At 43.1% G+C, this 144179-nt stretch overlaps 1 protein-coding gene across 1 annotated transcript; it reads left to right on the forward strand.

The window, feature by feature from the left end:
* The first annotated feature begins 14153 nt into the window (after nucleotides 1-14153).
* Nucleotides 14154-109700, forward strand: WNT11 (Wnt family member 11). The gene is made up of 6 exons (XM_075592686.1): nucleotides 14154-14757; nucleotides 22934-23124; nucleotides 61381-61616; nucleotides 80647-80924; nucleotides 82973-83265; nucleotides 108721-109700. Exons 2-6 carry the CDS (start codon nucleotides 23048-23050, stop codon nucleotides 108893-108895), a joined length of 1059 nt encoding a protein of 352 aa, XP_075448801.1. The 5' UTR covers nucleotides 14154-14757; nucleotides 22934-23047; the 3' UTR covers nucleotides 108896-109700.
* Nucleotides 109701-144179: the final 34479 nt, after the last annotated feature.

Below are 144179 nucleotides of genomic sequence, written 5' to 3' on the forward strand. Positions count from 1 at the left end.
CCTCATGCCCTTTTACGATTCCCAGAATGTCCATGAAGGTAGGGGGGGGTCCCTCCTTTAGTGAGCACCTGATCATAATCACAATGTGATGCGTGGGGATGGCCCCTCGGAGGAACTGCTTGCGCCGATATTCGTCCATCTCTGAAGATAGGATGAGGCCGCAAGTTCGCAATTTCCACAGGACCAGCTGGATGCGTTGTAGGAAGTCGGACAGGTCTTCCTTCTCCTTCTGTCTCAGAGCGTAATACTTGAACCACAGCTCGCTCTCCTCTTCCTCCTTGCCATAGATCTGGACTAACAAGTCTACCATCTGGTGAGCAGAGAGATCAGGGTCTTGGTCACGCTGTGCACTGACCATGGTGGCCGCTGGGGGTCGTAGACTTTCCAGGATTCTCTGCCGTCTGACCGTTTCAGAGCAGGGCCATTCGTCGATCACCTTGAGGGTGTGCTCCTTCCAAGAATCGATACTCTCTTCGCCTGTGGGGACAGGGACCGTCCCTGAGAACGCCTTCAATTTCCTATAATTTTGGGCTTCAGCGGACGTAGTTATCGCTTCCACTAGCTGCGGGAATGTCACTCCTAACAGGGAGCCGTCATTGTTGGAGCCACTGGCTATCGCTGCTCGCTGCCTGTTAGGGGTTGGGGTAGAACTGTTCACGGACCGGTTAGTAACCGGTGATGTGGCCGGACTGCCGGCCCAACTGGTGGCCCCTTGCCTAGCATCTGAAGAGAAGGTCACTCTGGGTAGGGATATATCTGATCGGATGGGTGTACTGGCGGCCATATCTCTGTCGTCCCAACCCTCATGTCTGGGGAGGGAAGTGACGTGACTGGAAACAGTTCCCGGGTAAATTAGAGGGCATCCGTGCGGCAAAGTCTCTGGTAGATACACTACTCGTGGGCCTCTATCAGGAAGTATAGCTTGTTCAGTGGCTAGCAATAGGGTATTCTCTTGCCGGTCAATGTCATAGTGCTTGCTGATGAGGCGGGCGTCCGCCAGACCAGGTAATGTCCTTACTGCGCTGCAGACAGTAAACATGGAGACATCAGCAGGCACTCCGTCTACGGCGACCACGTGTCGCAGAAGCTCTCCTAGCTTTTCGGCCCAGTCAGCCACTTGTTTGGGCGTGAGCGCAGACATGCTGACTGACAGGGTAACGGTACTACAAAGTGGGGCACCCCAGGACTATCTCAGCAGCGCCTCCAAATGTAACGGGTATTCCCTATGAATACCGCCGCTACTACCTGCTGTGCAACCTGTGTGGCTCTCAGGAGCCTAAGCCTCCGCTTGGGGAACCTGGGGTACATACATATCATACATCTCTAGGTGCAACGCCTCCACCTGGGAGGGATCCCAACGGAGTGGGAGGAGGCCCTCACAGGAAACAACCACACAACACGAACGAATATAAAACAGGACTGGCTTTACTGCATGGAAACACATATATCACTCAATAACATCATAACATCATCATGCGCCACGGCGGGCGCTAACCACACTGGGTGTCACGGCGGACACTAACCACACTAGGCGTCACGGCGGACGCTACCACCTCTAGGCGTCACGGCAGACGCTATCACCTCTAGGTGTCACGGCGGACGCTATCACCTCTAGGCGTCACGGCGGACGCTACCACCCACAATGTGACCCCACCCTGTGTCCAGTAACCCCCACCCAAATGTCTCGTACTCCCAGAGTCAAATACCACTGTGCATATGTGTGTGTGACTGCGCAGCCACTATGTTTGGTGATAGGCCTGGTTGGTGCACGTGAGTTGCAGGTTACCTGCCCGGGCTCCAGCCACGGGTACCGCGATATCAATCCGCACGATCCGACGTTGTCCTCCACACCGCGTGGGTTGAAAGTCCAGCGCGAACAATGTCTCTCCTAGTCTTAGGGTCTTTGGTGGTGTTCTGAGCCCAGAACCCACCTCGGAGGGCCGCACGGCTTCAGCACTGTGTCCCTGACTACTTGACCAAATAATGGGGCAGTGTCCCTATCTAGGGCCTGTCCGTAAGCTCCACAAGCTATTAGGTGGCTCAGGACCTAACTGGGACCTTGGGGGCTGCTGGCCTATGCAGAGGGTCACTGACCCCTGCATCCACCTCTTACCCCTAGCTGGTCCGGATCCTGACTGCCTGCGTGCTGCCAAAACCCCGCGAAATGTATCTAACTGGGAGCAGGGGAATCCGGCCTTCCGATTGGCTCCCTGGCGTCAGGTGTCTCTGCCCCTTAGCACCCTGGGGGCTGGCAGTCTATTCTCGCGCATGCGCGAGCTGTCTGAGCCTCCCGCGCTGTGCATTGCCATTGCGCATGCGCAACAGCCCTGTGTATGGCGGCGCCCTGCTTCCCGAGCCGCCGGGCCGGTGGCAACGCGATCGCGGCCTTAGCGACGGCCCGATCACGTCCCCGGCAACCGGCCTGCTCGCCGCTCGCGTCCCTAGCTACCAGGGATCTCTATGCTCGCGCTCCAGCCCGATCCACACGCGCGCTCGCAACTGGAAAGGAGGGGGTGAGTGCGCGAGGGGGGGCCTGGCTACACGCGAGGGGGGACCTGGCTACATCTATATATATATATATATAGAATCCAATGCACAGCCGGCACACCATATGCAAGTAAATAAGTTTTGGTGCTTATCCCATAAAGCAATAACAGACCATACGATACCGGTTGCAACACGACATCAAGGGACAGCACGCAGGTAAGTAAATCAAAAATGTTCTATATTTGATAGAAGACACAAAAAGGTGCACCACCTTGAGAAAGGTCCCACTGGGGGACCGAAACGTCGGTTTTTGTGTCTTCTATCAAATATAGAACATTTTTGATTTACTTACCTGCGTGCTGTCCCTTGATGTCGTGTTGCAACCGGTATCGTATGGTCTATATATATATATATATATATATATATATATATATATATATGTAACGGGTAATCCACCCCACCCAATCGCATATATAGTGTGGGTGAGTAGAACATGCAGTGTTACCGGTGTGGTGCATTACCTGTTGGCTCGCAGGAGGGCTGAGCTTCCGCCACGGGGAACCTGGGGCAATTATACTAGGGGTAACCACTTACTCAATGGTGCAGCGCCTCCACCTGCGATGGCTCCCACCAGAGGGGGAAGTGAATCCTCGCAGGACAAACACAATGATCACATACACAATGGGGTATAATAACTAAGGACTTTACTAACATGTAATACGACACATCACATTCATAATATAACCTGTGTCCCTCTCAGGAGGAGACACTAACCATGACGTCTCGCAGGACGATTCCCCAACACTAGGTGATCCCACCCAGTGTCCAAAGAACCCCACCCAATGTCCCGCACTCTTGCAGAGAATCAATGGGTGACTGCGCAGTCACTATTAAGCTAAGGGCCCGGTGGTGCACTTAGAACTGTAGATACCTGCCGAGCACTCCGGTGCTCGGGTCAGCAACGCTTCACAAAGGGTCAGACGCGTGATGAATCCGTCTGATCCTATCCTGGCGATATTCTCTGTGACCCTCAACGTGGGTCCGAACTCCGTCACTGGAACCGCAGCATCCGCTGAGTCCCTTTCTAACGATACAGCAACGTGACACACCCTGCACTACAGGCCGTCCCTATAGCACAGCATCCTTAAGTGGCTTAAGGGTCACTCTCCTAGGGCCTTCGGGGTTGCCTATCCTATATAGGTAGGTCTTGTACCCACCCTACTCATAATACGGGCCCTGGGCCATGGATCCCCGGACTGGTTACCGCTATGAACCCCCCCCAGTTGCCTCGTACTACGCGCAACGCCGCCCTGGGCTATGGCTCCCCGGATTGGTTACCGCTATGAAACCCCCCCAGTGGCCTCGCCACTCGCGACACGGACCCTGGGCTATGGCTCCCCGGACTGGTTACCGCTATGAAACCCCCCAGCTGTCTCGTGCCACTAATTTACAACAGGACCCTGGGCTATGGCTCCCCGGATTGGTTACCGCTATGAAACCCCCCAGTTGTCCCTATCTTCCCTTCTGTTCCCCAGTGCCAACTAAAGTAAGTGACAGGTTCCCTATCCTGAGGGCTATCCCTGGCAACACTCACACTACTGGGGGACTCAGGGCCATCTTGGGCCAAGGGGGTACTGGCCTAGTACAGGGAGTCCCTCGCTCCTGTACCCTACCTCCTTCCCTTGACTGCTCCTTCCTCTGACTGACAACGTAGCTGCAAGCCCGCCAAATGTATCCACTTGCTCTCCTGGCAGTCCTGCAGCCCTATTGGCTCCTATGAGGCACCTGGTGCCTCCCTCGCTAAGCACTATGGGAATTGTAGTCCCTGGGCGCCTGTAATAACATTGGGGCCGCGTGCGTGCCTTTCCTATGCCTGCACTAGCTCCTAATGGCCGCCGCAATCTCTCCCTACCTCTCGCGCGACTCTCCTGGCTGGCTCCTACACTCGCGCGATCTTCTGCGCATGCGCGACTATCTCGGGCCGCCGGGGACTCTCTGCGCATGCGCGAACCGGCGCAACATGGCGGCGCCCTGTGCAAGAGCCGCCGGAGATCTCCTGCACTCCGGCGAGCTCCCTCCTCGGCCCCCACCCTCCTGAATGGCCGTCGGGTCTGCCGCTTGCCGCTGGCAGTACCCGACAGCGTCCGTGACCACGGAGGCGCCCGGGGGGGTCGCAGGGGGAAAAAGATGACCTGGCTACACTCTCCCCCTGGTGAAAAACCCAACGCCCTCGCTTGGGGAACGACATAACATGGTACAATTTTACACACTGAAAAATGGCATGGCATACCCCGTACACTTAACAGATCGACTGCAACATCCTCAAAACATGGCACATTTTCACACAATGCAAAATTACATGGCATATCACACCCACTATTACCCGAGGCCAGCTGAGTATCAGCTGCTTGCTGAGACCATTTGTGGGGTGCCCCTAACTGATCAGATGGGGGTACCTCACTTTTGCGTCCGTGAGCCTCCCCTGGGTGAATCTCTCGGAAAGCACACTCTGGCGTAACAGTCACTGCTTCAGTGCTACTTCCTCCCCCTGGTGGAAGGAATAGCGCAGTGTCCTTCACACCAACCTTTACTTGATCATCCATGGCCTGGAAGCAGCAGGCCAGGCGGCCAGGACCTTTCCCTCGGTCCACTACGGGACGAATGGGCCGCTTCTTCTTGGGCGCAAAGGAGGCAACTTCTACCAGCTCCTTTGCCACATAGTCCTTGTCCCTACATACGTGCTCAGCTTCCACTGAGAAGCGAGAACTGGACACTGTCTCTTTACTCAAAGTCTCTGCTTCACCTGGCAGGGGGTAAAGAGTAGACACCTTACCCCTGCGGTGATTCTCGGTGGCCAACAGGTCCTCGGGGACGCTGTCAGTTCCCACCTCGGCTGTCTCGGGACCTGCCTCCTGTACTTCTGGGGCAGTCCACTTGCTGTCCTTAAACTCGGGAGCGTTGGATCCCAGTCCTGGGACCATTTGGGTTGGAGCGCACGGGCTCTCACTCAGATCAGGAACCGTAACTCTGGCCTGTTGCACGGCCACCTCCATCGGAGCCTGTGGGGAGCAAGGGGGTTCCTTACCACTCTGCTGGCTTGCGATGGGTTTCTCTTCTTCTGGAACGATAGGCAGTGGGTACTGGTCCACTCGCACTGCAGGACAGCTATCTTCTAGGGGGGACACCTCCGCCAGGACGCGATGTCGAGTGGAACCATTCGCCCAGGTGTCCAGACTTAAGAAGCTATCGTGCTCCGCGGTCACCTGGAGGCTCACACCCAACACCCCTGGGGCAGTCAACTCACCCCTGTCATCGTCAACAGGTACTGATCCCAAGCCTGGGATCGATGGTACCTCTGTAGGCCGGACTGGCCGTGGTAGGGCACACGGGCCCACAGCAGGCTCTGTATGCTGTGATTCCTCTGTCTCCTCTGCTGGTTCGGCATGCTTGGGAACAATAGACTTCAATAACCCCACCCCGCAACACTCACAGGCAGACCACCATGTCAAGGTCTCTCTAGAACAGTCACAAGTGGGGCTAAAACACTGTATGCCCATTTCTCCTTCCACCTCGATGGTCCTGTAGTCGAGGGGTCCCTGAGCCACATTGGCTCCCTGAACATGGGCTTCTTGCAGGCAGGAGCACATAAAGAGAAGAGAATCTACTCCGGGCGCGCTCCAGACCACATACGCATTAGGGTGTATCCCCTTACAGTCTATCTCTGTTTCCTGCTCACTGTGCTCACTCCCCCTGGTGGAATGTAAAGGAGGGGTGTGCTCTATCACTGGATGGCTCTGGCTCTGCACTGAGTCACTCACATTACAGGGGCGGGGCTCTGGTTTTCCCGCCAGTCCCGGATGGTTTTCTGTAACCTTTTTCTGAGCAGCCTGGCAGTCAGAAGCACGTGTGTCATCTTGAGTTGGCGGGAGCCGCCATTTTAGGTGGGACTCACTGTTAGCCTCCCCTGCTGCAGGAGCCTCCATTTTAACTACAGTCCTGTCAACTACACTGCAGCTTTTTGCATAGATCATGAGACAGTCCCCTGCGGAAGACTCGGGGAGTGTTAATACATGGGGAACAGTCTCTAGGCATATGTCATGCGTGGTGCACAGGAGATAGGTAATCCCCTGGCCGTCAGCATCCAGCCTTAAGTCTTTCACCCGGGCAGTGGCCAATTCCGGGCAAGTTCTTACTTGGGCGCGCATAGTGGACAATTGCGTATCATGGGATACTCCGGCCACTACAAACACGCGCCTTGGGGATAATTGCCGCGCTAAGGCCCAGTCATCGACGTCTTGCGGTGACGGCACCGCCATGATGAAAAATATGAATGGGACAATTTGAAAAAAATGAAAACAGGGCACCCCAGGTCTATCTCAGCAGCGCCTCCAAATGTAGCCCTCTTTCCCCCCCCTTAAGTGAGATTGAGGTGGGTAGGTGTGTCTGACTACTTATCAGTGTGGTGCTATACCTGTTTGGCAACCAGGAGAGCTGAGCTTCCGCCACGGGGAACCTGGGGTATGTACTTACACTCGGTGCAGCGCCTCCACTGATGAGGGATCTCAACGGGGTGAGAGTGTGCCCTCACCAGAACAACCATACAGTAAATACACACCGTGTGAATAAACAGTATTTACTGAGCATAAACTGTAACTCCAATAACACCTCTTTGCATAACATCAAAACAATATATCAATAACAGTGCATCACTCTGAATGCATACCATCCCCCCACCCACATGTCCATCATCACCTTCCCCGCAGTCTCTTGAGTGCCCCCAACAATAAAGACCAGTGTGAGTGTGAGGGATAGCGCTTCCCTGTGTTGGGGCCCGGTGGTGCACTTAATATATACTACCTCCCTGACCAGTCCTGGTCAGGAAAATCCTTGGAACTCAGCAGCACCGCACAGTGATCCCACGGCGTGCTGCGCTGCTCTCTGCAGGAATGGATGCACACGCTGCATCCACAGGAAAGGAATCTCCAGCCGGAATGCTCCTTTAACACAGTCTCTGAACACGCTGTCAGACAGTCAGAGGCCGTCAGACAGCATCCCTCTTGCTGCTCTAAATATGGTGAAGGAGTCCCTGTCCTAAGGCCAACCCTATATCATACAGCTTCCTCTGGTGTCATAGGGGACTAACTGGGCCCTGGGGTATACCTCTACCCTAGTCCCTGCATGCAGAATAACTCTCCCTGTAACTTCTGTCGGATCCCAGACTCTGGCAGCTCACCACGTGCAACTGGCACTGGTGATATACACACACTGAACAACTAGCTCCTAACTCACTTATCCTAACGCGCCTGCAGCCGACACACAGCTCTCAGTCAGCCGGCAGACAGTAACACGCGCTGCACACACACTGCACTCAGTACAGGCAGCGTCACATGCAACACTCAACACAGCAACCTGGAACCCTAACACTAACACTAACAGCTACGCACTGCAAACTTCTGGAACGCGTACAGCAACTTGCTGCACACTAGCACTATGCCTTCTTGTCAGGCCTCACAGCACTGCCAGCCGTGATCCTGACAAGACAGCACACACACACGCACTAAGGGCAGCGTCCCTATGTGGGCCGTCCCTCAACACTTACCCACTAACCTGGTGGGGAGTTAGGGCCTTACTTGGGATGTGGGGACCTTACTCAATGCAGGAGCTGCATATGCTCTCTGCACCCTTCCTTCCCTCACAGCTCCCCAGCTCCAACTGACAAACGTGCTGCAGTGCAAACAATGTATCCACTTTCCTTGCCTGGCCTTCCTAAGCCCTATTGGCTCCCTGGTGTCACATGGGGCATACAGAGACTCATGAGACTCGTAGTCCCTGCTCAGAGTCTTCCCTGGTAGGCTAGGGGTTCGCGGGCTTTTGTTACCCTCCACTGCGCGTGTGCAATCTTTCCCGGGCTTTCTCTCTTCTCCCTGAGCTGTCTCTATGCTCGCGCGAGCTATCCCTAGCTCTGGGGCTTTCCCTGCGCCTACGCGTCCACTGCGCATGCGCGAGACGGTCCTTAATGGCGGCGCCCTGCTCTGCGGCCGCCGGGACCTTAGAGACGCGATCGCGGCCTTAGCAACGGCCCGATCGCGTCCCCGGCAACCGGCCGCAGGCAGGGGAAGCCGCGCTGCTCCCTGCTCCAGCCCCCACCCTTGGAAGCAGCCGTCGGGTCTTTCGGCACCCGCGATCGAGCTGCCCAAGGGGAGGGGGGTCTCAAGGAGCTGCGGGAGCTCCAGGCTACATATATATAAATAATAAATAAAAAGATCACTTGTAAGCACATTCACAGGGTTGCAGACCTGTCTAAGAAATGTGAATGTGTCACAAGTGATTATATATATATACACACACACACACACACACACACACACACACACACACACACACACACACACACACACACACACACACACACACACACACACACACACACACACACACACACATATAAAAAATATATAAACACACACATATATCTATATATATCTATATATATCTATATATATATAGATATATATTTATATAATTTATTTGTTAATGTCTCTTTTAAAAAAACAAATAAACAAGAAAAACATTCTACGGGCACAATAAAAAGGATATTTACCAAACTCCACCGGCTGCAAAACTGGAGAAACCAGCGCAAGATTGATCAAATAAAAGGAATCAGGAAGTTTTTTTTTTCATTAATAAATCTATTGTTTGTGGTATATTTATTAATGATTAAAAATGTATCAATTATTAGTTACAGTTATAAAAAAAAAAAAAGGATTTGAGTTGGATTATTTAATATTCTTTAAAGTACATTGCTGTCCTGTGTTTTATTTTCAAACCTTTTGTACATACACATTTAAATCCTTGGAAGAAATTTGCCCTGTATTATCATTACCATGCAGAAGATGAAAGCAAAAAGGTGTCCAAACTGATCAGCTTACTTCCACTAGAGATGTGTGAACGTATCTGAGTTTGTAAACATTTTTTCACCACATTTTAAAATACTTTTTCCATATTTGTATGTTATTACTAGAGCTGGCCTTTTTACCAGGTGCTAAACACACAAGAGTCAAGATAAATGCAACTTGGGATGCCCCTACTCTATTTGATTACCCCCCCTGTATTACTACTGTGAAGCGCTATGTACAATAATGGCGCTATATAAATAAAGACATACAATACATCACAATGGGAACAAGAGCAACAAACAGGAATAGTGGTGGGTGCTGCAAGCAGAAAAAAAACCTAGTCAGGGTAACTGCATATAGAACAGAGAGGTAGCTGAGCCCCCCAAAAGAAATGCAATAATTTATAAAAAGTTCATTTTATTGACTGATTACAGTCACAAACCATCCAAATGGTTTGTGACTGTAATCAGTCAATAAAATGAACTTTTTTTTAATAAAATATTGCATTTCTTTCGGTGTGATCAACTACCCTTCTGTTCTTTATACCAGGGGGTAATGCATATACAGTATTTTGCAAAAGTAAATAAATATTGCATACAATTCTCTCTCAAAAGCCGAGGTAAATCTTTGCGAACGTTATCGACTTTACCATTTTATATATTTTGCGTTTGGCCAAAATCCAATATGCGGTTTTGCCAACCGGAGCACAAATTTGGATGCAGCCACTACCACCATGACAAATCTAAATCTTAACAAGAATACGTCTATTTATTTTTGAAAAAGGTAAGAAAAAAAAATCTGTCCGCTTCTTTTGCAGGTATATTAGTCACTGGCCCCAGGAATAGGCTGTAACTCATTTTAAGCACGACACAACCCCTGCTATGCCAGATGGCACGCAATGCATTAATAGAAGCAGTGACTAGTATTTAGAGTAAAGGATTATTACTACCATGATTTAGAGGACAGTTGCAGACCCGGACAGTTTTTTTTTTTTTTTATGTCTGGTACTTTCATTTGTCACTCATTAATTATAATAAAAAAAAAGTAATTTTTTTTTTTACATTTTTTTTGTTCAGACGGCCTCCTTAGATCATAACTCCCCAATAAAAAAAAGAAATTAACCCTACATCTTGCTCCTTTACATAGAGTTTTACACGAACGTAAAGGTCCATGCTCGCGCTTCAGCCAAACGAATCCACCATGTAATGCCATAAAGTCATGCGCCTTTTCAAATGCAAACTACAAATCATTAACCGCTAATTGGATTATTACACTGTGTCCATTTATTGCCTCTTGGTAGCTTTAACTGCTATCAAATACAAAGGTCATCGAGAGATTGGAAGCCCATAAAGATATATATTTAGATGCTTGAATATTCTCAATGTGGGGGTTGGGATGATCTCTGCCGAGTGGCTCACTAGAATGAAGGAAACCCTGAATAAATAGATGGCCATACATTAAATCCATGTGGCTCAGATGCCTTAAAATAAGATACAGATGCAGCGGCCATTATTTTAAGAAATCACAGTGCCGTTTTCGTGTGCGCTGTACTCCACGCGGCATGAACGCGGCTAATCGCCCCAGGCACACGTGTTTATTGTGGTTGCTTTGTTTGAATTTTATGGATTGTGTACAATTAATTCATTTAATTGCAATGTGTACAGTGCTGTGCTACTGTGCTACTGTGTCAATTTCAGGTGTATAAAAGCCAGAACACTAAAATGCCATTTTATGCACTCGCGTCTTAAGGCGGTACGGTTGGAAGTAATCCCGCGCCATGACGTGGGTATTCCGAGGTATACACCGCGTGATTTGTTAAAATAATGGCCGCTGTATCTGTATGTGTTTTTACATGCGGGGTCAAAAGGGCAGCCCTGCATAGCAAGTATAGGGGAATTGAACCAACTTATAGATATATTTGGCTTCCTTAGAAAGATTCAATTATTTTACTTATTTGCTTTTTGTGTAAAAATTAGTAAACAACCGACAAAGCGCACCGAAAGCTAGTAAATATTAAGGGTGGGCGTTTCCACTGGTGGTTTTTTTTAATATGATAAAAACTCAAAATGCTGCTAACCAGCGATAATGCTAGGAGAGATACCTCACAAAATAGCCACAATTAGTGGACTTGTGCAGAAGGTGATATTTCTTATTATGCACAAGCCTAGAGATGGGAGAATTTTTCTGCCGAATTTGGATCTGCACCAGATCGTCTGGTTCCTTTGGTCCACGCATTTCAGCGGCTCAATCTGAAAAAGAGCGCTTCGTGTTTTGCCGATTTTTTTAATTATTGTTACCAATTCACTCTGCGAATTCTGCACCCCGTGGATGGATTTGTAGAATCCAATCCATGGATTCAGCAATGTGTTGCGGATTCTTATATCCAGGGGCGGATTTTGATGAATCCACGCGGAGAGCAACCGCCAAAAACCCTTTGCGGATTTTACACCGCAAAACGGATTTTGGGGGTAACGTCAACGAAAAGCCTGGGAAACGGATTTGGACGGATTCGATCGTCTCTACCCAAGTCCACCAGTTGTGGCTATTTTGTGAGGTGTCGCTCCCAGTATTATCACTCAAAAGAATCCAAATAAACAGAAATGTTTTGGGCCAACTTTTTCGAAATTTACATTTTGTGCCGGAGTTCGTGCAGATTAAAAAAAAAATTTGTAGCTCGACTGTGACATCCAAACGAACCTTGAAGGTCGCAAAGGGCGAGTTTTCCACTCGCAAACTCAGCAAACTGCCCATACTCAGTAAATATATAATCTCACAATTCTCACTTGCAACAGCTCTATTAAAATAATACATATACAGTACACAGGTATAATTTGCATGTTATTACAACTAGATGTAAGTGACAATTGTGTGTCATTTAAATATTTTAATAGAGCTGTTTTATTTGTCGTCGTTAGCGTGCATTGTTTAGTTTTATGTTTTAACCCTCTGTGAGAAGGGATTGCAAAAAAAATTGCATAAGAGACAAGTGGAGTGTATTCTCTTAGTCATCTACTGTATATCCTTTGAGAATCCAGAAAGCCACAGAATTTTTTTGGGGGTAAAAATGAATACATTTCTCTTTTCTTTGGGTCTGCGTAGTTCAATATATGTTACCTGGCAAGTGTTGTTCCATCTCCCTTGTCTCTTTGGCTAATGATAGCAACGCAGTATAAATAAAACATTACAAAGTAACATAGTCTGGATGTACAATTTACCTGTAAATAGAACGGTTTGCAAACAGTATCATCACAAATTGAAGAAATTAAAAAGAAAAACACCCCAAAGCATTGGATTTCCACGGCGACATGTAACAGTTAAAAACAAATTCATTAAAAACTGTGTTTAGTTGCCTGATCTTTTTGAATAATGTTAATCTGATAACCTTTATTTAACCAATTAAACGTTCTATTTCCACCAGTTCACATCAGTCCTAGGAGGGATTGCCCCGAAAGGCCAAAGACATTATCAGTTGAAGTCTCCTTTAGCACAGATTTGTGGAAGGTTTGCTGAATAGTGGACATTTGGAAAATGGCAACATGGGAATGAAAATATGTGAATAAATAAAGCCACGCGGTGTGCCACTATAACATTCAGTAATTAAACTTCAGTGGGAGGGGGTTATTTACTAGTCTTCCAGCTGTAGAACTGGGGCAAAAAACTGCACCACTGTTACTATGAACAATATTCTAAATCAAAATCAGTTCTTCTTTGATAAATCTGCCGCTGTGTTTTTGCCCCAGTTTTGCTGCTGCAATATTTTAATAAATGACCCCCAAATGTCCCCTGCTGCACCAAATCCACTTACAATTCTGACTTTAGTGTGGCAATAAATAGGTCACAATTCTGACAATGCGGTGTGACACTTTTTATTTGTTGTAGCCCATCTGGCAGTCATAGGGTTAAAGGGTCACATTTGCATGAAATCTGCTGGCAGCTTTTGACAAACCAATTAGCTTACATTTCGCTTTTGAAAATGAGCTACTTTTAAATATTCGCCCAAAATATTCGCCAGGTGAAACCATCCTTCAGATCCCTGGAGTCGAGCACCAAATGAGTTAAATCGCAGCATAACTAGAACAAAAAATCCCATTATTGCTGCAGACAGTTCTGCATGGCACTTAAAGCGTGTGCAAAAATACTAGCAGGCAAGTGAATGAGTTTAATGATTTTAAAATAAGAAGCAATGGCACTGTCAATTATCAACATAATGTTTTTTTCATCATTGCAATCACTTCACCAATAAATCAAATTAGAAAACAAACACACAGAAAAAAAAAAAACACATCAGGAAATGCTCTGTAGGTCTGTCTTACAATGTGTAAGTTATACTTTCCCCAAGTCCTCCTCCTGTTGTGTATTTTGTGATAAGAATGGGATATAAAGATATATGTATTAGCATGACAGTTGTAAGGCAGTGAAACTCATATTGCAATTGCTCCCCCCCCCCCCTAAAGAAAATAAATAATAATAACTAAATAATACATAACAATAATTGGGACAGTCACACAGAGATCAGTAGAAGGGGATGGATGTTGCTCACATGCTGATTCACAATGTCAATGAAAAGGTTTGGTGTTGATCCAATGAGAGGTATCACACAGATTTTTTTAAGAGTACAGTACTTTGCTGCCCTGTGTTTTTTTTTTTTTTTATGAATTAATTTAAATAGTGGGAGGTGTGTGATTCTATTTGCTGGACCTGTATGTCAGAGGGCTAAATCAGACCCATATATAACACACCACCAATTACCTCCTACACTCCGTCCCACCCTTCCCCTCTTCAGAAGCCCATGGAAGAGTTACCTGACCTTCTGCTAATTGCGTGCTCCTCTCTCTCCTTTCCTGGTGGAGAGGAGGTGCTGAAGGAGGGCACATTTGAAAATACACTGAATAGATCAAACACTCATTTGTCCTGTTTGAAGCAGTAAATCCGGAGTGCTTTGTTATGCTAATTCAGTCTGACATCACTCCTGAGATCAAAGCCACTGAGACCAAATAAAAGCAGGTTCTTCAGGCAGAGAGAAGCTAGGCAGCCTCTAGCTGGCAGTATCTTATAGGGAGAACATCAGTCCTGGAACTTCAACTCACACACTCACATACACAGATATTTATTTACCTTCCCAAACTTCCCAACCAGCTTCTTCTGCTATTTTGTCCTCCACACACATTGATTTTTTTTTTTTCCTGCTGACTCTACCTTCCTGTGTTATGGATCTGTATCTACACAGTGTTTGTCCTCATGAAGCTTGTGTTTGAAAGGAGGGATTGAACGCTACACACTTTGTCTTGAGCTTGCCTGGAAGGTAAAAGGGGATCTGGAAGGAGCTATAGGATTCAGGTCCACTGGAAACGTTTCTGGGACTCCTGGCAACATGGTGAGTAATACAGCTGCAGAATTCATCAGTGTTCCCTTTTTTTTTCCCCCAAAGCATTTTATTATTTATTTCTAGATAAAAGAGGACTTTTCAAATGTGAGCACGACTTTTCATAGTTCTCTTACACACACTTTCTAAAGTGATCCTGACTTCTCAAACACACAATGATCCCTTTTGTGCAATACGTTAATTGTGAATTACTTTTAACTACAACAAAATCCAAGGGGGTTCTAGGAATTTGGGAAGTTGTCAGCCATGGATATGGTTAATAATTTAGTTCAGATCCAGTATTTAAAGCTGCTAGTAATAGTTATATAAAATATGGGTTTGTTTCACGTTTACCCTTTATGTACTGTAGGTTTTTATTTTCCTGTAGATTTGATTTGCAATGAATTACAGCATAAGCCATAAATGACTATAATACAATATCTTTTTATATTCCATATATATTCCCTTGCAATTCATTTGTAACTTTCAGATGTAAGTTTAAACATGCATATTTCTACTTATTTTTCCAATGTATTTTTTCCCCTGAACTAATTCTAAAATCTAAACTATTCTTACCGTGTTTATGTACATTCATATATTATGATACATTTCTTGAGGCAAGCTGTGTAGCTATTTAATATATTATTTAAGTTATTACCAAAGGATTTTTGGTTGGAAAGGAATACAAAGCTTTGGATTTGGTATCCATTTAAATATTGAGCAAAAATACAACAAGCAGTGAAAGTGAGAACTGCTGGTGGAGATGGGGTCGGGAGAAGCAAATTAGATGAGGAAGAGCAATAAAGAAAAATAGAAGATAATGGGGAAGAGGACAATAGCTGAAAAAGAACAATACATAGAATGCCAGAGAGAATAATGATTAAAAGGGAAAGACAGTTGTGTCAAGGGAGAAAATAAATCAGGAGAAGTGGTAAAGAAGTGTGGGAAGAAGCTGAGCAGATAAAACTGAAAGACATTCCAAGGAATGAATGGAAATTGAACAAGAAACGTACAATTTATATGTAAAAATTGGAGCTGCACAGAAAGATATGGTAAGGTGGTAAATCGAATTAAACTGAAGAAATGAACAGGACACGCACTGTGTGTGTGTGTGTGTGTGTGTGTGTGTGTGTGTATATATATATATATATGTATATATAAGTGTGTGTTTATGTATATACTGTATACATATTACGTGTGTGTGTGTATGTATATATATATATATATATATATATATATATATATATATATACATATACATATACATACATTACATGTGTATATATCAACAATATTTACATATACACACACGTATATATATATATACACATTATGTGTTATTTTTAACTGTGCATGCAATGCCTTATATATAATGTATAACCCTGTTCACTTAATGTAACTATGTATTTGTAACCATGCATTATTTGTCATAATAACTCTGTGCCCAGGACATTCTTTAAAACGAGAGATAACTCTCAACGTATTACTTCCTAGGAAAACATTTTTATATACATATAAAAAAATGTGTGTATGTGCATGTACTGTACATTGTGTGTGTGTGCATGTGTGTAATTATATATATATATATTATATATATATATATATGTATATAATTTTATATATATATATATATATATATATATATATATATATATATATATACAGCAAACATTATGTGTCACACATATGACCTAAATAAAGAGAAAATAATACAGGAATGGTGGTTACAAATAATATTTGAGTAGTAGAAGGGAACAGAGAAGGAAGAGAGAGCAGCAAAAGGAGAGGAGAAGTGATTGCAGCAGGATGCAGAGTGTGAGAATGTTTGATAGCTGGGGCCTTTCTTCCTCTGTTTTTTGCATTTGTTTTCCTAATCCTCCCTTTTCTTTGCCTGACTCTGAGAACAGTTGTGAGAGCCCCTGCTGCAGGTACATTGAAGTAGCCAGGGCTCCCATCACAACAAAATAAATCATTGGGGACAATCAGTAGTGTTTGAAGGAGGCTGAAAGGCACTTGATAGCAGCTTGAACTGTGACCTGAGTCCTCACCCCGTCTAAATAAGGCACATATTAATGCCACACAATTACTTTAATCAAACTGTCTTTAAATGAGATGCTTGTTCTAAAGGGCTGGGTGCTGCAGAAATAGAATAGAGGGGTTATTGTGATTACAAATCGAGCTAAGCTAACCTCTGTGCGGGATAGGATTATATCTGATGAGATGAGACTGCTGGCCATGCTTTGTGTAAATCGCAGAAATAGCAATATGACCTTCTGGATCTGTTCTCTAATAGAGATGCACACGTCTTCTAATATTCACCTAAATTTAAAGTTACGCAACGTTTTCTTCAAAATTCCCACTTGCTCAGGAATGCGCTAAAATGCGACATTTTGCTCAGGTTACCATGAAAGGTTGCGAGTTTTGCCAGAATTACAGTATGCTCAAAATGGCAGCGTATAAAGGGCTCGGGTAATTCTGAGGCTGATCTGCTTCTGTGTCGGAATTTGCAATGTACATTGGCTTTTAGTTCTTGGCGTTTTTTCGTTTTGCGAAAAATAAAATGGCAAATGGTGCCTGGTTGGTGAACTCCAATCTCTGCTCTCTAACTAGCAAAATGTGAACTGTACATACAAAGGGATTCTTTGTTTTGACCATATACTATACAGAAGGTTTATAAAATATCCAGATGCACTCCCTCAGCCTAGGAAATGTATACTGTAGGTCAAATCCCGGTGTTAGCCAGCCCATCTGGGGATCCCTACGTTCCATAGAGCTATATATGTAATCCAAAAATGTAAAAAAAAGATGGAGGAGCACAGGGAGCAGTTGCAAAATAATTTCTAGCGTTTGCTGCATCACACTGCACGTGTATATACTATTATGCATATCAGTGTCCTGTAATTTTGCCCTAATTTAAAAAAAGAAAAGTCGGTGTCAGGCATCCACCCACACCACAACTGTGTTAACAGTATTGAAGCACAGAGCTTCCAAGTGCATTTGCTACAAGGACTTGTAAAAGATAAAACTCCAGGAATAGCTCTCTGTGCATTAAAAGCCTATAACTGCCTCTGTTAAGGACCAGGCTCTTGGCTTCTGATAAAGCAGGGAAGAGGACATCTAAAGATTAAATCTTTTCAATGAACCTTTCAAGGCAATGCTTTTAATGGGTTTCTTCTTTAGGTATGAATACCAAGCGTAATCCCCTAAACGAAAAGAAATATACTAGCGTGCAAAACCAAATTGTTAATCTTCAGGTAGTAGGATGAGCTTGTGTAGACACACACAAAGCAGAGACAGTTTGTCCCATGCATAACACTTAAACAAGTATTACTTTTGTTAACAAACATATTAGATCAGTTGGTCAGTGTTTCAAAGGATCATTTTACCCAACTGTCAGCTTTCTCTTTTAAGGGATAATCCCAGTTAAAACTGTTTGGGAATTTCTTGGCACATTCATACCCTGGAGATAAGGATTTAGATTTGTTACTTAGTATCAGTAAACTGAGTCCCTGTTTGTTGCTGTTTGTCTAACTGAGATCTGAGCTATATTAGTACAATTCAGCTTAGTTGGATCAGTGCCTTTTATGCTATATTATTGTATATATCCGCCTCTGTCTTATGTCACACAATTTATTTTGGATGAATCTGGTAGATTTCTGTTTTCGTTAAATATTCCCATTAAATATTTTTTGATCTCTTAAAAAAGCTGCTATTATGACCCTTTTAAATAACTGCTTTTAATTCAGTTTTCAGCACTTCAGTTGGGGCATTATGGCCCTCAGTTACATAGGAAGTCCTGCATAGACCATTATAAAAACGCTGTGATGTTCGTATCCCATTATATCTTCATAAAGTTAAATCTATTACACATATAATCGATTTAAAAATGTTAAAAGTGATATGAATGAACACCAGGTGTTACATGACACGTAATTTCACTTTATTCCAAATCCAAAACACGTTGCTAGATACCTGTATATCACACTGGCAGCCAGGATACCTTTTTGATTATCTGATTAACCCCACCAATGCCAAAAAAGCCAGCGACACTGCTCAGCACTAAAGGGGTTAAAATATATAGCAAAGTCCCTCATACATGGCTAAAAAAACAGATGACTTTAGAAATTGTTTTACCTTTTCATCTGTCTTCCAACATTTTCCAGCACTTTGTCAATTTCAAAAATATACGAATGTCAAATAATTTTCCAGGTGTTCTTAAATATGAGGCCAAAATCCCAGCAACCTTATAACCACCGCAGTGTTTTTACCTCATTTACGATTTATTCATAGATATCTTTGCTGGCCCCTAACAACAGCAGTGTGTATTGTACATTACATGAGATTTATTAGTAGTTTTATGTGTATTAGTATAATAACCCCTTCATCACCTGCGAGGTCTGCTTATAATTGTTTTGCAAGCCTCCCATGACTCTGGTTAGATTTCCTAACTCCACAGATAACAAATAGTTAAAGTCACCTAATGTACAATGCATACTCTTTGGGGGAAAAAAATAAATGGATGCTGAAATTGAATAGTTGCCTTGATCATTGATTAGGCATATGCATTTCTTTGTTTTTTTTTATAATTCCCAGTCAGGTATTTTGAAGAAATGTTTTTTTTTTTTTAATTTGCTTTCTACTCCATGTTTTTCCAGAACAGAAAAGGTACAGGAGAAATTCAATAAGAACCCCGACATCGCCTCATCTTTGAGATTAAAAAAAATAAAAAAATTATATATTATATATATATATATATAATATATATATATTTTATATATATATATATATATATATATATATATATATATTTTTTTTTTATATATATATATATATATATATATATATATATATATATATATATATATATATATATGACTTATTTAGGTGGTTGGGCCCTGTTAGCTATGTCTAACAGGAGAGGATAACTTTTGATTTGCAGATGTATTTTATGTGGTATGGGTGCATTCCTGCTTCATTAGCATTTATATGAAGGTGCTTATTCACTAAGATGCACTAGCCAGCATCAAATATGAATGGTTAATCCATGAAAGAAGAAAGTTATAATACTGTAATGAGTACATCTACAAGAGAGGCATTTTGAACACATATCAGCTGGCTGCCACATATAAAGGGATGTAAAGGACGTTTAATACCTTGAAGAGGGTATTAGCTCTCCACTCAGCTTCCTTTACACATATTACCCCATTACGTCCCAGTGTGGCTGTACAGTATCAGGCATTATCATACAGGTCAGCACATCCATCTCTCACAAAGGTTGTGTTAGAAAAAGACCTTAGTGTCTGAAAAGTATATATATATATAAAAAATTTGTCCGTTAAAATAAACAACTTAGTGTGATTTACACCCTTAGAAAGATTCTATCACCTTTAACACTAACTTTTTTCCTTATTAGTACCTTGGGGGTGGGAGGGGGGGGGATGAATATTCCTTGCTTTCCTCCGGATACACTGATTTCAAGCAGATAAGCTGCTTATATTTATCTGTTTGGCTAATGATGGTTCTTTGGGGAGATGTATCTAAGAGCAAAACTGGGACACTCGCTTGCAGGAAACCACATCAGATTTATCAATGAAAAAAAATTCCATTACTTTCGGTAGGATTCATTTTCTCTGATAAATCTGGTGTTATTTTTTTTATTTCATTTTGCCCCAGTTTTGCAGCTGGGAAACTTCAGCAAATAATCCCCCCTAAGTATCAAAGAACAGGTGCAAACAGAGGTGTGAATGCCGCCCCAGATTTAGCAGACATAAGGATTTTTTTTCTTTGCTTTAGTGGGGGTTTTATTATTTCCCAGCACTTCCTCCTTTTGCAGACTGGAGACCTCCAATAACTACGTCCTATGTATTGAGCTAATTGTGACTTGTGAAGTGGCTACAGCGAACAGCAGGAGGAGTTGGGGAGATATTACAGGGCACAGTTCTATGGGGTCTACGAACAAAAGTTTCTCCGCTGCGGAACAGAGGCAAAATCGGTGCAAGAAACAGCACTGTATTTATCAAAGAGAAGCGATCCCATTGGATGCATTTGAAGTTGTTCCTTTGATGAAGCTGCTGTAATTGGTTTGCCCCAGGTTTGCCGGCACTGACATAACAAGACAAAAGTGCTGCAATAAAACCTGCACTATATGTATCACAGGAAAAATCCCACTGCAATCTACAGAACTTCTTTGATACATTAAGTGAAATCGCACCTCTTTTTCCTTACACAGGGCCTCATCATGGACGGTGCTCAATTCTGCAGCTAGGCAATCATTTTTATTTATTTATAAAAATGTTTTACCAGGAAGTAATATATTGAGAGTTACCTCTCGTTTTCAAGAACAGCTCAACCCCCTTATAACGCTGTGCTTGGGGTCCAAAGAATCACATCGCGATATAAGCTGATCGCGTTAGAAATAATATACAATTATATGCATTGTACAATAAAGTATTTAAGATACCAATAATCGTGTTGTAAAGTATTCATAAATACGTAAATTGGGAGCCACGCTTGCATCGCGTTATAAGCGGATTCGCGTTGTAACGGATCGCGTTGTATTGGGGTTTAGTATGTCCTGGGCACAGAGTTATAACAATACATGGTTACATTAAAAGAACAGAGGTTATACAGACACTACACAGACATTACGGGCAACACAATCTCTGTCAAGTGAGTGGGGGGTATTTACTCAAGTCTCCCAGCTGCAAAACTGGGGCAAAAACTGTGCCAAAGAATTGCACCAGATTTATCAGAGGTAAAACCCTCATTGGGATTCCTGTACTTTGATGACTACGGCTCTGTTATGTACACTGGTTTTGCAGCCGAGAGACTTTAGTAAATAGGCCCCTATATTGATTTAAACCTCTTAAAAGTCAGGCAGATAGGTTTATTTTTTTTTTTTTATCAAAAGTCTCCCGATTGCAAATCTAGAGCAACACAATAATAATGAATGAAGGAAAGCATTTTCATTGAAACCCATTCCCGATGGCATTTTCTTGGCTGAGAAATCTGGTGCTATGTTTTTGCACCAGTTTGGCCCCGATTTTGCCGCTGGGAGATCCACCCCCCTACCCCCCCTTTTCCGCCTTACATGTAAAATATGGCGGTTAACCATGTGGCATTGGAAGGTGTCGCTGGCCCCTCTCGCGTCAAAGGGGTGAACACGTTCCCTACATCTGTTGCGGCTGCATCCGAAAAATAATTAAGAACAAAGTTGAATGTGGGTCAAGACCAGCGGCGGGCAACTGCAGTCATAAAGGGCCACTAACAGGTCAGGTTTTTAGGATATCCCTGCTTCGGCACAGGTGGCTCAATCAGCGGCTCAGTCGAAGACTGCACCACCTGTGCCGAAGCAGGGATATCCTGAAGGACCCGACCTGATGGTGGCCCTCGAGGGATGGAGTTGCCTACCCCTGGTCTAGACGCACGTTGTAGGCTCGATATTACATACACCTCATGTGTTTGTGTATTGGATGGAGAAAGTTAATGAGGTGAGAAGGAAAGCATGCAAGTCACACAACACATTCCATGTAACTGTATCAGGCAGATGTCAACATCTGCAGGGCAGGGCACCTCCAAGGCACAGCACTGGGAGATCTCCCTGTTCTCCGTGCCTCCGCCAACCCCGCGCACTGACAATCAGTTGGAAAGTAGGAGGATCGGGAATAGGTTTGAAATTTGATTTTCACTTCCCTGGCATGTAAACCTATATAGAGGAAAAATAAACAGACATTTGAATCCTACCATATGTAGAGGGTTAACGTAAAAGGAAAAAAAAATAATACATGCAATCAGAAGTATAATTCAAGCCATACGTTTGGGTCTTGGTCCTTATAGAAGTGGAATGAAAGCTTTAAAGAACCAGGGAAAATATCACAAGGATTTAATGCTTTGCAATACTTACTCCAGATGAAGAACTGATATATATATATATATATATATATATATATATACACATACATACATACATACATATACACACACACACACATATATATATATACATATACACACACACACACACACACATATATATATATATATATATATATATATATATATATATATATATATATATATATGCATATATGCATATATATATATTTGTGTATGTATTCCCTGTATGTATAATTTGATGAGATGCCGTACAAAAATTCCTGCTTACAACTATGTTATTTTAATATGGCAGGTCCTGCTCTCAAAGCAAAAATCCTAAAGAAGGTATCCTATTGAAAAAAAAGAGTGGAAATCCATCGTATTGGGACAATTTCTATTTTTCTGGACGGATTTTGTGGCTCCGAAGATGAAGATTTCTTTGCTGCTGGTGACATTTTTAACCGTACTTTTGCATACAAGGATATGCCAAGGCATCAAATGGTTGTAAGTATTGAACTCATTTCTTATCAGTTAATCTTACACCCTCAACCTATCACATTTTAAATGCTTAGCCCCATATTGGTTAGAAAAGAATATGCATTAAAGTGAAGCAGCACTTGGCAGTCTTTCGGGGGAGAAAAGACGTTTGTGTAATTAAACAGTGGTAAAAAATGGCAAAATATACAAAGAATCCCAAAAATGTATTGATTTGTTTCTTTTCCCATTGTCTTGTTGAATATTGATTCACAGTTCAATGATTCTATTGTGTTTTTTGTCTTTTCAGTATCTACATTGTTTCTTTCATTTACCGTTCGACCCGTGTTTTGTAAATTCAGTGATTTATGTTCTATTCTGAATGTGGCATAGAAATTTGTCCTGACTTGGGTTAAACATTTTTTTTTTTTAAAGTATGAGATGCTTAAACTCACATCTGTAGGGGTTTTTCCAGGTCCCATATATCAATTAAAAAAGACACATTGCGCCCCCCGATTGAAAAACCAAATACCCTGTGTTTAAAGTTTCATCCCAGAAAAAAATACAGCACAGCAAAGTATAAAATATACAGATTCAAATAATAAAATAAAAATGTAATTTGCATTTTAATATAGCAAATAAAAAGATCACTTGTGAGCACATTCACATGTCTTAGGCAGGTCTGCAAACCCGCCTTTTACCATTATCCCCAGCATACAGTGCTTCCACTAATATATATATATATATATATATATATATATATATATATATATATATATAACTTTTAGCCTATGATTTTTATATATCTTTCTTAACTCAAAATGTCCCACCACCAAAACAACTTGCTAATAAGGAGATTATGTTATGGTTAAATGCCAAGACAACTTCTAAAATTAAATTGAAATAATAATAATGAGAAACAAAAAAGTTCATTCTTATTCTAAGCCATATATCGTAGGCTATAAATAATGTATTTTTTTTATGCTGCATACACTGTTGCAATATTAAAATAAAATGATACATGTGATTGCTACTCATCTCCTGCTTCTAAAACGAACAATTTGATTCCCTTTGAAACAAACAGTTTTTGTTTGCAAGTGTGAGCAGTAATTGTATTTGGAATGGTGATCCTGTCCCTACTGTACGTACATCCTACTCTGTGTTTATGTGGCAGACTTTTACACCTCTCTGGATTTGCAGAACTTTTTTTTTTTTACATGGGAGGGGGGGACGACTTTTTGTCCCTAAAATGATGTTATTTCTGAGACTCTCAGTCTCAATAGACACAAAAGAGGCCCCATTCTTTGCGGGGAATTCAGCTGTGGATGAGCATTAAATAGAATGATACGGGCGATCAGCTCTACACAATGCAGCTCAGCCTGATCATTGTGTGTGATCTTTACAACCCAATGTAAAGGTTTGGAAAACATAGCAGGCACATAATTGAGCATCACTCATGCAGGTAATTATTGGAACATATCTGTGGAAATGTTTCTGTGTCCCCCCCTACTTTTAATTTACATTTGCTGGTTAAATAGATCTATGTTACCCTGGCTGTTTTTGCATGTTTTTAAAAAGGGGACATGGTAAAGAATGTTCCCATTATTATTAGGCCCGGAGGCCACCCTCCTCTTGTAAACAGATTTTATGAATGGTTACTAATGGTATTTGCTGGCTGATGAGAATTAATTCAAGTTTAATAATGCCTTGTTAAGAATGGCAGTCATTCATTACGTTGACAGGCAAATGGCTCATGGGTTTTAAACTGATTGCTGATGCTAGACGAGGTCTCAAACAGAAGCAAATGGAAGACTTCAGCACTTTGGGGGTTAATTGGTCTCTGAAATAGGACTTCCCTAAGCCTTTTGTGAGATCTACAGTATCTAAGGACCCTCTGTGGTGGATGAAGGTTAAGATTAAATTGGTATTCGAAGTATGAACTGCAACCAGATGCATTTGTCTGCTGGACGTACACCTGTTTAGGACTTGGTGGAAATCAGCTCTAACTGTTTAGGTTCGATTTCATATAACTGGAAAACGTCCCAAATGGGATTTGGGGGAAGAGGGCGTATCTATCAATCCAGGACTCATTAATTTCCATTCCTTTCCCAGTCCTCGCGTTAACCCTTTCCCTGTTGGAAGAGTTTGCATTGCATTGTTAAGACTCTCCAGAGTTTTGCAAACCTTTCCCACAGAGAAGCATATTTTCCTCTGACCTGGTGACTGGAAATTGCTTTTTCAGTTGTTTCTGGAATCTTCCAGGTTACACAAGAAGATCACAAAAAAAAGGAATAGAGTGATATTTTTTTCACATTAGTTCCAATGCATTTTTATTTTCCCAGTTCACCGATTTTTGTTTTATTCCAAAAAAGTAAAATTGTGTGGGAATGTCAGAGCTCACCTAACTGTCTTAATAAATTAATGCAGATGCATACTGTACATCATCACTCATTATTATTTTGACATTCTGTTTGAAAAAAATAATAAACTACAGATGTGCTAATAGGCCAAAAAAGCTTCTTTACACTTACAGTATAGTTTAACATTTCACGTTACCCTTTCTTTTTGTATCGGAGTTGAATAAATTCAGCACTTTAGAAGTTGGTCTATACTCCACATCAGCGGGCAGTATGACATACAGCAGGGGTCACAAACTGAGTACTCAAGGGCTAACAACTGGCCTTGTTTTTATAGATATCCCTGCTTCAGCACAGGTGGCTCAGTCTTTGACTGAGCCACCTGTGCTGAAGCACGGATATCCATAAAAGCTGGCCGGTTTGTGGCCCCTGAGAACTCAGTTTGCGACCCCTGACATACAGCATACAGAATGGTTATTCTTTGCATAGGCTACACACAGTCATAGGGGTAGACCCTCAGAAGTGCGCTAATTAAGGGCAAATAATGCTAGCTTACCTAATTACTGTAGGTAACCAACTTTATTTTCTTCATTATTAATGGGTATCCTCAAGGCTAATGGTATGCAAAAGTAAGGTCTGTTAGCAAAACAACCAAGGTACCTGGAAGAAGGGGGATTACCGTAGCCTAATAAAATACACTGCCGATGCACATCGGGACAGAACGTTATTAGGAACCGTTAGCACACCGCAGCTGTAACTACCAGCATTGACTGGATCTGCTGGTGTCCTGACCTGGGCAATGCAGGAGAGCACAGACACATTGTCCCACACCTCTTTCCCAAACACACCAGGCATACTTTGTAAATCGCTTTATATATGTTTCTCATAGTCTGCAATGTATATAGTTATGTTTGTTGAATATTATATACTTTGTTACATTTGTTTTGTCTTTTTCATTTAAGTTTTTACATACAGTGCCTGAACTGTGTGTAATTAAATATTATAAATATTATTTTGCTTACTTCTGTCTCCTTGAAAATCATTTTCTCATATGTAGATTAATTGTGGTAAACTCACACTTTATACCATAAATTATATATACAGTACAATAGTAGGCCGCATAAACAGATCTGACATTCACTTTCATCATTAACAACATATTATAGTTAATCCCTTTAAAAAACAAACAATTGTTGCTGTGTTCCAGCCCGTTATTGTATATGTTCCACAATATATCTGTTAGTATAACACATCATGAAAGGTTTAATTCCTACACTCAGTCCATTCATATGGGTAACATTTAAGATCTTCCCTTTTCCCTTGTAAGCTATTTGGAGAAATAACTCAATGCTCCTCAGTGTTTAGACGTGAGTAAGGGCAGCTTTCTGCAGGCGCTAAATATGGTTACGTTATTAGCAGTAATGGAGGTCTGAGGATCTCCGTTGGTAGGTAAAGTGCTCATTAGCATTTGATTTGCATATGCAAAACCCAAGCTCCATTGAAATGTGGGATTCTCTTATTTTTAAGGAAAATGGCTGAACAACAGGACATTAAGCAGAAGCTTGAACAACATGGCGTTAAGGGGCATTGGGGATATGCATTATGGATATGGTTACGTTAAAATGAGAGAACGTACTGTAACCTTAAAAAATAATCGAACTTCTATACCCCATAGTCATAGTACTTTGTTGGCATGATGAATCTCCATGCAAAGCAGCCTACAATCTTACAGTGCACAGGGAGATACAGTAACCTAACAGTGACCTACCAAACACTGGCACTGGATGTTCTAGTGTCCATATGGCCATACGGCCATCTTGCATTAGCTTTCATTTAACCAGCTTGAAAATAATGTTGTAAATTAGCTTTTGAGGACAGACACATATCCCCACTCCTTGTGTGTATTCACTGAAGCAGAGGCCATTGATGTTAGTACTTTGGTTGGGCACTTTCACTGGCGTTGGGTTTGGTACTAAACATTGGTTCATGTTTTTTTTCGAATTTTGATCCCGCAAACCTGCCCATTAGTACTGTTAAAATAAAAATCCTGCAGGCTACCATATGAAACTCATTATTAGCTGCCCACCTTCAAATATCAGTGAACTCAACATAATAATGACAGTGGAAAGCGGCACTTTACGTAAACTGCTGGTATTATCCTTTCACAGGACGGTCAAAGTATTTGCCAGCAAGTGTGTTTCATGAAGATGATGGTAATGATCAATGGCACAGATATTTTATGTATTATTATTACTATTATTGTTGAAAATAATACTGTGACCAATCTGAAGTAGGAACAACACCTTAAGATACACTTAACTTACATTATATGACTTTTTGTGTGTGTGACTCTTTTTGTGAGTGGCATTATTGTGTAATAATAATACAAACAATAATTATACAATTTGCTCTTGCGTATCACAGTCAGGGTTGCCACCTTCTTATGAATAATATCCCAGAGACATATATATATATGTATATATATATAAGTTTTTATTTATATATTTAACTCTCTCACCTTCTCCAGCGGCATCTCCCCCTGCATGGTCCCGTCAAGATGGCTCCTCGACTTCAAATGGCATCGCGTTGCCATGACAACGAGATGTCGCGTCATCACGCGGCGCACTTTGCCATGACAACAGGACGCCATGCGGCGTTGCATTGCCGTGACAACATGAAGTTGTATGGCGCCATGATATCCCGTGGTCGTGGCAACGCGATGCCATTTGCCGTCGCGGAGCCTTCTTGATGGGACCAGGCAGGGGGAGATGCCGCCGGATGATGCTGCCGCCGTTTATTAAGATGGTTTTAAACAGTTTGATACATAGGCATAGTACTGATGGAGGAAACAATCTGGAGTTAGGAAGGGCATGTTTTTAAATAGAAAAATGTTTCACTGGTTTTTTGGTTGAAGACCTCAGATCAGTATAAATAAATGATAGCTAAAGATTGTTGATGTGAAAGTCAGATCAAACATTTCACGATATTTCAAAAGATTGCGAACTGAATTTCTGTATTTTTGCCCATTTCTAATAATGATCTCCGACCATCTTTTTTCGGCTTTCCATGACCCATCCCTTGACCACCAAACTTTGTGTACATATAAGTGTAGCAGGGTATCTATCCTCCCTTGCCTCCTCCCTGGCGGTGGCCCCGTCGCTCGGGAGGGTTCGGGTGAGTTTCGTCGGCAATGTTGTGGTTGGCACAGCCATATATGTATAATGGACTATTTGTAAAGCAGAGGCCATCTTGTGGTTGGCGCCGCCGGAAGAGGAAGTCTTGGCTGTTCAGGATTTCCTCCGCAGACAGGAGGCGGCATGGTCAGTCCTGGCAGAGCCGGCGAGGGGAGAGGTAGTGTCCAGGGATCTAGTCAAGTTCCTGGACTAGGCCAGATCCATCCCCACAAGGCCCCAGCTAGTTCCCCATTACTTTAGTGGAGTGTTGTAGGGCTGGCCGGTAGTGAGGGACATGCCCCTTAGTGTGTCGAGAAGAGAACCAGCGAAGCAGATGGAGCCACAGTGGAGGACTCCCCAGGCCTGGTGGAAAGTCCGCGCGGTGCTACCGGAAGTAAGGAGAGAGGGGATTGTGTCGGAGGCCCTGCATCATGGGATCATGGATGCAGCCTATCTAAGGAAATACCCTGGTGTACACGAGTACACAGGAAGGTACCTACTGTACGTGCACCAACATTACACGCGGGAGGAGCCCTCATCTGTACATTCGTGAAGAGGTTGTTCTGCCGGACACTGGATTCTAGGTGCCATGGGGACAATTACTGTTATTGTTGTTATACATACATAAATACATACATATATATACATATATATATATATATATATATAAAGTGTTGTTGCATATACATTGTTTGGGTTGTGATTATTTGAGGTATACCCTATAGGTATACAGGTTCCCGTGAGGGGCTTTCCTGCCTACATTGGGATCCTCACCAATGAAGGCGCTACACTAGCCATCCCAGGCAGCAGAGGCTTAGGCCTTCTGTAAGCCTAACTGGTTAGCACCGTAACTCTATTACCCACTGTTTCCCTTGGGGGTAGGGAAAGGGTGTTACATATATCTAATGATATAACACTTTATTGGTTCGCTTTGACGACCCTGACCCTAATTGTCTTTATTTACTCTTTCAGCATTCATGAAACTGTTTTTCATATTATTGTTCTAATTTAGTTCTGTATTTCAGTTTTACTGAGTTCTGTATTTAAAATGTTTTGTTGTTGCTGATGTAGCCAGGTCCCCCTCGCGTGTAGTCAGGTTCCCCCCCCCTCGCGCACTCACCCCCTCCTTCCCAGTTGCGAGCGCGCGTGTGGATCGGGCTGGAGCAGAAGCATAGTGATCCCTGGTAGCTAGGGATGCGAGCGGCGAGCAGGCCGGTTGCCGGGGACGCGATCGGGCCGTCGCTAAGGCCGCGATCGCGTTGCCACCGGCCCGGCGGCTCGGGAAGCAGGGCGCCGCATACACAGGGCTGTTGCGCATGCGCAATGGCAGTGCACAGCGCGGGAGGCTCAGACAGCTCGCGCATGCGCGAGAATAGACTGCCAGCCCCCAGGGTGCTTAGGGGCAGAGACACCTGACGCCAGGGAGCCAATCAGAAGGCCGGATTCCCCTGCTCCCAGTTAGATACATTTCGCGGGGTTTTGCAGCTACGCAGGCACTCAGGATCCGGACCAGCTAGGGGTAAGAGGTGGATGCAGGGGTCAGTGACCCTCTGCATAGGCCAGCAGCCCCCAAGGTCCCAGTTAGGTCCTGAGTCACCTAATAGCTTGTGGAGCTTAGGGACAGGCCCTAGATAGGGACACTGCCCCATTATTTGGTCAAGTAGTCAGGGACACAGAGCGGAAGCCGTGCGGCCCTGCGAGGTGGGTTCTGGGCTCAGAACACCACCAAAGACCCTAACACCAGGAGAGACATTGTTTGCGCTGGACTTTCAACCCACGTGGTGTGGAGGACAATGTCGGATCGTGCGGATTGATATCGCGGTACCCGTGGCTGGAGCCCGGGCAGGTAACCTGCAACTCACGTGCACCAACCAGGCCTATCACCAAACATAGTGGCTGCGCAGTCACACACACATATGCACAGTGGTATTTGACTCTGGGAGTACGAGACATTTGGGTGGGGGTTACTGGACACAGGGTGGGGTCACATTGTGGGTGGTAGCGTCCGCCGTGACGCCTAGAGGTGATAGCGTCCGCCGTGACGCCTAGAGGTGATAGCGTCCGCCGTGACGCCTAGAGGTGGTAGCGTCTGCCGTGACGCCTAATGTGGTTAGTGTCCGCCGTGACACCCAGTGTGGTTAGCGCCCACCGTGGCGCATGATGATGTTATGATGTTATTGAGTGATATATGTGTTTCCATGCAGTAAAGCCAGTCCTGTTTTATATTCGTTCGTGTTGTGTGGTTGTTTTCTGTGAGGGCCTCCTCCCACTCCGTTGGGATCCCTCCCAGGTGGAGGCGTTGCACCTAGAGATGTATGATATGTATGTACCCCAGGTTCCCCAAGCGGAGGCTTAGGCTCCTGAGAGCCAACAGGTAGCACAGCAGGTAGTAGCGGCGGTATTCATAGGGAATACCCGTTACACTAATATAAGGCAATTGAAAGGCAATGCAATTTAATTCACACGAGTTCTTAGCCAGAGAGATTCATATAGTAAATAACATGCAAGCATTACTTCTTCAGTAGTATCTTTCTGTATATAGAACATAGGAGTAGATTCACAGAAATGTGCTATTTTAGTGCAATTAACGTAACAATCCCGAAATAGGTAAAGAACCATAATTTTCCTCCTTATTAACGGATATCCTCAAGGCTAATGATGCGCAAAAGTAAGGACCGTTAATAAAACGATCAACGTAATTTTACCTGGATGGATGTGGATTACTGTAACCTAAAAATATACACCTCACATGTGCATTGGGAAAGAACGTTCTTAGGGAATGTTAGTTGGTGGCACGTTCCGTATTAGCGTGACTGTAATACCGCGCCCATGAGTATGCCCCAATTTTAAATAATAACACTTGCCTAACAGCAAACCTCAGCCATTTCTGACTGGCAAACGGTAGAGAAGCATCGACCTCCACTGCTAGAGCTACTCCTGCTTCTGCTGCAGGCAGATAAGGCAGCGTCCATAGTCTGCGTGTGACATCGCACGCGGCACAAACAAAAGGCCGTACCTCAGTGAAGACGGCCATGGAGTGCGCGCAGAAGCGCGACAGCACGCGCAATTCCTGGGCAGACAAAATGATTTTGTGGCGCGACGGCCGGGTCACGTGAGCGGGTTCAGCCAATGAGGGCAAACTGCTCACGTGACGTCACGGGGCTCGCCTACGCCTCGCCTCCCCTGGCCTGCACGGCTTAGGAATCCTACAGGCCATGGATCGCTTCTCGTACAGATGTGCTGGACGCCATTCGCTCCGTCATGTGCCTACTATATCTGAGGGTTTAGGAGTCAAAAATGGAATGATGAGGAGCTAGAGATCCTCATAGAAGGGAGTAGCTTCTAATTAGCCAAAATGAATGGGTGCGCGGAGTCAATAAACTAGCACCGCTGAGAGACATCCGTGACCAGATTAATGCTTTTGGCAATACTGTCTGCACCATAGCTTATAAAACGATTGTACATTCTGCAAACATATAATACATTTTCAAATGGTTATGTAATTCTTAATAGGTAGCAAATCACTGACCTAAGCAGCTTCTAAGTATAATTCGCCACAATAAGGGAGGTGACGAAAATATAAAGCCCAGTGATAACAACGGTTTGGAGTTTATTAACTACGATCTGGAGTTTATTTGATCTACGTTGGAAAAGAGGATATCATCTATCTAAGACTGCACATCTCAACACTTAACTATTGCTGTGATGCCGCCTTTATTTTTTATATTTGCTGCAACCGCACTTATTTTCAATTTATGCACTTCCTTCCACCAGTCTCCTTATGTCTCTAACTCTATTCATATATCTCCATCTCTCCTTTCTGCCCCACTTCTCAGTTCACATGAACTCCTTTCTTACCTGCGTCCTCTGTCACCACACAACTATACACCCTGCACTAAAACACACCCCTATAAATCATCCTCACACATCCTCTTTCTATCCATGCTTCTCCTCCTTGCTTCTGGGGATATCTCTCCCAATCCTGGTCCCTGCCTTATTTCTACTTGCTCTCGTCCTCGCCTCCCACATACAACTTCTACTCCTTCTGGTGTTAACCCCTCCAACCTCATACCCATCCCCTGCCACCCTCCCTCCTCTCTCCCTTTCTCCTGTGCCCTTTGGAATGCTCGCTCCCTCTCTAACAAGTTCCTCTCTGTGCATGACTTCTTTCTCTCTCACTCCCTGCTTCTCTTTGCTATAACTGAGACCTGGCTCACTCAGTCTGACTCTGCTCTGGAAGCTGCCCTCTCTTATGGTGGCCTTTCCTTCTCCCACACTCCACGCCTTGATGGCAGGGGTGGAGGTGTGGGGCTCCTGCTCTCCTCTCTCTGCCGTTACCGAACTATTCCTATTCCCCCCTCTCTTGCCTTTCCCTCCTTTGAGGTTCACACTGTCCAGATCTTCTCTCCTCTCCCTGTTCATGTGGCGGTCATGTATCGCCCACCTACCTCTACTCATCCCCCTTCTGCCTTTCTCTCTCACTTTGAATCCTGGCTCTCTTTCTTCCTCTCCTCAGACTCCCCTGTTCTTCTCCTTGGGGACTTCAATTGCCACATTGATGACCCCTCTCTCCCTTGGGCTTCCCGCTTTCTTTCTCTAACCTCTTCTTTTGGCCTTCAACAGTGGACTGCAGCCAGCACCCACAAGGATGGTCACTACTTAGACCTGGTTTTCACTAAAAACTTCTCTCTCTCTGATTTCTCCATTTCCCCTTTTCCTCTCTCTGACCATCACCTCATCTCATTCTCTCTATCTCGCTTCTCCCCTTCTCCACCTCCATCTACACCCCGGTTCTGCAGAAACCTGCGCTCTATTCACTTACCTGACTTTGAGTCCACGTTACACTCCTCCCTCTCCTCTCTCAGATCTGCTACAGACCCTGACAAACTGGTCAGGAACTACAACTCTGCCTTGTCCTCCTCTCTTGATCTACATGCCCCGCTTTCTCTCTGCCGCACTCGCCCTTTTAACCCTAGACCCTGGTTAAATTCCCACACGCGCATGCTGCGTTCCTCCACTCGTTCCTCTGAACGCCTCTGGAGGAAATCTCATACTCTCGCAGACTTCCTTCACTACAAATTTATGCTATCCTGTTTCAACTCTGCCCTCTCGCAAGCTAAACAAGCCTACTTTTCTTCACTAATCAACATGCACAAGTCTAACCCACGCCGACTGTTCTCTGTCTTTGATACTCTACTCAAACCACCCTCCGCTGCCTCTCCTTCCTCCATCTCCGCTCAGGACTTTGCTGACTATTTTAAGGAAAAGGTGGAATCCATACGTCAGAACATCCCCTCTGTTTCTTCCTCCCATCCTACACCTCTTCCTAACTCTCCTCCTGCCTTCCTTGACTCTTTTTCCACTGTCTCAGAGGAGGATGTGTCGCTGTTGATCGCCTCTTCTCCCTCTACCACTTGCCCTCTTGACCCCATTCCCTCCCATCTCCTAAAACCTCTTGCTCCTACTATAATCCCTACGCTCACGCACATTTTTAACTCCTCCCTCTGCTCTGGAACCTTTCCATCCTCCTTCAAACATGCAACAGTCATACCATTACTCAAAAACAGCAAGCTTGACCCTACCTGTCTTTCTAACTATCGGCCTGTCTCCCTCCTGCCTTTTGCCTCTAAACTCCTTGAACGTCTTGTATTCGCTCGCTTGCTCCATTTTCTCAACACCTATTCTCTCCTAGACCCTCTACAATCTTGCTTCCGTACTGCTCACTCCACGGAAACAGCCCTCACTAAAATAACTGACGACCTCCATGCTGCCAAAGACAGAGGTCATTACACTCTGCTCATATTACTCGACCTCTCTGCAGCATTTGACACCGTGGACCACCCTCTTCTCCTTCACATTCTCCATACTCTTGGCATTCGGAACAAAGCTCTATCCTGGATCTCATCCTACCTCTCCCATCGTACTTTCAGTGTCTCTTCTGCTAATACCTCCTCCTCCTCTATTGATCTCTCTGTGGGGGTACCCCAGGGCTCTGTCCTGGGACCTCTTCTCTTTTCTCTGTATACACTCTCTCTAGGTGACCTAATAACATCTTTTGGGTTTAATTATCACCTCTATGCTGACGACACACAAATATATTTCTCAACACCCGACCTTACACCTACTGTACAAACCAAAGTTTCTGAATGTCTCTCTGCTATATCATCCTGGATGGCCCTCCGCCGCCTTAAACTCAACATGGCTAAAACAGAGCTCCTCATACTTCCTCCCAAACCTGGCCCTACTACCTCCTTCCACATTACTGTTGGAACTACGATCATTCACCCAGTAGCCCAAGCACGCTGCCTTGGGGTCACACTCGACTCCTCTCTCACCTTTGCCCCTCACATTCAAAACATTTCTAAAACCTGTCGCTTTTTCCTCCGCAATATAACAAAGATACGCCCTTTCCTCTGTTGCTCGACTGCTAAAACTCTGACTCAGGCCCTCATTCTCTCCCGTCTTGATTACTGTAACCTCCTGCTGTCCGGCCTTCCTGCCTCTCACCTGTCTCCCCTACAATCTATCCTTAACGCTGCTGCCAGAATCACTCTACTCTTTCCTAGATCTGTCTCAGCATCTCCCCTCATGAAATCCCTCTCCTGGCTTCCGATCAAATCCCGCATCTCACACTCCATTCTTCTCCTCACTTTTAAAGCTTTACACTCTTCTGCCCCTCCTTACATCTCAGCCCTAATTTCTCGTTATGCACCATCCAGACTCTTGCGTTCTTCTCAAGGATGTCTTCTTTCTACCCCCTTTGTATCTAAAGCCCTCTCCCGCCTTAAACCTTTTTCATTGACTGCCCCTCACCTCTGGAATGCCCTTCCCCTCAGTACCCGACTAGCACCCTCTCTATCCACCTTTAAAACCCACCTTAAGACACACTTGCTTAAAGAAGCATATGAATAGCACTGTGGCTATTCTGAACACATGGCACATAAAGCTTGGCCCCCTGCAGATGCACTTACCAGAACTCCCTCCTACTATCTCTGTACGTTCTCCCTACCTACCAATTAGACTGTAAGCTCCTCGGAGCAGGGACTCCTCTTCCTTAATGTCTAAAGCACTTATTCCCATGATCTGTTATTTATATTATCTGTTATTTATTGGATTACCACATGTATTACTGCTGTGAAGCGCTATGTACATTAATGGCGCTATATAAATAAAGACATACAATACATACAATACAATTAAATGGCATGTGCATAGTTAATTTGGTTTTAAAATTGCTCATTTAGATATAGTTTTGCATATTGGAGAACACTTCCTCACCCCAATGGAGTGGTGAACACGATGGGAACAGTGTCTGTTCGTGTCCTCGGGAGCATGCCGACGACCACATGATCGCTATACACAAAGTGGTCACGAAGTTGAGATATGGAAGGCCAGTCTTCTTGCACTCAAACTTTTAAAGGTGCAGTCCCGGGTACTTATTTATTTTATTTTGTACATGATTTGAGTTCCCTTTGCTTTTTAATGGGATATTTTAATTTTATTTTTATGATGTTGCCATTTAGCTGATATAAACCTTCAAATTCGTAGACTTATCACAAAAATTCAGACACGTGCCATAGAAATCAACGGGAAGAAGCTTGAGTGATCAATGCTCATTTTAGCATTTCTAATGATTGAAAAGACAAAAAGAACAGAATGTTTTGAGTATGTCAATGTTATGTGCTATAGTCACATTCTTTCATGAACTTGTCTCCAGCACTGGGAAGCAACTTCAGATTATCATATTGAATGTTGATGTCATCGTCATTTAATGCCAACATTGCTTTCATAAATAGAGCCGCAAAAGCGCTATAGCTGCCTGAGATCAAGTCAATGGCTGTTTAATCTCAGCTATTGATCGTTCATGAATCTTCCCTATTGACTTGTGTAAGACATCTTCCACCACCAGAAGACACATTATGGGCCATTCACTTGAGTGGGCGTCTTCCAGTACAGAACGGTGTCCTATGGCATAAGCACCTCTTGAAAAATGTCAGCATGGGCATCTTAAGTAAAATGAATGGATGTTTTTCTTTTAACAGGATTACATTTTTTCCCTTTGACCTACAGAATGTATGCCCTTCAGAGAAGAAAATTAGATCAGGCATTTATCAATCAATATAATGATTACATTATGACTAGTTCACATGGGCAGAGTTGTTGAATAATGATTCTTTTTTTGCTTCCTAAGTGTAGCTCTGCTTCCGGTGTAATGTTTGCTTTGCCATTATTTTCAATGTAAAGAAACGATTTCTCATCTTTACTTGTCTTTTGAAAGTATAAGCTTTAAAAATGTTTACATTTTCCTAGATCAGTTGCTTATTGTATTACCCCCTTGTCACAAAAACCAAGACATGAAAGCTCCTCACCTGGGTATTATGGAGAGAAAAAAGAAGGGCATACAGTGGTTTTGATTTCCATTGATTAGTACGGTGTTGAGGGAAATGTCTTTTGGATGAAAGTAGAAAACTGTTTTCAGCTCATAATCAGTGAGTCTCCAAGATAAATAGAAAGAACTGGCCAGCATGCTTCCTTTCGCAATGGTAAAGTCAATGCTTGGAATGCCATTACAAATACACAATGGTCTCTACTTTACACGCTGTGAAGCCAACTTCTCTGTGCTAATTTAGGAATCTAAATTGTCTTTGCATAATAATCTCAAGTGTAGATGTGCAAAAACGTCGCATGAGGTAGCAGACCAGGCGAAATGTTCCCTTTTTGTGTCGTGCAAAAAGTTGTGGCTGAGTCACAGTCAATGTCCATTGCAATTATGTTTGCTATATTAATTTGTGAAATCCTCGGTAGAGCGTGCGCACGGCTTGTTGTGCTCACTGATGTTTAGCTGAAAGCTTACTCATTTGGGAAAGTTACCAGCACTTTGAGGCTTGGCAAAATGTTTCCAGGGAATCTAATATGATGGGTGCAGGGTTAGCATCTATTTTCTCCATAATGCCGGATTCTCACACTGGGGCGTAGGTGAATGACATACAAATCACACAGATGTTGGTTTCAAAACCTAGGTGATGGAGGAGCAACAAAAATATATGTTTTCCTTCGTTAATAATAAAACATTAAAGAGCAGTTCCCAGGCCCTTCTTTTTTTTTTATACAGTAGTGCCGATGATTATTCTAAAACAAATCTGGGGCAATCTCCAAAAAGACCCAGGTACATGCTGGGTACATGCTGCAACATTTCACACATTTCTGCAGACAGACTAATGGCCCATCGGATTAACAGCGGGGGTCCCTGGCAGTCCATTCAAACGGAATGGGACTGCCAGGAACCCCTGCTGTATTAATCCGATGGGCCATTAGTCTCTGCAGAAATGTGTGAAATGTTGCAGCATGTACCCAGCATGTACCTGGGTCTTGTTGGTGATAGACCCAGATTTTCCAAGGCAAGTTTAAGGCAAGTGTTAGAATACTCGTCGGCGCACCTGTATATAGTTGGGAAGCAGGAGGCGTCTCTAGAGCTAAACCATGTATATTTCAGCTACTAGGACCCCCCCGGCTTCCAAGATACATAACCGGGAAAGTGGTTATCTACTTGCTGTTTAAATGCCCGCATCACGTGGGCCAATAGGAAGGACGATTAACACACCATTTTGTTTGCCCTGGAAGGGATGCTACTGCAGGTGGAACTGCTCCTTTAAAGTAAAATGGATCAATGAATGCACCTTTCATTTTTTGGAATATAGTTCATTATTTAGGTCTCAATTTTATGATAGTTGAGAAGGTTTGGCAAAACTTGGAGCAAAGACTTGATGCATTGACGCAAAGGGAGAAGGAGCGGCTCAGCGAGTATAGGCACTGACACTGATTTTGAATCAGGGGAACCTTGTTTGATTCCCAGTGTCGGTTTCCTGTGACCTTGGGCAAATCACTTTATCTCCCTGTGCCTCAGGCTACAAAATCATAGAGTGTTAGCTCTATGGGGCAGGGACCTGTGTCTGTAACAATCCTATGTGCTGCATACCGCGCACTATACTGCAATTGTGAAGCGCTTTGAGTCCCATTGGGAGACATGCGCTCTATGAAATAAAGTTATTATTATTATAAGATACCCAAGATGATAATGACGTACAATTTGCATTAATTTTCCTTCAAACTTGCCTTGATATATCACCCCTTAATGTCGACAATCACTCTTTCATTCTCAGAACCATCTAGTACACGTCAGATGACAAATCCACACTCAACAACATAGAATATTGTCCCTGTTCAATACAGTCAGAAGCAGAATAATCCATAATTAGCAGTGCAGTAACTTCTCTTTTAGGAAATACAATGGGTGCAGTAACAGTTGGCATTGACAATTTTTTTTCACTTTATAAAATAGAAGCCAATGTTTCTGGTTAATCCCAGCCCTTCATTCTAGAAAAGAACTGCTTTTTTAAAAAAAAAAATATATCTTCTCTTCAGGTTTCAAAACATCATGGACTTTTGAAACCTAACGCCTCAAGAGAGGTTATAGATAGCAGTCTTTCTCGGTTCCTTTTAAAGACCTGATGAAGGACTATGATCCATCTGAAACAGTTGTCTTTGTTCTTGTGTAAGGGCACTGTCACCCGATACGCGCCACCTTGACGTGTGAATGAAAAGGTGAGACACGACATGAAGAACTGAGTGTTTTGGCTTTACTAACATGACACTGTGGGGTCTATTTCCTAAAGTCTCCCATCTGCAAAAGTTGGGCAAAACCAATGGAAAAAAAAAAAACCCACACAGCCATATTCATCAAAGACAATAAATCCTGTTGAACGCAATGGCCGTTTTGCAGCCGGGAGACTTTATTAAATAACCCCCATGTGGCTAAAATGTATCATTTTCAGGGCATCAACTGAGCACAAACACAGCATTTCCATCACCATTGTTGGCCTCTCTTAACCAGATAAAAATATCTTATGTAGATCAAAGAAATTGAAACACTATAACATTAAACAAACTGCCAAATGCAGACCGTTTTCCCCCAGTTATTGTAAAAGTTCATAACCTAAGTAACCTCTATATTATTTCTATATTTTAGGCTTGTCTACTCTAGAATAGGGATGGGCAAGCTTTTCCCCTACAGTATGTTCAGTAACCAAGAGTCATTTTTAGGCGAGTGCCCATTGACTTATATACCTCAAAATAATCACATACTCCACGTGAAGAGAAACGTACACCCCTGGGATTCCTAGGAAATATGCAGATATAAATCATTTGAATACATTTTGCATGTAAGTCAATGTACTCTCTCACTTTCTCAACAAAACAAAATTATGTAGAGATTTCCTTTCCTATTGTCTGATCTTATTTGTGGCACTTATTGTACTATAATTCCCTGTACTGTATTGTATTTCTTGTGTAGTCCCTTTTCCCCCTGTGTCAGGGCGACTATGTGTGCTGCTATACCTGTGTGGCAAACAGGAGGCCGGATCCTCCGCCACTGGGGAGCCTGGAGTGTATGTATATCTACTAAACAGCGCCTCCACCTGAGAAGGATCCTCACATAGTAGGATAACCCCTCCCAAGACAATATGCCCAGTAATACACACACAGAGTACGGGGAATAGTATTTTCTGGGAGGTAATAAAACAATGACATCAATAGGAACAGCAATAGACATACAGTATGTATAATAGGAAAAAACCTGGCGCTTACCTTAAGCTTAATATATGAGGTGTGCTTACAATGTGGCAGTAAGTTAGACCCCGGCTCTATGACAGATGCTTTGAGCCAGCATGGAGTTCCCCTCTGCTGCAACCCCAGGGAAGGGTTAATCCGGAACCCTTTTAAAGATATAGAGACATACAAGCAATGGGGGAGCGTGGGATTAGAAAAACATTTGACAATAAAAAACAATAAAATACAATAAAATTAATGTGGTTACAACAATATTGCTGGGGGTTGGTGAAAATATTAAATACACTTACACGGCCATGTGTAAGCAGACACGATGATGTGGTTTCTTTAAGCAATTCCAGTCACTCCCAACAACAGGTAATGGTGGTTTAGAGGGTTTTGAAATAAATATATAAATATATCTGTACTCACACGGCCATGTGTGAGTCCTTGCAGGAAATTGGTAACTTTGGGGTTAAATTAACCCATCTGCATCTCCCCCCAGTGTAGACTCTTCTTTGTTTGCAACCAACGTGGGATTCTAACTCCAGTCTTGGGCATCAGATGGGGACTCTCCCCAGTGGTGGTAGTAGGGGGGGGGGGTAGGTAGAGAAAGTGAGGCACGTTGTCAGTGGGGTTTAAAACACATTTATTAGTTTTAAAAGCAATTGGTACAACAAGACTCACATACATACATAGTGGTTGGACCCCTGGCCTCCTCGTGCAGTCCAGGATACAGTTTAAGCAGCCGTTATTGCCAATCACGCGTCCGTGATGCAGGAGGAAAAAAAAAAAAACTTTTTCTCCTTATCTGCAATGGCTGCCTGGTTGATCCGGCTACGGGAGCCACGTTGGGCCAAATTCAGCAGGAACTTTAGAGCTACGCGTTTCGTCGAATCATCGACTTATGTGCCTGAGGAAGTCGATGATTCGACGAAACGCGTAGCTCTAAAGTTCCTGCTGAATTTGGCCCAACGTGGCTCCCGTAGCCGGATCAACCAGGCAGCCATTGCAGATAAGGAGAAAAAGTTTTGTTTTTTTTCCTCCTGCATCACGGACGCGTGATTGGCAATAACGGCTGCTTAAACTGTATCCTGGACTGCACGAAGAGGCCAGGGGTCCAACCACTATGTATGTATGTGAGTCTTGTTGTACCAATTGCTTTTAAAACTAATAAATGTGTTTTAAACCCCACTGACAACGTGCCTCACTTTCTCTACCTACTCCCCCCCCCTACTACCACCACTGGGGAGAGTCCCCATCTGATGCCCAAGACTGGAGTTAGAATCCCACGTTGGTTGCAAACAAAGAAGAGTCTACACTGGGGGGAGATGCAGATGGGTTAATTTAACCCCAAAGTTACCAATTTCCTGCAAGGACTCACACATGGCCGTGTGAGTACAGATATATTTATATATTTATTTCAAAACCCTCTAAACCACCATTACCTGTTGTTGGGAGTGACTGGAATTGCTTAAAGAAACCACATCATCGTGTCTGCTTACACATGGCCGTGTAAGTGTATTTAATATTTTCACCAACCCCCAGCAATATTGTTGTAACCACATTAATTTTATTGTATTTTATTGTTTTTTATTGTCAAATGTTTTTCTAATCCCACGCTCCCCCATTGCTTGTATGTCTCTATACAGTATGTATACCAACCCTCAGAATATCCCCATAGTACTTGGGTGCAGGGGCACCAGTGTCCCAGTGTCCAGACCCCAATGGCCTTTCCCACCCCAAGTGTGAGCCAGAGCTGCCCACGTGAATGTTGGTGCACTTATGCGGATACCTTCCCGGGCGCTCCAGCCCCCGGGTGTAGCTGAACAGTGAACGGTCCAGTCTGCTCCAATGATGCCTTCCGTCTCCGCGTTTGGTGGTCTCCAGCAGCAGCGTCCCACCATAGACAGTCTCTGAACGTAGGCGGTCTGATCCCAGAACACAAGTTACGCGTCACCGCGTGGCATAGACACTGTGTCGCTGATACTGCTCAACACAGGGAAAGGGTCCCTAACTATGGGCTTCCCTATACAACTGCAGGTGCCTACTGTGAGTCGGGGACTAACTGGGGCCTGCAGGGGAAATCTTGCTTAGTCCCAGCGCTACTGGCCCCTGGAACCCTACCTCCCTCTTCTGTACCCTGCTACCAACTGCCCTAACTGTTATCACTGTTCTGTTATAAATGCAGCAGCCCTATTGGCTGCCTGGAAACATGTGGTCTGCAGCTCCTGAGACTGCTGGGACTTGTATTTCCCAGCGGATCTATGGGTGTAATGCCCGCCGCTGGCTCACAATCTCCCTGCAGCAACCACACAGCCGCCCCCCTCACGCAGCCTGGAGGTAAGAGGGGTACCTAGCTACATCTGTAAAGCGCTGAGTACAACTGTATATAATAAAGATATAGATACATGTATCCAATCTGTCCCTATTATCCATGCAAAACTCTGCTTTTTGCTGTCATTTGTAGCTAAATCAGGTGTCTCTAGGCACCCAGGAGCCTGTCAGATATCCCCACATGAGATTGATATGAGCCCTATGAAAGTGCAGGCGCTGTGAGTGTTTCAGCTATTGTTTTAATCGACATGAACTTTACAAGCTGCACTATAAATATTTCCCACTTGTTTTTCTTCTAAATGCCTGTTTCTCTCTCAGGAGAGGTGCAGAGATCCTTTGGTGTACACATGAAATAAAGTTGTTATTGTTATTGAGGTCTTTAAAACATTTTAGAAAATGTGTAATGATCTCTCCATATTCGTATGAAGTGGTGTTTTAAAATCTAAAATGTATCTTTTTTCCCCCACATGGATGTGCTTCTGTTTTTGAAACCCTACAGTATTGTATATTCCTGTTTTGCATGTAGGGGCCTCTATGCCAGGGGGGCGCAAACTTTTTTCCCTGCGCCCCCCTGCCGGATGTCCTCCTCTTTGCGCGCCCCCCCTCCCTCCTCCTCCTTACCTTGATTCCCGGTGTCTGGACGTCATAACGCCATGTTGCCATGTCGACTTGTCACCAGATGACGGCTGAATCAAGCTAAATAGGTTTACAGAGGCCCTGCAGCTCCCCCGGCACTTAATTTAAGTACCTTCGGGAAGCGCGCAAGGCCTCTGTAAACCCCACGCCCCCTGCCAGTAATCTCGCGCCCCCCACTTTGCGCACCACTGATCTATGCATTGAGACAAAAGTGGTGCAAACAATTGAACCATAAGCATTGATTGATAGGGGTCAGTTGGAGCTATTCCTGTCCTCTGCCCGCCCCTGCTCTCTATGCACACTGTGGCAGGAGGAGGGGGAGGAATCTGTCTGTGAGAGAGATAGTCTGTGCGTGTCATAGATACACACTGACACAAACATAGTTACACAGAGCCGCTGATAGGTGGGAAGGGGCCGGGGGGTATCCGAAAAGCTCCACCCACCCCTGCACGCCTAACAAAACGCTGGCTAAAAATTCTGACTGCCTCATACGTATTTAATAATATCCGGCCACCCCTGTCATAAACTCTGCATTGTTTCCTTTTGGGCTACCTATATTTTATGTATGTCATTTTGGAGACATGGGAGGTTAAAGTAGTGCAGATAAGCCATATTCAGGGCCGCCAACATGTGGGATTGTAGGGACCTCTGTCCCAGGCCCAGTGACGGAGGTGGGAACCCCCAACCGTCAGAACCTGGAAGTTAGGCCACACCAGAAATGAGACCCAACTTCCACCATAGGCCACTTGAGGTAAAATGCACTGGAGTCAGTAAAAAAGATGACAATAGATAATCCGTGACCATAATCCAGAGAGTAAGCACAAAAAAACACCCTAATACAGTAGGTGGATGGATATAGTGAAAATCCAGTTTTTATGGAATTCCATAATACCTGGCTTTTTCACTATATCCATCCACCTATTAAGGTGTTTTTGGTGCTTACTCTCTGGATTATGGTCACGGATTATCTATTGTCATCTTTTTTACTGACTCCAGTGCATTATACCTTTCTTTGTCTGATCCATGATTACATTTGTCTGCATGTGTGGTCTGCATGAGATATCTTGCCAGATTTATTGTTAGTTCTGTCCTTCGGGTTCTATTTCCCTGACCGGCTGGTCTTGATGACTCAGGGAATTTGTTTCCCTGGGTTTTCACCTGTACCTTTGCTTTCAATTAGTGCTGACGTTAGACCCATGCCTTTATAGAGTTATTGATGCACTTCCACTGTGTCTATTTTGGGGTCCCGCTATTTTGTTTGTAAATATGTTTTAAGTTTGTTATAGTTGAATACAATAAATTGTTATATTCTTTTGGGAATATCTGAGTGCTCATCATTGAGACTTCTTGTTGTCTTTTTTTGTACTTTTTGTACTATTGTGTCAGAGCTCCGACCGGTTTCTCTATTTTTAGAGTCTATACTGCAGGTCTTATAGATACCCATTTATTATTAGGTGTCTATGCACTTTCTGCTTGTGTGTGTGTGTATATATATATATATATATATATATATATATATATATACACACACACCATATTTCCTCGATTGTAAGGTGCCATCGATTGTAAGACGCACCATTGATTTAGCACTTATAGTCGAGGAATACAGAAATAACAATTTTTGTGGAAAAAACAGCAACCTCCTGCTCAGCCAATCAGAAGCAAGGTAGGCGGGCAGAATGGGCCAATCACAGGCGGGGGCATGGCTACATCCCTGGATGGTTGAGAAGATGTGAGGTCAGTGTTGGTGGGAGGTTTGAACGGGACAATTTGTAGAGTAATTAGGAAGCATGGTCTCTGCTGCATCGAGCCGTTCAGGGCTCCACATGGCCAGGATTAACCTCCTCACTCCAACAGCTACGGGTAACCCAGCAGCCTTCCCCGCTGTGCGTGCTCCGGCTTCCCACCCGGCCGATACTCCAGCAGCGCCCCCTTTGCATTTTTTAAAAAAAAACATCGATTCTTGGCACATCCTGATTTCAGATGTAAAAAAGGTGTGCCTTAGAATCGAGGAAATATGGTGTGTATATATATATATATATGTATATATGTGTGTGTGTGTGTCAAAAGGAGTGCTCATAATACATATCAGTATATTGCACATTTTCCTGGTACCCATACTATCTTTGTAGATTGTGTGCCTGGCTTTAGGTCATCATACAAAGCATGGTAACACCCAGGTCTATTACTGTACTATAGGTATTATTCTGCATATGTATTCAGATGGCCACGGGCACAATTTTGAATCTAGACCTGAATTCAATCATATACCTGATTACCTAGATCATTTGGTCGCCCATCCTTGAGTGTTCATCCTTTTCACTCTTGCATATTTGTTTATTTAGTAAAACTTACAGTACCAAGTGTTTATTTGATAATAACAACCACTTCTGCATCAGAAGGGAGTTACAAGCGTACTAACTCCTTTGGCACTTAAAGATTTATGAAACCAGAAGCAAATTATTATTGATGCGGTACAAATATCCACTACTCTAATTTAAATAAGCATTCCATGTTAAACATAACCTTTTAGAAATGCTTGTAAATTTGGTGGAAAAATACTTGTAACCCCCCTTCTAAAGGGTTACTAGCAGTGTTAGTGTTTGCGAGGCCCCACCATGGGGTTGCTACAGGGATCCAGACGTAACACAGGTGTATTTAAGTAGGAGGGATTGTTCTAGAATGTTAAGTTCTAGGAGGACAAGAGGAGAGGAGCCTCAAGGAGAGTAGACACCCATGTTCTTAAGTTAATAGTATAGACCAGGCCCCCTTATTTTATTATGTTGTAGACAGGGTTAGTAACCTTGTTAGTTAGGATCCCTAGAGAAGACTAAGCATTTCCAGTATTGTTGCTAAATATGAAACGGCATGTGACAGAGGGCCTCAGTAATGAGGATTCCTGGATGCCGGCGGATCTAACGTGGATCTGCATTGACATTTCTCTCAGGCTGGAGTGATAATTACCATAAAGGCCAAGGTATCGGGTTACGATTACAGGATTCGCTAGGATTCCCAATGGGTTTAGTATTACCGAGATATTAAGGAGAGATGTCCCAAAACAATGAGATGGGGGGCCGGGGTCTTAGCACAGTGAAGAAACAAGATGTGGACCTCCATTTGAGTGTACACTGATGGAAGAACTGTATTTATTCTGGACCCCGGCTCATATGTAGCATGTGAGTAAGTCCATGTAGCTTAACTCGTCCCCTTTTAAAGCACACAAAGTCCTTCTATTTTCTTGAACTTTATTGAGGGGAGTTAACAGAAATATAAAGTTCGTAAATGTGGATTGTAATAGTAGATTTCTCTTGTGAGGAGAATACCTTATGAGGAAGGTGTTCGTCTATGGGGAGTGCTTCTCTGAGGGTAAAAATGATTTCCTTTTCTAATGGAGCAGTGGAAGAAGTGTCTACTCACTTGGCTGCTTGTTGGAAAGTAGAGGGCACACTTTCCTGTTAGACAGGAACAGGCTAAGGGGCATTGCAATGTGCAGATATAGCAGGGGGAGAGGACTAAACCAATCTCAACTGTGAGTATTGGTAGGTTGCCAGGGCAACTGAGTAGAGGCTGTGTAAAAGGGAATTACTTGTAACAACTACAGTATGTTGCAATATACACAGCTCTGGCTGCTTCAGAGCAGGGAAAAGCATGTAACTTTAGCTGGGGAGGGCTGGCAGCCTGAGAGCAGGAAAAATACACAGAAATAAACAATCCTGTTCCAGGACAGTATTCATGTATGTCTGATATAAAATACAGTATAAGGTTGTTAATATATGAATGAGCGGTCCCTGTGCTTGGACACAAATAAATGAGAGTTGTATTATAAAAGTTCCTGGTGCCCATTGTTATACAACCTTGCTTCCTCATCGCCCAGCCACCTGAATTCCAGCGCCCAGAGTCACGGTATACCATGCGGAGTAGCCATATACATATCACACCGATGTAATCTCCCTGGATAGCTGGGCAGGGAGGATTACATACAGTAATGTTACTTAAACTTAACTGAATAAAGTTTTTCAAGTTGATCATTTTTTTTAACGCTACTGGTTTCTAAAATTATGCTTTTTTGCATATCTTATTTCTTATGAGGGAAGTGTAGCTTACAAGTGTGGTTCTGCCTATCCATTTTTTATTTTCGCCAATGGTTGGAAGCAGAGGGTCTCTGGAGCTGAACCACATTGATTTAATCCCTGGGGACCCCCTGCTTCCCGAGATACTTACCTTTTGTAGGTAACCTCTGTACCGTCCTATGCTGGGGAAACAAAATGGAGTTGTAAAACTCTCGGGTTTTGCGTCGCGGCTTCCTATTGGCCAGCGTGCGATGGGAGATTTAAGAACTGGAAAGTAAACAGCAGGACCTTTGTAGTTAGGGGATCGGGAAGCAGAGCTCAAATTAACATGGTTCAGACCCAGAGACCCCCCTGCTTACCCAGCTAAGCTGAAAAAAGGGGTAGTTTACTTGGAAAGCACCTGTAATATTTTCCGAACTTAGTACTAACACAATTATCATGGTGATTGATGGCATTGACTAACCATTTACATTTAATTATGGTTACATATAATTCAACGTGCAGAATACTTTACTGCACATTATCATATTAGCATTTCCATTTTGTTGGTAGTACAGATTGACCCTGATTTCTTTACATTAATCCACAGAGATTTCTATTGCAAGCTCTTTGATGATGGATTTCCTTTTTTCCTTATGTATAGTTTCGTGCTTTTCGTGTTTATCACAGTATTGTTTTATGCATCCCCTTTAAACTAATGTATATTTTGAATGCTCTACCTACATGGTTGGTGCTATATAATACGTTTATTATTAATAAGAACAATAATAAATATAATATTTGTTAATCATACGCCCATAAATAGATAGTGTACGCAACCCTGTACATAGAATTCGTTCTGAGAAGGAAGGCGGTACAATAAATGTAAACAAAACCAGCAGAGAATGTTTATACGAAGGGACTACCACTGAGCCGAAATAGAAATGTTTTACTGCCGAGATGAGATTACGGTTGAAGTTATTTTTGATAATACTACTGCGTTGAATTTAGCATTTGATACATATCATGGACATTAAAAGCTAAAATAAATGACTGACACCTATAATTTGCTCATTATCCAGTTTTTAAAAGGCTATGGTGGGTGGCTCCTCCATGCAGCCTCTTATATGGGGTTCTCCATCTTGAACCCCATGTCTCTCTGGCTCTTTGCCTTGGTTAAGCCTTATTGTGTAGGCCCTAAGCTATCGAAGGCATAAAAAAGGCCAAACCACTGATTTAAAAACATTATTAATTGATTCTGAACCTATTAATAAACTTATTCTGCCTAAACACTTCGCTATGTACCATGGGCACACACACAACAAGAAGTTTCCATCTTGTACCCTCTCACTTGCTCCATTTTCTCACCACCTATTCTCTCCAATCTTGCTTCCGCACTACTCATATCACCGAAACAGGCCTCTCTAAAATAACTAATGACCTCCATGCTGCCAAAGACAAAGGTCATTACACTGCTCATTTTGCAGTCTTTGATACTGTTGACCACCTCTTCTCCTTCACATTCTCCATACTCTTGGTATCCGTAACAGAGCTCTACCCTGACTTTTCTCTTACCTCTCGTTTGCTAACACCGCCTCCACCTCTGTCAGTCTCACTGTGGGTGTTATCCATGGCTCTGTCCTGGGACCTCTTCTCTTTAAACACACTCTCTAGGTGACCTTCTTATCTGTTGGGTTCAAATATCACCTCTATGCTGATGATGCACACATTTACTTTTCAACTCCTGACCTTACACCTGCTGTACAGACCAAAGTCTCTGAATGGCCCTCCACCGACTCAAACTTAACATGTCAAAGACAGAGCTCCTCATACTTCCTCCTAAACCTAGCCTTACTGCACCCTTCTAGATTACTATTGGAGTACTATCATACACCCAGTAGCACAAGCACGCTGCCTAGGGGTCACATTTTGACTCCTCCCTGACATTCTCTTCTCACATTCACAATGTAGCTAAAACTTGTTATTTTTTTCTCCATAACATTGCAAAGTTACACTTTTTCCTCTGTTTGTCTACTGCTAAAACTCTCCTGTCACCTGTCGCCCCTTCAATCTGTCCTAGACACTGCTGCTAGAATCACTTTAGTTTTGCCTAAATCTGTCTTAGCGTCTTTCCTGGAACCAGGGTCACGAATGATGTATGAATGATTCCAGTAAGCTTAACTCATGCCGTCCCTCTTCCAAACACAACAAGTCCTTTGTCTTTCTTAATTTTATTGAGGGAAAATCACAGGAAGAAAGGGTACTTGCAGATGTATTGTAGGTAGAGAGTGCTTCTCTGTCTGAAGTGCAGTGTATCAAGGATAAAGCAGTGTAAAACAGAAAGGCCTTGCAGGGGTAAATAGCAGGCAGTTACTCACTCAGAGTCCAGGGTGAAAAGGAAGTGAGGAGCAAGGGTCACACTAGAAGGGAAGTGAGACTATACTAGCTGTCAGCAAGGACAGGGGGGTAGGAATAGCCCACTCTCAGCTAGGAGAATAGGAGATTGCAGGCAACCAACACAGGCTGTGTAAACAACATGTAACAATAATGTTGCCTATTCACATGCAGCTAGCTGCTGGGACAGGGAAAATAGCAGGCAGCTTAACTAGGGAGAAATGAATCCCATGAGCTGCAAAGGGAGACAGAGAATATGGAATCTGGTTCCATGACACTCCCCGTCTGGTATCTGGAGATACCACTATATTCTTGGAATATGTGGAACATATGTGCAGTACAACAAACATAACAATGCAAAGTTCATGTCCACATAGCGATGTGACACCGGCCGGTATCACTGGTTCCAAAGTCCCTTGGCCAAGGTTCTTTGGCAAAGGATGCCAAGCGGATGCACCGGTCCAGGTTAGCTGGGTGCACCACAATGTCTTTTGCAAAAGTCTCTGGTCCTGTTTCTTTTCAAACTTATGGAAGAACAGTACTTTTGTCTCTGTAGTTTCACCTACAGAGTGCATCCCCTTGTAGGTATGCCAATCGTGGTAGCCTGTCGCTCTATCACCTGGCGTTTGGGAGAAGAAGATGGCTTTTGGCTCCTTGCGGAAGCGGATCAACACTCCTGGAAGACTGGTTGTCAAGTCTGGTCCAGTGAAGAGGGCGTCGTTCAGGGAGACTCCCTGGTGCTGAGCGCTGGAGCTGAACACTACCCGGATTTGATCGGGTTACTGAGGGTGGTAGACCCCAGATGATTGAAGGTACCAGCATTCTTCACCTTCCTTCAGTGGAGGTAATCTGGGCTCGATGCCAAACTTTCTTCTCCCAGGTAATGCCTCGTGATAAGTTATATTCTGCACTAAGCAGGAGCACTCATCGCGATGTTTCACCTGCAGAACTCTCAGTCTCACACCCTTTATGTGTCAGGGTATTGTGAGATTATTATAAAGAAATGTCACTCAGAGTTTGTATAAGATAAGGTTTGTTGTTTATTGTAATACAACAAAATAACCAGAAAACATCATAAGCAAAATTGCAAAGAATGAGCTAACAGTAAGCTAACAGCTAACAGTTAACAATCCATTTCTAACTATGCAAAGATTATTTATTTAGTATGCCTGTCATACTCACGAACCCCAAGATATTATGATAGGTCACGCCAGTCTCACTTAGTCTCGTCTCAGTGTGGCTCGCCACTTCGGTTCTCCCAATAAGGTGTCACGCTCACCTTATATTACTGCACCGACACACTTTATTCGAGCAAATACCCAGTATGTACCTGGCAGATACCTGGAATGCGCCGCTCCTCACCTCTGACAAGCCCCGTTGCGTTTGCCTTCCCAGCCTGGGTTCATGCCTGGCTGACGGGCGGCTGATCTGTTAAATGATAATGATTAGGATTTAATAGGCTGCAATGCTTCGCGTGTCTACCAGATGGCATAAATTCATGAATTGTAATGCAGTATATATATATATATACTGTGCAGTATTGCAGCCAGCGGGAATAAAATGCTTCAATCCCTGCCTGGAAAATACCTCAATGCACCCGGGCAGAAAACAGTCACAAACCTCAATACACCCGGGTATACCCGAATTCGTGGGACTAGCCGAGCTCGAATAAAGTGTGTCGCCAGTGTATGTGTCTACTGTTCTTTTCGTGACATGTGATATGCGGTGTACAAGGAGCATTATCTGTGGCTGATGACGTGTCTTACTGGCATTTACAGTTTGACCACATCGTGTTTATAGCTCAAACAACTTCTGCTTTTATGCGTAAGTACCTGCCTCCCAACGACATATGTCCCAACACTATATCCTGGCCACTTCTTAGCAGAACAAAGAAATCCTAACTGCAAAAATGCTGGTAACTGATATTATTTCCAGAACAAGAAAAATAGCTAATATTCTGACAGTATCCTCTAAACTGTACTAAGACATATGATTATACTATATATGTACCATTTGCTACCTGTAACCTATAACAATTATGCTATATATACCGTATGCTACCTGTAATCCATAACAGAGGTGCTGGCTTTGCGTGGTCGCTAAGGAATGTCTTCTGGATGAAGACCACAAAATTATGTTTGGTCTCCGGTTTCCTTTGTAGGTCGCAGCGCAGCGAAGTGAGCCTAGAGGTTGCGTGTCCTTTGTTGTTTGGGCGGCATCTTCTTGGTGAATGGAATGGTAGCGGGGTCACCCAACTGCCCGATCTGTCCTTGAAGAGCTTCTCATCCATTAACTTCCGGAATTCTCCATCTTCCATCGACGGTACTTGTTTGTTACCGTCCCTTGTTGTCTGGAACGCTGTGCACCCTAGGTCATTGGTGCATTCCTCTTGCACGAGAACGTCTCCACGTATTTTGGTGATACGCCTTTGTGTCTCTTTGTTAACTGCCGTCAGGAGGTTGTTTTCTCCCTGGACATGACGAGGAACAGTCTCTTTTGTCCTTGTAAATCCCTTTGTTAAATGTCTCTGAGACTGTCTCTTTTTTGACGTGTGAGAGGACAGTCTTTTTGCCACTGTGGCTTCACCTGCAGGGCACAATCTTTTGCGGCTATGCCAGCCGTGGCAGCTGGCTGCTTTGCCACTTGGTATTCTGCGGAGAGGAACAACTGTACGTCTTAGCCGCGCCATTGCTAGCGGGAGGACCGTCCGATTGTTTATTGTCTTTTGGACGATCCCTTTGTCGGTCACCTTTGTGAGGTTACTTTCTTCCTTCAGTGGAGTCGACTCAACATCCTTAGCTGTCTGGACTACTGAGCATCCTAGGCCATTGTCACATCCCTCTGACGCGAAGATGTTTTTGTTGGTCTCCGGACTACGACCTTGTCTCTTCTCTTCACTTGGCCTTCCTGTCACTTGGAGATGGCCAAGACTTGGTTCAGAGAGGGATGTGTGTCCACATTCTGTTATCACCGTTCTGCGGGCGTTGACATAGGTTCGTGTCCTTTGTCAGTGCACATGTTGCCCACTATCACCCATCCTAGGTCAAGTCTTTGGGCGAATGGTGCATTGTGGGGTCCATTACGCTGCTTACGGACTTTGTGCACCCTCAAGATGTCCCTACCGAGCAGTAGCAAGATCTTGGCGCCTTGTTCTACCGGCGGGATGTAGTTGGCTATTCCTCTGAGGTGCGGGTGATGACGTGCCACGTCTGGTGTCAGAATCTCATCCCTGTTTGCAGCCATGTAGTTGCACTCGATGAGGGTGGGGAGAGCTATCTTCACTCTGTTATCCACTGAACGTATGATGTAGCCGCTTGCTCTTTTCCCTGTTGTCTCAGTTGACCCTGCACAGGTTCTGAGGGTGTAGGGTGAGGCATTGTCTTGTGAGTTGAATAAGTTGAAGAATTCCGTCTTCGCCAATGATCTGTTACTTTGATCGTCGAGAATTGCATATATCCGGATAGCCTTCTCAGGTTGACCCTGGGGGTGCACTGCGACAAGGCATATTTTGGAGCAGGATATTTTGTCACTTCCTTTTCTGCAAACCTCGGTGCACTGAGACGTGACAGATGCTGGCTCTCCTCCTTCCTCCCCGCCATGCTCCACTATGGAGGATGGGTTGTTGAGTTGGTGGGGTGTCAGCGCCTCTGGATGTAGCGATGTTACGTGCTTGTCACTTTTGCACACTACACATTTGATGTCTTCTTTACAGTCTCTGGCTAGGTGAGTTGTGGAACCGCAGCACCTGAAGCAAACTCCGAATTCTCCGAGAAACTTCTTGCGTTCCTCTAGGGACTTCATCCTGAACCCAAAGCACCTGTTAAGTGGGTGTGGCTTCTTGTGTATGGGACATTCCCATTTTGGGTCCCTTGGTTCCTCGTCTCTGGCGACCGACTGATCGGGAGTAGTTTGGGTCGTGGGGGACACGTCCGTCCTGTGGACCGAGATGGGTGTTTGAGTGTTACCGTATCTCGCCACTGGTCTCTCATTCCTCAGGATGCTTGCACTGTATGTGGTTTGCGCACCCAAGATGAAACTGGGATCATTCCTTGTCCTTGCCGCTTCGTGGATGAAGCTCAAGAAGAATGAGAATGGGGGGAAGGCGACTTGCTTCTCCTTTTTGTATTTGGAGCCTTGTGAAATCCATCTTCCTTGGAGGTTGTAAGGTAGCTTCTCCAAGATGGGTCTCACTCCGCGAGCCGAGTTTAGGACATTGAGACCTGTCAAGGAATGGTCTGTTCCCGCAGACTTCAGCTCCTGTAGCAGGTCCCCGAGTTCTAGTAACTTCAAGTAGTCTTTAGCTGTGATCTTGGGAAAGCTGTCAACTCATTTAAAGAGCGCATCTTCGATTGCTTCGGGGCTGCCGTAACACTCTTCTAGCCTTTCCCATACTAGGTCAAGACCTACTTGGAGGTGGTTCGCATTTGCTGCCCCGAGTCTTTTCGCGTGTTCCATGGATTCTTTTCCCAACCATTTGGCTAGCAGTCTGAGTTCTTCCCTAGCTGAGACGTCCAGGCTCTTGATTGCGTCCTTGAACGCGAACTTCCACATACGGTAGTTCTCGGGACGGTCGTCAAAGTTGGTATGTCCTGTTTGCATCAGGTCGCGCCGGATCATATACTTGGCCATGTCTGTCAGGCCTGAGGCATCGGCGTGTTGGTCACGTTCTGAGGTAGTTGCTGGGAGGGTCAATGCGGTCACCTCTTTCTTGGCGTGATGACTGCTGGTCAGTATGAGGGGCTGTGTTTTCCCGTGTGGGTGTACCTGGATTGCGAGCCTGTTGTAGCGCATCCGTGTGCGCACTGGTGTGTGGATCACTGTTGCGGCTGTGGCGGTCCCAGATAGCGTGTACCCTTAAGGGAACAGCGACTTCTCCACTTGAACCTAGCGAGTCTTCGGCGTCTGTGGAGTCACTCCCTTCGTGTTGAGATGGTGCGCTGGTGTTTACACTGAAGAGGCTCCTTACGTAGTCTTCGGTGCGTTGGACTGGATCCTCTGAGGCTATCCGTCTGTATGGTTGCTCCCCGCCGTCCTGTTGCACGGCTGCTTCTAGGACTTCAGCTTGGGCTATGGTGGTGGCTTCCTTCTCTTGATTAAGGGGCCTATGCAGAGAGCAGCGAATTTTAAAATTGGCGAATTTATTAAAAAGTAGCTTTTTTGGAGAGTTTTAATCTCCATATGCAGAAAAGTGCGAATTCTGCTATGTTTAACATGGATGCGTGTGGCGAGTTTAAATTGGCGAGATGCGCGCTTCAGAAATGTGTTAACACAAATTCGCGCCTTTTTTTTTCCCTTTGCAATGGCCGCGAGCGGCAGTTTTTTCTGGCGAGGCAAAACGGAGACAATCGCGCCATTTTATTGGCGCCAACAGCCGCTAGATGCCGTTCGCGCCTCTCTGCATACGGATATTTTTAAAACTGGCGAGATTGAGGTTCTCGCCAGCCGCGAGGCGAGTTTTACAAATAGAAAAGAAAAATTGGCGCGTTTTTCGGAACTCGCCATTTTCTGCTGCTTTCTGCGCGATTTTCTCCAAAAAATGGCGAATTTCGAAATAGCGCTGCTCTCTGCATAGGCCCCTAAGTGCCTCTAGTTCCGCATCAAATTCGGCTTTCCTACGCGTAGTGGCTGCGGCAGTAGCAGCGGCAGTAGCTGCGACATTAGCGGCGGCTGTTTGCTCCTCCTCTTCTATGCGTGCTCTTTCTGCCCTTACGGCTGCCTCTCTCCGACTATATTCGGCCCTGGCACGTGCGGCCTCTGCTCGCGCCTTGGTAGCACTTGCGCTGGCGCTGGACGCGTTGGATTGCACTGATTTTGCAGACCTTGATGAGTGCCTTGATGTGCTGGAGCGCTGCGATGCGGTCTCCAGGAGGAGCTCTTTTCTCACGCTTTGCACGTCTGTGATAGCGGTCCGCACGCGGCTGTCACGTGTAAGGTCAATGTTATTTTGTAAGTCTCTTTCTTGCAGGCTTTCGTCGGTGCTGGCTCTGGTCAAGTAGGTGATGTATGTCTCTGACAGCCCTTGGTAGCACGAGTGGTTAGACTTTATTTGAATAATTTCCTGCGCGAGCTGTTGTGCATTATCGCCAATGCTAACAACATTGCGTAACTCTAGTGCGGTTCTTTCCCAGGCCTTTTCTAACTTGGCGCGGTGCGCTTCAATGTCAGCCTCATATTTTTTGCGGGCCATTTGTGTCAGTGTGACTATCCGTTTAGGCCTTGCATCTGCCTGCGCCTGTTGCAGTTGCGCGGTGGTCTCTGCGTCTGAGTGGTCACTCTCCTGCGTGATGTCTGGTGAGGATCTGAGTTCTGCCATGCTGTAGGTGTGTGTAGGCCTTTAGCCAGTGCATGTGGCGTGCGGTATGTTACCTGCATCAGCGATGGGTGACTGTCTCAGATGATGCCGAGTGGTGTCCTGCAGCGTTCAGCGTAGGGGTAGCTGTACTCACAGGTGTCCGGTGGCTCTGACCCGTGTCCTGGCGGGTGTCCGGCGGCATGGCCCTTGGTGGCGCTAGCCGTGGGGACGTGCGCAGGGGGTAGGTGAGATGTTAGCTCCTCACTATGGGGCTGTGCAGAGGGAGACTCAAACAGAAAAGGCAATCAAGGTTCTGTGTAAGATGCACTGTCTGACTGCAGTGCCTTGTGTGAAGTTGCAGGCTCTGTGAGCAGTGTAAATCTGCTTGCTTGTTTGTAAGGCTGCAGGCTGTGTGCAGTTTGCTGTATAAAGTCTGCTGCCCTGTCTGGCAGTGTAAAGCTGCTTGCTTGTCCTGGGGTGCAGAGACTATTCTGTATTAGCATAAAGTCTTTGAGTAGCAGCTCCTGTGTGATTCCCCAACACACGGTCTCTGTTTTACTTTCCTGGAACCAGGGTCACGAATGATGTATGAATGATTCCAGTAAGCTTAACTCATGCCTTCCCTCTTCCAAGCACAACAAGTCCTTTGTCTTTCTTAATTTTATTGAGGGAAAATCACAGGAAGAAAGGGTACTTGCAGATGTACAGTAGTGTGGGTAGAGAGTTCTTCTCTGTCTGAAGTGCAGTGTATCAAGGATAAAGCAGTGTAAAACAGAAAGGCCTTGCTGGGGTAAATAGCAGGTAGTTACTCACTCAGAGTCCAGGGTGAAAAGGAAGTGAGGAGCAAGGGACAAGCTAGAAGGGAAGTGAGACTATACTAACTGTCAGCAAGGACAGGGGGGTAGGAATAGCCCACTCTCAGCTAGGAGAATAGGAGATTGCAGGCAACCAACACAGGCTGTGTAAACAACATGTAACAATAATGTGGCCTATTCACATGCAGCTAGCTGCTGGGACAGGGAAAATAGCAGGCAGCTGAACTTGGGAGAAATGAATCCCATGAGCTGCAAAGGGAGACAGAGAATATGAAATCTGGTTCCAGGACAGCGTCTCCTGCTGAAATCACTCTCCTGACTTCCTTTCAAATCCCGTATTACACACAAAATTATCCTCCTCACTTTTAAGGCTATACACTCTTCTGCCCCTCCTTACATCTCAACTCAAAGTTCTCACTATACACCATCTCGATTCTTGCATTCTGCTCAAGCATGTCTTCGGTCTACCCTTTTTGTATCTAAAGCCCTCTCCCTCCTGAAACCTTTCTTACTCATTGCCCCACACTTCTGAAATGCCCTTCCCCTCAATATCCGACAGGCACCCTCCCTGTCTACCTTTTAGACCCATCTTAAAACACAGCTCTTTAACAAAGTATATAGGTAGTTCCATGGCTGTTACTATACATCTCACAAGCACTGACCTTGGCCTCTTGCAGACGCACTTACCAGAAGACCCTCCTGCTTTCTCTGTATGTTTTTCCTACTTACCACTTAGATTGTTAGCTCTTCGGGCCAGGTAATCCTTTTCCTAATTATTACTTTTATGTCTCAAGTGCTTTATTCCAATTATATGTTGCAGTATATTATTATGTCACGTGGATTACTGCTCTGCAGCGCTATGTAAATAGATGGCGCTTGTAACAGGGACTTATCCCTGTTTAAATAAAGCAGCCTCAGGGCTCTGATAATCCATCAGAGAGATAGTTAATTGCAGCCACTCAATTAACTAGTCTCCACCTGGACTAATGAGAGCTCTGTAAAAAGCCTCATATGCGACACAGGAGATTCCTGAGTTCACAATTGGGCTGACACAGGAAAGCAGAGAAGCCTGCATACAGACACTGTCTTGAGCACAAAGGTGTGCTGAGATGAAGACATCCAGACACCTACATTTCCTGGACCAGAGGACCCAGGAACCTGCCAGAGACTGACATGGAGGGCCACCTGCTTAAGGTACTTCCTGAGACTTTGGAGTGATAGGCTGGTAATGGGAATATCCCTCCAGTACTGCAGACAGGGTCTGGAGAAGTAAGTTAGCCCTTACAAAAGGGGGGGGGGGGGGTGTTATTTTGATGTTTTTGTATGTTTTCCCTGGATAAAGGAACAGGCTGAATAAAGCCAAGATATAAGTTCACCCTAATCGGTCTCCATTATATGAATCTCTGCACACATATCTTACAGCGCTATATAAAGGATATACATACTTAATATTTGCTTATACTGAATATCAATATCTTAATGTAACACCCCTACACCCCCCCCCCCCAGCTGCAGGGGGTAGGTTGTACATAGGTAGATAATGTATTTTAGTCTGAAACCGAGGTCCAACCCTCTCCTGGAAGGATTAGAGTGTCAGCTTCCCAGTCAAGTACCTGTGATCTCAGGGTCTTTTCCGCGCAGATTCAGGCCAAGGTGGTAAGGGGGGTGACAGTAGTGGTGATGGTGCAGGAACACAGAAACAGGTGCCAGGATCTCTTTTGTAACTTAAGATGATTATTGGATAGGCAAGCACATAAATCTCACTGCTGTATCACAGACACTATCTCGGTATAGTTACTCTCATTGGTCACCATACCCTCAGTATCAATACACAGGGTTTCCAGCTGTACAAATCTCCTTAGGGCATTTTCATATTAGACCCTTCCCAATGAATACTTCTGATCAGGCCTTAGCTTCTAGTACCACCTCAATTCCACACCTAGCCAGGCGTTGGCTCCCCCAACCTCCTCTGCAAGAGCGTTCTCCTTTTGGTGTCCTAGTCCCTATACCCTGTATCCAGAATACTCCTTCTTGCTTACTAGGGAAGGTCTTGCACTCTTCTCTGGCCATTGGCTGTTCAACCCAGGAGCTTGGGACACCCAGGTACTCTACACATTCACCCCTAGGTGAGGGATGAACTGGCACTTCCCTAGGTGAGGGAACAACTAACTGTCTATTGCAGAACCCACTTAGACCTACTGCAGGATGAGACAAACTATCCCCCCCCTCTTTTAGCAGCTTCACAAGCCCAGACTTGTGCCTATAATTTGCTACACTCAGCAACTGAGGAGATGTGATGTCACCAGCTAATTATTAACTCTAGCACTGCCTGCTCTTACCAGGACTTATGTGCCAGTCAGGGGGGGAAACAATGAGGATGCTACATTAATATCAAACAGTATGTTGAATATTGGTATTGGAACTATGCTAAACAAAATGTTTTAACGCAGTAGTCCAGGCTGCAGTGTTTCCCTCCCCTCCCCCCCCCCCCTAATATGTGCATCAATACAATCCATGCAGTGATAAGTAATTAGCTAAGTTGCTGATCGATCCATTCTCGTGTGATCGATCAGCGCTGTTTCGGCTCGTGGGTTCACTAAATGGCTGTTAGTACAGCAGAAGAGGAGCAAAGATGCAAAGTTCTGTGGGGAAGATCATGTGACCAGGCAGTCACTAGATACAATTAGCGCACTGCTAGAGAGCGGAAAAAAGAGGTGTGCCAGAAACAAAAAAATGCTTGTTACCTTGTAATACATTAAGAATGTCATTCAGGATTGTTTTAAAAAATGCTGCAAGTATTCTCTCATAAATCAGTACTGTACTATTAAAAACAAAAACAAAATAACACACAGGATATTTCTTGGTGTGCAGCTTTAAGAGCAATCGCCTTTTTGTTGCCTAAGATGAAAGATTTTCATGCTTTCTACAGATACTTTTAATTGTGGGTAAAAAGAAGCAAAACGTGACATACTGTGAGTACTTATTTGCATGTCATTACCCAGAATCCCTGGCTGCAGTAGAAGCACCGTATACTGTGTGATTATGAGGAAATGCAGGATTGTGGACCTGTCTGAAACATGTGAATGTGCTCACAGGTGGTATTTTTTTAATGTTGTATTATTTAAATATTTGCATGTGAGTAAAGATATTTTTTGTCACCATGAAAGCTCTTGTAAAAGGACTGCGACTGTGTGGTTGTCCACATGCAAACTCTGTTACAACTGAAGAAAAATGTAGCCTTCGTTAATGGGGATGGGACTTGCTATGGTAATGAGATACAGACAGTGCAGACATTGAACCATGATGGACTGCTATTGTGGACCAACATTGAAACCCTTCACTGAGACCTTTTGTTCAGGCCTTCCATAAATATGGCTGTGTTTATGAAAACTGGTGAAATAAAACATACATTGGTTGAGCTGGATTTACATGATCGATTCAGGACCTGCTGATTGTGATCCATTCATTTTTACATTTTCAGATACACTGCACAGAAGTACACTACGTCTTACATTCTGGTCCAAGGCCCTGCAGAAATGTACACAGTGATGTCACTTTGAGGGAAAATGAACATGATACACTGTGTGTTTTCTTTGGGATACATTTAAGACACGCGTCTCCTGCGGGTTTTCTCCTTGAGAAATCACTTCTCTCTTCTCTTGTATGCATTATTCCTTTGAATTGCACGTTAAGCATCGGCATCATGCACCATATTCATTGTGTGTGGAGACCATCGGGTTTGCTTGACACACATACTAATGCCAGTATGGTAACTATACCGTTGCAACATTTATTTGGTTAAATAGGTGTAAATTCCTTATGCATTTTAGGGTTGCCAGGTGTCCAGTATAGAACCAGACTGTCCTGTATTTGGACACTCTGTCCAGTAAACAATGAGAGGTAATACTGACATGTATGAGCTTTCTGGACATAGTGATCTGAGCAGCTTGGGGGGGAGGCGCAGGGATTTCCTTGAGCAGGGAGAGAGCAGGGCTGCTGCTAGGAGGCTGGGCACCTTCCTCCATCGTCTAGCGCGTTGCACCTTTCATCATTGTGTCCAGTATCTTTGGAGAAGCCACCGGGCAACTTTTATGCAGTGACATGATTGGTGTGACGTACCAACATTTCTCATCTGCAAAGCCAAGACTGATGAGGGGCTAATGGTAATAATAAGTAATTGCAAGTGGATGCATTTAAACCTGCAGTTCAAGCTCCCGTTTATTATTTTTTTTAGTTTTTTTTTTTACTATAATAGTTTCATCTGGGCAATCTCTACTTACCTAAAGAACTGCATAGCTGCCGGTCAATTCGTTCTCCGTCTATTGATCGGCGAAGTTTGGCGACATCTTTAAATATGGGGAATGTAAATGGTTGCTATAGGAACAAGCATGCTTGTTAAAATAGAATACAAGAAAATTGGTCTTTCAAAGTTGTTTTTTTCAAAACAGAAAATGCTAAAAGTATTTTTTCTTACTACAGAACTGATTTATTAAAAAAACCCACACATGCAGGATATTGCTTGAACTGCAGCTTTAAAACACCAAATCAAAGTCTAACAAATGTACCATTTGATGATGATATTTCCATGTCATGTTTTACAGTTCATGTCATTTTTTTTTTTGCACACAGAGCTTTGTCCAAGACCCCATTAACCCTCGCGTTGAATCAGACCCAGCACTGCAAGCAGCTGGAAGGGCTGGTCTCCTCTCAAATGCAGCTGTGTCGCAGCAATTTAGAACTCATGCAAACCATCATCCAGGCAGCAAAAGAGGTGAAGAAAACCTGCATTAAAGCTTTCTCAGACATGAGATGGAATTGCACCTCCATCGAGCTGGCACCAAACTTCCAACAAGATTTAGAAAGAGGTAAAACCCGGCAATTAAATATTAATCCTATACTTATTTTCAAATCTCTTAACACTATAATGCACTCAATGTCCTTACAACCGTACAGCTCCCAAAAGATGTAATAATAACATGAGTTCAGCGGCATTCCAGCACAACGTGCCAAATGCATCTCACGCCACCAGTTTGGGATATTACTATACCTGATGGTAACGTTTGTGCCACTGTAGTTAAAGCGTTGAATTAAAGTAGCAGTATTTATTATATTTACATTTGTTTTACCCGTTGCTGTATTTTCTTGTATCCACTGTTTAACCTAGAGTAGGGGTACTCCACACCAGTCCTCAAGCCACCCCGGGTACATTTTTCAGGATATCCCAGCTTCAGCACAGGTGCCTCAATCACAGGCTTAGTTTTCGACTGAGACACTTGCGCTGAAGCAAGGATATCCTGAAAACCTGACCTATTGGGGTGGGTTTAGGACTGAAGTTGAGCACCCCTGCCCTAGACATGAATATTTAATTGAGGCTTTCACTTGAATGACTTGGCACGGACTAAAAAAGATCTACAAGGGTTGCTTTTTTATGGGAGTAAATCATTAAAGAGTGACATGTTTTCAGAAATCCGTGGAATGGCAAAGCAGAAATACTGCCTCGTCTTAACTTCTCAACATAAACATCACGGGTTTGCCTCTTCCTGCTTTGCTTACCAAGCCTTCACAATTGAAATCAAGTAATAGGCAATACTTTCAGTAGGCAACGTGTCTTTGGAAGTCCTCTTGAAGTTCTCTTGCCAATGAATCACGTTGTAAGTGTGTCGGACTTGTTCTTTAAATGAATAGCTTCCAAATGCAAAAAGGAAAAACAAATATCCACCTCAAAAGATTTGTCATGTGTGCATACTTTTGTATTTCCACCCAGTGTAATATAGCACTTGGTTTTAGCCACCTGTATTTGACATGTGGTGTACACACCTACAAAAAAAAACACCATAAACTAAAAGCTATTTTAACAAGTTAATGAAACATCTGGTTTCATTAGTTGTACCCAGTATTGATCCAGTAGAAAAATGATTCCAGTTGTTACCTTATTTTTTTACTTTGACTGTTGTGAAATATTTTGTACTACATATCTGATTGTATTTTTACCAGAGAAAAACAATATTAAATTCCTTCCGAGGGAAATAGAGATAATGTGATTTGTCCTAGGTGAGTCACAGGGAGCTGGCACTTACCCTGTATCCATACTGGTTCTTAACCCAGCACCTTCCAAATCAACAGCTAATACATTACATAACAGTAAAGAACGTATCTGAAGTCGTGCCCCATGTATTGTGAATTGAATACATTGTCCTGTTATTACAATTGCAATGTTTCTTTGAACTAAAGTATCGAGCTACGGGATAGCACTCCAACTTTAGTGTACAAACTTTAAGCTAGTAATATTATCTAATAACGATAGTTGGCCACTTGAGCCTGTTGGGGGCAGGAGTAACACGGTTGTGATTAATGCTTGACCCGTGCTCTGTGTGGTAGAGGAGATGGCACTGCTGTTTTTCCAAAGTGGAAAACATAAGGTTGATACTCTGGATAATCTAGTGCATGTCCACGTATTGATATGGGCGCCAGATATTTCACTGTAAGGTTTTAATGGGGGTTGTTCACACAAGCATCCTGTCCCTATGGTGCTTGAAGTGGATGGGCCAATCGGCGTCTTTTTTTTTCGTGGTGCAAGCTGCCATTTTGCTCCCACCCAATGAGTTTGTGCTATGACTGCTCTGTGGTTAGCCAACTCTAAATTAGCCCCATAGAATATTGATTCAAGGAGCGGTCTGATTGCCATTTACTGGAGTCGGTAATTAATTTTCCCAATGTAAAATATAATTTGTGTTTATCTTCCGCTGAATCAGTAAAAATACAGCATGGGCATTTCATCTAGTGAAGAATTTCACATAAAGCTGAATGTTCAGCCTCAATTTCTATGTTGAGCTGAAACTCTGACAATCTAGACAAATGTGCACGACAAAGGATTTCCCCCTCTTATAATAATGGCTGTGACATCCTCCCTTACAAATAATAGCACTACTTGTGTGATTACATGCTTAATTAAATGCTCCTAATGTGTGCCTGTCCCTTTACACTGAAGGGGTTAAGGAGCGTCAGGTCTATCTCTATCAGGGCCAAATGGCATTAGCATCTGAGGGAGTTTAAAAGAGCAATGTGACATGTGTTCCAGGTGGACATATTGAAAGTCTTAGAAGAAAGGCCAAGAATAAAGGAAGTTGGATGGCAATCAAATTACCCTCTCAGCATGTAGCAGTGAACCTTCTAAATGAGCGCTGTGGCATACAGACAGGGAAAGCAGTGTATTCTGCTCCGTCTCTTCTCATGCTGCTCATTGCATAAAAATGGTAGTTCAGATTTCGTTGTGTACCTTAGTGGTGGCTGCACACTGAAGACACACAACAGAATCTATGGTCTAACTGAAAAAACACTTTGGGTCTCATTCAGAGAAGGTTGATAAAAATTATCGCCAGGGCATTTAAAATGCCGTTTTTTGGGGGGTTGCTATCACGGTATTCAGAAAGCCTCGATTACCTGTGATAGCAAAATTCCCAAAACGGGTGAGTTGCTGCCAGCGAGAGCATCGAGCATCTGAAAAGGCCTAAACCGGCGATTCATTTCTGCTGCAGAGAGAGCGGCTCTGAGAGATCCGCTTCTCACAGCGGAAATGTCGCCCGAAAATTATTTATTTTAATATAAATTTCTTTCATAGTGTACATGTGCAGGGGGTCTCCGGAGCTGAACCGCATTGGTTTCAGGTCCAGGGACCCCCTGCTTCCCGAGATACAGGCACCTTTATGGGGTGCCGGTATCTCCTATGCAAGGAACTGTCCCGGTCACGTGACGCGGGACATTTCAATGCAGAGGGATACTGCACCCCATAAAGGGGCCTGTATCTTGGGAAGCAGGGGGTCTCTGGACCTGAAACCAATGTGGTTCAGCTCCGGAGACCCCCTGCACATCTACACTATTAAAGAAATTTATATTTAAAAACATTTTAATAAACATAACATCAATACACGCCCCCCCTCACCCCCCCCCGCCCAAACCCATACAGTACAGTAATGGGCAAAATAACTATTATCCAGATATGGATAATAGATTATTTGCCCATTATTAAACACTGCATTAGCATACATAAATAAATTAAATAAATACAGTTATACTTACCACAACAGCAGGTCCCTCTGTCCTCCGTAGCAAGAAAGCATATTCAGTATACAGTACATAATAAAGACATTCTAATGGCCCCTAACCCCTTAATCACCTTAGTGGTTACTAACCACTATAGTCATTAAGGGGTTAACCCACCCTGACCCGATACAACCCGGGAGGCTTAAGCACCCACCCCTTACTGACTATACCCACCCTGTACCCATTGAGTAGTACAGTGGTACATTATACCCATATAATAATAATATGGGCATGATAAGCCTCTATAGAACTCAATGGGCACCCTAATTACAATACATTAATACGCAAGACACACAATAATAAAACATAACTAAACTCCAAAAAAAACACTTCACTAAATAAAAACAATTAATTCCTAAAACAACTCCGAATTATATTATAAAGTAACCAATCCAACCACATTATTACTAAACCTACTGAAAATTAATAGTAACAATAAACAATCAAACCAATTAATTACTACAACATTCATGAATTAATGTAAACATTAAAATACAAAGAAATAAATTCAAACAATATCTGAAATAGCCATAAAACGCATTAGCTAACATAATACAACATTAACTAAAAACGAACACCAATCGCAAATATTGAATTTATTTATTAAGCAGGGAAAAAACAATGACATCCACATAAGAAACTGAAATTAAAAAAACCAACAGCAATACCAAGCCAGAAATGCCCCCCAAATATTGTCATAATAATGTATTAATCTGTACCCTAAAGTGGTACAGATTAATATATTATCAGTCAATGTGCCTCCCCCCAAAAAAACAGAAAACACATCCAATGGAAAAACCTGTAAAAAGAGACATTTACAAACATTGAATATCTTACTTACCATTAGAAGCGGTGGCCCTCCGACTCCCGGGGAAACAGGAAGCTCACGTACCTTGGTGGCCTCCAACAGCACCCGATGCCATCCGCCATGAAGATCCGGATCAGGTACCCAAATCTTCTTTTTTCTTTCTTTAATCACTTCTTCTATCTTCATCTGTCACCATTTCTTGATCTTCTTTATCTTCTATATTCATCTATCAATCCAAAAAGCCACATGGTAAATCCCAACCGATGTTGTCTCGTCGTCTTCTTGGGTTCAAATGAGGCGTCACGGCCTTAAATAGGGCTTGTGACGTCACATTTAGCCTCAAAATGGTTAACAGCCACCTGATTGTCTGTTAAAACCATGTTCCGACTTTAATTTTTTTTTTTTAAATGATGTCACTTAAAGGGAATGATGCCAACCAATCAGAATGGCTGTGCTTCATTTGCCTGTAAGATGACGTCACTAAATCCAAGATGGCTGGCGTCACATGGTATTTCAGCCAATCAGATCGTGGGAACCAATTCCACACTCTGATTGGCTGAAATACCATGTGACGCCGGCCATCTTGGATTTAGTGACGTCATCTTAAAGGCAAATGAAGCACAGCCATTCTGATTGGCTGGCATCATTCCCTTTAAGTGACGTCATTTAAAAAAAAATAATTAAAGTCGGAACATGGTTTAAACAGCCAATCAGGTGGCTGTTAACCATTTTGAGGCTAAATATGACATCACAAGCCCTATTTAAGGCCGTGACGCCTCATTTGAGCCCAAGAAGACGACGAGACAACATCAGTTGGAATTTACTATGTGGCTTTTTGGATTGACAGATGAAGATAGAAGATAAAGAAGATCAAGAAATGGTGACAGATGAAGATAGAAGAAGGTGATTAAAGAAAGAAAAAAGAAGATTTGGGTACCTGATCCGGATCTTCATGGCGGATGGCATCGGATGCTGTTGGAGGCCTCCAAGGTCCAAGGTACGTGAGCTTTCTGTTTCCCCGGGAGTCGGAGGGCCACCGCTTCTAATGGTAAGTAAGATATTCAATGTTTGTAAATGTCTCTTTTTACAGGTTTTTCCATTGGATGTGTTTTCTGTTTTTTTGGGGGGAGGCACATTGACTGATAATATATTAATCTGTACCACTTTAGGGTACAGATTAATACATTATTATGACAATATTTGGGGGGCATTTCTGGCTTGGTATTGCTGTTGGTTTTTTTAATTTCAGTTTCTTATGTGGATGTCATTGTTTGTTTTTTTCCTGCTTAATGGTAATACAGTGTTTGGGATTAGTGTTCGTTTTTAGTTAATGTTGTATTATGTTAGCTAATGCGTTTTATGGCTATTTCAGATATTGTTTGAATTTATTTCTTTGTATTTTAATGTTTACATTAATTCATGAATGTTGTAGTAATTAATTGGTTTGATTGGTTAGTGTTACTATTAATTTTCAGTTGGTTTAGTAATAATGTGGTTGATTGGTTACTTTATAAAATAATTCGGAGTTGTTTTAGGAATTACAGTTTAACCCCGTTATAGCGCGGTCCTCGGGGGCCACCCGATCCGACCACGCTACAAACGGGGTCGCGCTAATTAAATAAAATAAATTAATTAATTAAACAAATTTTAAAATGGCCGCCGCACCCGGGGTTCCGTGTCTACAGAGGGGGGAGAGCTGGGATAGCATCATCGCACTGTGCTGCAATGTGCTACTCCTCCCTCCTTCCCTCCTCCTCCCTCCTCATCGGTCCTCATCCGTCCTCCTCCCTCCTCCTCCCTCCTTCCTCCTCCTCCCTCCTCCTCCCTCCTCCCTCCTCCTCCCTCCTCCCTCCTCCTCCCTCCTCCCTCCTCCCTCCTCCCTCCAGCAGTCAGAGAGCTGCAGGCAGTGTTTGCAGAGTGCTAGGCTCAGGGCTGCAGCCTCATCTCCATGGCAATTTTACTCACATGTCCACTGATCACCCGCACAGCAGCTTCTCCTGCTCTCACTCGCAAACTTTTCAGGCACTCCGGGGGAGCCTGCCCTGTCTAGGAAGAGAGGTGTCTGTGTGTCTGTGTGTCTGTGTGTCTGTGTGTCTGTGTGTCTGTGTGTCTGTGTGTCTGTGTGTCTGTGTGTCTGTGTTCCTGATAGCTTCTCCTGCTCTACACCACAGACATTCTATCCTTCTGTGAGCAAGAGTGATTTAAGAGATAGCAGCTGACACCAGAGATATGGGGGGGGGGGGGAGGAGAGTGTGTGCAGTGTCCTGTGAGTGTGTGTGCTGTGCAGTGTCCTGTGAGTGTGTGTGCTGTGCAGTGTCCTGTGAGTGTGTGCTGTGCAGTGTCCTGTGAGTGTGTGTGCTGTGCAGTGTCCTGTGAGTGTGTGTGCTGTACAGTGTCCTGTGAGTGTGTGTGCTGTGCAGTGTGAGTGCTGTGCAGTGTCCTGTGAGTGTATGTGCTGTGCAGTGTCCTGTGAGTGTGTGTGCTGTGCAGTGTCCTGTGAGTGTGTGTGCTGTGCAGTGTCCTGTGAGTGTGAGTGCTGTGCAGTGTCCTGTGAGTGCTGTGCAGTGTCCTGTGAGTGTGTGTGCTGTACAGTGTCCTGTGAGTGTGTGTGCTGTGCAGTGTGAGTGCTGTGCAGTGTCCTGTGAGTGTATGTGCTGTGCAGTGTCCTGTGAGTGTGTGTGCTGTGCAGTGTCCTGTGAGTGTGTGTGCTGTGCAGTGTCCTGTGAGTGTGAGTGCTGTGCAGTGTCCTGTGAGTGCTGTGCAGTGTCCTGTGAGTGTGTGTGCTGTGAGTGTCTGTGTTGTGCAGTGTCCTGTGTGTGTGTGTGCAGTGTGCAGTCAGTGTGTGCAGTGTGCTGTGTGTGTGTGTGCAGTGTCCTGTGAGTATGCAGTGTGCAGTGTCCTGTGAGTATGTAGTGTCATGTGAGTGTGTGCAGTGTCCTGTGAGTGTATGCAGTGTGCTGTGTGTGTGCAGTGTATGCAGTGTGCAGTGTGCAAAAAATATGTAAAAAAAAAAAAAATTGAAAAACAAATTTTGCATTTTTTTTTTTTAATTCGGGGTCCATGCTCAAATTGCGTTATAAGTGGATCCGTGTTATAGCGGATCTCGCTATAATGAGGTTGAGCTCTAATTGGTTTGAATGGTTTAATTAATTCATTGCTGATGTTGTTATTGCTTGTATTCATTGGATTAGCTGGCTACTGTTTTTATTTAGTGAAGTATGTTTTTTTGGCGTTTAGTTATGTTTTATTATTGTGTGTCTTGTGCATTAATGTATTGTGATTAGGGTGCCCATTGAGTGCTATAGAGGCTTATCATGCCCATATTATTATTATATGGGTATGATGTACCACTATACTACTCAATGGGTACAGGGTGGGTATAGTCAGTCCTGGGTGGGTGCTTAGGCCTCACGGGTGGGTGAAGGGGGTATTAGCCCTAAGATGGGTGTCTAGACCTTGCGGGTGGGTAGTGGTTGGGTTAACCCCTTTATTACCTTAGCGGTATTAACCGCTAAGGTAATTAAGGGGTTAAGTCCCCCCGCAACCCCCCCCGCAAGGCCTAAACAGCCACTAAGGGCCAAATTCCCCCTTCACCCACCCTCGCTAGCCAATGTAAGCCTGGCATGGGTGTTTAACCCCTTCATTGCCTTAGCAAGTAACCGCTAAGGTAATGAAGTTGCTGTAAATGCATTTTTCCTGCATCGGATGCATGCCAGGGGGCTCCAGTGCTTATATTAATGGCTATCAGCTCCGGAGACCCCCGACATCAATCCGAGGCAGGAAAAGGGCCTGATTTTTTCTAAGTCCCGACACATCGCAGCTCATCGAGGCATCTCCCCACCAATTTACCTAAATTTTGAGGTGAATTGGATTTGGGGAGAAGATCGCCTTTTAGGGCTGCGATAGACGGCGACAGCCGACTCGCTGGTACTAGAATTGCGCAAGTTTATGATCCTTCCGAAAATGGTTGATAAGCGGCTGATCGCCGCTCAATTGGCGATTTTCTTTTGAGCATAAGATTTTGCGTCGATACAGGCTGTTATCGAGCACTTATCGAGGCTTGCTGAATACGAGTAGCCATTTTGGTCGATAAGTGCTCGATAAGGGCCTTATCGAGGCTTTCTGAACGAGGCCCTTTTTGACAATAATGTCCAGTAGGAGAAATAGCAAAGTATGACCCCCAAAATCAATAAGAGTGCGCATTTATGATGGCACTGGATTTTCCACAATACTCTTAGTGTATGTCTTAGAGAAACATATTAAACAAAATAAAAACCATAAAAGCGACCTACCTAATGACACTTGAAACTAGTAGATTTAAGCAACATCTAAAATGGTTCTGTCATCATTTTAGGCATTCATCTCGACTTTCTTTAGAGATGAAGTCCCATGTAGGAACAAGGTGAACAAATAGCAGATATGTTTAATATGATTAATCTTGATGATTGATTGATTGGTTCTTGCCCCTTTTCCCTACAAAACACCCCTGATGAAATCAGACAAGAATGCGCATTTTTAACTCATGTGTAAAAGTTGTTCTGGAAATGTTGGTAAAGACATTGGGATGCAGTTGTTTCAGTGTCTTTTTATCTTCCGCCTTTTGGTTGATTTACTGTGTGTTCAGTAGCCTCTCCCTCTCCCTTCCATTGTCCTAATTGGCCCTCTGACAGGCAGAAGTTATGACAGTGGAAAAACCAGCCAGATATCCTCCCTCTTTCCCCTTCATTCAGTTGTGAATTAAAACGTTCACACCTTCAATACCGATTTAAAATACTTTTCATTTTTTACAGTATGAATCATCATTATTTGACCATAAGTGGTTAAAAAAAATAACACCAGATTTCTCAAAGAAAGGGATTCCCATTAAAACTAAATGTCCTTTTATACACCTGTTACAATTATGTCACTCTGGTTTTGCCCCAGTTTTACAGCCGAGAGACTTTAGTTAATAAGTCTCTTTGATACCCCTCCCCCCCCAGCAGTGGGGACAAAGTAAAGGAACTCGTGCTGCTTTTACGTGGTGCTGGTTTAAATAGCATTAAACAAAGAATCTCCAATGTGGGGTTGCCAGGATTGTGTATGTCTAATTGTACTAAAGGATTAAACTAAATGAACCACACTTATGAGAAGAAAAAACATAGTGATGAAGTAAATAATTTGTCATATTGGATATGCATTGGGGTTTCTTTGTTTACTGCTGAATACTTGAGGTCACTCTCCCTGTATCACTCAAAATTGACACAGATAAATATATACATATACACTATTGTGGGTCTGGATTGTGAGCTTGCAGACCAAGCAATATCCTACGTGTGTGTTTTAAAAAAAAAAAAAAAAAAAAATCTGTTATGTACTATGAGAAAATACTTGTAGCATTTAAAAAACAAAAAAACAACTCTGAATTACATTTTTTTTATGTATTATAATGCAATACGCATTTTTGTTTCTATAGCAACCATGTGCAAAGTCACATCCCCTTCCTCTTCTGAAACAGGCTCTGGCACACCCCTTTTTGAGCCCTGCCCTCTCTCTAGCAGTGCACCAATTGTAGCTAGTAACTGCCTGGTCACATGATCTTCCCCTCAAAACTTTGCATCTTTGGTCCTCTTCTGCTGCACTGACAGCCATTTAGTGAACCCCCGACCCGAATGTTCCCCGATCGATTGGCAACTTAGCTAATTACTTATCATTGTGTGGATTGTATTGATGCACACACTGTATCAAAGGGGGACAAAAAACGGCAGCTTGGACTGCTGCTTTAAGGTTGTGTATTTCTAGCTGGTCTAAATAGAACATTGTACAACAAGGCAGTTTATGGCCAACATGTTTTTATTAGAACTTTGCTGCTGATGAATGACTCCAGAAGTGAAATCATTTAAAAATGTGTCATGGTTACATTTGTCCACTTGTGCTTTGATTTAACCCCTTGCTGCCATTGCATTGTTTTGAAGCAAAGGTCTTCATTGTGTGTTTTTTTATTTTTTTTATTATTTAAAGAGAACAGCGGGTGCTAGTTTGTGATGTCATTATTGGGCTTGAAAAATGTGAGCTCTGCAGATGGTGAGAATTCTGACGTTCCCTAAACACAGAGCATTTCAGGGGCTATGTATACAAATATCTCAGGTCAGATAAATGTTATGCTAATGTGTCTTCCAGTTTGGCAGCTGGGAGACTGGTACATAAGGGGATACTTAGGGGTCAAGTAGAAACTGGTGCTATTATTGAGCAGAACAGTGCATCGGGTCTTGCAGCTGGGAGACTTTGGTAAATGAATCCCATAGACTAGGTCAGGGGTTCCCCCAAGGGGGGGGGGAGCGCAAGGTTCTCCAGGGTGGGGTGCAGCGGTTGCAGAGGCCCCGCACTCTTCCCCAAGGCATTTAAATGCCAGGGGATCGCATGAGGCCTCTGCAACTTCCCTTACCTTGTCTTCGGCGATGTGCCATCAAATGACGTGGTGGGGTCATGTGACGTCACATTGTCATGGCAACGTGACGTCATATGACCCCACAGCGTCATTTGCCGCCGAAGACAAGGTAAGGAGACGTGTATGTGTCCGGTATTACCTCTCTGGACATAGTGACCTGACGGCTTGGGAGTCCACGGGATTACGCCAAGCAGGGAGAGAGCAGAGCTTTTGCTAAGGGTCTGGGCAGCTTCCTCCATCCTCATTGGCTGAATTACCCAGCAGCAACCAATCATGAGAAGGAGTCAGGAGCCTAGGGGTGGGGCCAAGGAGAGGATAAACTGCATGGAAAAGAAAGAGGTGTGTGTCTCGAGCGCGTCGCACCTTTCACCATTGTGTCTAGTATTTTTGGAGAAGCCACCTGGTGACCCTAGTTGGGGGGAACAAGTAGAAAAATAAGGCAGTTCACTGCCCAAAGTAACAGAAGGAGGCTCACGGTTTTTAGCAACAAAAAAATAGATTTATTACATAAAAAGTGGACAAAAGGGTCCCCCCTAGGCCGCAGCAGGGGTCCACCAACGCGTTTCAGGCAAAAATGCCCTTTATCAAGGTGTACAGAACAACCCAAAAAGCCCCAATTATAATACAGCACTGATCATGCTATCACGTGACGTCACGGCCAATCAGAAAGCAGCACCTATTAGATGTGGCCCAATTGGCCATTGTTCTAGTTGGGGGGGCCTGGAATCGACCAGTTATGGTGTGCTATATTAAGGCATATTTGAAGCACTATTGACACAAACTGCATCTTTTTTTTGTGTCAATATATCAACGCTTTGCTTAATTGTTTCAGCGATTTGAGGAGTTGGGGAGGAGTTCCACGATGCACAGATTATCATGGAATGTATCAAACTCTGAATCTCTCATGGCATCACTTTAGTTTGATCTTTGTGCTTAAAAAAAAGAGGCAAGCTTGACATGGAATAAACATTTCTATCTAACATTTTGCATCACACGTACTAACTGCTGTTACTTTTGATGCAAATGCAAGCAGAAAATAGAGCAATGCATCAAAACTAACTTTAATAGGGATAATCGTCCGAGAACGTTCCATGCACTTGCCCCTATATATACTGTATAGAATATAGCCCTTGATGGCCGATTCTTTTTTTTGCCGATGAGGCCGTTTTTGGCCTAAATTCTCCACTGAAGTCGATGGGACATTTCGTCTGGAAACGGTCCGACCTGCCACTTTGGCGGATGTAGAATCAGCCCCTTTAGTATGTAAAGCCTTTCCACTTAGAAACAAACCACCTTATTATACTTAAAATACCACAAGACCACAAAAGCCCTGACTAATACAAACACTGGGAAATGTTTGGAATAGGATATATGGTGAGGAATTAACGGGCGTTCCAGTGAAACTGCTGAGGAAGCTGCTCTTCATTAGTATTAAACACTGCAGGTCTGACGGGGAGGAGGAGGAGGTATTGTTATTCGGTTTCATGATGTGGTTTCCAGAACCTCACCAGGAAATGGCAACATTTCCTACATTGGTAACAGAAAAAATCAGCACCTCATTTTGAGCGAGTATGGGTGGGATTTACTAACCTTGGGTTACCGTCCTTAGTTCATAACAAGATGCAGTAGCAGTGTTTTAAATGGCAGTGTTCCTGTGACGCTATTTGCTGCTGTGTCTTGCGTGGGAGATAGCGTGCATTGCCCGGGGTTGGGGTGCAGAGAGGGGTTGTGTTTAGACGCACCTCTGACAACGTGGTAAGGGGTGTGTTATAGAACCTCCCATTCTTCTTAGTCACTATCCATGCGTAGATTCATCCGATGCTTGTTGCGCTGAAGCAACGTTCCGTGTTTTATTTCACCGGCAAGTCCACGCTGGCATTACTTGTGTTACCATTTTAATAAATAGCATCTCCATGCATGCCCCTTCTTCCCCTCTTTCACGACACTAACATTCTGTGTCTATTTCTTTTTTTTCCGTTTAAAACGTGAGTTTCAGGACCTCTGTGAAGATTTGTTTTATCTATGTGGGTTTAAACTACACCTTTGTGTGTGTGTGTGTGTGTGTGTAGATGTTTTTCAATCAGACCTAGACAATGCTCACCTCAGCCATAAGTAGCAGAAAGAGTTACCTTTTTACTAAGGGTTTCATGCGCTACCTGTTTTTAAGATCATAGCACAGGGGTGGGCAACTCCAGTTCTCAAGGGCCACCAACAGGTCAGGTTTTCTGGCTATCCCTGCTTCAGCACAGGTGGCTCAGTTAAAGACTGAGCCACCTATACTGAAGCATGGATATCCTTAAAACCTGACCTGTTGGCAGCCCTTGAAGACTGGAGTTAGCCACCCCTGTGCTAGCGTAATTAATGCGCTACGTAACTTTAAATGTTCATAAATAGCCCCCTACATATTGGGTATTTTTTATAAATGCCCCAAGAGTAGTGCATTGTTTTTATGTTGGCCATTTAATATAATGTTATTAAGATTAAAGGGTGTACATGAATAAAGTGATTGAACTGCAACACAATAGTGTGATGCAAAGCACCAAGGACCATCATTTTGATTATCTGCCACATCTTAACTGCCCATGCCTATAAAGATTATAATGGTTTTTTTCCCCATCCCTTATTTGCCCTCTCACTCCAAAGTATACAGTACATTGGTTTTTGCGGTTGGGAAAAGTGGTTGTTCATACAGTACTTTATAGTATTAACCATTCCATTAATACATGAAATAATCTCAATATATTTTTGTAATGGGTTCAATCATTCACTACGCTTTAACTTCACAGTTATGAGTTAGTTGAAACATAATATGACGTGTTCTGTGTCACTGCCAGTGAATGTCTAATGAAGTGGAATGAAATCCCAGAACTAGCTGCTACAGGTTAGAAATAGTTCATCTACAAATGAAGAAAGTTTTTAAGTGAATTTTTGGGATTGAGTCAACACTATCACCATTGCAGGATATTCTCCACTATGGTAATTTAGCATTTATAACCTACAAAAGAGGGGCCAAACTTCTGGAAAAAACTTCAGATTTATCAAAAGAAAATCTCCCATTTCTTAAAGAGTTTAATTGGAGCAGTGGGTTCCAACTTTTGATTTTGTTTTACACTGTGCACCCCTTGCTAGAAAATATTTTTTGCTTAAACCCCTAATTATTAAATCGTATTGCCTACTCGTCAGACTATTGCTGACAAAACTGTTTGACCGATCACAGGCAGTATGGTGTCCTGAGCTTATGGGGGGAAACATGCGTAATAAGGCCTCAAACTGCCCCTCAGTGTGTGCAGACAGCATGGGGGTTATAGCTGTCATTCACTGCAGAAGCTTCTAAAGTCCCGCCCCACAATGCCTTGCCACAGTGGATGCAAAGCATTGTGGGGAACCACTTTGGAAGCTCCTGCTGTAATTACAGCTCAACCCCGTTATAACGCGATCCGTTACAACTAGAATCCGCTTATAACGCGATGCAAGCAAGGCTCCCAATTTTTGTACTTATGAATACTTTACAACATAATTATTAGTATCTTAAATACTTTATTGTACAATGCATACAATTGCACATTATTTCTAATGCGATCCGCTTATACCGCGATGTGATTCTTTGGACCCCAAGCACAGCGTTATAAGGGGGTTGAGCTGTAACAGCTATACCAGTTTTGGGGCCTTACCAAGTGCATAGTAACCACACTGGTTTAGGAACCCGCTGTACTGCTCGGGATCCGCCATTACATATTTTTAAGGTGTACCCCTGCAGGTTACTGAACCCCCAGTTGGGAATCACTGCATTCGAGGTGATTTATCAACTTAAAGAAACTGCAAAGAGGAGTTTGTTTTGACACACGACTCCATTTTCTCTTTGCGTTTCCAAATGAAGGAAAGTTGTCTACACGTGATGACAGTTGTTTGCCAGAAATGTTGACGACACTTCACACTTGGTAGCTTTTTCCAAAAAAAAAAGTGACTGGCAGAGATGCAGAATTGATTACAGCTCATTGTAATCTAAGCGCCATGTAACTCGTCCCTAACTCCTCCTGTCCTCACCGCATGCCAAACTGACACAGATGGAGCCAAACTTGGACACTATCATACATGAACTTTATTTAAGAAATATTCTACTAGAGAAAAGACGTTGAGAGGTAGCTCTCGTTTTCAAGTACGGTATGTCCAGATACATAAAGATTGAGTGCGAAAATCCCCCCTCAATGTCTTTGAGAAATCGGGTGCGGGTTTTCCATGAGTACCACCCACTTTGCAAGCTGGAGACTTTGAGAAATAGATCCCCTCCGTTTCTAATTAAAAAAAATCCCATAGATTTCAATTAGGTTGTTTTAATTGGATAGATCTGGCAGTATTATTTGCACCTTTTTGGCCCAGATCAGCATCTGGCTTTGGTAAATATCCCCCATAATATTCACTACTAACACTTAGCAAAATATCCTACTTACTGTACTACAGATAGCATAAAATAAAAGCGCATGTCCCAATATTTTTTCCCCAGACAGTTTAACCTTTTTTTTTTCTAGCTGTTGAACGTTTGTTTGACATCTTTTCCAAGATGGGCTTGCAGCCACACATACCCCAAATAGAACATGGGTAAATGGCAATTCATTGTGAAATAACGTATGTGGCCCCAGTGCAAAGCAAATGTAACTTGTTTACAGGGCCGTTTTAAGACCTTCGGCGGCCCTAGGCACTTTTATTTCTAGAGGCCTGTGTGTCCGATAGTTGTACTCATTTTTATGCTAATTTCATTGTTTGCTTGTTTCTTTCGATACTAGCGATATTTGGCATCAATACTTTTGTTTCGATATTTAAAGATATCGATACTTCGAAGGCATTTAATTTTTTTTTTGCTGTTTTCTCTTATTTTGTAATTTTTTTTTGTTTAGGTATTTTTTCAAGGGAAATATTGTAGGCCCGAAAAGGTTCGTAGGCCCTAGGCCCTGTGCCTAGTCGGCCTAATGTATAAAGCGGCCCTGGTTGTGTAAAGAAAATTCATGACTTCCAGATTCCTCCATTTCCCTGCTTCCTTAGGCCAGGGGTGCTCAACCCCCTCCCCCCCAACAGGCCAGGTTCTCAAGATATCCCAGCTTCAGCACAGGTAGCTTATTCAGAGGCTCAGTCTTCGCATGGGCCTCTGATTGAGCAACCCATGCTGAAGCAGGGACTGATTGAGCTACCTGTGCTGAAGCTGGGATATCCTGAAAACCTGACATGTTGGAGGGGCTTGAGTTGTGGATTTGAGCCCCTCTGCCTTAGGCCACCAGACACAAATGGGTTCCGTCACTGTAGTCGTGACCCTATTCCTTGTAAGTCCATGGCCCGACGTTTGTGTGGTCCAGGTAATGCAGTAGATATGTTATTTCAAGCAGAAATCTTTTATGTGAAATGTACAGCAAATTGTAATAATAGAACACAAATCCAATCAAGTATACAGAGTTTTGTGTGTTCACACTAAGTTCAGTGTCATCTTTAAGAGGTTGAACGAAGTTCATTGATCTGTCATAAAACAAAAATGGGAGAAGGCGTATTTAAATAAAAAATGTTTGAACTTTTCCATCATATGCAAATATTTTTTTTTGGTTCGTTACAACTTTTATCTAAAGTCTTTTGGTGATTAGACTGTTTGACAGTCTGCAAAAACCACAGGTACGTGGTTCTCCTGGTTTTGTTCTTTGTTTGCAAAGTAATAATGATGCCATCATGAGTCAAAGATCAACATAACAAGTCGATAACGCTCAGTGTTCCCAGAGAAAAGCGAAACATGTTAATTTTTCAAAAGTAATACAATAGTTAAATTATGAACGATTAAACCTTTCCAATGAAGACCATTGCACTGGTCAGTTCTTTCACATATTTTGTTTTAATCTGGTACATGGGATTGACTGTTTAAAGAAATAAAAGTACAACATATTCAAAGCATACTGCTCATAGTAATGTATTCATTTTGCATATGTAAACCATGTGTATTGAAACCTTGTGTTAATTCCCTTACACTTTATTGTTTGTCTTATTGCATGTACCTTTCCCTCCCCTGGTCAGTCCTCTGACAGGGTAGGGGTGTGCATAAATCTAGAGGAAACAATAAAAATACGAACTTGCACAGCTAGGAGGTTTTAAATGGGACTGAAGCTATAAATCTTCTTTTCTTCTTATGTCAGGGGTGATCCACTCCAGTCCCCGAGGGCCACCAACTATGTACCACAGGTGGCTCAATCAGTGGCTCAGACAAAGCCATCTGTGCTGAAGCAGGGATATCCTGAAAACCTGCCTTGGTGGTGGCCTTTGAGGACTGGAGTTGCCCACCCCTGTCCTATGTAGAACTGACCAACCAGGCCTTGCAGTGCTGTGCACTGTCAGTCAGGGGTCAAAGAGCAGGGGAAAAGCTCTCTGACCCTTATTTTAGGAAGGATTCTACATTATATTGCTATGCTCTAATAACCGAAATAATTTTTTGTTTCACTAAAAATTAAATAAAATGCATGTTTGTAAATGAAAACGTAGGGATTCTCCAGGGTGCATAGGTATTATGGAAAAAGTGGTGCAATTCTGTATCAAAGTAATTAGCAAAGAAAACAAATCCTTTTGCGTTCAGTGAGATTTTCTCGTTTGATGCATATGGTGCAGATTTTTTTTTGCCTCAGAATTGCACCACTTTTGTCATGATTCATAGACCCCCAAGTGTTTAATTAAAGGATGTGGTACGCCATAAATAGGTTTTAATACCATCACACTTCGATCATTGTTGTCATTCAACTTGTAGAAAATAACATATGGTTAAGCTTGGTGGTGAGATATGGGTTTGCTTTGCAAACATCTTTGCAATTTAGTTTTTAGAAAGTTGACTAATGTACTTGTGCTGTACTTTATTTATTTACAAAGTGTTTTACCAGGAAGTAATACATTGAGAGTTGCCGCTCGTATTCAAGTATGTCCTGGGCACAGTTATGATGACATAGTTACAAATACATAGTTACATTAAATGAGCAGTTACACATTATATACAAGACATTGCATGCACAGTAAGAGATAATATACAGTTAGTCCTCGTTTTACGACGCTTCGTTTTACGACGAATGGCTTATCCGACGCTGTCCAATGCATCCCTATGGCCGGTTTTACGACGCCGAAATGGCTTATCCGACGCTCTTACGACGCTTTGCAAAGTTGCAACATTATGTCAATCAGAAAGCTGCAGTCAGAGAAATCATCCAGATCAGTCTGTGTGAAGGTTTTGTGGTGTATTTATGCCTTTAAACATGTCTAACAGTTTTATTATACAGTTCTGGATTCAATAAATAGAATCTTTACATCATAATGTATGTGTGTGCAGCATAATCTTATTGTTTGAGTAAAATATTTTGTGTATTTTAGCATTAAAAATGCCTTCAGGAACGGAACGTTTAATTTAAACAGTGTTCCTATGGGAAAACGGGTTTCGCTTTACGATGCTTTGCTATCCGACACCATTTTGAGTAACGCATTGCGTCGGATAACCGAGGACTGCCTGTATGTTCTAGGCATATGTAACAGTTACAGACCAGATTAAAATGTGTGACGACTTTAGTTTTGAAAGAACTTAGACTGGTAGCGGCTGTGAGAGTCTCCGGTAGGTTGTTCCAGTTTTGGGGTGCACGGTAAGAGAAGGAGGAGCGGCCGGATAGTTTGTTGAACCTTGGGACCATGAACAGACTTTTGTAGTCAGATATCAGATGAAACATGCTGCATGTGGTAGGGGTGAGGAACTTGTTCAGATACCCACCAACTTGTCACATGTCGTGTTGGATAAACTTCTGACAAGGATTCTGGGTAGTTACAGGCAAATAATATACAGGGGCATTGAACCCATGAGGCAAGGCAAAGGTTTGTGTAAAACCTGCCTTTTAGATTTACTGTGACATGGTTGCAATTGCTGGCTTGTTTTTCTTGCCCACAACATGTAACTGAAGAGGCCCTCTTCTGAATTACAGAGTGTTTGAATTCCATGCCTTAGGCAGCAAGTTAAATAGAATATAGAAATAGGAGTTATAGGAGAAAGAGCGGCTCGGTGAGCAATGGAACTGACTCTGTAAGAAATAACACGGAGTTAGAAGCAGGGGAACCTGGTTAAATTCCCAGTGTGAGCTCCTTGTGACCTTGGGCAAGTTACTTTATCTCCCTGTGCCTTAGGCACCAAAAACATAGATTGTAAACTCATCTGAGCAGGGACTGTGTGTAAAATTCCTACAGTATGTGCTGCTTCCCTCGCACTATACTGTAATTGTGAAGAGTTTGAGTCCCATTGGGAAAAAAGCGCTATACGAAATAAGTAAAAAAGAGAGAGAATTCTGGAGTCTGAATGATGTATGTTGGTGATTTTCTTTTGGTTTTCCACACTACACTCGAATATGTGTTGTCCTTATTTCATGTTATATAAAGTAAAAAGCCTGAATGGGCCATACGGTTTCTTCAGTTGTCGGGTGTCTTATGGAATACTACAGCTTAGTAAACATGGGCCTAAATCCCTTGTCCAGGATCATAGAAACATACAAATGAACAGAACATCTCTTGTGTTTTCCAGGAACCAGGGAATCTGCTTTTGTGCATGCTCTGTCTGCTGCCACTATTAGTCACACCATTGCAAGGGCCTGCACCACCGGAGACATCCCAGGCTGTTCCTGCGGCCCCATCCCAGGTGAGACACCAGGACCAGGTTATCGATGGGGAGGATGCGCTGACAACCTCAACTATGGTCTTCTCATGGGCTCCAAATTTTCAGATGCCCCCATGAAAATGAAAAAAGCAGGATCTCAAGCCAATAAACTGATGCATCTCCACAACAGTGAAGTGGGAAGACAGGTAATATTTACTTGACTCTATTTACATAGGATATATATGTGTGCTGCATACAGATTACATGCTGTTAAATAAGAAAGGTGTGATGTAATTATTGGTTATAAATAAAAGGGATTCCCATCCTCTCAATAGGAAGCCATTTATTCTGTACAATTGCTTGTTGCAAATGATATGAGTACAGTAGTTATCAATTTTCACCTTTTGTGAATTTAGGTTCAGCTAAACACAGCAAGTCCAACCCCCTTACTTAATATGCTGTGCTGCAGTCTTCTCCTGCTCAGGAAAGCTTTCAGACCCTTTGCTGAGAAAATGACCGCTTCCTACAAATTGAGTAGGGGCCGGTGGAGAATAGTGTTATAGAATTAGATGGAAGGTTGGAGTTTTAGCAGGGTGAAGCTGTAGGCCAGGAGTGGCCAACTCCAGTCCCCAGGGGCCACCAACAGGTCAGGTTTTAACTGCCAACCGGTGGCTCAACTGATTTAGGGGTATCCCAAAATACCTGGCCTGTTGGTGGCCCTTGAGGACTGGAGTTGACCATCCCCTACTGTAGACAATGCAGTCTGTCTTATTTTCATTGTCATTAACTTAACTGTTTAAGTAGAAATCATACTTTTATTGGTGAATGACAACTTCTAAAAGGAATCCCCTCGAAAATGATTTAAAGCGAAGTTCATATCATGGCGCACCATAGTTTCCCAAGCATCCCATTAAAATTTTATTTTTTTAATTAATGAAAGATTAAGTTGTACAGTGTTAAGCAAAAACTGGTTCAATTCTGGAGCACACAAAAAAGCTACAACAGGTGTTTCAAAGGACCCATCCAAATGAATGCAGTAGCATTTGTTACTTTGATACATTTAGTCATTTTCTTTTGCCCTTAATCACATTAGTTTTCCTTCATACATAGGGGCCTATTTGCATGTCACCCTATTCATTGGGCCCTTGTTGCATGTCCAAACCGGGCCAAAATTACCTTTTTTTAAATTAAATTCCATTTTGGCTTTTCCGGGTGAATATGGGAAATATGCAAATACAAAATATGTAAATGTATTCAAATGAAGTATTTGCATATTTCCTACTCTCAGTTGTCTTTTGACAGTCACTTTCTGGTGGTTTTGCAGCAAATTGAGTGAAAAGTGCATGCAACTCAGATGTCCAACCAAGATCATATTTAATGAATGTAGTGAAAACACCAGATTTCCATTGCATAAAACGGCATGCTTTATCGGACGATTTTTTTACATTGACAATATTGGTATTTAACGAATCAGACCACTAAGCAGTTTTGGTAACCTGCTTCTAGCTTGGCACTTGTTATGACAAGTCATTGCCATTTTAATCCATTCCTGTTTTTCGGGACTGGGTATTACAGTAATTGAGAATAGCACAGAGAGTTAAGCAACCGTACAAGAAAGGATGAATTGCGTCTTTAACCCTTGGTGCAGTAAAGGGACCAGCAGCAGATTGCCCAATGCGTTGCTCCCCCCCATAACTGGTTAGTTCAAGGCTAGCCAACTCCAGTCATCAAGAGCGACCAACGGGTCCGGGTTTAAGGATATCTCTGCTTCAGCAGAGTGCCTGAGCACACAGCACACTGAGCCACTGATTCAGTCACCTATGCGGAAGCAGGGCTGACCCTGGGTTAGGGTATCATCTATCTCTAGCCCACCATCTGTTGGTCTTCAAATGGTTTCAATTATGGGGGAAAAAAAATCTGTGATTATGTTGGGGTTACTTCATAAAACTTTTTTTTTACTTCTCCCATTACTGTGTAACACTGACCATTCACATGACACGGGGTTACACATGTATTTTCAGTTTATTTATTGTGCTCTATAAAAAATATATCTCACTGTATCAGCTTCTATTGTAAAATGCCCGAAGAGGAGACTGGAGTGGTCCTAGAAAGCATGCATTCTTTTAAAACATCAGTTAGCCATTAAATGTATCACTTAAACCTTACTTTTGTTCTTTATTACGAAAGCCTTTTTTTTTTCTGTCTTCACAAAAACGTGTATCTTTTATAACACTTCAACACCTGTTTTATTTAGGTTTTGAAAGCCTCCCTTGAGATGAAATGTAAGTGTCATGGAGTTTCAGGATCCTGTTCAATTAAGACGTGCTGGAGAGGTCTGCAGGAACTCAGAGATATTGCTCTTGACCTCAAAACCAAGTATCTGTCAGCGACAAAGGTAGTTCATCGGCCCATGGGTACACGCAAGCAACTGGTGCCAAAGGACATTGACATACGGCCAGTTCAAGAAACTGAACTTGTGTACCTTCAGAGCTCGCCGGACTATTGCTTAAAGAATGAGAAGATGGGATCACATGGAACACAAGATAGGTAAGAGACCTGGCATATCTGCTTACATTTCTATAGAAATTAAGAAGTAACAAAAAAAACTCCCTAATATCTTTAAAGGCATTGATGCTGAATTAAACATACACATGTAGTCTATGCCATATTGGTCACAGTGTTATGACATTATGGCAGAAGACCTCCATTAAACCACCAGTTCCAGAGATACTGGCGCTGGGCAAGGATACTTGCCTGGTGGACACAAAAATGACTGTGAAGTCAGGCTCGCCTCGAGAGTCAGAAGAACGTTGCAACATCATTGGGAGATGAGATTGTGATTATGGGTGATTCAGAGGCCATTTGTTTTTTTAGGTTTGGTTAAAAAAAAAAGCAGTAATTTTGGAGGGACTTTCTGGTTTTAAGGCTTTAGAAGCCCACATGATCTGCTAGTTGATGACAAGCTACCCACTGGGTCTCATAAGCGGTTTATATATTAATATATATGTACAATGTTAGATTTAAGGTTGGTAGTCAGGACAGAGGAAGAGGGAACCTCTCTCTCATCCCCCCCTTCACAGGTCTCCATCTCCTCCATGCAGTTGTAAGGTCTATGGCAGTCAAATGGTTAACTGCAACTCATGGGCTCCCTCTGTCTCCTACTGGTCTTGCTTCCTGTGACAGCAGAGATCCAATTATCAGAGGAGGTGGGCCAGCAAGAAACAGGGAGCCGGCTCTGATCTGCAGTTAAACCCTAAAGAACCTACAGCTGCACTGTAGAAGGTAGATTAACTCCCCCTTATGTCACCCACTCCCTCCCATGTCACAATCTCTCCCTGTGTTGCTTCCCCTCCCCCCAAGCCACTCTTTCCTCCCCACCCCCGCAAGTCACTCTCTCCCTCAATGTTACATCTCCCAGCCCGTCCTCTCATATTGTGTTTTTATTGTGATTAAAAAAAAATATATATATATATATACAGCTCAACCCCGTTATAGCGCGATCCACTACAACGCGAATTTGCTTATAACGCGGTCTGAGCATGGCTCCCGAATTGAAAGCCTCCAGTTTGCCGCCTTACCTGCAACTCAAATCCTCAATTTTGCCGCCTTACACTCTCCTCTTCCAGCTGTCCTGTCCACGTGCTCATCTCTCTCCTCTTCCTGCTGTCCACGTGCTCATCTCGCGTTAAAATTTCACCGGCATCAGCTCGAGCCTCCTCATTACAGATTTCATTCTCCTCCATTTTGCTGCCTTACCAGTGCTCTCCTCTTCCTGCTGTCCATGTGCTCATATCTCTCTGCTCTGCTCATTTCCCTGCCCGTCGCGTGCAATGGGTTTTTTTTTCCAAACATTCAATTCAATGCTTTATTGACTATAGACACACAATACATTTTGTACAAAACACATCTGATACCAATGCCTTGCCTCTTACCTCTACACCATAGGCTTGGTGTGACAAGACATAACCTATAAATATATTTATCCTCTACAACACATTGCCACAGGGTACGTGTCTATGTTCAATCTTAAGTCTACTTCTAGATGTCTATGACATCACACAGCTTCTGTTGTGTAGAGGTAGAACTCCTAACCAACATATGAAGGGGTCCTGGGTTAAATTCCTGTGTGATATAGTATATTATAATTATTATTTTAATTATATTGTATAATTTATTAATATATAACTATTTATTATTCTTTATTAAGTAATAATTATTTATTAATTAATAATGATGTATTAATAATAATTCTTTATTAATAATTCTTTATTACTAATTCATTATTAATAATTCTTTACTTATTAATTAGTAAAAATTATTAATTGGTAATGATAATTAATAATCATACTTATTAATCATAATATAATTAATAATAATAGTATTATTAATTAATACTTATTAATATAGAATTATTATTAATACATAATTATTAATACATAATTATTAATAAATAATTACTAATATAGAATTTTTATTAGTACTTAATACATAATTATTAATACATAATTATTAATACATAATTATTACTTAATAAAGAATAATAAATAATAATAATTATATATTATTTATAAATTATACAATATAATTAAAATAATAATTATAATATACTATATCACACAGGAATTGAACCCAGGACCTCTTCATATGTTGGTTAGGAGTTCTACCTCTACACCACAGAAGCTGTGTGATGTCATAGACATCTAGAAGTAGACTTAAGATTTACTGTAACATTGACATGTACCCTGTGGCACTGTGTTATAGAGGGTAAATATATTTATAGGTTATGGCTTTTTACACCAAGCCTTTGGTGTAGAGGTAAGAGGCAAGGCATTGGTGTCAGAAGGTCCCGAGTTCAATCCCTGCATGTGTTTTGTACAAAATGTATTAATGTTTAATTGTGTGTCTATAGTCAATAAAGCATTGAATTGAATGTTTGAAAAAAAAAACCATGGCATGCGATGAGCAGAGAGATATGAGCACGTGGACAGCAGGAAGAGGAGAGCACTGGTAAGGCAGCAAAATGGAGGAGAATGAAATCTGTAACGAGGAGGCTCAAGAGCTGATGCAGGTGAAATTTTAACGCGACCCCGGTTGTAACGCGGTCTTGGGGTTGTGGACCCCAAGGACCGCGTTATAACAGGGTTTAGCTGTATATTTATATATCAATCAGTGTTTTTCAACCAGGGTTTCTAGGAAGCCTTGTATTCCCCCGGGCATCCCTAAAGCATTCCATGTAATTTTTAGGTCATTTTAAAATTGTACCAAATACAGAAGAATTTACAATGCATCTGACCTCAGACTCGCTGTTAAAGAGTGTTGGAAACTACTGGGAAAAAAAATAATAAATAAATACAATATGTATGTATGTACTGTATATATGTAGAGGTATCTGTACCGTGTTAGCCGAGCTTAATAATCAAAAACAAATAGACGAAACTGTTCTGTGGCTGACGAAATCCTTTTATTTGTGCGAGCTTTCGAGATACATGGATCTCTTCTTCCGGTGGTGTTACAATGGATAAAGCAAAAAAGGGTTTTACTTAAAAACAGTGTCTCTTGGAATGTATCGGACTGAAGCCTATCCCTCCCCCTTGTGCAGTATGCGATTTATGACTTAAGGTGTTAAATGGTCCCTGAATGTTAGGTATTAAATGGTCTCTGAATGTTAGTGGTGTGTGAGTGTGTGTGTATGTGTGTAAATATAAATTTATAAAGTGCCCACAGTGTATACAGCACTTTACAATAGGTGTGTGGGAGTGTATTTCAATGGTGTGGGTAGGTGTATATCTATGTTGGAACTAATCACGACAATATTTAGAATATACTACACAGGAAGATATCTCTTCATGTGTAGTATATACTCAATATTGTTGTGATTGGTTGCAACATAAAGTAGATTAATGATTTGGTCTAACAATCTTCCTATTAACCAATTGAAATATTGACACAGGTATAAATATGGTATTTTTATTATCTCAGTATACCCCTGATGAAGTCTGATAAAGATGAAACTCGTAGGGTGCTTTGAGTATACCCTTTTGTACATTGTCTATGTTTTGCTGTATGTTCAAACTTTACAATACAAGTTTGAAGGAATCTGAAGTGTCTGGGGTCATTTTCTGCCCATTTCCTATCACAAACTCCCTGCATTCAGTGACTTAGACGCCGCCCTAGTATTGAGAGGTGATTTCCAGCAGGGAGGAGATATGTTGGTGGAATATTGGAGCTGAACAGGTGCACTTGCCGCCTGATGCACAGGTGGTGTACCAACTTAAACAAATAGTAGGAGATCTTTGCTACAGTGGAGATTGGCCCCTGAGTTAGGATCGCAGCTGGGCTGCTGTATCTGTCGCCTGGCATGGAGGTGGTATGCCAACATAGATGAACGATGGTCGCCGCTGTGACTGAGAACGGTACCAGGGAGCGTCGGAGCTATGCCAGTGCACCAGCCACCTGATGTACGGGAGAGATGCCTGATCTACAAGTCCCCGGATCGGAGTTGGTCTGCTATGTCCATTTCCTGGCTTGGAGGTGGTATGCCGACGTGGACGACCGGTGGTCGCTGCTGTGGCTGAGATCGGTACCCGACGTAGCACCGGAGCTAAACTAGTGCACCCGCCGGCTGATGTACAGGAGAGACGTCTGATCTACAAGACGCTGGTAAGAGAGGGGACGACTTGGCGACAGAACCGAGGTGCTGAAACACCGAAATTGTTTGGAAAATTGAACATATCACACAGTCCTATCAGCATGAAGGTTCCTGTACTACCGAGAGTCAGGAGTAATACTTAACAGGGGTGGCAGCTTCTCTCTCCAAGTGAAAGCTACAGATATCTGCTTTATGCTTTGATTTTGGGATATTAAGCAAAAAGGAATTTGATTGTTGGGCTCTTTCACAGAGACACCCAGAAGACACAAGATACTTCTCTTCACAACTCGACACCATTTTACTATTTGCCACATTTGAGGTTTTATTTAACAATCTATATTTGACATTGTTTCAAGTTCCAGTAATATTGAGACTTTCTAGTGCATATTCTATTGGTTCAAGTACTATTTGATCTACTATTTAAAAGTCCTCAGTCCATAAGGTTCATACCACTTTTTGAACCCTGTCCTGTTTCCGCGCCAAATGCTGTACTCTGTGTATGTGTGTGTGTGTGTATATATATATATATATATATATATATATATATATACAGTGTTCGACAAATCACCCAAAAATCTACTCGCCCAACCAAAAAATCTACTCGCCACCTAGTCCCGCCCCCAACCCCGCCCCTAGTCCCGCCCCCAACCCCGCTTTAAAATAAAATATATAAATAAAATACATTTAATAAATTCCTAGTCAGGCGGTCCTTTGTGACGTCAGCACGCGCATTGGTGAGGCGACATCTGTTCTCAGAGCGCGGAGTAATAGCCGCTGCTTCACTTCGAGCTCCACCCGGCAGTTCATTACATAGCGGTGTTCATGAATACACCATGCCGGGCGGAGACTCAACAGATGCCGCCACTCGCGAGCAGGAACTAAATGCTCCGAGACAGCAGCCCCCACACAGCCCCCTTGAATTGTAGAGGGTACGCCATTGAGCGGCTGCAGGGCACCACCTATACTACATTCAGTCACCTATAACCAGCAGACAGGACGTATTCGCCCTAGATGATAAGCAATTACTGAGATATATTTGTCTAGGTTAATATAGCCAGCCCAGATACAACATTCACATGGACTGACCCAACAGGGCGGCTATCATATAAATCAATCACCTACCTATACCATATATAGAGGTCTGCAGATATAGAGTGAACTTTATTTTATAGGCAGCTGAAGTTAACCCCTTATAATTGGCTTCATTATTTTAGGGATATCAGCTAGCCTCTCTATGAACACACTTGCTACCTTCACAGGGGACATGAGCAGTTATTTATCTCACTATTTATTTATTTATTAAGTAAATTTTGTTGAGCTCATTTGAGGCTATAATAATATTGGAATAATTACTGATTAGGGGGAAACAATATAAGTATTACCATATACCAATAGTCTCCACAATCTAGCCTCACCACCCCTAGCTACGTAGTAGCCTTCCCTTTTTTGATACTTTACTTTATCCAGCGTTGTATTGAAGGATATTTATTAACCTCTTGGTGGTTTCTCTGACAATTGATTCCAACCAGGCCACACTCAACATTGATCATGTTGGTCTAGCAAGAAAAGTACTTAATATACTACAACCTGCATACTGTCAGAGAACCACATATTAATCAGATGTGGTTTGAAAGTGGTGTGATTGACTCTTTATTGACGTGACACACACCAGACCCTTTCATCTACAATATACACACCACACTGAGGCACCCTATTCATTCTACATTGCAATAATTAAAATTCTTTCTTTTGTTTTGATTTGATTGCACATGGTGCCAGTCACACTATATCCCTTCAAACACTATCTTCATCAGTCTATGATTCATACTCAGAGACATTAAGTTTAATACGTGTTTTAATTGTGTTGAGTGTTTATGTATTTCACTTATTTTACCCACAGACACTAATAAAGGTTACTTTTTTAATTACTTGTATCAACTATATCATGAGTGCTTGTTCCAAAGGGGTACTTTCACTTGTCTAGGCAAGTGTCTCTGTATGCTTAATGATCCTCTCACCCCTGGCACCTAACCACAGACAGTAGCTAGAGCTCTCTATCCCTTCCCCCCTCATTCCCCATTACTACATTACATTATACTACAATTAGGCCTTGTTACGTGTGTGTGTGAGTAAATTTCAGATCTAGAAATAAAAGCCAGATGTGAATGACTAGTTTCCTGAACCTCTTAACCAGTGTCTGGACGCCCCCGCTTCACAATATCTAAAGCAGTAATCCCGCCTGGGATCTTACCTGATCCGCAGTCCCTCAATGTCCAGGTACCTCATTCCCGCAATGTTACACATTGGAGGGGATGTGTTCCCTACCTGTCTTCTGGGTTAGGGGGGATTCCGATATCTTCCGTGTGAAGCTTGAGTCAGAACTGGAAGACAGCAATATAGGTTATTTCGGTGTAGTATAGGGCAAGTAAGATATTTAGGGTAAATAAGCGATCCAGAGTGTGGGGGGGTTAAAGAACAGAGGGAGAGAGAGAGTGGGGGGGAGAGAGAGAGAGTGTGTGGGGGGGGAGAGAGAGAGAGAGTGTGTGGGGGGGAGAGAGAGAGAGTGTGGGGGGAGAGAGAGAGAGTGTGGGGGGGGAGAGAGAGTGTGGGGGGGGAGAGAGAGAGTGTGGGGGGGAGAGAGAGAGAGTGGGGGGGAGAAAGAGAGAGTGGGGGGAGAGAGAAGAGAGAGAGAGAGAGAGAGAGAGTGGGGGCAGAGAGAGAGAGAGAGAGAGTGGTGGCAGAGAGAGAGAGAGAGAGTGGTGGCAGAGAGAGAGAGAGTGGGGGGAGAGGAGAGAGAGAGTGGGGAGAGAGAGAGAGAGTGGGGGGAGAGAGAGAGAGAGTGGGGGGAGAGAGAGAGAGAGTGGGGGGAGAGAGAGAGAGAGTGGGGGGAGGAGAGAGAGAGTGGGGGGAGAGAGAGAGAGAGAGAGAGAGTGTGTGGGGGGGGAGAGAGAGAGAGTGTGGGGGGGGGGGAGAGAGAGAGTGTGGGGGGAGGAGAGAGAGAGTGTGGGGGGAGAGAGAGAGTGGGGGGGAGAAAGAGAGAGTGGGGGGAGAGAGAAGAGAGAGAGAGTGGGAGCAGAGAGAGAGAGAGAGTGGGGGGCAGAGAGAGAGAGAGAGAGTGGTGGCAGAGAGAGAGAGAGAGTGGGGGGGGAGAGAGAGAGAGTGGGGGGGAGAGAGAGAGTGGGGGGAGAGAGAGAGAGAGTGGGGGGAGAGAGAGAGAGAGAGTGGGGAGAGAGAGAGAGAGTGGGGGGGAGAGAGAGAGAGTGGGGGGAGAGAGAGAGAGTGGGGGGGAGAGAGAGAGAGTGGGGAGAGAGAGAGAGAGTGGGGGGAGAGAGAGGGTGTGGGGGGAGAGAGAGGGTGTGGGGGAGAGAGAGAGGGTGTGGGGGAGAGAGAGAGGGTGTGGGGGAGAGAGAGAGGGTGTGGGGGGGAGAGAGAGAGGGTGTGGGGGGGAGAGAGAGGGTGTGGGGGAGAGAGAGGGTGTGGGGGAGAGAGAGGGTGCGGGGGAGAGAGAGGGTGCGGGGGAGAGAGAGGGTGTGGGGGAAAAAGAGAGTGTGGGGGGAGAGACAGAGGGGAGAAACGGTGGGTGACACACAGAGGGTGGGTGATACACAGAGAGGGTGACTGACTGACTGGGGGGGGGTGACTGACTGGGGGGAGGTGACTGACTGGGGGGGGTGACTGACTGGGGGGGGTGACTGACTGGGGGGGGGGTGACTGACTGGGGGGGGGGTGACTGACTGGGGGGGGGGGTGACTGACTGGGGGGGGGGTGACTGACTGGGGGGGGTGACTGACTGGGGGGGTGGTGACTGACTGGGGGGGTGGTGACTGACTGGGGGGGTGGTGACTGACTGGGGGGGTGGTGACTGACTGGGGGGGGGTGACTGACTGGGGGGGTGGTGACTGATTGGGGGGGTGGTGACTGATTGGGGGGGTGGTTACTGATTGGGGGGGTACCTCTGGTGTCACACCATACACATGCTCCCATGCACACATACACTTGCTCCCATACACATGCTCCCATACACATACACTTGCTCCCATACACATACACTTGCTCGCATACACATACACACATACACTTGCTCGCATCACATACACACATACACTTGCTCCCATACACATACACACATACACATGCTCCCATACACATGCTCCCATACACATGCTCCCATACACTTGCTCCCATACACTTGCTCCCATACACTTGCTCCCATACACTTGCTCCCATACACACACACGGGGGGGGGGGGGAAGGAAAGGCCACGACCAGCACCACCACCACGCTCCTCCCCCACCCACCCCCCGCTCGTGGGGGGGGGGCAGGCCGACACCCCCCCCCCCCCCCATACCTCACGCGGGCATATTGGAAGCTTTGGGGAGGCAGGGTGGGTGGGAGGCACGTGGCGAGGTATCCCCCAGGGGACAGTCAGCCCCGCAGTGGCCGCTACTACCCTGCTCCCCTCGCCGGCTTGGGCCAATGTTTACTCGCCTGGGGGTTAAATCCACCCGCCCCGGGCGAGTAAATGTATAGGATTGTCGAACACTGTATATATATATATATATATATATATATATATATAAAAACATATATATGTAATATATATATATATATATACACACAGACACAAGCACACACAGTATATATATATATATATACATACACACACACACACAGAGTGTGTGTGTATATATATATATATATATATATATATATATAAAAAAACAAACAGAAAACAGGCACACTCATAGTGTAGTAAAGTTACAAATTCATATGGAACTGGATAAAATAAAAAATGCGCACTCACAAACAAATCAGGATCATGAGCATGTATGAGATCAATTCTCAATCGCCAATATGACAGCAAGCTCCCAGCAAATCTTCTGATGTCGTTCTGGTATCTCACTTGTGTCCTGATGCAGGGCGTGCGCGCTGTGCGCTTCACCAACTCAAACCCTCCGCCCACAGATGATTCTCTCTGGTTACCAAAGCCTCTAGTTGTTAGGGATGTCACAGGGCTCTCCGGATTGGCTGTAGCAATTCCCACCGAGGAATCCCTGCTTTAGCTGTCCTCACAAAGAAGGGGCTATATGTTCCTGACTGTACGGTCGTGCATACAATGTTAAAAACAAGCTATACTTGCACTTAGTCTCCAAAAACACTCCCTACGCGTTTCGTCATTTAGACTTCGTCAGGGGTAACACGTACACACAAAAGTTTACATTTTGAAAAAAATATGGAGTTTTGGCTAACCACAACCCAACATTTTTTTAGAACTACATCCATATTTAATACACAAATCCCCTTATCACATTTTTTGCCTTTGGCGACGACTTTAGTAAATATGTTGATAAATAAAATTGGTGCTAAACACTGATTCAACCCTTTTTTTTTTCATTTTATTAATCTTTAGTGAATTTAGCCAGCAAATCTGTACTGTATTCTGTTACCAGACAGAGGATAAAATAACAATGGGAGCTATGTATGTTACTGGTTTAACAAGCTACGATATCTAAAAGTACTTTTATGTAGAGGTAAATGATATGAAAAACATCTCTTACCTCACTTTAATGCAGATGTATTTGACAGATTGAAGAAAAGATTATGGTTCTGTAATGTAATATAGTAGAGGATGTAAGACTTCTGATGACAAAAAGACAGATATGAATTCCTATCTGAAACTTGTAAACACGGTCTAATAAAGTGATTTATGTCTACACGTTGCGCTGATGAAAGTTTTCATCGGCTTGTAAAAGTAATGGGTTCGTGGAATTTTATGAATCATGCTTTCATTAATGCACGTGATGAACAGCAGTAGAGTCTGTATAAAATATGTAGGACGTTTGCTGGAAGTAGTGTAGGATCAGAAATCATGCAAATTATTAGAAAGGAGACTGAATCAATCATTACAAGGCAGATTTACATGGAGAAACATGGTAGAAGCAAATGGTGATAGGTCTGATGAAGTCCCACTTAGGAGTAAATTAATTACAGTGATGCATTCCATGGGTTAAAAATTTGGCAGTCTTAAAAATCATATACTTGTAAGTATTTCCATGTCTTTTCATTTGTAAAAGTTAACATTTTCATTTACAGTAGAATTGAAGTAGGGTTGGAAACATGTAATAAAATTGATTTACATCTCCTTTCCTTTTTAAGACCTATTAAGGGGCAAATTGAATAACCCCCATTATCTTCATTGAATTATCCCCAAAGTGCATGGAAGAGTGCTGAAAACAGCCCCCTCCGCTTTCTCACTTGTTAAGTTGTATTTACTCCTAATCAGATGCAGGGGGTGGTGGGATGGAGCCATGATTCCCAACTATAAAGACATGGGTTGCCAGGTGTCCAGTATTGAACCGGACTGTCCTGTACAGTATTTGGACACTCTGTTCATTAAAAAATGAGCGGTAATACTGGACATGTATGTGTCCAGTATTACCTCTCTGGACATGCACCTATTGTCAATCAGGAGGTGGTGTCAGGAGCCTGGGGGTTGGGCCAAGGAGATGAGGAAACAGCATGGAGTGAAAGCGTGTGTGTGTGCGTGTTTGCGTGTCTTGAGCGCGTGGCTCCTTTCATCATTGTGTCCAGTATTTTTGGAGAAGCCACCTGGCAACCCTACAAAGACTACCTCCGATTCCTCAGAAACTTACCTTTTTAATGTGCTGGTAAATGGCTGCCGTGATCATCCAATAGGGATCAGGAATACCCTGATAATTTTTTGGCTTCCTATAGTTAGGCCATTTGAATTAGGGGCAAGGGCAGTTGTTGCTTATGCGTAGGGCAGAAGATAAGGGAACTAAAGAACTCCAAAGTCTCAATTTACATTGTTTACATGCGTTTCCAAAACAACGTTAACTAATTATTTACATACCCTCATACATGACTGATTTGTTAAAAAATAATAATAATAAAAAAAGAAAAAAAACATTAATCACCAAGACTTAACCCATTAAACACCCCGTGGATTTCTATGGGCTTATCAAGCTGTCTAATTAGAAGGACAATAAGATTTATGTGCTACACATTGGACTTTCATCTATATGGACATTATCTTGGGTAGCATCGCAGGGGTTCTTGTACCCCATTCCCTGGTATTTGTTCAATTGGGTCCCATATGGCACTATACGTTTGAATTGATTAGGCAATGACACTTAGTTTCAACATCAATGGACTCATAAGTAGAGCTGGGCAAATGTGTCCAAGTTCGGTTCATGCAAATACTTTGTGCAAACAAAATGAAAGAAACGGATGTGTCCGGTCTCAGATGGGTCCACGAATATATTCGCGCTTGCAAATTAAATGGGAGGTTCATGGCGGAATCGCCAATCTTTACTCATACAGGGTCGTTTCCCGGATCACATACTTAATTCTTCTCCTCACTTTTAAAGCTATACACTCTTCTGCCCCTCCTTACATCTCAGCCCTAATTTCTCGCTATGCACCATAGCAATGCGAGCTGCATCAATATCTGAATATGCAAACGTCTGTGTGTTAGCGAGGATATTAGCCTGAGCTGCATTGGTATCCTGCATTGCCACCCTATATACAGGAAGGAGAGGCATCTTTTCAGAAGGGCAGACTATAGATACACCATAAGAACTTGATAAAATACTGAGGCATTTAGTCTAACCGAGTTACATGCCACTACATTGGCTGATGTCCAGCATTGGTGTTACAGTACATACTCACGATTTGCTCCACAGAGAATCATTTTGCAGTACAACTGTAACTGGCATTTGGATTGACTCTAATACTCTTTAGAAATGCTTTGAACTATAGAGGGTCACCTTATAGTACAGCTATATTCAGCAGTATACAGGATTATTTACTTACCTGACATTGTATAAACAGGTGCTACATTTAGGTACTTTTGAGTCACCAGATACATGTTGCAGATTTTCATTGTCTAGATCTTGTATAACAAGTTTATGTAGTGAGCATATTTTAACAGCATTGCCTGTTTTGGATGGAGGTGTTTTTTCACCCTCCCCCCCCCCCCATTGTTTTTCCTCCACTCCTCCTCTCCTCCATTTTTTTGATATTATATAGTTCTACTTGATGAGATGTACTCTCCATGCCTTTATTAGGGGCAACTCTGTATTACATCTATTTTCAATACATTTCTTTCTTTTCAAATTGACATTTGTCTGATTCTCCTTTAGATTGTGTGCTGGGAAAATTGGAAAATATTTATGACTATTTCCCATGATGTGTTATTTGTATTATTTGTTATTTATAGGATTGTCACGTGTATTAATGCTGTTAAGCGCTATGTACATTAATGGCGCTATATAAATATATATATATATATACTGTACATGCATACAGTACATACTTAAGTCTCCCAGGCTCAAAACTGGAGCACAAACCATGCAAAGAATTATAGAAGATGTATCACAAAAAATGCCCATTGCTTTTAATGGGATTCATTTTCCTTGATAGTGTTGGGTTTTTTTGCACTAGTTTTGCCCCAGTTGCATGAGGAGATGTTGGTAAATAGAGCTTATTGGCTCAACCCTTTCAGTGCCCTAATGACATACAGGGGACCTTATGACATACATCCTTTGTTAGTTTCTTATAGGGGCTCTATGCGATCGGGCACACAAACACGTACTATACTGAAGGGGGAAGGGCTGGTTTCCCCCTCCCCATCACAGCCAGACTGATTGCCGTAACCGAAACCCCCTTCGCGAGATTGCTCCGAAGAGTGGTCACGTGATGAGGAAGCACCGGGGGGGGGGGGGTGGTCCGTGGCCGCGGAAGAGGTGACACGACTCTGCGGAACGGAAAGGGTTAAATGAGATCCTACTATTCTGAAGGAAATACATTCCTTTCACATGTCATTTTTAGCCCAGAATCCTGTAGTGTCACTAAGCTTGGCCATTAAACCTTTAACAGCTAATTAGCGTGGGGATGAGAACACATAGCAACTCACTGTGCTCAACAACATTAGGGTGTTAAACAGCTGAAACGCTGACGAACCAAGGTCTACCCTTATGGTTGTAGAAGGTTAACTCTTCCAGAAAAACATCAGTTTCTGAATGACCTTTTCTTGATTTGTGTCATAGCCATATTTATTTGGTAAAATGGTAATTGGAGAGGCTTTGTAAAATACATTGTAAATTTGTCAATGAAAAAAAAAAAAAGTCATACTGTGGGTATATGAATAAAAATGAGCGGTATTCCACACTCTACCCCTTTTACCATCACTCTCTGACCACTGGTCACTGGTAGCTATTTATCAGGCTCACAGCTACAGAACTGCTGCAAATAACAGCATGAGTTGGATCACAGAGATAAGTCTGGTGATATATTATGCATGGAAGCAATGTTAAGAGATAGTATCCAGTGCTAAGTTTGAAGGCACAATATAGTATGGCTCATTCAGTTTGTCACAAGGTGATTTATAGCAAAGTTAGTAATCTGTATTTACATAATCTTTGAGTGATTTTAAATATTTCACTAACAGCAGGGACAGTGAGGCGGAGGGGTCACTGATCATGTTATTTTCTGTATGTCAGTACAAATGTAATCGGATTAATTGATACCTCTGCCTGTTAGATAAGGCGAAACAAGTACAGTAGGATACACAATATGCAGCAAGATAAACAAAGGACAAGAAATAAGAGTGCTAAAGCATTTCAGCCGGTAACTTTAAAAAAATAATGAGAAATCTAGAGAGAAATCAGAATGCGTGTAGTGTTTTTAGTTAATGTAAAGGGCATCAATAATCCTGATTTTACCCAAGAAATATGTCCCCATTATTAATACGCCTTGGTCTCAAGTATGACTACATCCTTAAAACCATTTGTGAGTGAAATCAGGTGGTGGTCCATAATACTCGGATATTCAGCTCGTAGATATTTTTTAAGGACTCTTCCTTCTAAAGTTCTTACGAGTAAGCTATGAGTAATCGGCAAATGATGTAAAATAAAGGGTGATTATATAAACAGTATATATATATATATATATATATATATATACACACACACACTCAACAAAAGTGGAGTGTTTTGTATTTTATTTTCGCCCTTTTAATTCTTTGATTTAAAACTTGGCTCATCATAACAGTGTTCTAGTCATGCTAAGCCAAAGTTTATGAATATATTTAACTCTGCCCTGTTTTTTTTTTTCATAACTGGAAACTGATCTTGAGGAAATACCCTAAGGAACTGAAACATGAAACAGCTCACTGGATTTATGACTGTCAATAAGTAAAGCAAATCTGACCGCAGCGAAAGATGGTTTATATTCTAGTATTTGGGTATCCTTGTAATAAAACACTCTATAACTTACCTTTAATGAGGTAGTACACTTCCTGGAAAAAACATTATCCCTTTCGATAAAGGAAAAATAATACCAGATTATGACATTACAGTTTTCCCCGCAGGAAAAAGAAAAAAACTCAGGTAAATAAAATAAAACGTGTCTTGTTTCAAAGAATGTGTGAAGGTCTCAAAGTGAAAGAGATATTACGGATACATTGTAACATTGAGTAAGTGGTTTTACCTTTCAGCTTTAGTAAAGATGAGTTTACCATCCACGAATGTACTGTATATTTGGATTTGAAAAGGGCCTGATTTGTTTTACAGAATAAGTGTTAAAATATAAAACTAGTGGGAAGTATAAAAGAGCATGGCGATCCCAATGATGGGTAGCGCCACCATCAGGGGGAGTCCGCCCGATCGAACCCAGAAGTTGGATACTGCGGAAGTTGGTTGCGTTTTCCGGGATCAACTGAGTGCCTGGTTTCCTTCCTCTGCTGGGAGTAAGAATAAGATGTCAGCACCCCCACCCATCCCCAGCTGAAGAAGCTGTCAGCACACCCGCTCCCCCTCTGCTCAGTCACTTGGGGCCATGGGTTACATTAGTGCTGTGGGCCCCATGCAAGCTGGTGGCAGGCTTGAATGCAGACCCAAGTCCATTCTACCTGGATCTGAAAGATCCCTCTCAGAAAAGCTTTTGCCTCTGTCTCTATAATAAAGACAGCCAGTTTGATTGTTAATTTGGGTGAGATATGTTATATAGCAATATGCTGTGCAATCTTATCATTGAATCTTCTGGAAAATATGTGATCAGATACATAGGACCGCCGTAAAATTTCATGTGGCCCAGGATTGATGTCATGACCTTGGCCCTTGGTTGTTGAGCAGGGGAAGTGCTGTGGTGGGGGGTTGGGGGGGGTTTGGGGCTGGGTTATTGAGCTGGAGGAGGAGGCTTTCGGCTAAGTGCGTGAGAGTGAGCCTGTGATAGAAAGGGACCCAGCCGGAAGACCAGGAGACAGATCCCACTTCAAGAGTAAGCCAGTCGGACCCCCTCAGCCACAAGTCCCAGAACATTAGTCCAGCTCTCCTTCATTTGTTGTTTTATCACTAGGCTACATCTGTTGCTTACTTTATTTTAACAATTAATGAAGCATTTCAGTGTGCATTATCCACATAGCAATTGTTAGACGCGGGTTACTGTAAGAAACGTCACTTCATCAGAGGGCTGACCCTCAAACATCCATAGTATCCTTATAAAGTTTATACTGTACCTCATGCAATAAATTAAGTGCCAATACCTTCATCATAATAAAAGGCTAATAATAGCATTAATAAAAGGCATTAATAAAAGGCATTAATAGTACTAACTGGACGGAGGATGCCAGCTACGTAACAAAAGTGGCTTTGCTATTCAACTTGCTAGGTTGTCCTTTTATTGTCAGGGAAGCTTAAACCCCCATTTCAATAAATGGGGCATCAAGACTCCCTGACAAGTAGATGGTGAAATCACAGCATAAGGATAAGGGCCAATGAATTCAGTGACCATACCATGAAGAATTTTCAATTTATATCTTTTCACTATAAACTATTCCTAACCCACTGAGAGGCTGCTGGTCAGATGACCCAACATACTTTTGTCTATAGTACGAATGAAGTTCATGTTCAGTTTAAAAGAAAATATATTAATGTGATCATTTAAAATAATAATAATACAAGTTATGAAATTACTTTAAATTTAGAGTAATTTATAAAGATGTCACAAATATTATGCAGGTGATGCTAGAATTACACATTTTGTGTAATTTTTTATTTGCAAATATTTATAGAGCACTTGGTATCATTTCACTGGCTTCTATTTGGGATCTGGTGAATATTACCTTAGTCAATTGAAACAGTGGAAATCCTCTGAGAATTATCAGTCTAGTACCTGTGCCCGTATATTCTTTTTGACAAATTGTTTCATAATATTCGACTCTGAGGAATATTTACTAAAATATCCTGGTTGCACAACTGGGACAAATGCAGTGCAAAAAAATCACAACGTTTTTCTATTGACAAATTGCACCAATTTTGTCCCAAATTTCCAGCTGTGAGACTTTAGTCTAATTTTGTTTTTACCCTTGTTGACTTTTTGTTCTGTCACAAATGTTTTTCATGGATGGATCAATGTAGTTCAATCTGAAAAAAAAAAATGACGTACTCAAGCATGTGAAATATTTGGGTTATTATGCTGAAGAATCTAATCGTCTAAGCAGTGATCACTCAAATAAAAATCTGTACAGATTACGTATAATATAGGATAAATCCCACATTTTAGTCCCAACATTATGGAGATGGATCAAGGTACCAGTCCACACTGAAACAGTGAACTATAACAGAGAGCATTTTACATATATTTGGTTGCGGGCTCACCGTGTTCATCCTCCAACTGCTAATTTTTGGGGTCCCCATTAGGGATGTGCAAATTCGGTTCGTGAAAATGTTGACACCATATTGAAGATTTTCACATATTTGCTAAAGTTTTCACCAACGCTTACAATCATGTTCCACTTGCATAATTCGCACTGTGGGAAAAATAAATTTAGCAAAATCGGCATTGTCCATCAGATAATCCTCGTTCAAAATGTTCTGAAGTGTCTGATCGCATTTTAGCCTATAGCAATTCCATCTACTGCTTCAGAACATTTTGAATCAGGCCCAAAGTACAGCTCAACCCCCTTATACCGCTGTGCTTGGGGTCCAAAAATCACATCGCGCTATAAGCGGATAGCGTTAGAAATAATGTACAATTGCATGCATTGTACAATAAAGTATTTAAGATACCAATAACCGTGTTGTAAAGTATTCATACATCCGAAAATTGGGAGCCACGCTTGCATTGCTTTATAAGCGGATTCGCGTTGTAACGGATCGCGTTATAACGGGATTTAGCTGTATTAACATTTAGTAGCTATGTATACAGCATTGACTACATATATAACTCGTGTTAAGAAAGTAGAGCACGATTAGTCATTCTAGGAATTACCAACTAAGAGAAACTGTTGATTCTTTTGCAGTTTATTGTCTCAAACATGTTCCAGTTTCTCAATATCATGCAGTCTAAAGATTTCAGGATGAATGCTCACTCTCAGAAAAGGATTTTAATGTCCACACCTTGATATCTCCAGTTTAAGAGCTGTATGGTGTCTGAGAAGCTGGAGCCATTATATCAATCCAGACCATTAATGTAAGTGAACTGTAAATCTGCTATATTTAGCTCTGCATTTCATCTTGGTTTGCTTTGATTTGACAAGCCTTTTATTTTTGTATTTTTTTACGACCCCAACATATTATGCGGGAGACACTTAGCGATATGGCACAATATGATTAACACTACCATAAAGTACAGCGCTTGTCATACTTCTTGCTTTTACGTTTTAAACCTGTTCACTGCCATGGGAAGCTGCAATGCAGTGTGGCAGTGAAGAGGTTAGCTTTCTTGAATGAATGAGATTAATAAAATCAGGATTTGTATGTTTGCCTGTACCACCTGTGATGAGTCACACATTGTTTGCAAAGTTGGCTATTTTGCTGACTGGTAATCAGGCAATTTCACTGTATCCATATCTGGATTAACGATTAAAGTATGAACCTAGGTTATTTGTTTTATTAATGTAAATAGTTTCTTATCTCTGTGCCATGGCGTGTGCTGTTCTATTGGGTTAGTTTGTGGCAAACACATTTCTGTGAAATGGTGGTACGGTTCTTGAGCAGAAATGAGCACATCTTCAGGAAGCTCGAGTCCCACTGTGGCTCGGAAACATTTTTGCAGTAAAAATTGTTTTTCTGTTTTTAGCTGACACATAATTCACTGTCAACCTCCAGCAGGTTTTTAATTCTGGAAAAATATTATTTCTGGGGGGGCCTCTGAATTATGGCTGTTATTGTACATTTTCCAAGAAATGTCTTGCAACTTACCGTAGCATTTCGTATCTCAATAGATGCCACATAGTCCCATAACTACCCCTTGAAGGGACACTCGCACATAGCAGGAACATTTTGGAAACAACCGTTTATTTTTTGGGGATAATATAGAAGGATTCCATCATCCTTAAAGAAGCGATCCAAGCGGCACTTAGAAATAAATATATACTGTATACAGTTGTGTGAAAAAGAAAGTACACCCTCTTTGAATTCTATGGTTTTACATATCAGGACATAATAACAATCATCTGTTCCTTAGCAGGTCTAAAAATTAGGTTAATACAACCTCAGATGAACAAAAACACATTACATATTACATTGTGTCATGATTTATTTAACAAAAATAAAGCCAAAATGGAGAAGCCATGTGTGAAAAACGAAGTATACCGTATGATTCAATAGCTTGTAGAACCACCTTTAGCAGCAATAACTTGAAGTAATCGTTTTCTGTGTGACTTTATCAGTTTCTCACATCGTTGTGGAGGAATTTTGGCCCACTCTTCTTTACAACGTTGCTTCAGTTCATTGAGGTTTGTGGGCATTTATTTATGCACAGCTCTCTTAAGGTCCAGCCACAGCATTTCAATCGGGTTGAGCTCTGGACTTTGACTGGGCCATTGCAACACCTTGATTCTTTTCTTTTTCAGCCATTCTGTTGTAGATATGTAGATTTGCTGGTGTGCTTGGAATCATTGTCCTGTTGCATGATCCAATTTCGGCCAGGCTTTAGCTGTCGGATAGATGGCCTCACATTTGACTCTAGAATACTTTGGTATACAGAGGAGTTCATGGTCGACTCAATGACTGCAAGGTTCCCAGGTCCTGTGGTTGCAAAACAAGCCCAAATCATCACCCCTCCACCACCGTGCTTGACAGTTGGTATGAGGTGTTTGTGCTGATATGCTGTGTTTGATTTTCGCCAAAAGTGGCGCTGTGCGTTATGGCCAAACATCTCCACTTTGGTCTCGTCTGTCCAAAGGACATTGTTCCAGAAGTCTTGTGGTTTGTTCAGATGCAACTTTGCAAACCTAAGCCATGCTGCCATGTTCTTTTTAGAGAGAAGAGGCTTTCTCCTGGCAACCCTTCCAAACAGTCTTTTTCGAATTGTACTGTCATGAACTTTAACATTTAACATGCTAACTGAGGCGTGTAGAGTCTGAGATGTAACTCTTGGATTTTTTGCAATTTCTCTGAGCATTGCACGGTCTGACCTTGGGGTGATTTTGCTGGGACGTCCACTCCTGGGAAGATTAGCAATTGTCTTGAATGTTTTCCACTTTTGAATAATCTTTCTCACTGTAGAATGATGAACTTTAAATTGTTTGGAAATGGCCTTACAACCCTTCCCAGATTGATGGGCTGCAACAATTACTTCTATAAGATCATTGCTGATGTCTTTCCTCCTCGGCATTGTGTTAACACACACCTGAATGCTCCAGACCAGCAAACTGCTAAAACTTCGGCTTTTATAGAGGTGGTCACACTTGCTGATTATCAATTAATCAAGGGCATTTGATTAACAGCACCTGTCTGCTACTTAGCGTCTTAATTCCTATGGAAGCAGTAAGGGTGTTCTTAGTTTTTCACACGTAGCTTCTCCATTTTGGCTTTATTTTTGTTAAATAAATCATGACACGGTATAATATGTCATGTGTTGTTGTTCATCTGAGGTTGTATTTACCTAATTTTTAGACCTGCTAAGGAACAGATAGATGATTGTTATTATGTCCTGATATGTAAAACCATAGAATTCAAAGAGGGTGTACTTTCTTTTTCTCATGACTGTGTATATATATATATCTAATAACTAATCGATTGGCAGCATAGGCATTTTGTTTGAAAAAGCTAATGAAAAGTCTGCATTTATTAAAGCAAATTTTAAAAAAAAGAATATATATAAGTGTAATATCCATTTTTGAAACATTTGAGCATGGTAGCATGTTGTAGAATAGAGAGGGCAAAAGTACATTAAGGTAGATTGATAACTTTATAGCTGCAGACCAAGAAATATCCTACATGTGTTTTTTTTTTTTTTTTTAAATAAATCAGTTCTGTACCATGAGAAAATACTTGTAGCATTTAAAAATAAAACAACAACAACTTTGAATTACATTTTATTGTATTATAATGTAACAAGCATGTTTTGTTTCTATACTGTAGCAACCATTTACATAGTAACATTCCCTTCCTCTTCTTAAACCGGCTCTGGCACACCTCTTTTTGACCCTTGCCCTCTCTCTAGAAGTGCGCCATCTGTGACTAGTGACTGGCTGGTCACATGATCTTCCCCACAGAACTTTGCATCTTTGGTCCTCTTCTGCTGCACTGACACAAAGTTAGTGAACCCCTGAGCCAAATCTTTGCCGATCGGCAACTTGGCTTATTACTTATCATTGTGTGGATTGTATTGCTGCACATATTAAAGGGGGTGGGGGGAAGGATGGCAGATTGGACGGCTGCTTTAAAAAACACAGAAAAAAGCGCTTAACCAGTGTTTGATTAGTGAGAAAAATAAATAAACAATATACTAGAAATATGTCTGTCTCTAAGGAATCACTATGTTATATGTAAAAAAAACTCAATGGCTATATAGAATGAAATTATTAAAGTGACCCCATACTTTCATTTTAAGGCTGGGCTGCAGCTGGGTATTAGAGACATAAAGGCGATTGAAAACTGTAATGGCTTTAATCTAGTGGTCACAAAAGAGTGCAAGCTTTGAAGACAAGTAAGGTTCCTTCTTCAGGCAGAGTTTTACAAAATAAATTGAAATGGGCCTATCATACTTGCACACGGTTCACATCCCGGTAAGCCTGAATTTACGGATCTAAATTAAACTGTCATACATCTGCAACTGCAGAAACAGTGAACAGTATACTACGGCCACTTTCAACATGCTGTCAAGCTGTCTTCCCCATGCTGGAGAAAATTTGAGTCCCACTCATTTCAAAAGAGCAGATGTTTTCTCCAGCACTGGGAAGCATTTTATATAGGAGTTTTAGGGTCATATTCTATATTGCCCGAGGCAGCCGTCGTGCTTTTTTCAGCCCAAAATCCCCATTGACTTAAATGGGGATTTGGGGCTGGAAACTGCATGCATGGCCGCTTTGGACGGAAAAGGATAAGGCCGTTTAGCCCTAATTCAATATGCAGTGAAGAAGGTTCTCAGGGGCAGGGAAGTCTCCTGAGTACCATTCGCGTGAATAAAACTCAAAGGGCAGGATTTACTAGCCTTGAATGAGGGTAAAAATATGCAACAAAGAGAAATCTGTATGCATTTTTTTAACCAGGTAATTAATGAACGTGCTGTTTCCTAAAATAACGCAAATTTTACTGATGTGAGATCAATTTAATTACAAACATGAACACGAGTAATTAACACAGGTAACAAATTACTTATTCAGATGCTATTCTCTAAACTCAAATACCTGAAGATATCCAGCTACCGGCTAAAAAAAACACAAAAAATAACCTTGCCGTGTAAAAACAGCGAATTGGAGATTTGGGTGGAATTACATACTTTGGCATGGTTTTTGAGTAACAAAAGTTTCTTCGCGGGATTGTGAAGAAGTAGAGCAAATACAAATTTCATGTGTTGGCACTTTCACAGCAGACAGGTCTGCAACCCAGTGTTTCCCTATTATCTCTTAGCATACAGTGCTTCTACTGGAGCCAGGGATTCTGGGTAATGGCACGCGGTATTAGAAGTAGAAAAATTTGTCCGAAAGTTGGCCGGCTGAACTTTGATACATTCGTCCATCACTTTGCTGCCGCAGTGTTCTTTATTTACTAAATTATCCCATGCCAAAAAAAAAAGAAATCTGTGCCTTTTGATTTTAATCGATGAACACATGTTTGCTGATGTTACTTTTAATCGGGATATCTTCTGGCCTTTTTTAGTGTTTAAACATTGCCCTTGCATTGACACTAATGATGTGCAAAGGAGGTGTTCCCACTAACAACAGCTACCCACAGAGCTCCGTTATACGAGAGAGAGATTTTGGTTTTATTTATATAATTTGATAACCATTAAAAAACACATTTTAGAACCAAAACCATGTCTAAAACCAAAACAGCAAAACATTTTTAGAACCAAAACACTACGGAATGTGCCCCTACATAATTTCTAAGGAAGCTGATTCAACTGATCAGTTGTGATTTTTTTTGGTTTTACGCCTCTTTGGATTTATTTTGAAATAAGACAAACTCTTTGTTCATATCATTCATACCTAGATATTTGTGAATGCAGTTTGGTTGCCAAAAAAATTTGACATTATTAAGATTTCTGTATATTATTTGTGACTGTTTTTGCCAAAGTTTACAGTGCTGGCGAATTCCCACCAGTTTGCACATAGACTACACATATCCGCTAGTTCAATGTGTAGATTTCACTTTTTCTCCAGTTTGGTGTGAATTTTGCCGATTCTTTTTCACAAGTGGTGAACGTGTAACATTTGCCAGTTATGCAAAGTTGTGCAAAGATTTTGTCCATCTCGAGTCACACCTGAAAGTCCTTGACAACGGATCTGAAAGCTCAAAGTCTTTTGAATATGCAGTGATTCATACTGTAATATTCCTGCTGACTGCAACAAGTTGTAAATGGTTTTATGACCATTACTCGTCTCTTTATATAGTCTGCACTTTAATATAGTATTACATGGTTGGAATTCTTGTTTTGTTCTATTGAATGGAGTATTGTACTATCGACCAAATAAAGGACTGTACAAATGTAGCTAGGTGCATTGTCTCTGGCACCGGGGTACGTTGTGGGAATGTGACCACAGTTGCCCAGAGAACCATTGCAGTGTGTCCGAGGAGGAAGCATGGACCCACCACTTACAGCGCTTTTCGCAGCTGGCACGGTCTCCGGAGTTGCGGCTTTTAGCTTTTTCAGCTGTGGCTCTGGAGACCAAGAGTCTCGATACAATGAAATAAGTAATATATTTGGGGAGGAGAGGAGATTGAGTAAGGCCTCGTCCAGGGTAGAAGAGAGCGTGCTAGTGCTCGAGTGCCGTGACGTCAGATGCTCATGTTTATCGAGCAATTCCTGGCCAGCTAGTTGCGCGCGTAGGGGGGCGTGCCTGTGACGTCACGTGAGTGGTTCGCCCTCTTTGGCTGAACCGCTCACGTGACCAGGACAAGCGCAACAAATACAAAAATATTTGTTTCGGGAAGCATCACGCCTCTGCACGCTCACGTGCACACGCGCGCACCTTGGACCCAATGATTTACTTTAATTGTTTTGATCGCGCGCTCGCAAGCAAGCTCTCAGCCTGGACGCAGCCTTAAGCTTCTCGATGTTCGAGAATCCATTTCAAGTGCCTGATCTTTTTCAACTTATCTTTACCTCCATGTCATGAAAGCTCTTCAAGCACGTTTTGTAGTTTAAATCCAATTTTGGGTAATTCTGCATGCTTTGTATTCTGGTTATTAGAAAGACTTTAGTTCCTCTATCATAATATTATATAATTAAGGGAGATATCTTTATTTTATCTGTGGAAAAAAATGAATGACAACTGATGTTCCTGGTGAGGAGATCATATACTCCATGCAAATCATTTCTAGTTTTATCGTTGAAAATTCTTGGAACTGGCAAAGTATGAACTTAAATGAACGTATCTAAAATGTTGCGACAGGAGCAGTATAATAACTTGTTACATTTGAGTATAGGGAAGATCCTAACTCTATCAAGACGAAATCGGAGGACTCTTGTACAATCTTATATCTTATGTTTATCAAGAGCAACCCTCAATGAGCAGAGGTGTTTATTTACTAAAGTTTGCAAAAAAACTGGGGTTAAAACCAGTGCACAATGCGGCACCATATGTATCCAAGAAAAGGAATCCCATTCAAATTGGAGTTTTTCCTTTAATAAAATGTATGCAATTCTTTTGCACCGGTTCTGCTCCAGTTTTGCAGCCAGGTAGACTTTCATAAATAATCCCTCATATCCCTATATTTAGTGAACCTGAAATATGACCATCTGCCAAATAATGGCTCACGCTGAGGAATAGATTGAAAGTGTCATACAGATGATAGTGAGAAGACGAGTATTCATTTGAATGACTGTTTTCACATGATAGCCCACCTGTGACCACGAACTTGCTGTTTATCCCCAGCCTAAAGGTTATTAAAGTTGTGCGGAGGTTGGCAATGGTCGTTTGCGCATTATTTTACTTTAAAATGGGGAAAATGTTGCATATGTTTGGAGACAGAGTTTTCTCATGAATTCTTTAACAAAATAACCTACCAAATGTGACCAAATTCGCAAACTTTTCACACTATTGGTTATTTGAATATGTATGGACATGTTGTTGGTATCTGTTTTTCCATGAAGATGGTGCTGTGATAGACATGTTCATCCTGCGTCTCTTTGCATTACTGTAACACTGTAGCAGTTTTGCATTGTTTCCCTTTTGGTATCATTTCTCTATATCAGTGTTTCCCAACTCCAGGCCTCAGGGAATCCCAACAGGTCAGGTCTTAAGGATATCCCTGCTCCAGCACTGGTGGCTCAGTCAAAATGACTGAGCCGCTGACTGACCCACCTGTGCTGGAGCAGGGATATCCTTAAGACCTGACCTGTTGGGGTTCCCTGAGGACTGGAGTTGGGAAACTCTGCTCTATGTGCTACTACATACGACTCTCTCCCTGTGTCTCTCTTTATTCTTTCCTCACCCTCCTTACCTGTTGCTATACTCTGTCTTTACATTTCATATTGAGGATGTCATGTATGCCAAAGGAATTTAATATGTCATTCTATGGGGTTCTTGTATTATACCCAAGTCTTAGGTGAAACCAATGTCACCCAATGTTTTAAAGAAAAAAACCTACTGTGCTCAATAAATTCTTTACTCGGGTGCATCTGATGCAGCCACAGAATGGCTGCATTTTTCACTTTCCGTAATATGTACATCCCTCAGTATAATGCCAGCCAAGGATATTTAAACAGAAGATCAGTTACATCAAAGCTATCCTCAATCTATTTTATTAGAACCGATGTGGTTATTTTATTTAAAACAAAGTTGATGCATCTGTTGCCAGGTCGCTAAAGACATTTCTTAAGTCTGTTTTGTGCCGTCTGTTGAAGTTTAATGATTAATACTCTTTGTTCTGTTTCAGACAATGCAATAAAACATCCAATGGCAGTGACAGTTGTGATTTAATGTGCTGCGGCAGAGGATACAACCCATACATGGACAAAGTGGTTGAAAGATGTCACTGCAAATACCACTGGTGTTGCTATGTGACCTGCAAAAAATGCGAAAGGACCGTCGAGCGATATATTTGCAAATGAACTCTGCCCACAGCTCAAACTTCAGCAAAACCAAAGCACTATTCATAATAGGAAGGAAATTCTTCTGGACTATGCTTTGCAAAGACGGGAATTAAAAAATATATGTGCCAAATGAAGTTAAAAAAAATACAATTTAGGAAACAAATTTTGTACCAAACTTCTAGGCATGTTTGACTGACTGAAATGTTGCTTCTGTGAAAATGAAAGATTCCAGTATCTTATTTTAGGATGAGCAGATCAACTGCAGTACTTTTGATGTCTGAAGAAATCTATCCAACATGTAAATACCCAACCCAAGATTCATCCCTTTCAGCATGACCCAAAGACGTTGGGGTGATCCACTGCTTTTCTTACAGGACGGTTCTATCGAGGACATATTGGCAAATCTTTTACACACAATCCAGGAGAAGCTGGATTGGAGGAGAGAGACCATCAGACGGATACTCAAACGGGAAGGTGGAAAAAGTGCAGTGACAAAAGAACCATGTAATCAATCCCATTCAAAGTCACAATGCAGGAGCTCTGCTTACTTTCCTCAGAATTCCATGCCGTGCAGAACATTGCTTGGTCCAGTTAGACATGTTCCAAGGACCTCAGCTCAAGGCCATGACAACAGTGTAGTCCCACTGTCAGTGGATGTACAAATTTTTTTTTGTATGCTGAACATACAGAGATATTTATAATAAATATAGCATTTGCTTTTCTTTATTCTACCTTTTTTTTTATATATATAAATATATATAATTATAAATGTAATTAAACTGCATAAAGTTTATACGAAATAAATGCTAAAGTTAAAATGTAAGATGGTCTCCACAATATATTTTTTATATTGGTTTTCTTTACTATTTGTTGGACTGCCGCCTATTTTTCCAGGGGTAAAAATGATATGATGTAAGGTTTTCAAATATGCAAATGCAGATGTCCACTCTCGCTGATTTGCATGGAGTCTCAGTAATTTGGAAACTATTTAGCATAACTGGTCTCACTGACAGTAATGTTTCCATGTAAATGCCATTTTATGGGGTCCAGAACCTCCAAAATTCACTGGTTTCCGTACTTCGAGGTTGGCATCGTTTGGAAAATGCAGAAAGGCAAATTATTCTTTAAAAAAGATCTATTTTGCTATAAGAATTTCCCTTTGAATAATGAAATACACATTTAGGGGTTCATTATACATTGCCTGAAGTGACCATTCCACCCATTTTTAGATGAACACCCCCATGGACTTCAATGGCGACTTTATGCAGAAAACGGCCAAAAATATTTTAGACGTAAAATGCATTATGTAGCAATCAAATGCACCCATTAAACAACTAAATTACATTAGAAAATATATCCAGTGTTACATCATACATCACCAAAGATGGTTAAAAAAAAAATCATGTTAAAAACTGATTTATTAAACCCTATGTCAATTATTTTGGTGATTATCCTACTTAAAAAAATTATATTAAGGTGCATATCAAGTAAAATGTGGTGCAATTTTGGAGCAAAAAAAACCCTGCACCAAAGCACAGTAGCAATGGGAAAAATCCCAATACAATCTGTTTTTTTTTTTTTCGCTGATGATACCTAGGGTGCTTGTGTACCTACACCCTGGTGTCCAGCAAACAGCCCTTCCCAATGTGTGTATGAGGGCAGCACTACCCTCCCCTTGCGTTGGCGCACAGATGCTCCTGGTTGCGGCCTGACCAGGGAGGGGATATATATAATTATGTTGACATCATAATTGCTGTTAGGGTGAAATATGACAAGGTTGGAGGAGACACGATATGTGAGGCATTCGATAAAGCATTCATTGTCCCCTGAATGACAAACTTATCATTTTCCAAGAAACCCCCCAATCGTGTTTATTTTCCTTGTAAGGTGGAATCGGCCTGTGTTCAGGCCAGCTGTTACATTGGTAGGAGATAGAGATAAAAGTAGAGGGCTGCTGCCCTAACGATGTGATTTTTTATACTTTATTTAAAGAAAACAGATTTGGTGATTTTAAGAGGCCTTTTATGCAGTCGTCAGTGATCACTGATATATGTGCATTTCTAATAAACCTTTGTCAGACTGGGATTGTTTAATAGATTTTTACATTGTCCATTTTTATTTGACTACAAATTAAATTTGCAACGTGTGTGTGTGTGTGTGTGTGTGTGTGTGTGTGTGTGTGTGTGTGTGTGTGTGTGTGTGTGTCTGTGTGTGTTAAATAATAACACAATTGGTTAAAGGGTAGAAGGGTTTAATTTTTTTAAATTCCCATAATTCCATTTTTTACACGAGTTCCGGTCACTTTTTTTTTTTATCCCGGTTGCTCATCTCATTGGGAAATCGTTCAATAATATTTAATTTAGGGGAAATATTAAAATATTTTACTTGGGAACCTATTAAAGATGGCTGCCATTGAGATGTAATACTGCACTATAGCTGATAACCTGTATGTATGCGTTCCTAACCAGTGCTTAATAAAAGCAGCATTTATAGTATATTATACCAAATTTCTTGGCAACTAAAGCAACCGGGTAGTACAGGTAAAAACAGATATTCACTTGGCGCTTCTATCGATGTGGGTTACAAATATGGCACACTAATCACCGTAAGTGATTAGTGTCAATAATAACTATATACAATGAAATATGATGAAAGATGTATAGTAATCAGTTTTATGCAGTCGACCTTCAATGGGCCTTCCCTCGAAGTCCTCAATAGTTGTATGGGGCGAGAGTTCAGGGAGCGCAATAAACCGGAAAGTGCATATAATAAACACCATGGTGTAATACTGATAGTAGCTGGCAGCCTGAACAAATCACTAAAAAGATATGCACTCACATAAGATAGAGTTAAATGTTCTGACTCAGAGCCCTAGAGGGAAACTCCTATATAGGATTACATGTAGGTCGTGACAAGAGGAGGGTTTAAACCTCCTCTTGTCACACGTGGATGATATGAAACAAAATCAGAGAGACACAATAGTGTAGGATGTCACTGATGTATTCAGGGGGACCCCTGATGAAGCATACTGTGCGAAACGCGTAGCGTCCTGACTGTGAGTGATCAAGCCAACGGAACCCCGACGGCCTAAGTCATCACGTGCAGACGTAGACCACAGGAGTTGTGGAAACGCGGAAGTGGCGGCGAAGAAACAACGCAGGGAGCTGACAGCGCACCAGCCCCGCTGCAGAAGCCTGCATACCCGCGAGACCACTACCTCCATCGGCGGATGTATCCCTGTAAGGTGTATCATGCAAATGCCCTGGCCGAGGGTTACTATGTGAGTAGCCCCCTCCTGTTGGCTTTTGTAATGAATACATCAGTGACATCCTACACTATTGTGTCTCTCTGATTTTGTTTCATATCATCCACCATCCACGTGTGACAAGAGGGGGGTTTAACCTTCAGTTGTCTGGACCTCAGTGGGATTCTATATAGGAGTTTCCCTCTGGGGCCCTGAGTCAGAACATATAACTCTATCTTATGTGAGTGCATATCTTTTTAGTGATTTGTTCAGGCTGCCAGCTACTATCAGTATTACACCATTGTGTGTTTCTCTGTTTTTATTATATGCACTTTCCGGTTTATTGCGCTCCCTGATCTCTCGCCCCATACACCAGGGTAGTACGCCATTTTTAGTAGAGTGCCACAAACAAACACACACACACACGATCCAGTCTTCCTCACAGGTGAGTGATAATACCTTGTTGCCTCTGTCCTTTATGTCTATCCCCAAATTTCCACTCAAACTTGACACCTCCCTGCCTATCACAGCCAATGATTTGACCCTCCCCCTAGCCTAGCAACACAGCCTCAACCAATACATACACCCCTGCCTTATCTCCACCTAGTAACAACCAACACATTTTCCCGCTTAAATTCACCAGTTTTCTGTTCAAAAGATAAGATCACATTTAACACATTATTTATAAAATGTGTTACCAGGAAGTAATACATTGAGAGTTACCTCTCGTTTTCAAGTATGTCCTGGGCACAGAGTTATGATGACAAATACATGGTTACATTAAATGAACAGGGTTATACTTTTATATATAAAGACATTGTATGAACAGTTTAACATATTTGACCTTTTAGGCGTATGAAACAGTTACAGACCAGGTTAAAATGTGAGACAGCTTTAGTTTTGAAAGAACTTAGTTTGGTGGCGGCTTTGAGAGTCTCAGATAGATTTTTTCAGGTGTGAGCTTTCCCATACTTCCCATACTCTTCCACAGTATCTATTTCTTATTTTTTATATAAAAAAAAAATAATCCTTCAGCCTCTTCTGCTACCCCAATGGAGATCAGTAGTATGAAGTTAGGTTTACCCTATTACATTCAGCAAATTCCCATGTAGAAACTTTAGGTATCACTTATATGTGCATCAATACAGTCAGAGCAGGGTCCTAGCACTGGGCCCACAATGGGAGGGTAACGCTTCTTCTTTTCCTTTTTTTTTAAAATTACATCTATATAACCCAATTTGAAAACCTGAGGTATTTTTCAAAGGCCCCTATCCTACATGCAGGGGAGATGCTTCTTCCCCTGTGCTCGAATACATAACAACATTGTAGTCCAATTTAATTGAATGGAGCTCATCTCTTCTATAGCAGTGGGAACACTTTTCTTCACTGCATTTTAAACAGGAGCTAAAGTCTCCCACCTGTAAAAATTGCACAAAACTAGGTTAAAAAAAACACCACCAGATTTAACAAAAAAAGAAAATCATATTGCTTTTGATGGGATTTTTTCTTTAATTCAGCTGGTGTTCTCTCTGTCACCAGTTTTATCGACCAGAGACCGTCATTCTCCTAACTTCCACCGCACGGCACCTTGCGTGTCCTTCCAGCACCTTGCGTGTCCTTCCAGCACCTTGCGTGTCCTTCCAGCAGTAAAGGGATTACATGAAAAATAACAGAGGTCTGCCTCACCCGTGTATATTTCCATCCAAAGGGGAAATCGGATTTTGTATTTCCTGAATGGCAAAGTCACACATTTTTATAACCTTGAGTTTAGTCTGAACGTTTGTACGACCTTGTGCGTATGTCATATGGAATATGCGTGCACATTGAAATGCCAGAAAACAAAAGACAAGAGCTCACTTTGGTGTTGGTTTAGAAGATAAGAAACATATGTCAGTGCATTCTTATATTAACCCATTGTATCCAGCGGGCCTGTTGGAATGTTACGCTGCAGACAGAGTGCAATGTGTCATTAGAAATATAAGAGCAACTTGTGAGTGGGAATTGTTGGTGCAGCGCGTATACAGGATCACATTTCTAAACAATTTTACCACCAATGTAATACATTAGAGACCCTGTAATTGCTGAATAAATTTAAATCATCAGCGTGGTCGTCAAAATGAACAATGCACTGGAGAGCAGCTGTGGATGTAAAGAAAGTGCTTTGCATGTAAAATCATGTGTGATGGGAGACAACAGCACCTGCCTTATTCACTTGCAAAGCTGATCTCTTTACCATAGGGGCCATTAAACTGCAGCGCATCCTCGCACGAGTAAAGCAATTACAATGTCTCCATTTAAATGAATGCAGCATATTGACAACATTACTTTGTCATCATGAGATTTCAATCCGCTTCATATTTAATCCTCGTGGTTCCCAAGAGTCCTGAAATCCAATGGGGAAAAAAGTTGGTTTACGAGGGCTGGACTACAATCGCAGGATGAGATGGAGGTAGTGAAACTGCAGAATGCAGTTCAATCTTTTCGATCTTATTCTTTTTTTTTGCTTCACACCGAAACCAGAACTCTAAACCTGGCTCTGAGATCTTCTACAAGTTGTTTAAAGGGAATGTGCAACGATTCTAGAGCAAAATACTGTAACTGCTCTAAATGTATCAAAGAACAAAGTTACCTTTGAAACTAATAGCATTTTTACATTTGATATATTGTACATTTGATACAATTCGCACCCCCTCCCACATGGATCCTCTGTGATGTAAACAAATGTGCTAACACCACTACAGAATGATATGCATAAACAGCACTCTTGCTGGTTTAGTTGGAAAGCATTAAAAATAGATTCCTTCATCATTAAAAGTGATTTGTATAATTGGCCATGGGCAGATTCCATTCGCGTATGCGATCAGAGCCCCATCCATTATAGTCAATGAGGGCCTGGTTGTGACCGATTGCTGCACTAAGTTATCACCAGGTCACGATTCCATCAGCAAAAGGATTACACAGCAGAAAGCAAATGTCTTATCTTACCACTCTGAGCGATCATTTGCATGTCATTACCCAGAGTCCCTGGCTGCAATGTATGCTAAGAGATAATGGGGAAAGGCAGGGTTGCAGAACTGTCCGTCACGTGATAGTGCTGATGACAAGTGGTATTTTTATTCATTTGTTCTTACCAAATAATTATTGTTCTCCCCTTTTCGGTGCTCGGCTTATGATGGCATCATAATTAAATTATAAAAATTGAAAACCAGAAAGATGGTAGGAAATAAGAATCCTGACACTTTGTTTGTTTATCATGAAAAAAAAATATATATTAAAAACCTCAATTAAACGTTTGGTTATGTGGAAATATTACAATGTTAAAATGTCTTTTCTTGTCTGAAACAAGACTACATCGATACTAAGCATTACGAATGTAATTTTGGCATAAAATCGACGCACGGAAATCATATTATATTGCGCTTGTGTGCCCCTATGTACTAACCTTTTGTCTCTCAATGTGCGCCTTAAGCGTCAAAAACGTTTTAGTCAAGTATATTGGCGAACACAAATGGGATGCGTATGGCACATAGATTTAAATGGCATGTACTAAAACAACTCATATCTGTGCATCACACAATTTTATTTAACCTGCGTCAGAATCATCTGCCAAATTCAAACTGGCGTAAATCCCAAAAAGGCCGTTTCTATTGTTCGTGCCAAATTAAGCTGCTATGTATCAACCAAAAATGTAAATGACGCAGCACAGATTCATTCTATTTGTTAACAAAGGGTATTCTTTTCACAGTATGGCTGTTATACATAATAATATTAGACTACTAATAATTGACATTTACATAATGATGTTCTAATTTAAATTGTATCAATCGAATACTGAACATGATGCAGTGTTTCACACAACAGACTATACGTACGGAGTCACTTGTATATATGAAGGTTGGTTCTACTTTTTAGAACTAAAATGTTGACTATGATCTTCGTACCTAGGCCCCATTGTAAAATGCATTCATTATTTTACTAACACCAATAAAGGTCTGATTTCTACCATATATTTGCTTGTTTGTTTTTTGTGATGAGATTTGGTGGAGGACAACATTTAATACATTTTGACCGTTTCTCATTTTTTTTAAAAATAAAACACAAGAACGCCTGGGAATAAAAATACTGAAAAGGTCACAAAATATATAGAAATAAAAGGGCATTCCCATTTGGACCAAAGTATTGACATATAAAACACTGCACCAGATTTATTGAGGAAACAGGTTTATATTGAAATCAAAATTATTTTCTTCATTAATAAATCTGCTGTAGTGTTTTTGCCCCAGTTTTACGATATGTATTTATTTATAAAATGTTTTACCAGGAAGTAATACATTGAGAGTTACCTCTCGTTTTCAAGTATGTCCTGGGCACAGAGTTATGATGACAAATAATACATGGTTACAAATACATAGTTACAACAGTGAACAGGGTATACATTATATACGAGACATTGCATGCACAGTTAAAGATAATATATATTATAGGCGTATGTAACAGTTACAGACCAGATTAAAATGTGAGACAGCTTTAGTTTTGAAAGAACTTAGACTGGTGGTGGCTGTGAGAGTCTCCGGTAGATTGTTCCAGTTTTGGGGTGCACGGTAAGAGAAGGAGGAACGTCCGGATACTTTGTTGAGCTTTTGGACCATGAACAGTCTTTTGGAGTCAGATCTCAGATGATAAGTGCTGCATGTGGTAGGGGTGAGGAGCTTGTTCAGATAGGTGGCTAGCTTGCCCAAAAAGTATTTGAAGGCAAGACAGGAAAGATGAACTTTGCGTCTAGACTCAAGTGATGACCAATCCAGTTCTTTGACCATTTCACAGTGATGTGTGTTGTAGTTGCATTGGAGAACAAAACGGCATATTGAAAGTTTTGCAGCCGGGAACTGCTTGGAAACTTTTTATACATTTAAATTTTCAGCTAATGGAAAATCTTGACTAATTTCCCAAAGCTCGGAAATGTGTTGGTGAAAAGTTCACATATCTCTAATTTCCACCCTATAACTGATTTTTTTTTGTGCGTGTGACAAACTGCTTTTCTTCACTGGGACATAGTACTGTACCTACAGCTATATGCTAAAAAAAAAATATGGATTTATTTTACAATTGCCCGGCAAACTGCTCCAGTTTCATACACCTCTCGCCTATTCCCTGGCTTCAGAAGGGTCTTACAGTACAAAGAATGATTGTAAAATGCTATGCAAGCAACAGAGGAGTTGAATGGTATTTAAACGGCTTCCTTGCCTCCACGGAAGACATTTGTTACAGAGGACTGTTCTGCAGACTGTTTATATAGACTTGCTGAATGGAAACTACTCTAATGGCAGTTTAGCAACACCAGCTCTGCCATGCACAACTACAAAGGGTCTCTGAAAGAAAAAGAAATCTGAATACAATTAACAATACCTTTGTCAGTGATATGATAAAATAGTCTCTTAGGGAACATCATTGTTTCCTGTGAGGAAACAGATTCCAGATAGCAAATCATATCTTATGTTAGCTGTTAAAGATCAGTTCTTGTTTGCAAAACATTTCACTGGCCTGCAATCTCTCAAGGTTGCCACTGCCTTGAGGTGTCTAGGTACACCCACACACACACTTCATGTGAGTGATCAATATAAAGGAGTATATTCCTCAAAATCTCCCAGCTAAAAAACTGGAGTAAGATCAGTGTTAAAAAACGGCACAAGATTTATCAATGTAAACATTTCTCATTGGGATTCCTTTTCCTTTAAAGCAGCAGCTGCCAGTTTTTTTTTTTCATTTTATTTATTTTTCCCTTTAATATCCACACAGTAATAGATAATTAGCTAAATTGCCGATCCATCGGCGAAGATTCGGGGGTTCACTAAATGGCTGTCGATGCAGCAGAAGAGGACCAAAGATGCTTCTGTGGGGAAGATCATGTGACTTGGCAGTCACTAGATACAATTGCTTCACTGCTAAGGGGAGGGCAGGGCTCAAAAAAGGGGTGTGCCAGAGTCTGTTTCAGAAGAGGAAGGGGATGTGAATTTGTAAATGGTTGCTATAGAAACAAAAAATGCTTGTTACATTATAATACATTAAAAATGTAATTCAGAATTGTTTAAAAAAATTGCTACAAGTATTTTCTCATAGTACAGAACGGATTTATTAAAAAAAACAAAAAACACACGTAAGATATTGCTTGGTCTGCAGCTTTAATAAAGAAGGTGCTGATTTTAACACTGGTTTTTACCCAGTTTCACCTTGGTGCACAAAATCTTTTGGCTACAAAACCGGAGCAAACAAACTGCACCAGATATTTATATTTGAAATTGGCCATAGGATACAAAATCATTTTGCATTCGATACATTGGGTGCCGCTGTTTTTGCAGCCAAGAAAGGTTGGTACATAATCCGCTAAGTATTAAGGCAAAACTCTAGAGCAAAAATAAAAAAAATTCTGGAACAAACAATTTGAACCGAGTAAATCAAATAAAAATGAAACCCTAATGCTGCGCCAGCCTTTATTTTAAAACTTCTCGCATTAGCATTTTTTCTTTGATATCATACCCAACATTTTTATTCCATTCAGCAGCGATATTTTCCCATTATGGCTATTATACATATTATCCTGATAATAATTTATATTTACTAATATTAGTCATGAATACATAAATACATATAATTCTATTTTAATTAAAATTGTATAAATCAGATATTTAATATGAGGGATGCGTTAAAAATTATTTCAAACAACAAATTATGTGTCCTATGTCTTCAGACTTACAACCTGCATTTTTTTTTAAAGATTTGTATAACTTTTAAACATTTAAATTCAGATGAGCAAAAATGTTTCAAATAAAATCTCAGTACATAGGCCGCCAATGTTTTTTTAAATTGGTGAAAAGACAGCACCAGATTTATAAAGGGAAAAGAATGATGTTAAAAGCCATTAGTATGTCTTCCCTTTGCGCCAGGCGTAAGCTTCTAGGGATCCATGTTAAAATGGACCAGAAGCAAAAGGTGACATGGTGTGAGCGCTCACTTTCATGTCATTACCCAGAATCCCTGGCTGCAGTGAAAGCATTGTATGCTAAGAGATAATGGAGTTAGGAAGGGCTGTGGACTTGTGAGACATGAATGTACTCACAAGTGGTATTTTTATTTGCTAAATTTGTTATAATTTCTTGCACCCGTTGATTAAAAGGGGGATATAGACCAGCTTCTCTCAGCTACCAGCTTAACCAATGAAAAGGAGCTATTAAAAAGGCAATGGGAATATTTGCAAAGATAAATCCTGTGCCATTTGTGCTCTGGTTGGGCAAATGGGAGACTTGATTTACAATTTACAGTGTAGACGTCATTGCAATATCCCTATTTTGGGAATTACAACTCAATCTCGAGTTAGGTGCTGCAGAGTCATTAGCAGCTGGTCTTTGAATACAATGACATGGTCTTAGATTAGCGCCATTGGTCATGCGTAATTCTTATGAATTTTGTAATCAGACATCTGTGCATAATAATTACATTTGCATAATGTCTGCGCTTAAATGCACCAGCACACACTCTTAACAATGTTATTTTGGGGGGACTGACCTCAGTGTGCAACATGAGCCCAGCAGAAGGAATCACCGCAGCACGATGACTAAAGAAACACACAGCCAGCGGGCAAAGAGAAAAAGAAAACTCAGATGGAACAGAGAGGAAAGTTTGATAAACAATAATATTGATTTTCTTTTCTTCTCCAGGGTGTTGGTCTATTCTCATGAAAATCACGCAGTGCCACGTACAGGAGTGTCTGGGTATCAATAGAGCAGCAATTGCAACCATGGCTCAAGAAAATGTATGTCGGAAATGCTGGTTTCTTATAGTGTAGTCTGATTAGTCCCTGGTCCCTATAGGCGCATAATTAAGAAGGGTACTAAATGAGGAACAGCCATTAATCCAACTCTAAATTGGACGCTGGTGTATTGAACGTGTTTGCACCAATGTTGGGCCCATATAATTAAATTAGAAATAGGCACAATTCAGGCCTGCATGTCAAGTTGTTATGTTAACAAACCCCATGCAAACTGACTTTTGTGCCAACTCTAAATTGGGGTATTATTTTTACAAACCACAAACCAGCTTTTTGCTCACACGCTATTGCCCTTATTCTGTAAAGTGTGATAGCGCAGATGACGTGCTATCGCATGAAAAGCCCCATTAAAGTGAATGATACTCTCCATGCAATAGCACGTCATCTACGCTACCACACCTTACAGAATAACCCCAATGAGTTTGCACTACAACTCTACTGCCGTTAGCTAAATATAAATCAGCCAAAAGCTACATATCCCAAATGGATCCGGCAGCGCCTTTAAGGGGGAGATCCACTAAGGTCCATTGCGGGTTTCACCTGATATGAAGTTGACTACCATTCCACTCAAATGAAAGTCTTCCGGCTGCTAGACAACGGCAAACGCACAGCATTCTATTTACCTGTAGTACTGTATGAGAATATTTGCTTTGCCACAGTTTTGCAGCCGGGAGAGCCCATAATATCTTGTACAAACATAAAGCTAAAGCAAATAACAGTACTAAGATCTGGACCAACCTACTGGCAGATTATAGCCTCATAGCCCACACACTTCTGACATATTTGGAAAGTTTTACCTGGAATATTTTTTTTTAATGTTGGCAACTGTGGGGCCTACAGCTCGGGAAACACTTTTTATTTCTTTACGCCTAACTTATTGCAAATCTGTTTTTAATGGAATCAATCATGGCATCCTCCTCAGGATCGGAGCAGGAAGCAGGGCTTAGTGTGTTGGAACCTTCTCACATCGACTGGACTCAGATTTTCCAGACACAGCTTGTATTGCTGTAAAAAAAAAGAGTTACAGCATCCTTTATCATAATAGACTGGAAGGGCAGTGCATGTGAATTGGTGTAACTAGCACCAAACACAGTGCTCAGCCCAGGCAATCTGGTGAGGATTTTCACTTTGCTACAATAGGGAAGAAAGGAATTTGGATTTATAGAGCACTTTGCATGCAAACTGTATCCTCAAAGAGATTTATGGACCTGGAAAGCTGAGCCTCTTTGTCTGGGATGGAGCACGGCAGGAGTAATCATTTATTCAAGTTTACACTGCGTCAAGGTAAAGATGGGTTCGCAAAGAGCAAAGATACAATCTGGGTTCATTTATCAAGGACCGAAAGCAAAATTGATGCAAAGAGTAGTAACCTTTTGTGACCTGATAGATTTATAAGCAAAGCCTTAGACCAATTCATATACAGAAGTAGCACAGGTTATTGCACTCGCACATAATGCAGAACATCATGTTATAACGCAGAATATCATGTTATAACGCATAATATCATGCTACAGTATAACGCAGAACATCGTGTTATAATACAGAATATCATGTTATAACGCAGAACATCGTGTTTTAACGCATAATATCATGTTATAACGCAGAATATCATGTTATAACACAAGAACATCATGTTATAACGCATAACATCATGTTATAACGCAGAATATCATGTTATAACACAAGAACATCATGTTATAACGCATAACATCATGTTATAACGCATACCATCATGTTATAACGCAGAATATCATGCTATAACGCAGAATATCATGTTATAACGCAGAATATCATGCTATAACGCAGAATATCATGTTATAACGCAGAACATCATGCTATAACACAGAATATCATGTTATAACGCATAATATCATGTTATAACGCAGAATATCATGCTATAACGCAGAATATGATGTTATAACGCAAAATATCATGTTTAACGCAGAATATCATGTTATAACGCAGAATATCATGCTATAACGCAGAATATCATTTTATAACGCAGAATATCATGTTATAACACAGAATATCGTGTTATAACGCAGAATATCATGCTATAACGCAGAATATCATGCTATATCGCAGAACATCGTGCTATAACATAGAATATCATGTTATAACGCAGAACATCATGTTATAATGCAGAATATCATGTTATAACGCAGAACATCATGTTATAATACAGAAATTCATGTTATAACGCAGAACATCGTGTTATAATGCAGAATAAATATCATGTTATAACGCAGAATATCGTGTTATAACGCAGAATATCATGTTATAACGCAGAATATCGTGTTATAACGCAGAATATCATGTTATAACGCAGAATATCGTGTTATAACGCAGAATATCATGTTATAACGCATAATATCATGTGTGATGCTGACCCCACATTGCAGTCTCTTTTATCCCAAATGAGGCAGGAAACGCTGTATTTCTTTATACTTGGGGTTTATTTACAGGGATAAATAATACGAATAGGCCCACCGTCCCTTTAAGAAAACCAAATAAAATCCTATCCCTATTCAGGGAACTAACTGACTTCTCAGGCCCTTACTATCAGGGCCGCCAGCTAAGCCGGTTGTCAGCCCAAAAACATGCCCTGGCATAAGCAATAAGGTAACAGCACAGTCTTTGTAAACAATAGAAAGGGTTTTGCTTATCTTAGTCCATCTTGCGATGGTCCTGCTTCAGCACAGTCTATCGTCCTTCCTTCTTCTCTTTGGGATTCAACCCCACGGGTGCTCAGGGAAACTCCTGTGTTTCTCTGTAACCAGCCGTCACTGCTTCAGCACAGCTCTCTCAGCAGTGTCTCTCACGCTTCTTTAGCCAGCCTCCGTTAGCTGGGGAGCTCCTCTGTCTCCCCCCTTCTCTGGGGAAAACTGCCTCTCAGTGCCTTGCTGCTTCCATACTCTTAAGGCACTTCCTGATTAATTAGCCAGCAGGTAAACAGCCATGCCAGAGAGGATTAACTTACTCTCTGTGGTGAAAAAGTCCAATAGCTGCCCCATTCAGCCCCTAGAGGACAGCGATGGCACCACACATGATATAACACAGAATATCGCCATAGGATTAAATGGCAGCGATAATGTAGAATATCACAGAATATCCAACCATAACCATCCAGCGTGTGTAATACGCACTCAGAAGCGGGGAAGTCCTGCAGCTCGATCGCGGCAGACACTGTCCCCGGTGCGGCAGACTTTTGCTTCGTCAACCAAGGTACCCACAACACTGAGTCTTGATCTATCTATCTATCTATTCAGTTCAAAAGAAATAAAGGTGTAGTTGCACTCATCCTTTTTGTTTACATAGGTCCTTGGGTACACGGTGCTCGTCAGAAGACTGAGTAGGACTCAATGCTCCAAAATCCACATAGAAGGGCAAAACAAATCTTACCCGCACTTGTTTAAATCACTGACTCAGTCTCTAATAATCTGTATCCACATTTATTATACAGTAAGTAGCCAAAAATAGAACATGAAACAAACAGCACAACATTTCAGGGCATGATGCACCTAACGAAGGGAATACCCCGAAATGTTGTGCTCTCTATTTCATGCTCTGTTTTTGGCTACTTATAATAAATGTGGATACAGATTATCAGAGACGGAATCAGTGATTCATACTGATATGTATATATAATACTAGGATGGCGGGGATGGGGATGGAAACAGCTAAACTAAATAGAATAGATGAGGAAACAAGGGGTTACGGAGGTAGAATGGGGGCAAGTGCCAGTTTGACAATCAGTGAGACACCCATAGTAAATACAGATAATACTAGAAAACTAAAGACTAAACCAAGTGGGAACAGAAAGGAAGGAGCAGATAAGATAATAGTACAAGCTGAAAAAAAAACTTAAATGCATGCTTGCTAATGCAAGAAGCCTGACCGATAAAATGGGGGAGCTTGAATTAATAGCTACAAGGGAGCAGTATGATATCATAGGCATTACTGAAACATGGTGGGATGAAACTCATGTCTGGGCAGTTAATTTAGAGGGTTATTCCCTTTTTCGAAAGGATCGAGCAAATAGAAGAGAAGGTGGTATATGCTTATATGTTAAACCGGATCTAAAACCTATTATAAGGGAAGATGTTTATGAAGGGAATTATGAAAATGTAGAGACCTTGTGGATAGAAATGAGCAGTGGAGGTAATAGTATATGTAGCCATGTATAAAAATGGTATACAGTTCTTTCTCATGCTGGCAGTAAACCTGGTAAGTATGCAGGATTGCCAGCATCAATCATGGAGGTTTTCCCTCACACCCTGGTGAGGTGTCATATGTACACAAGGGGAGTGGTAACGTGCTCTGTGTCCACTGTTAGTGACACAAGGGGTGTGGCTGTTTTCTGAGTCTATATAAGACACAGCACTGCCAAAAATTAGAGGTGTTCAAGTTGTTGGAGTGTGTTGATTCCAGGAGTTCAAGTTCAAAAGATGGTTAATCAGTGGCTCTACAGAATGCAAGGTTAAAGGAGTATCTGCAGCAATTAGGCTGTCAGACTCAACTGATAGCATACCCTACACTGTGTTCAGGGATCTGACACAGGGGGTGATCTCCCTGAAAGGGAGAGGTGATCCCACTCTTATGAGGCAGAAGGAACTTCTGCAAGGGAGGCAACAAATGGAGATGAGCGGCTAGGACGACCGCTGTGAGGGGCAGTCTGCGTGATGATGTCAATAAAGATGCCAGTTTCACCAAACACTTGCTGTGTATGTGTGGAGTCATTTACACAGAAGGAGGCACCACAGAGGAGGTCCTCATCAGACACATCCCCCTGCGGCCGCTGAGATCCTGATGAGGTGGAAGCGCTGCATCAGATGTGGGTAGGACTCAAACCACACTACCTAAGATGCCTGACATGCTGATATCCCCATACCAACCCAGCGGGAGACTCAGGAGTCCTGTAAGCCAGCAGGTGCACCACACGCTATACATACATGTAATGGGGCGAGTAGACCACAGGGGCCAATGTGAGATTGGTTGGGCTAGGAAAAACCGTTACAATTTGAGGCGCTGCTGAGATACCTATCAACAGGACAGGCTTTTGCTAGGCACACTTGGAAACAGGGAGAGTGTATGCTGCCAGTCAGTGCTGTGTATTTATTTATTTATTTATAAAATATTTTACCAGGAAGTAATACATTGAGAGTTACCTCTCGTTTTCAAGTATGACCACACGCTATACATACATGTAATGGGGCGAGTAGACCACAGGGGCCAATGTGAGATTGGTTGGGCTAGGAAAAACTGTTACAATTTGATATCAACAGGACAGGCTTTTGCTAGGCACACTTGGAAACAGGGAGAGTGTATGCTGCCTGTCAGTGCTGTGTATTTATTTTTTTATTTATAAAATATTTTACCAGGAAGTAATACATTGAGAGTTACCTCTCGTTTTCAAGTATGACCACACGCTATACATACATGTAATGGGGCGAGTAGACCACAGGGGCCAATGTGAGATTGGTTGGGCTAGGAAAAACCGTTACAATTTGAGGCGCTGCTGAGATACCTATCAACAGGACAGGCTTTTGCTAGGCACACTTGGAAACAGGGAGAGTGTATGCTGCCAGTCAGTGCTGTGTATTTATTTATTTATTTATAAAATATTTTACCAGGAAGTAATACATTGAGAGTTACCTCTCGTTTTCAAGTATGACCACACGCTATACATACATGTAATGGGGCGAGTAGACCACAGGGGCCAATGTGAGATTGGTTGGGCTAGGAAAAACCGTTACAATTTGAGGCGCTGCTGAGATACCTATCAACAGGACAGGCTTTTGCTAGGCACACTTGGAAACAGGGAGAGTGTATGCTGCCTGTCAGTGCTGTGTATTTATTTATTTATTTATAAAATATTTTACCAGGAAGTAATACATTGAGAGTTACCTCTTGTTTTCAAGTATGTATGGGATGGAGCCTAGGGGTAGTCAGGGGCCTGATGGATTTGTCAGCTTGCAAAGGACAACCTAGGATCCTGAGAGGGGTACAGTGGTTCTGGAGACAGGTCTATAGCTGTTCTAGTCACCTTGAGGCAGCTAGTTCGTAGGATGCCTAAAGGAATAGCCTGTTAACTTGGTCAGGAATTCTGGAGAGGGTCTGCGCTAGGCTGGCCAACAGTAGGTAGACGCCTTAGTACTGCATGGGAGAAGCCACAGTACTCTAGCCAGGAGCCAGGGCACTTACCGCAGAGCATAGACTGGAGGAAGGTGGACACAGCATACACAGAGAGAGTGAGCCTAGCCTTGGGTAGTGCAACATGAGTCAGACGTACATTAGATACATGTAGGTGGTGCATTGTGGCATTCTTTATTGCATCGGAATGGCAGCTGCCCCGCAGAGAGGAGCTCCATGTGCGATAACAGTAACAGTAAGATGGTGGACTGCGGCTGATGAAGAGAGCGCACGTGGTGTGTGTACCAAGGAAGAACAAGCTGCAGAAGGAACTTTTGCCAGCATCTTGTGGAATGGCGCTAAGGCGGTGGCCGCGCCGTTTTGGTCCTGTCTAGGACATCGGGGTGCTACCCTGGAGGACAGTGTTGAGGACATTGTTGTCATGTGTGGAGAAAACGGAGAATCTGCTTGCCAGACGGTGAGCTACAACCAAAAATCTACCTCAGTTGCTTATGTGAATGGCCGTGTAAACCAAGATGGCGGTTCCCGCTTCCCGGGGAGACCGCGTGGGCCGAGTGCAGAAAATTCTGCAAATGCAGGAATTGCAAGGAGTTGTCCGGGATTGGCGCCAAGCAAAGAACCCCACCCTGCTGGGGGGTATGGCGCAAAAAAATGTGGCTGCGCCCTCATGGACTGTGACGGGCTCAGAGCCAGTGCTGGGGCACCCAGTGAATCTGTGGGACCCTCCCCTAATATCCACCAGGGGGAGTTGTTTCCAACTTTGCCAAATGAGAGTGGAGCTGGCTGAAGGAGTTAACAAACCGACCCCTGCCCTTCAGTTGCGAGGAACTGGTGAACAGGCAAGACCACTACAGAAAGTGTCCCTTGTAATCAGCGCTATTGGTGGAAAGGAAAAAGAGATTGACATCTCAGCTCACCCCTACTCATTACCAGGAGGCTTCCTGGTAATCAAGGCGGGTGACACCAAAACGATAAGGTGCCTGTGCATGCAGTGCCGACTGCCGGGTGGCGTAGCCAGCACAACGGCTGGGTGCCCCCAATGTGGCATCCACTACCTATGGGCCGTGTAGCCCTTTGTGCCGGGACAGATCGTAGAGGTGGGAGCAGAAACAGCCAAGCTGACGGCTGAAGCCTCGCCTAAAGTCAAGGAGGAGCAAGCTGATCCCGGAGAATGGGGATCGCTCCTGAGGATAGCGACGGAGCCTAGAGAGAAAGGGGTCTACAACCGCTGTGAGAACCTGGAACCTCGCTGTCGGTCCCCTACAGGAGTGCCATTCCCCGAGTCGGAGTTCGGATCCTCGGACGAGGAGCAAGCGACCCCGACGTCGGTGGTGATGCGCCTACCGGCGGACCACTACAGCGGTGCTGCAAAAGAACCAGCACTTACCTGTGTCGCTGCGGAGCGGGATCTCGAGGGGCCGAGGTCGCCTGTGCAGAGACAACTGGAGCGGCGGAGTCCCACGGCCGTGGTGACTTCCAACGCGGGCAGCGGAGAAGACCCCATCCCAAGCCGACGGAGCGGTGAGACACACCCTTACCCTCCACAGGCGCCGGTGGTGGCAACGGCGGAGGAAGGCCTAGCCCAGGCCCGAGTGGAGCGGAGAGCTGAACCTTCACTTCCGGCGGCGGATGTCATTCTGGAGGAAGAGGTTCCGTTGGGGAGCCCAACCCAAGATGGCGGCGGTGAGTCCCGCGAGATAGATGACGTCACATCCGGCGGACACAGCGGAGCGGGGTGGAAGATGGCCGCGTCCTTGCGACCGCCGTGCTGCGCCAGGTCGCCTTGGTCCGGGAAGAGCTGGCAGGCCCTGCGGATGCCTGGGAATCGTGAGACGGGTGAGCCGGAATGCCAGTCCTATGGTACCGGTCAAGTTAGCAAGAAGCTGCGGGTCGTAGCCCCGCGCCTGCCAACAGCGTTTCCCTATGCCCAACTCCCGGCCATAGTTAAGACACCTGCCCCTTTCACTTCCTCATCTGGGTCCCAGTCTAGCCAAGGGTTGTCTGGGGAATCACGGGCCACTTCCGAGGAATGGACTGGGGAAAACCTGCACTGGGGAGATTGCTTTACCTCCGATGAGGGATAGGGGAGGGAAATGCATAGGAGGAAGGAGTCGTCTTGTACTAGTGGGAGCAACAGTATGATGAATGTAAAATATAGGCCTAAACATTTAGGGTCGAATTCTAGATCTACTGGTACTTCAGGGATATCGTCTGGGGGAGAGCCAGAAGACAGTGAGGGTACGGTAGCGGTACAAGAGAGCGTCAGGGAGAGGGAGACCAGGTGGTGGGCGCCCAAGTTTTAGGGGTATGAGGCCTGGTTGGACCGTAACACTGTTCATATTGAGGAGAGAAGGAATCGTGGATTACTGGTGGGGCGTAGGGGAATTCACAGAGGTGGAACGATTAGAGGAACTTCGGCTACGGTGGCATGTTATACATGCAGGGGTAGTGGATCCCCGAGGGTCGGCCATATTTAGGGACCCAGTAGAGCTGGATGAGCCATTATCATGGGTACTGCCAGGCAGGGCAGGCAACAAAAAGCTGATCCGCACCACTAGGGCTGAAAGAGCCATTGTGACAAAGTATAAAAAGTCCCATGGGTTGGAGTATCCTTATGTGCCAGAACCCTTGATGCAGGAAATTGAGGATGGAAGAGATGCATGGTTAAGGGAAACCATAGAGGAGTACATCATGAACAAGTCAGGTGGGTACGCTGGGTATAAGACAGAGGAGCGGATCACACAGCTGATGAGGGTATGGAGTGTTGGGCGCAATATTTATATGCACCGGATGGAATACCGGCCAGAAAGTGGGCCGTCTAGAGAGCATAGTGTGACAGTTAAGGATATAACTGGTAGGGAGGTGCAAAATCCAGATCCTAGGCACTACTATTAGTATAGTAGAATGGGGATTCTCCATAGGAGCAGTGCAGTCTGCCGGTCAGCAGGCACTGTTTGTGATTATGTTTATCATGTAAGAACTATGAGAACTGTATAATGTATTTTTATAATATGCTGTTTGGTTATGTGTTGCAGTGCTACCTGGAAGAAGGTTCCACAAATTTAGGTTCCAGCTGGGACATTGGGGTTCACCAGGGGGCGAATGTAGCCATGAATAAAAATGGTATACAGTTCATTCTCATGCTGGCAGTAAACCTGGTAAGTATGCAGGATTGCCAGCATCTATCATGGAGGTTTGCCCTCACACCCTGGTGAGGTGTCATATGTACACAAGGGGAGTGGTAACATGCTCTGTGTCCACTGTTAGTGACACAAGAGGTGTGGCTGTTTTCTGAGTCTATATAAGACACAGCACTGCCAAAAGTTAGAGGTGTTCAAGTTGTTGGAGTGTGTTGATTCCAGGAGTTCAAGTTCAAAAGATGGTTAATCAGTGGTTCTACAGAATGCAAGGTTAAAGGAGTGTGCAGCAATTAGGCTGTCAGACTTTACTGATAGCATACCCTACACTGTGTTCAGGGATCTGACACAGGGGGTGATCTCCCTGAAAGGGAGAGGTGATTCCACTCTTATGAGGCAGAAGGAACTTCTGAAAGGGTGGCAACAAATGGAGATGAGCGGCTAGGACGACCGCTGTGAGGGGCAGTCTGCGTGATGATGTCAATAAAGATGCCCAGTTTCACCAAACCCTTGCTGTGTATGTGTGGAGTCATTACACAGAAGGAGGCACCACAGAGGAGGTCCTCATCAGACACATCCCCCTGCGGCCGCTGAGATCCTGATGAGGTGGAAGCGCTGCATCAGATGTGAGTAGGACTCAAACCACACTACCTCAGATGCCTGTCATGCTGATATCCCCATACCAACCCAGCGGGAGACTCAGGAGTCCTGTAAGCCAGCAGGTGCACCACACGCTATACATACATGTAATGGGGCGAGTAGACCACAGGGGCCAATGTGAGATTGGGTGGGCTAGGAAAAACCGTTACATATAAATAAAATGTTTGTGGGAATATGCTATAAACCACCAAATATCTGATTGAGGAAGCTAAAATACTTTTGCAAATGGAGAACGCCTCAAAACTAGGTCATGTTTGTATAAAGGGTGATTTTATTTATCCACACTAGACTGGGGCAATGAGATTAGCATTACAACAAAAGGAAACAGGTTTTTGGTGGTGCTTAAAGACAATTATATGACCCAAATTATTGAGGAACCAACCAGGAGAGGGGCAGTACTGGATTTGGTAATATCAAACAATGTAGAAGTAATAGCAAATATTCAAGTCCTGGAACATTTGGATCACAGTGATCATAACATGGTCTTGTTTGAAATAAATGATCAAAAAACAGAATACTTTGAGTTCAACAAAGACCTTAAACTTTAGAAAGGGAGATTTTAATAAACCGAGGGCTAATATACAAGTAATACATTGGATGATGTTTTTGCAGGGAAAAATTTAGAAGATAAATGGGCAGTCTTAAAAACATTGTTAGAAAAGCACACTTATCAGTGTACACCTCTGGGTAATAAGTATAAAATAAATAAGTCAAAACCAATGTGGCTAAATAAACAGGGAGGGGAGGAAATAGAAAAGAAGAGGCAGGCGTTTAGATTGTTTAAGTCACAAGGGACGGAGGCATCGTATCAGAATTATAAGGAATGTAACAAAAATTGCAAAAGGGTAATCAAATTAGCAAAAATGGATAATGAAAAAAAGATTGCAATAGAAAGTAAGATCAACCCTTAAACATTCTTTAAGTACCTTAATAAGAAAAAAATGAGAAAAGAAAATATGGGACTCTTTCAGTGTGAGATGGACAGGCAGATTATTGGAGATAAGGAAAAAGCAGAGCTACTCAATAAATTCTTTGCCTCTGTGTTTACCAGCGAAAAATACATTTCAATAGTTGTCCGCAGGAGGAAGCCACAACCTCCATATTAATGAACAACTGAGGAAGGAGTTAATAGGTGGCTTGAAAAAATGTAAGTAAATAAGGTACCTGGCCCCAATGGCATACATCCAAGAGTTCTCAAGGAGTTAAGTTCAGTAATAGTCAAACCATTATATTTAATATTCAAGGACTCAATTTCCATATGCTCAGTACCACCAGATTGGCATAAAGTAGATGTGGTGCCTATATTTATAAAGGGAGCTAGATCACAACTGGGGAATTACAGACCTGTAAGCCTGATTTCAATAGCGGGGAAACTACTTGAAGGTTTAATATGGGATAATATTCAGGAATACCTAATGGAAAACAAAATTATTAGTAATAGTCAGCATGGATTTATGATGGATAGATAATGCGAAACTAATCTTATTAGTTTCTTTGAGGAGGTAAGTAGGAATTTACTGTAGACCAGGGTAATGCAGTTGACGTGGTCTACTTAGATTTTTGCAAAGGCTTTTGATACGGTTTCACACAAGAGGTTGGTGTACAAAATAAAGCAAATTGGACTCCGTAAAAATATATGCACTTGGATTGGTTGAAGTATAGACAACAGAGGGTTGTCATAAATTGAACTTTTTCAGGTTGGGCTAGGTCACGAGTGGAGTACCTCAAGGATCGGAACAAAGACCCCTGCTTTTTAACTTGTTTATTAATGGCATTGAGAGCAAAGTCTCCATCTTTGCTGATGATACGTAATTGTGTAAGGTAGTAGAATCAGATCAGGATATAATTTCTCTCCTGAAGGGCTTGGAGAGACTGTAAACTTGGCAGGTAAATGGCAGATGAGGTTTAATACAGATAAATGTAAGGTTATGCATTTGGGAAGCAAGAATAAACAGGCAACTGGCAAATTAAATGGGGATACATTGGGGGAATCCTTGATGGAGAAGGATTTAGGAGTGCTTGTAGACAGCAGGCTTAGCAATAGTGCCCAAAGTCATGCAGTAGCTGCAAAGGCAAACAAGATCTTACCTTGCATTAAACGGGCAATGGATGGAAGGGAAGTAAACATAAGTATGTCCCCTTCATAAAAGCATTAGTAAAACCACACCTTGAATATGGAGTACAATTTTGGGCACTTCTTAGAAAAGACATTATGGAACTAGATAGAGCCCAAATTAATAAAGGGGATGGACAATCTAACTTATAAGGAGAGGCTAGCTAAATTAGATTTATTTAAATTAGAAAAGAGGCGTCTAAGAGGGAATATGATAACTACAGTATATTTCAAATATATTCGGGGACAGTACAAGGAGCTTTCAAAATAACTTTACATCCTAAGTGCAGTACAAAGGACTCGGGGCCATCCCTTAAGGTTGGAGGAAAGGAGATTTCACCAGCAACAAAGGAAAGGGTTCTTTACAGTAAGGGCAGATAAAATGTTGAATTCATTACTCATGGAGACTGTAATGGCAAATACAATAGATTTGCCCATAACGGGGCTGTATCTCAGGAAGCAGGGAGTCCCCGGACATAAAACCAACGCGGTTCTACTCCGGAGACCCCTGCACATCTATACTAGGAATTAAATATATATTAAAAAACATTTACTAAGCATCAAAACACCCCCCATGTGACCTCCCATAATGTAAAACCATGATTTATTTTTTTCACAGTGGGTGCCCATGGGTGTCTGGGTGCCTCTGGGTGGTACCCACGGGTCACCGTGGGCCCCAATGGGGTCCACGGGTGGTTCCGCTGGTGTCTGGGGGTCCCCAGATCATCCCCACAGGTGTTTGGGGCCCTTGGGTGGTTCCCACTGGGATCTGGGGGCCCTCGGGTGGTTCCCACAGGGGTCAGGGGTCTCCATAGGTCCCTGCAGACCTAAGGTACCAACCTTGTATGTCAACAAATAAAATATGGCCTACATTTAAATAAATACACCCCCCCACCACCACCAAACACAAACAGTACAGTAATGGAAAAAGTAACTATTATCCAGATATGGATAATAGATTATTTGCCCATTATTAATCACATAAACAAGCATAAATACACTAAATAAATACAGTTCTACTTACCACAGCAATATGAAGGGCATACTCATCAGGTCCCTGTCCTCCATTGCCAGAAAGCGTACATACATAATAAATACATTCTAATCTCGCCTAACCCCTTAATCACCTTAGTGGTTAATAACCGCTATAGTAATTAAGGGTTAACCCACCCTGCCCTGCTACCCACCCAGGAGGCGTAATCACCCACCCAGCTGTTGGGGCCCGCAGACCCGCAGGGACCACCCAAGGGCCCCAGACCCCCGTGGGGGCATAACTAAAAACATGTTTTCTGTTACACTTAGGAATAAGCACATATTCCCAAAATTTGAATTTTTGGAACTGTCATCGGCACTGCATTTCTATCAGCAATATCATCAAGGGGCGGGGCGGGGGGAGCCGAATGTGCAGTCTTTTTGCATCTATTTTAACCAATCATCACTATCGGAATTTCTACCCAGCAACCAATGACGTCAATCTTAAACGGACTCTGATTGGTCAATATGCACTTAAATACGGCAACAGAAGAGGACCACTATCTATGAGCCTAAGGAAGCCTGAAGGCGAAATGTGTTGCTCAGTTTTTTGGACCAGTGAGGCACCTGTAGGAAGAAGCCTGTGATGTAAGCTCCGGATCTGGATGCGGAAGAAGGGGCTATTATCCATCACAGTCCCAGATGCGGACTCTCGGGGGGACCTGCACCTTTTTAACCATTTTTGATGTAAGTGTGGTTTATTATATGTATTGATTAAACAATGTCATTTCATGTGAAATTGACTTGTGGAAAATCTACACCGAGGGGGAGTGAGGCAGAAGGACCCTGCAAGAAGAGACAAGTTAACCCTGATGTGTACCCACTCACACAGGGCCGTGTGAGTGTTTGCATATTTGTTCTACATCCTCCCTGCCCCTTCTCTCACGTCCACCCTTATGTGCCAGTCGTATTCGAGGTTGTGATCCAACCACCATCACAAGGATAAAGATACCATTACAATTCGGGTGCTCACACAGGTCCGTGTGAGTGTTATTCATTTATTTATTATTCATTTTCCCATCACCATCGTCCTTCTTGTGTGCAGTTTCACACACTTACCGGAAACGTGTTATCTTTCACAGCATCTTTCACTGTATAGCAATGCATGGTTATTTTACACCTTAAAGAAGAGTGTTACAGTATTCTTCTCACCCTGTGCTCCCCAAATCTTCTCTTGTTTTTTTCTGTACCAAGGATCCCGGATAAGGTCTTGAAAGGGATTTTGAGTACCAAAGAGAGACGTCGACTCAAGGGTTTTATTTACCCCTTGAGAAGGTAGTCCTCAATAGTCCAAATATGGGTAGTCCCCATCCTTTTATATATTCTCAGGATCCAGTGAGAGAGCGCCCAGATATTTCTTTTGTTTCATTAATCCAGAATGACATAACATACAAGGGAAGTAGCATGCTTGTAATAGGTACCCCATTCCATAAACGCTTTACAGTACCTCTCTCTCTCTATCCGTTTAGTCAAGTTTGACCCTCGGCCACTCAATGGATCAGTGTACTCCATGTCTTCCAAACTCTCATGGCTTCTTTCAATTCTGCTATGATCAGTCCAGTTTCTTTCTTGATGGTATCTAGCCAGCGAGCTCTTGGGCGGCCTCTTCCTGTTTTGCCACCAATCATTCCAAGCATGATGTCCTTCTCAAGCGACATGCTTTGCATGATGTGACCAAAGTAGGGGAGCTTTTGCTTTGTTATTTTGTCTTCAATGAGATTAACGGTTTGGTCTGTTCACGGACTGCTTGGTTCATTATTCTGGCTGTCAACGTAATGCGCAGCAGACGTCTCCAGCACCGCAATTCAAATGCATCGATCTACCTTTCCCAGAGTCCAGGTTTCGCAGCCATACATTGCTAAAATGATCGTATGACCAAACTGCATTTATTTGCCAAGCTGATGTCTTTACTCTTCCAGATGTTGTTCATACTGATCATCGCATTTCTTCCAAGTGCCAACCGTCTCTTAATTTCAGGGGTGCAGTTGCAATTGCAATCAATTTTGGAGCCAAGGAAGATGAAATCTTTAACCACTTCAATTTCCTCATTATTGATCTTGATATTAACTTTTGCATGTTTTGCTGTTGTCATGATCTTTGTCTTCTTAATGTTAAGGTGCAATCCAACCTTCTCACTTTCTTCTTTGACTTTCATGATCAGATGTTCAAGATCCTTCTTGTTTTCAGACAGCAGGGTAGTATCGTCGGTGTATCGGAGGCTGTTGATGTTTCTGCCGCATATTTACATGTCAATCTGGGACTCATACAGGCCTGCTCGCCGCATGACAGCTTCTGCGTCCATGTAGAAAGCTGCTGGTGACAGGATGCATCTTTGGCGTGTGCCCTTTCCGATCTTGATCCAATCTGTGTCTCCATATGGTGTTCAGACTGTAGCTTCTTGATCTTGATAAAGTGATCTTATAAGTTCGGTCAGGTGTGGTGGTGATGTGCCCATTTCCTTCAGGCAGGTCCAGAGCTTGTTGTGCTTAATTACATCAAACGCCTTTGAATAATCGATGAAACACATGTAGAGATCTTTCTGATACTCCCTGTTTTTTTCCATAATCCATCGATGGTTGTCAATGTGATCACGAGTGCCTCTGCCTTTCCTGAAGCCAACCTGCACATCTGGCATTTCCCTATTGACAGTTGTACTCAAGCATTGTTGGATAATCTGTAGAAGGATTTTTCTTGCATGTGGTATCAAGGCTGTGGTGCGGTAATTCGAGCAATCCTGCGTGTCACCCTTCTACGGAATTGGGATGAATACTGCTCTTTTCCATTCTTTCGGCCACTCACACAGTATCACTTCCTACCTAATATTTAATCCATTATAATAGGGTGGGAGGGAGTTAACATCTGTTCAGATTTCGAAACACTAAGACATCTCTTTTCCCCCTTGTGCTCCACCCACCTCACCCAGCCTTTTTTATCATTTAACCCCATGCTTCCTACTTCTCCACCCAGATCTGATCTATAATAAATTTCCCCTAAACATAATCCTTTATACCCTAGCTACAAGTCATTTCCGCAGTCTTGCCTGCCTTGTGCTATGGGCTCCAGGGCTTCATTTTTCTTTAAACTCACAGTGGAATATATATAATAGATAAGACGTGAATAAGTGGTATGCCTTCTATGTGCAGTTCATAACACAATAGAAAGGGAGGAAAACAATTAGTTTAGTTCAACCAATTGTTGCCAAGTTTTAAACATTAACCTGAGGGAGGCTTAAACTAAAGATACATTTGTGTGCAGAAATGTTTTTCCAAACTCTGGCAGAGACATGGTAAGTATTCTGTAAGCCCAGAATGTAAGCCCTTGGCTGCCAGAGAGGACAGCTGGTCCGGTAGCAGCAAAAGGGTAATGGTGCCTCACTTCAGACCTTCTAACGGGATTCTGAGGTATTAACTCTAACGGTAGAATGATTTCTCCCCAAACCCTTTGTTCCCAGCCCCAAACCCAATAAAGACACAATACACCTTATTTGGGGAAAAACAGTCATAGCTTTTTATTGACAGCATGGGCACGTTAGGCTGGCCTGATTCATTTTCAAGCCCACGGATTCAGTGGCTCCTGAACATGCCACCAACTGACCCAGCTAAATGAACCAACTCAGCCTAGCCCATAGCCCTTCCCTAGCTCAGATATTGAACCCATAAAAGCTTCCTTTCCCTGTTGACCACTGCTGTGACAAAGTAGCAAACCAATAACCCAACATTCCAAACCGCCACCCCATTATCCAGATATCCAAACATTTTGAACTTAAATGTACACACATTCCTTGTGTTCAATATTTAATTTTTATTTACAGTACATATGTAACACCCCTTCCCTCCTCCTCAGGGAGATTTGGCTGATATGGGCGTTATGGTGCTAACCTGTTAGGCTTACAACAGGCCTAAGCCTCTGCGCTTGGGGAGCCTGGGGTGACGGGTGCAGCGCCTCCACCCATGAGGATCCTAGTGTTGGCTGGTTAGCACCTCACGGCAACAGGTAAACCTATAGGGTATACCTTAAATCAGCGTGCGCAAAGTGGGGGGCGCACCCCACAGGGGGGGTACGAGACTCGATGCGGCGGGCGCGGGGTTTACAGAGGCCCCCGCACGCTTCCCGAAGACATTTAAATTAATGCCAGGGGAGCTGCAGGGTCTCTGTAAACTGCACTTACCTTGATTCAGACACTCCTGGTGACATGTCGCCATGGCAACACGGTGTCAAATGACGCCGTCATGATGCCAGGACGTCTGCATCAAGGTAAGAGGGGGGTGGGGGTGGCGCGAGGAGAGAGGGAAAGCCAGCAGAGGGGCGCAGGGAAAAAATATTGTGCCCCCTGCCTTAAATAACCACAATCCAAACAATGTATATCCAACACACTTTACTTTACTATGGTCCCATAGTATTTCCCACAATGCAATACATACACAATAACAATGTCTGGTAGATAACAACAACCCACTTGTCCCTCAAAATTCAGAGGGTGCCTTGGGCAAGTAGAACCCGGTATCAGGTAGAACATCCTCACCCCCTGATATCTGAGGGCAGCACTTCCCTCCCTGTGTGGTGTTGGTGCATGAGGGTAACCTTCCTGGGAACTAGGGTACACCAGGACATGCTCAGACAGACCGCATCCGTGATCCCACAATGCAGGGCCTCCGACACAATCCCCTTCTCGCCTTACGTCCGGTATACTGCGTGGCCCCCCCCCCTGCTATCGTGCTTAAAATTGTAAAGCACGATAGCTGATAGAAAAATAAGCCGCCTGTAAGAGCTGCATGGAGATGCTGCGTCTCCATGCACGGCCCTTACAGGCAATCGTACAGTATACATATTCATTTTAATACTAGTGTACATATGCAGGGGGGTCTCCTGAGCTGAACCGCGTTCGTTTCAGCATCAGGGACCGACTACTTCATGAGATACAGGCCCCCGTTATGGGGTGCCGGTATCCCATGTGCTTTTAAATCTCCCGCGTCATTTGACCGGGGGATTTAAATCATGCAGGGGATACCGGCACCGCATAACAGCCTGTATCTCATAAAGTAGGCGGTCCCTGAGGCTGAAACCAATGTGGTGCAGGTCTGGAGATCCCCTGCTCATGTACACTAGTATGAAAACACACATATCAATAAAAAATAATGAATTACCGTAACAGCTACCCGCAATGGTAATGAAGCTGCATTAATGTAATTTTTATTACTAGTGTGCGGGAGCAGGGGGTCTCCTGAGATGAACCGCATTGATTTCAGCCTCGGAGACCTCCTGCTTCCCGAGTTACAGGCCCAGATATGGGGTGCCGGTATCTCCTCCCTTATTTAACTATCCCGCGTCATGTGACGCGGACGCTTTAAAAATGGTGGTGACACTGGCATCCGATGCCCCATACCTGGGCCTATAACTCGGGAAGCAGGGGGTCCCTGAGCCAGAAATCAAAGTGGTTCAGCTCACGCACACTGTTAAAAAAAATACATTAAAACAGATACAGAACAGTAATGAGCAAAATTACTATTATCCAGATATGGATAATACAGGCATACCCCGCATTAACGTACGCAATGGGACCGGAGCATGTATGTAAAGCGAAAATGTACTTAAAGTGAAGCACTACCTTTTCCCACTTATTGATGCATGTACTGTACTGCAATCCTCATATACGCGCATAACTGATGTAAATAACGCATTTGTAACAGGCTCTATAGTCTCCCCGCTTGCGCACAGCTTCGGTACAGGTAGGGAGCCGGTATTGCTGTTCAGGACGTGATGACAGGCGCATGCGTGAGCTGCCGTTTGCCTATTGGGCGATATGTACTTACTCGCGAGTGTACTTAAAGTGAGTGTACTTAAAGCGGGGTATGCCTGTAGTGTATTTGCCCATTTAAAATAAAACATTAAGCTGCAGAAATAAAATAAATTAAACTTGCACTCACCCCTGCCAGGCTGCCACGATGAAGGCCGTCCTCTTCCTCATCACCGTCCATGTCCTCCGTTGCCACAAACAATACAGTACAAGCAAAATTACAATCTAATGTCCTTTAACCCCTTAATCACCTTAGCGGTTAGTCACCGATATAGTAATTAAGGGGTTGATTCCAAATCAAAATTTAAAAAATCATCCAACATTAAAAAGCAAAAAACCAATCAAAAGCCAGAAATAAACAATTTAAAACACACCAAAAATTCCAGAACACTACATCAATATGCAATATACAATAACTAGCATACAAATTTAAAAACAAAGAACCAATATACTTTTAAAATGCATACAAGCAAGCATTTGCCAAAACAACCATTGCTTCTAACGGTATGTATGAAAAGCCCTCAAGGACCATACAGTACATAAATACATTTGCAATGAATGTTTGAAAAAAAAATGCAATCACAATAAAAATAAAATAAAAAAAACCTGTAAATAAAAAATAACATACATTCAATTTTTTTCCTTACGTTTTAGATTAGTCTTCACCCTCTGATTCCCGTGGTCACCGAAAGCTCTCGAACCAATCCATGATCCCAAACAGCAACGGGCCACAGATAAAACAAATTCAAAGTCATTTTCTTCCCAATAGCATAGACTGATTTAAAATTTATCAGATGGTATAATAAAGAATGTTTATACTCATGTAAAGGTATTTCTGAACCGGCCTGACCCACCCAATCTCACATTGGCCCCTGTGGTCTAACCGGCCCCCATTACAGTGTGGTAGTGTCTGGTGGTGCACCTGCTGGCAACAGGACTCCTGAGTCTCCCGCATGATGGTGTGTGGGGAGGACCCGTCCAGACAGGCAGCTGAGGTAGTGTGCTGAGTCTCACCTAGTTCCAGTGCAGCGCCTCCACCTCATCAGGGTCCCTGTGTCCGCATGGGGATGATCCTGTTGAGGAACTCCTTCGTGGTGCTCCTCTCTGTACATTCACTCCACACATGTACACGAGAGGGTTTGTGATTGAGAACATCTTTATTGTCTGAGTGGGCTAGCTGCCCCTCGCAGTAGATATCTAGCCACTCATGCTCAGTCAGTGCCTCCCTTTAAAAGGTGTATTTCTCCTTAGATAGGGATTCCCTATCCCCTCAGGGATCTCTGCCCTGTGCCAGGTCCCTGGACACAGTCTCCTCTTCAGTTACTATAACATAACCATCTGCTAGAACTTGTACTTAACTCATGACTGAATAGAACTCTCAAGACTACTAGAACCGGACTCAGATAGAACTCTGGCAGAACTCCCCAGAACTAACTCTTAGACACAGTACTGTGCCTTATGTACACTCTGGAAGCTGACACACCTCTGACATCACTAACCATGGAGTCAGAGCATGTGACTACTCCCATCCATACACAGGGCACCCCACCAGGGTGTGAGGGCAAACCTCCATAATTACTGCTGGCATGCCCACAACTTACCAGGCCTTACTGTCAGCAGGAGAGATGACTGTAGCCATTTTACATGACCGCTATATTCTCCCCCTGGTGAATCCCATCGTCCTCGCTGGGACCTAAATTTGTATACCCTTTTCCAGGAAGCACTGAAATACAACACATAATTAGGTTAACTTCACATACAAATTTCCATAGTATCATAACAAAATGTCTATAGTACATCCCGCCAAGCCCGCCCTGACCAGCAGCCACGAACCCGCGTAATGCATTAGTACCCCCTAATAATAGTGACTCGGGTCAGGTTTCTTAACCTCTCTACCGCCCATGTCTAGGACCGTGACGTGATAGTGCCTAGGCAATCCCCTCTCGGGCCTATATGTCACCCTATGTTTGTAAATGTTCCTTCCTATGCCCCATATGCGTACTAAGTGCTCTACTTCCCTACCACTGCCCTTCCTCTTCCGACTAAATACATTTCAATGGCCTCCCTAAGCAACCTCCCTCTGTTTTCCTCTATTTCATCCATAAGAGGCTCAGGGACATACGGGTACTCCAACCCGTGGGATGATTTATACCGAGCCATTATGGTCCGCTCGGCCCTACTTATCCTGGTCAGGTCAGCCTTACCGGCCCTCCCAGGTAACACCCATGATAGGGGCTCATCAGGGTCCACGGGGTCTGACAGGATACTAGGACCCATGGGTTCTATCTCCCTATGCTCAATCTGCAGCCACCGCTCCTGCAACTCTCTATCCCTTTGCTCAGGTGTGAACTCTCCCGCAGCCCACCAGTAATCCACTACATCTTCTCGCCGGATGAGGAACCGAGTGCGGTCCATCCATGTGGAGTACCCTTCGAATAGTGGGGCCCACCAACGGTGCTCTCTGAATTTATGTGACCCCCCTGACTCCCTATCATCTTCCAGGGAAAATACCCCCGACGACCGTTCAGGTCGTGGTACAGACCACCTATAAGATCCCGGGGCCTTTCTCACCGGTTCAGGAACTGCAGGGGGCAACCACCTGCCTACCGCGGCCACTCTCAACTCTCCCCCTTCCCGAGAATCACCCTCCATAGCGCCACTGCGCTGTCTTTCCCCAGTCCGTCTCTCCTCCCCCCCCAAAGGTATGTCCATAAGTTCCAGGCTAGGCGGGGATCCCGTGGAACAGGTGACAGGGGCAGGGGTTCTATCTAGGCCAGGGGATGGGGTATAAGGGCGAGTGATAGGACCCCACGGGTTTACGACCCGTTCCTGGCTGTCCGTAGACTGGTCCAATGAGGATATCTCACCCTCCTCAGTCCTCGGATCGCTCATCCAACTTCTGGGCCTTGGAGGTGATCGGGGACCTTCCCCCGATCGCCGAAGCGTCGCTGCGTTGTTCCCAGCGGTTCCGCTGTCGCCACCGGAAGTGATGTCCTCCCCGGAACCGGAAACGCCGCCATCTCGGGTCGGATCCCCATTCGGGATCTCTTCTTCGATGACGACATCCGGAAGCTCCGCCGTTGTCTTCACCGGAAGTGATGCCGTCTCTCCACGTGCGCCTCGGGCCTGGCACGGCCCTTCCTCCGCTACGCTGTCTGCCGGGACAAGGTAAGTGATGGGGCTGCTTCTCTTACCAGTCCGCAGGGGCGTTGGCGTCTCTCTCCCGTCGCCGCCAGGTCCTGGGACGGCGGGACTCCGTCTCTCGGCTCGCCGATCTGCGGGGGACGCCCTGTTTTCCAGACTGCCACTCACCCCACGGGGTGTCGTCCGTCCTGGGTCCCTCTTGGATCCCGATTTCGCCACCCTAGTTCACGGAGATCCTCGTCGTAGTAATCTCCCTTCCCTGATCTCGGGGTCACCGAGCGTGGTGAAAGTCTTTTCTCTGCGCGGTCGGGGAGCGACCCGACCGCCTCGATCGATACTGACCCAGCCGACTTGGTCGACTCCAGTCCCCTTTCTCCGGGACTCGCACGGCTGATCCACAGTGCGCCAGGGGACTCGGCGGAGCGCTTAGCCGTGTCCCCCGGGGGGTCAGTAGGTTGGATAGGTATGAATGTGGGCATGGGCCACAAATATAATGTCCCGCAATGTGGGCAACGTGCCACCGTGTTGACAGTGCCTCCGGGCAGCCCGCATTGTAGGCAGAGCCCGACCACCGTCTCGGTGTTAGCCACCCTGACCACCAGTACCCCGCCGGGTACCGAGTAGGGCTGTGTGGAGACCATAGTTCCCACAGCGGGAGGGCAGGCCATTCTTTTAGTAGGGACCACTTTCAGTATGGGTCTCTCCAGGTCAGTGGTTCCTCGCAACTGACCGGTAGAAGCTTCTGGGCCAGACACTTCCTGCTTCAGCTCCTCCTTCCGCTGACATAGCTGGAACCCGCCCCCAGGGGTTGCAATTATGGGCGGATCCCACAGGGGAATATCATGCCCCTTAATTAAGGCCGCACCTTTCTCAGTCCTGGTGGGCGCGGTCTGCGTTTTCGCGCCAGTTTCCTCATCAGAGTGGGATTCTTGGGCGGCGGCTAGTTCCCGCCTTCTCCTGGCAGCTGCTTTCCGTGCAAAATATCCCTCCTTTTTGCACGTTACCTCCGCGGCCGGAACTACTTCTTGTAGTGGCGCCGTCTGGATATCAGTCCCTGGGCCCAGTGGGTGCATTCCCACAGGCCATAATTGAAAGTCACTCCCCCTTGTGGAAATTAGGGGAGGGTCCCATAGACTCAGCGGTTGACTCAGCACAGGGGCCGAGTGAGTCACTGTCCATGAAGACGCAGCCATAGCTTTCGCGCCATGCCCCCCATCAGGGCGGGTCTCTGCTGTTCACGCCATTCCCGGCCAGCTCTTTGCAAGTCCTGTATCAGCCACTTTTTCTGTGACTGGCCCATGCGGTTTCCCTAGCAAGCGGGAAACGCCATTTTGGTTGGCTTTTAAGCCCAAAAAGTCAGTTTGTTTGCTCTCCTCGCGGGGTTCTCCCCCAATTATCACAATGTCCTCACACTCTTCAAGGGTGGCCCCTCGGTGTCCCAGACAGGACAAAAACGGGGCAGCCACGGCCTTCGCTCCACTCTAGAGCAGATTGGTTAAAGACAACTCAGCGACAGTTTGCTCTTCAGTGGGGCGCACGCCACGGGTGCCTTCCCCATCAGCCTCTGGTCGCCATTTTGGGCTCTCCGCACCACGCGGATCCTCCATTTTTTGGGTTGTCACACTCTCGTACCAATTATCGTACATGGGGCTCCGCTCTGCGGGGCAGCCTCCACACCAGTACAATAAAGATTGCTCAGATGCACCACCACAACCTGATCTAGGCTGGACTCATGTTGCACTACCTCAGGCTAGGCTCACTCTCTCAGTGTCTGCTGTTTCTCCTTCCTCCCAGTCTGTGCTCCCTATGGTAAGTGTCTGGAATGGGCTAGAGTACTCTGGCTCTGCCATGCAGTACTTGGGGCGTCTACCTCTCTTGGTCAGCCTAGCGCAGACCCTCTCCAGGATTTCTGACCACGTTAACAAGCTATCCCTTCTGGCGTCCTACCAACTAGCACTACCTCAAAGTGACTCGGTCAGCTATAGCCCTGCTCCAGACCCCTCACTCCTTTCAGGCCCCTAGGTCGTCCCTGCGAACTGACAATATCCCGTCAGCCCCCTGACCACCCCTAGGTCCGTCCCAACGCAGCACAGAGTGGCAGCAGACGCTCTCGCTGTTTCCCAGTGTGCCTAGCTAGAGCCTGTCCTGATGACAGATCTGATCTCAGCAGCTCGCCTCCAAATGTAACGGTATTTCTGAACCG

This window comes from Ascaphus truei, chromosome 3 (assembly GCF_040206685.1).
Source record: "Ascaphus truei isolate aAscTru1 chromosome 3, aAscTru1.hap1, whole genome shotgun sequence".
Taxonomy (NCBI): domain Eukaryota; kingdom Metazoa; phylum Chordata; class Amphibia; order Anura; family Ascaphidae; genus Ascaphus; species Ascaphus truei.

Bases quoted from the DNA above. Each gene is read 5' to 3' on its own strand.
- WNT11 (XM_075592686.1), top strand. From the start codon at position 23,048: ATGAAGATTTCTTTGCTGCTGGTGACATTTTTAACCGTACTTTTGCAT. The intron at 23,125-61,380 runs GTAAGTATTGAA...TTTTGCACACAG, and splicing joins TGCCAAGGCATCAAATGGTT to AGCTTTGTCCAAGACCCCAT. The intron at 80,925-82,972 runs GTAATATTTACT...TGTTTTATTTAG, and splicing joins ACAGTGAAGTGGGAAGACAG to GTTTTGAAAGCCTCCCTTGA.